The sequence below is a fragment of the Lactuca serriola genome, chromosome 3, assembly GCF_051521515.1.
Source record: "Lactuca serriola cultivar US96UC23 chromosome 3, Lser_US96UC23_V15, whole genome shotgun sequence".
In the NCBI taxonomy this organism is placed as follows: Eukaryota; Viridiplantae; Streptophyta; class Magnoliopsida; order Asterales; family Asteraceae; genus Lactuca; species Lactuca serriola.
The window spans coordinates 88,047,844-88,192,022 of NC_136410.1; the positions used below are offsets into that span (position 1 = coordinate 88,047,844).

The 144,179-nt window shown below is 37.4% G+C and overlaps 12 protein-coding genes and 2 pseudogenes across 14 annotated transcripts; 2 read left to right on the top strand and 12 right to left on the bottom strand.

The window, feature by feature from the left end:
• Positions 1-22,294: 22,294 nt before the first annotated feature.
• LOC145095491 (uncharacterized) lies at positions 22,295-26,252 on the bottom strand. The gene is made up of 2 exons (XM_079033359.1): positions 22,742-26,252; positions 22,295-22,593 (listed from the first exon to the last, which is right to left on the bottom strand). Exons 1-2 carry the CDS (start codon positions 26,250-26,252, stop codon positions 22,295-22,297), a joined length of 3,810 nt encoding a protein of 1,269 aa, XP_078889485.1.
• A 1,077-nt stretch (positions 26,253-27,329) lies between these two features.
• Positions 27,330-28,583, bottom strand: LOC145095492 (THO complex subunit 4D-like; annotated as a pseudogene). The gene is made up of 5 exons (XR_013703705.1): positions 28,420-28,583; positions 28,267-28,334; positions 27,992-28,176; positions 27,848-27,898; positions 27,330-27,562 (listed from the first exon to the last, which is right to left on the bottom strand). The product of XR_013703705.1 is annotated as a THO complex subunit 4D-like (transcript).
• A 2,025-nt stretch (positions 28,584-30,608) lies between these two features.
• LOC145095493 (uncharacterized) lies at positions 30,609-31,118 on the top strand. Its single transcript, XM_079033360.1, has one exon. The coding sequence runs from the start codon at positions 30,609-30,611 to the stop codon at positions 31,116-31,118; it is 510 nt and encodes a 169-aa protein (XP_078889486.1).
• Positions 31,119-42,223: 11,105 nt separating this feature from the next.
• Positions 42,224-43,622, bottom strand: LOC145092830 (MDIS1-interacting receptor like kinase 2-like). The gene is made up of 2 exons (XM_079030814.1): positions 42,789-43,622; positions 42,224-42,640 (listed from the first exon to the last, which is right to left on the bottom strand). Exons 1-2 carry the CDS (start codon positions 43,528-43,530, stop codon positions 42,342-42,344), a joined length of 1,041 nt encoding a protein of 346 aa, XP_078886940.1. The 5' UTR covers positions 43,531-43,622; the 3' UTR covers positions 42,224-42,341.
• LOC145095495 (uncharacterized) lies at positions 43,551-46,955 on the bottom strand. The gene is made up of 3 exons (XM_079033362.1): positions 45,740-46,955; positions 43,683-45,233; positions 43,551-43,555 (listed from the first exon to the last, which is right to left on the bottom strand). The coding sequence occupies exons 1-3, from the start codon at positions 46,953-46,955 to the stop codon at positions 43,551-43,553; spliced, it is 2,772 nt and encodes a 923-aa protein (XP_078889488.1).
• Positions 46,956-48,511: 1,556 nt separating this feature from the next.
• Positions 48,512-52,009, bottom strand: LOC145095497 (uncharacterized; the record flags this gene model as incomplete). Its single annotated transcript, XM_079033363.1, has 2 exons — positions 48,512-49,090; positions 49,237-52,009. Coding segments are annotated over 2 exons (3,072 nt in total), but the record flags the coding sequence as incomplete, so codon positions are not given.
• A 5,888-nt stretch (positions 52,010-57,897) lies between these two features.
• LOC145095498 (THO complex subunit 4D-like) lies at positions 57,898-62,900 on the bottom strand (annotated as a pseudogene). The gene is made up of 8 exons (XR_013703706.1): positions 62,837-62,900; positions 60,358-60,422; positions 59,929-59,967; positions 59,020-59,163; positions 58,863-58,931; positions 58,583-58,767; positions 58,439-58,489; positions 57,898-58,292 (listed from the first exon to the last, which is right to left on the bottom strand). The product of XR_013703706.1 is annotated as a THO complex subunit 4D-like (transcript).
• Positions 62,901-63,033: 133 nt separating this feature from the next.
• On the top strand, positions 63,034-63,546 carry LOC145095499 (uncharacterized). Its single transcript, XM_079033364.1, has one exon. It carries the CDS (start codon positions 63,034-63,036, stop codon positions 63,544-63,546), a length of 513 nt encoding a protein of 170 aa, XP_078889490.1.
• A 4,648-nt stretch (positions 63,547-68,194) lies between these two features.
• Positions 68,195-69,609, bottom strand: LOC145094567 (MDIS1-interacting receptor like kinase 2-like). Its single transcript, XM_079032712.1, has 2 exons — positions 68,766-69,609; positions 68,195-68,576 (listed from the first exon to the last, which is right to left on the bottom strand). Exons 1-2 carry the CDS (start codon positions 69,505-69,507, stop codon positions 68,278-68,280), a joined length of 1,041 nt encoding a protein of 346 aa, XP_078888838.1. The 5' UTR covers positions 69,508-69,609; the 3' UTR covers positions 68,195-68,277.
• Positions 69,610-73,005: 3,396 nt separating this feature from the next.
• On the bottom strand, positions 73,006-73,764 carry LOC145095500 (uncharacterized). The gene has a single exon (XM_079033365.1). It carries the CDS (start codon positions 73,762-73,764, stop codon positions 73,006-73,008), a length of 759 nt encoding a protein of 252 aa, XP_078889491.1.
• A 2,069-nt stretch (positions 73,765-75,833) lies between these two features.
• Positions 75,834-80,095, bottom strand: LOC145092832 (uncharacterized). Its single transcript, XM_079030815.1, has 2 exons — positions 76,559-80,095; positions 75,834-76,412 (listed from the first exon to the last, which is right to left on the bottom strand). Exons 1-2 carry the CDS (start codon positions 79,908-79,910, stop codon positions 76,114-76,116), a joined length of 3,651 nt encoding a protein of 1,216 aa, XP_078886941.1. The 5' UTR covers positions 79,911-80,095; the 3' UTR covers positions 75,834-76,113.
• A 1,292-nt stretch (positions 80,096-81,387) lies between these two features.
• On the bottom strand, positions 81,388-85,395 carry LOC145092833 (uncharacterized). Its single transcript, XM_079030816.1, has 2 exons — positions 82,803-85,395; positions 81,388-82,649 (listed from the first exon to the last, which is right to left on the bottom strand). The coding sequence occupies exons 1-2, from the start codon at positions 85,303-85,305 to the stop codon at positions 82,351-82,353; spliced, it is 2,802 nt and encodes a 933-aa protein (XP_078886942.1). The 5' UTR covers positions 85,306-85,395; the 3' UTR covers positions 81,388-82,350.
• A 2,302-nt stretch (positions 85,396-87,697) lies between these two features.
• LOC145092834 (uncharacterized) lies at positions 87,698-92,155 on the bottom strand. Its single transcript, XM_079030817.1, has 2 exons — positions 88,530-92,155; positions 87,698-88,383 (listed from the first exon to the last, which is right to left on the bottom strand). The coding sequence occupies exons 1-2, from the start codon at positions 92,041-92,043 to the stop codon at positions 88,085-88,087; spliced, it is 3,813 nt and encodes a 1,270-aa protein (XP_078886943.1). The 5' UTR covers positions 92,044-92,155; the 3' UTR covers positions 87,698-88,084.
• Positions 92,156-110,301: 18,146 nt separating this feature from the next.
• Positions 110,302-112,786, bottom strand: LOC145092836 (MDIS1-interacting receptor like kinase 2-like). Its single transcript, XM_079030820.1, has 2 exons — positions 110,835-112,786; positions 110,302-110,687 (listed from the first exon to the last, which is right to left on the bottom strand). Exons 1-2 carry the CDS (start codon positions 112,273-112,275, stop codon positions 110,389-110,391), a joined length of 1,740 nt encoding a protein of 579 aa, XP_078886946.1. The 5' UTR covers positions 112,276-112,786; the 3' UTR covers positions 110,302-110,388.
• Between the last annotated feature and the right edge of the window lie 31,393 nt (positions 112,787-144,179).

The window sequence follows — 144,179 nt, forward strand, 5'->3', positions numbered from 1 at the left end:
GGAGGCGACTGAAGAGGTGCAGAAAAAAGATAGACCTGCTAAAGCTAAGGTGAAAACCATTCCTCATCCTTTCCCTCAAGACTGAAAAACACGAAAAAATAAAAGGAAGACAAATATATTATGGATTTCTTCAGAAAGGTTGAGGTAAATATTCCCCTTCTTGATGCAATTAAAAAACTACCCCGATATGCTAAAATTTTAAAAGAGTTATGTACCTCAAAAAGAAAATTAATAGGAAACGAAAAAGTTAAAGTAAGCGAGAATGTTTCGGTTGTTTTACAGAAAAGGCTACCCAAAGTGTAAGGGTCCAGGAGTGTTTACTGTTCCTTGCAAATTGGGGAACCTTTAAGTGCCACGAGTTATGTTGGATTTAGGAGCTTCTATAAATGTTTTTCCATATTCACTTTTTAAAACTATGAGGGTAGGGCCTTTAAAAAGAACAGGAGCCATCATTCAATTAGCTGATCGTTCTCTGGTACACCCAAAAGGTGTGTTGGAAGATGTTTTGGTTCAAGTGAATGAACTTATATTCCCAGCTAATTTCTATGTTTTAGATATGGGAGATGACGACTCACCAAATTCAGCTTCCATTCTTTTGGGGAGACCATTTTTAAAAACTACCAGAACCAAAATAGATGTTTATGATGATACCTTTCCATGGAATTTGATGGTGAACTTATCGACTTCAATATTTATGATGCCATGCATTATCCTGATGATGTTTCAACCCTTAATTTCATTGATGTAACTGAACCACTATCTAGAGAATATTTTGAGATTGCTAACCGTGAGTCACTAGCATTAGTGCTCCACAGAAATTTGTCTATTAATACAACTCATGTTTTATTAGAAAATTATGTGGTTGTTAGAGAAGTTCAAGAGATGACAACTCATATGGACTAGCAGAGAAAGTTGAGGTATGGTACCCACACTCTTAAATTACCAGTTTCTAACTCCAAACTTTTTCCTTCTATATTGCAAGCTCCCATCTTGGAGCTGAAGACACTTCCAGAACACCTGAAATATGCATATCTTGGAGAAAAAGAAACATTACCAGTTATCATATCCAACAAGTTGTCAAAAAAAGAAGAGTTAGAGCTTATCAGAATTTTGAAGGAGTATAAAAGTGCAATTGGGTAGACTATTGCAGACATCAAAGGGCTCAGACCATCTCTTTGCATGCATAAAATTTTTATGGAAGAAGATTACAAGCCATCACGGGAAGCCCAACGCAGATTAAGCCCACCAATGATGGAGGTGGTTAAAAAAGAAGTTATGAAGTTATTGGATGCTGGGATGATATACCCAATATCTGACAGCAAATGGGTCGGCCCAGCTCAAGTTGTACCCAATAAGGTTGGGGTGAAAGTGGTAGAGAACAAAGAAGGAGAGTTGGTTCCAACTCGGGTTCAGAATGGATGGTGCGTTTGTATCGATTACAGAAAATTTAACGCAGCCACCCGGAAAGATCATTTTCCTCTCCCATTTATAGATAAGATGTTAGAGAGGCTTGCTGGAACACAAAAGGCAAAACCGTTGCTGCTAATGCCAATGAAGTCGATCCTAACTTCTCCATGAACAACACTGCTGGAAGTAATGACTCTTCTCAAATAAATTTGATCAATAATCAGTATCAACAACTAAGTGGTCAGTTTCAACAATTAATGTCTATGATGAATGCTGTAAAGAATGGAGGTAATTCTGTTGACATGAATGGAGTTACAGATTCTAAAGACATTGGAAATTCTTCTAGCACCAATTTTGCTGGTAATACTCATTCTACATATAAAACTCCTGTTAATTGTCATTTCTTAACCACTTCAACTTCCACTTGCATCACTGATTCTAGTGCTAGTAATCATATGTGCCATGATAAGTGTTTTTTGTTTCATATCAGAAAACTTGATCGTCTTCATTCTATAACTCTTCCAAATGGACATAAAACATATGCTTTTGAAGATGGAAATACATTCATCACTGATAATGTAGTTCTAACGAATGTGTTATATGTGCCTATATTTCAATATAATCTTCTTTCTATTGGAAGGTTATGCAAAATGTTCAAATCTTCTGTTGTGTTTTCTGAACAATATTGCTTCTTATTGCAGGGCCCTTCTATGAAGAGGCCTCTGGTTCTTGGTAGATATCAATCTGGTCTTTACCTCTTCAAGTCAACATCTCAAGGAAATAATAGCACTGCTTTCTCTGTTGCTTCTGATTCAAAACATTCTAATTCCTATATGTTCTTTGTTCAATCTCTTTGTAATGTTGTATATGTTGGGTTATGAGCATTCTAACACTCCTATGGTGTACATGCAACCATATAAACCTTGGATCTATGTTTTCATTATTATACATGCAAATATTAAATATTCCAAGGTTTCATCCTAACTAGCATATTATGAAGCACATTGTCACACCCCGAAAACCGAAGGCGGAAACATTTCCGGGCTTGACTCCACGTTGAGTATCAAATCCAATGTACATAGTAAGTAAAGTGAAACAAACATTACATTACATATTGAAAGTTTTACAATTTGTTTCAAAAGACACAGTTTATACAGTTGTGATACATAATATAGGTATAAACAAAACGAACGAGCCTTGCGCGCACACGATCCTGAACAAAGTAAGTCTTCGGGTACCTGTACTATTGTTGACCTGAGAACACAAGCAGTTTGAAAATCAGCATAACGCTGGTGAGTTCATAAGTAGTTTTGTTTTGTGAAAATGTTTATGTTTCCTTTTTGTTTCTGAAAATGTAACACACGCCAAGAAAATCCCATATTTTCTTAAAAGTTGGTTGTTGTTTCACAAAAGTAAAGTATAGTTTGATTATCCAATTCATTGTTCTATTTCCTTTATGTATCAGTGTAATCCCAGGAAAGTCCCATACTTTCCTGAATGTTAGTTTTTCAATGTGAAAGATGTATTCAATTAAACCTGGTTATGTACAAATTTTTCCCCAGGAAGGTCCCATACCTTCCTGAATGTTGATTATCTTATGTAAAAGATGTAAAAGATGTAAAAGATGTGAAAGATGTAAACTGAATCCTGGTTATCTGTAAAATGTAGTAAGTGGTTCATTATTACTATAAGTAAATCTCTGTTATCCTAATTGTGAGTTCCATAACCATACTAAAGACTGAACCTGTGGCAATAAGTAGTCCACAACCTTGTGGCAATAAGTAGTCCACAATCTTATGACTTTCTTCACCCTTGAACCATTTCGGTTCGGCTGTAGCTAGCAGCCAGGTGTGGGGTATTCAGCCCCGTATAGATCTATACACTCAAGTCACGCTCTCTAAATCCCAGAGATTCTGGTTACGGGTGTAGTCCTCCACTCGTGTATCTCTGTGGAGTGTTCACCGAGGACGTGTCTCCAATCATACGGAATAACAAATTTACTAGTAATAATAGGATAATCCTCCATTCGCGTATCTCTGTGGAATGTTACCGAGGACAAGACAATGTACGAATTATATTGTTCATGTGTTATAATGTCATGCTTTTAACTGATAAAATGTGGAAACCATTTGTGAAATATATAAAACATAACCGTTTATAAAATCTATTTCACAAATAAATGTTTAAGTGATCTGTATGTTCTACTGGTTATCAGTTATGTATATCAGTATTAAAAGCAAATGGAATGTGAAACACACACACACACAAAAATAAGTTTTGAGTACAAGAAAACCCTTGTACTTTGCTTGTGTTTCCCCCCTGAAAACACTGAAAAACAGTGAAAAAGGTAGGGGTATGAACTCACCGGACTCGGAAATGTGTCGGTTTTGGATGCTAGACGTTGGTTCGGGGATTGTTTACTCGCGATGTCCCTATGTAAAATGAAATAATGTCCATATATATTTAATTAGGGGTACATTCACTAATTAAATGGAATATTACACTCCGACGAGGTTTAACACCTCAAAACGAGCGTTTGGAGTGATCCGGGTGACATCTACGGACGTATATTGGCACTAGGGACTTGGTACTTGAGTTTACTCTCCAAAAGTAAACATTTAAATGAGTTTACAACCACAAAACACACCCACACATGAGTTTACGGCCGTAAACTCATGTTGGTGTGAATTTGGGTGTTTAATGGCTTGAATGGACATGGGGATTGTTGGAATGACTTACTAAAATGCCTTGGAACACTTTGAATGAATTAGCATCATTTAAAAGGGAGTTTACGACCTTAAACTTGGAGTTTACGGCCGTAAACTCTACTAGGTCATAGAAAATTGATTTGAGGCACAAGGGGTAATCACATGTGATTCTAACTAATTTTCTAAGGCTTGGTATCAATTTTAGGCTTCATTTAACACATCAACATGAGTTTACGGCCCAGATGCACCCTCACTGGCCGTAAACTCCAATATAGTTAAGAAAATTTGACTTTTGATGCTTAAAACACTCATAAGTAATTCTAGGAATTTTTTCCCAAGCCTTGGTATGAATTTAGGTTACCATAAAACACATTTTTAGGAGTTTACGGCCTAGAAGCATGTTCTATGGCCATAAACTCTCTCAAACTCATGAAAAGTTAGTTTTTGATACTTAAAACAATCACATGTGATTTTAGAAATTTAAACAAGCCTTTGGAATGAATTAGGTACTTCATTTGACAAAGATTCATGAGTTTACGGCCAAGGGTATGTTCCTAGGCCGTAAACTCCTATATATGGCATTTTTGATGTGTTTCAAACCCCAAAACTATTTTTAGAGGGATCAAGAATTTACCACAAAGCTATTGGTTAAGTTACAAGGCATTTGGACATGATTTAAGGCACTAAATCCCCATTTTAGAGGAGTTTACGGCCCAAGAACCAACCTTGGCCGTAAACTCTCTTTTGTCCCTTATAATTCATGTTTAATGTGTTCCAAGCCTAGGTTTGAAAACCTTAAGGTCATATCTAAGTCTCAACTATGATTTGGAAGGGTAAATTTGGCTTAAAAACCCCATTTAATGGAGTTTACGGCCCAAGCTTGCTCCTTGGCCGTAAACTCATGTTCTTGGTCCCAAAACTCAAATAAATCATCAAATTGAAGGCTAAAGATGATGAATAACATGCTAGGGAGGTTACCTCAAGGATTTGAAGCCTTAAACTTGAGATTTGGACCTTAATTCTAGCTTGAGGAGAGAGGTTGTGAGAGTTTAATGAGAAATTGGCCAAAGGCTTCAAATGAAGTCTTAAAACACTTTATATAGTGTTCGGGAATTGGACACGACGGAATTCTACCCGATACCGACGTTAAGTGGGGCTTTTGGTCATACCCGACCACATTGTCGTGACTCGATATGGTTGATTCTATAATTATTCCGATTACTAAAGTGGGGTGTTAAAATGGTTTCTAAATTTATTAAGACTCCCGTTAAGTCATTTTAGGTTGATATAAGCTAATGACTTAAATAAATGGCAAAATCGGAAACGAATTTGAAAACGACGTTTGGTTGATCAAATTGGATTACAAGTTGAGTTACAAGAAGTGATATAAAATTTCGGGTTGTTACACACATATACTACAAAGTTCTTGTTAGATGACATACCTTTTGATGGAACTTGATGTCTTCATGCTTTAAGAGCTTAGCCCCAATAGTGTAGAAGCCTCAAGTGGAATCACAAATCACCAAAACACCTTGGAAGAACTTAAGAGAATATGTATACTTGGATCACACTTATGAAATCGGTTATTGCCCTCTTTACTATATCCACACTAGCCACTAGCACAATTTCATGAACCATAGGACCCTTTATATAGTGTGGAGGATTAGGGTTAAACCCTAATACCCATGACCTTTCATTTCCTAGGATCCATGGGTTAAAGCTCCATGGACTATCCATGATAGCTTAGCCCAACCTAAATGAACTTGGCCCACTACATATATATCTAAGAGTCCATATTTAATTAGTTCCTTTTGAGATCTTAATTAATTATAAATTAATTCTTGATCAATACTAATTAAATAATACGATTCCATATTAAATATATTAGAGCTTAAAATATATTAATATAAATCATAAATATACTATTCTCAAAAGACTAACCATATAAATTGTGTCGGTGAAGTGCAACCCAAATGGACCATGCCGAGTCGGGTCAAGTACATACCAAATATAGTTATTGACTTAGAAATTAATCCAACAGTCTTCCACTTGGATAAGTCGAAAACTATTATTGAGTATGACTTCAAAACCTAACTGGCAATCGTAGCTCTTAAAGCCACTGTCGAACTCTGACCTTGTCAACGAACTCTGACCTTTGTCAATGACTTGTCCATTAGATAAGGGATCATCTATTCCTCCATTCTAGATATCATATGGACTGAGACATGGATTATAAATCATTCTCTCTGTCTATTTGTTGTTTCCCGATTTCCGATTCATGACGACCGACTAATTGAACATATCAAATCAGTCCTGGCTTGGCCAAGCACTCATATGTGTCATCATTAAATCATCGAGGGGCCCACAGATATCGCTTTTATCCCGAAGGTAAAAAGAATGGATAAACTTCGACTCATATGGCTTGTTCTACTACTTGTTGAATCATACACAAAGGCATGTTTTATAACATCGAGTTACCAATGCGTTTTCATGCGATAAATGTATAACCAACTCATAGTAACAACTCATATCTCTAGGTTTGAAGAATATAAGATATTATCGTCTCATGATCACTTGTGATAAAGTCCATGAAGTGATTCCAATAGGCGCGGGTTGAATCCAATACTCAAAACTTATGAGCACTCCTGAGTGTTGTAGCACAACTTTGTCCACCAACTTGGACCTCTACAAGCCAACCCATGACAGTCTTGATTCATATCTACTTCCAACATATGACCGACTGTGGATGGTTTGAATAACTTAGTCATTCCGGAAGAATAACCTAGTTATTCTGGAAGTCAAAACATGCAAAATGAAACACAAGAATAAATGAATCTAATACGGTATGAAAACCTTTGAATATAAATAAAACACTTTCTATTTATCATGATACTGATTAGTCATTATTCATTGTTTCGGTTTTATCAACTTTATACTTGAATTAAAACACTAGGTGTCCCATGCTCCAAGCATGTACACTATGTTTTTCTAAACAATAGCTTTGCCATACACCAAGTATGAACTCTATGTTTGTCTATGATCATTTTCTTTGTGAACTTAGATCAATTGAACATAATTTCAATGATTCTCATTTCACACTCCCAATTCCTTACTGCAAATGCAAGAATTCCAAACTCATGCCATTTACTGAAATCTGTTAGATTCTAAACTTATATGCATTGTTCCTCTTGTAATGATTGTGCACAAAGTCACAAAGACATGACAAAAAACATTACAGAGCATTCCAAAGGAGATCAACTCTTTGGAAACATCCTTCCTGCATTAAGTTTCCTAATCTTACACAGATTTATTGAACAACTTCCACCTTCCCATATTCCCATTTTGACTATCACTTCTGAACAAGAGTTGTCTCTTTTCAGAATATGTCAATATGGTCCTTCCAAAAATTAACATTATACTTCCAACAGTCCCTGAGCAACCAATCTTTGGTAAACCTTAGATTGTCATCGACAATTGCTTAATCATTTTAGTCATATCCAATTCTAGACCTTTTCCCTTCTTAATGCCCCAGTCATTTGGAAAATTTTAGAAAGGATGACTATTGTAGCACATGCAATCGATCCTATATCCAAAGCATATGGGACACGATTCATGATGTCTCACATACAGACATGATACTAGACTAGTCCTTTTGCTACAATATTTCTATTTGCTAAGTTTTCATAATTCAAATGATGAAAAAGGATGTCGTAATCATAATCGAATTTTAGAATGCAAATAATAGACCCATATATAGAATTTGCTTATGTTGAGCCATTCCAACACAAAATTCATATATATCCTTGACTAAAGATGATTAAAACCTCAATCTAAGCATATAGATTTGAGATGAAGTATAATTTCCTCTTCCTTAATTATAGAAAAACAACTTTTCAACCCCTGCAACTCCACGAATTGAAATTTTTGTTTTCTATAATTAAAATTGCTAACTTGCAACCTTTATCATAATTATCATGGTCCAACGAACATGATGATTATTAGCAATAACACTTATGCTCCCACTAGCTTTGACATGTACTCAGAAATCAGTTGGACTTCTAGAAATCAATACTTTATTGACTTTCTTACCAAAGTTCAGATTTCTGAGTCAAGATTGCCTTGATAAGACTTTATCAAAATCATACACCTTATCTTAGATAGCTCATAGGTGTGTCTAAACAATTTCAGAACTATGAAAAGGGATGCCATAATCATAGTCTCAATTGTTTAGACCTTTTGCCATCTACTTCAAATCTACTTGGTGGAAGTGTTTCCTCACCATCATTTTCATGAATCTAAGAGAAACCTTATGACCCTTAGATTTTATGGTGTATGTGTTCTTATCCATGTGAATTGTCAAAACCATAGTCACAAGAAAAGGATAATGACATATCCAAACTCATATGGACGGAACTCAATCTTATTTTCTTGCCACTTGGCAGCTCAAGGGCCTGCCATTGTATCCAAGTTGTTATGCAACCAATTGAGAACTCTAAGAACTCATATGCAAAGCCAACTTTAACTGGAATGGGCATAGAAATAGAAATATGTCAACACGATAGGTTATAAACCTCACGTCGTGTGCTAATGTTAAACTATAGGTTTTTATTCTTGATTAGATCTTGAAATTCTTCCAGGATCTTTAAGACTCCCACTATCCTCTTGACACATAAGACTCACTTGCCAAATATTCAACAGATAGTTTGGATTCTTTATCAAGACAAACACTTCACACAATTGGTCTTAGTTGGTCTTTGTTTTATCCAAAACATCACAACTTACCAATTTCAAATGTACAAGAGTAGGATACTTTTCCTCTTACATTTGACAAGTGTTATAAACCTATCTTTAAGATATGTCACTCAAGTTACAATCTTGGAGTATGACTCTAAGAATTGTTTTGGAACGAAGTATGACTCTGTAACGACCCAAATTTCAAGTCCAAAAATTTCATTTTAATTAACTGACTCATAAAAACATTCATAAGAAAATACTGTGAAATCACATCATATCATAAAATAATGTATCATGTCTGGAAACCCAAGTCATAAAAATAGTAACATGTCAAAGTACAATCCCATAATATCCATGGTACAGAAAACAATGAGTGTGTGTATGATGTTCCGCTAACGCGCCAACTCATTCCCCTTCGCTAAAGAGGTACCTGAAACCAAAACTGTAAATTGTAAGCACGAAGCTTAGTGAGTTCCCCCATCGTACCACATACCATACAATCACATAGCATACATATTGTCGGGCTTTTCTGGGGTGCCCGACCTACCCGATACGACCATTATGGGGTGCCGACCTACCCGTACGGCCATTCTGGGGGTGCCGACCCACCCTTGCGGCCATTCTGGGGTGCCGTCCTACCCGTGTCAAGCCATTCTGGGGTGCTGACCTACCCCTGTCAAGCCATTATGGGGTGCTGACCTACCCGTCGGTCCTAACAACCGACCCTCAGAGACTATTCCACCCCCTGCTGCTACTATCACATATATCATAACACAAACATACTATCAGACATATCTGGGGTGTCTGAACTACCCTTCGGTCCTAACAACCGAACTTGGGGACTATTCCCCTCCTACTACCACTATCACATATAACATATTATGTTAGCATATAAACATATCATCACATACTGTCAGACATATATGGGGTGTCTGACCTACCCTTTGGTCCTAACAACCGAACTCTACTACTATCACATATAACATATCATGCCAACATATAACATATCAGGTAGTAGTAAACCTAGATGATATCACAAAGACAATCATCTAACATACAACTCCTACTGGTGGGCCGACATTGTGGCCGTAGACCCACCGCTACTGGAAGGTAACTCACCTCGTACGAGTAGCTGCTGATAATCTGCGCGGGAAACCTTTGTCGGTTGCTGCTCCGGAAATCCTCCGGCTATAATCCCCACAAAACACTCAGTCAGAATCTGATATCTACTCTTAGGTTAAAATGACTATTTTACCCCCAACCAAGTCCAAGTCAAAGTCAACTTCCAGTTGACCCGACTCGCCGAGTTGGACCGTCAACTCGTCGAGTCCCTAGCCCTTTACCCGTTGTTGTCTATGACTCGACTCGTCGAGTTTGGCAACGACTCGACGAGTTCCTCCTCTATATGAACATTGAATGAACCTTCATCTGACTCGCCGAGTTGTATGAACAACTCGTCAAGTTCACCTTCATCTGATGAACACGTTCTGACCTTGACTCGCCGAGTCTGTTCTAGCACTCGTCGAGTCCCATGAATTCTAGGTCTATGGCTAAGTACAATACATTGGGTCACTCCTTCGGACCTTATACAACCCTTCTGACACCCAATTGAGTTCTTTTGACCCTCAACATACATGAGACTTTATGCCTTGGACTCGTCGAGTCCCAAGAACGGACTCGCTGAGTCGATAACGTCCACACCCTAAATCCTCGATTTCTGATGTACAACCTTTGACCAAAAGATAGATCCAAGCCCCTAAGCTCGATCTAGCACGTAAAGTTTCGAACTTTACATGCATGCATGGGACTTTTGAGCCTAAAAGGCTCTAAAATGGCTCTTATGTTGCATGGGACCTTCCTTGGGTGCAAAAGCAACCCAAATCTGCCTTGTGACTCCTCCCAAGACTTACATCTGAAGTCTTGACCCCCAACCATGTTTGCAATCATGGTTGGCTACCTTATATGGCTTAAAAAGCCCTAAATCTTCCCCAAAAAGGGATCTAACAAACAAGCAAGCTAGGTATAGACTTTATACCTTTCAAAGACTGCAAATGATGAACCAAATTTGAATCCTTCAGTTTCCTCTTGATCCTTCTATGCTCTTCCTTTTTCCTTAAGGTCAAAACCCACAAAAATCACTCAAAAGCCTTAGATCTTGCACCAAAACACTTAAGGTTTGCTATGGAGGGTTTTTGGGAGCAATAAGGACGAGTGGTGTCTGAAAGAGATGATTAAATAGGGTGCAAACCCTCATATTAGAGTTTTGTCCAGTCAGAGCCTACTCGTCGAGTCTGGGACCCGACTCGACGAGTCCATCACTTAAATCCCACGTCCCATCCAACTTCTACTCGGCGAGTTGGTCCTTCAACTTGCCGAGTCCCAGACCAAAAATGCAAAACTCTTAAATGAAAATACATACCAAGAACCAGGTGTTACAAACTCATCTTCTTGATTTAACCATTTCAACAATTCATGATTCCTTTTCTTAGTCATAAAAATGCACTAAGATTTCCTTAGAGGACTAATTGTGATATGATTTCTAAATCATTAAGATGATCACAAAATTTGATACTAAAGTACTCTCCCATCTTTTCAAATTTGAGAAACTTTTATCCTTCTGCCTAATTTGATTCTTCTCATTCGTTCTACCATACATCGAAATTATTCCAATGTATCAGAATTACACTTAAACTTGTAAGTGTAACCATATTTACTAAACTTTAGTAAATCATGACGAATAGTCTTATAGATCTTTTGTGGTGGACTTGATCCGTGCACAAGAATGTATACTCGATCCCTTAGTCCTTCACTTGACTCACATATAAATGTGAACAAGGAACTAGCCTTAATTTTCCAAAGCTGAAAGTTCTCATTCATCATACTGTACAACTTGTATGATTCCAAGTTTCTATCCAACTGAAACTTGGGTGATGAGAATCTTTCTTTGTTTGGTAAATTTAGACACTACCACAAATGAAAGAATCAAATCCACTTTCCAATATTGCTACCAATGGAATCATATAAACAACAGTTTTTCACAAATGCCATTGTAAGGATACTTAGAATAAATAAAACCAAAAATTTTATTTTAAAACTTTGCGGAAAACTTATCCTTACAATGCAAAAGCATATGAAAAACTTGTTGTTATCTATTCCTAAGCAATATTACATAACTCCTAAGTAACAACTCAAAATTCTGATCACCGAACCATGCGATCGAAATCCATCTTCGCGATCAGAATCAGCATATACTTCCTTCTTCACTTTTTCTTTGATTCTTAAAACATCAATATGTGACCCAGTCACATCATGTAATAAGAATCACTGAATAGAAACTTAACAGAGTTTGATAGTGGACTTTACCTGAAGATCTTTCAGGTAAATTTGGCAGCTTCGTAACCAATGCCCTTTACCATGTACCATTGTCAATGTCCATGGAAGTTTGGGAAGTTGATCTTCTAATCAAATTTGCTTTACTAGTCCTCCTAATCATTGCTGATTTAGAAGCACCAAGCAAATAGATAAAATCATTAAGGGTCATGTCATAGTCTGTTCCATAGTAGTCCCAAAGGAGCTCACTATGTGACATAGAAACTTAACAGAGTTTGATAGTGGACTTTACCTGAAGATCTTTCAGGTAAATTTGGCAGCTTCGTAACCAATGCCCCTTACCATGTACCATTGTCAATGTCCATGGAAGTTTGGGAAGTTGATCTTCTAATCAAATTTGCTTTACTAGTCCTCCTAATCATTTCTGATTTAGAAGCACCAAGCAAATAGATAAAATCATTAAGGGTCATGTCATAGTCTGTTCCATAGTAGTCCCAAAGGAGCTCACTATGTGACATAGAAAGTGATTGAACATCCAACTTTCTCAAGACTTTGACACCCAACTCTCCCGGCTTGTCAATATGTGACTTTATCTCCAAAATGTGAGCATACATACACTTTGCTTGCCAATAGGGATTGAGTGACCTTGAACTTGTGGGTTAGGGAGAATAATTGGAGGAGATGGAGGAAGTGAAGTTCCAAGAGATTTGGGAAGATCATAGATGGCTAGATGTCTGATTTAGACGTCTTTGGGGAGATATTCAAGATAGTTGATTTAAAGTCCTTAATATAACACCCAATATGAAATATTAAGGCTAGGACCCAACAAAATATTTTATAACTTGGAAGAGGGATGCCGTAATCCAATACCCTTATTCATTATTATATGGCATAGATCCCACTTATTCAAATTTGAAAGTTTTTGGTTGTTTATGTTTTGTCAATACCCTCAAGGAAAACAAGGAAAAATTTCAACCAAGAGCAATGCCAAGTGTGTTCATAGGATACCCTTTTGGGAAGAAAGTATAATCAGCCCATTTCAAACAAAAAACTTCCATGAAAATATTTTTCCATACCACTCAAGAATCATGAATAATCAGCCCATTTCCATTTTTACCCCTCAAAATCATTTTGATCTTAATGATTCCGATTTTACCCCTCAAGGTCATTTTCACTCACCTTCAACAAATTCATCATTATAAAATCAATCATCTCCTTTAATTTTATCACATTCACCATCATCTTCTTCAAACTCTTCAACTCCCTCTCCTCCTATTCTTAGAAGATCTGAAAGAGTTCCACATGCTCCTACAAAATTTCAAGATTACATATGTGGAAGTGCAATTGAAAATTATCCACATACTATCACAAATGTATTGTCTATAAGTTCAGTTTGTTTTTCTACTCTCAATTCTGAAAGTAAAGATCTTATCAAACATATGGATGTTTTGTTTGAATTGTCCGGTTATGAAGAAGCAGTTCAACATGAAGAATGGAGAGAAGCCATGAATAAGGAGTTTGAAGCTTTGGAAGCTAACAAAACTTGGATTATTATAGATCTTCCCAGCGGGAAGAAACCAATTAATTGCAGATGGGTATATAAAATAAAATACAAAGCTAATGGAGAGGTTGAAAGATTTAAAGGACGACTAGTTGTCAAAGGTTATACGCAAAAGGTTGGTGTTGATTATACTGAAACCTTTTCACCTATTGTCAAAATGACAACTATTCGTGCTTTAATTGCTACTGTTGTTAAATATGGATGGAAAATGCATAAGTTGGATGTGAATAATGCATATTTGCATGGAGAATTATATGAAGAAATCTATATGCAATTGCCACCTGGTCTAGAAGTTTCAAATCCAAATCAAGTATGTAAATTGCAGAAATGATTATATGGATTGAAGCAGGCATCCAGACAATGGTATGCCAAATTGTCATCTGCCTTGAAAGACAAAGGATATCAACATTCCAAGAATGATTATTCTTTGTTCTACAAATCTATGGGGACGTTTATTACATATGTGGCTGTATATGTTGTTGACATCATGGTTACTGGGAATAATAATGAAGAAGTCTCTCAATTGAAATCTTTTCTTGATGAAAGATTTAAAATTAAGGATTTAGGACTCCTTAATTTCCTTTTGGCAATTGAAGTTCTTTATGTACCTTCTGGAGTAGTGTTAACACAAAGAAAGTTTGCTCAAGATCTGTTGAAAGAATTTAATTGTTCTGGAAAATCAATATGTCCCCTTCCTTTAACTGGAAAGCTTACAATTAATGAAGGTGCTTCTCTTTCATATCAAGAGAGTTACAGAAGGCTTGTTGGAAAGTTGAATTTTCTAACAAATACAAGACCAAACCTTGCATTTACAGTTCAAATTTTGAGCCAATTTATGGCTGATCCTAGAGTTCCACATATGCAGGCTGCTTTGCATACTCTACGTTATATCAATAATGATCCAGCTCAAGGATTGTTTTTTTAATAAAAACGATGATTTTACCCTGCAAGCATATTGTGATTCTGATTGGGTTGCATTCCCACATTCAAAAAGAAGTGTCATTGGTTTTTTTGTGATGCTTGGAGGAAGTCCTATCTCGTGGAAGTCAAAGAAACAAGTATTTGCTTCTTTAAGTTTAGCTGAAGCAGAATATAGAAGTATGAGACGAGTTGCAGCTGAATTAGCTTGGTTATCCAGACTCCTTCATGAACTTTCTGTTCCAAATGTTCTTCCAATACCAGTCAAATGTGATAATCAAGCTGCAATTTATATTGCTCGAAATCCAGTGTTCCAGGAGAGGACAAAATATGTAGAATTGGATTGTCATTTTGTAAGGAAAAGTTGCAAGAAGGATTAATATCTTTACATCATGTTCCTACTGAACAACTTGTCGATATGTTTACAAAGAGTTTACCAAGTAAAAGTCATTACAATATTATTAGCAAGTTGGGAGTTAATCACTCTCCAACTTGAGGGAGATATTGGAATAATTACTATTTGAGGATTGTTTTTTTTTTTTTTTTTTATTATTCCTAGATAGCATGAGGGTGTAAATTGTAAATAATGGAGTTAGTTAGCTGATAGTAAGTGGTAATTAGCAGCTATTATATTGTAATGTTCTAGCTTCATATTTCAATTAATGGAACATCTTTACAATTTTCTCTGATTCAAGAAAACTGGACTAAAATTGGAAGCAGTTTCAGGATTGATCGAAGAACTGTCTTTGTGATCGATTTTGGATTTTGTTAGATCCTTTGGGTATGATTTGTCATGATAATTAGGTAGATGATTATTAGGATTCACATGAGTAGTGGAAGCAGTGATAGTTGTACCACGAACATAGTACAATCCATTTGATTTTCGCAAATCGACTTTAATAACAACTAAAGAACCTTTTGAGATCTTTAGCATACTATCTCCACCTGTAAATTTGAAACCTTTGTTGTTGAAGACAATAAGTGATATAAGGTTCTTTTCATATTCGGGATGTAACGAACATCCGTCAATATACGAGTAGTACCATCAAACATCTTGATACGAACGGAGCCGATTCCTTCAATTTTGCATTGTGAATTGTCAAAACCAAGAACGGACTCAGCATTGAGAATTGGTTCAAAAGTGGAAAACCAATCTCTATGTGGGCACATATGGTATGTGCAATCTGAGTCAAGGATCCATTCTTTATGAATATTGGCAACCCCGGTGATAACTGCAAGTACTTGACCGTCATAATTGTTATTGTCACGAGCATAATTAGCCGATTTGTCTTGATCTTTCTCTTTTATTTATTTTTCAACTTGTAACACTCTGAAATATCATGACCATATTTGTGACAATACCTGCAATTTTCGTCTTTGCCTTTGCCTCGAGATTTGGAATGCCCTTTCTTTCCACGAATGCCCCTGTCTTTGGAATGACCCTGAACCGATAACCCTTCAGTTTGTGAACTACTTGCCCCGTTTGAAGATACCATCTCTTTCATCTTTTCTTTTGAATACAAAGCTTCATAAACTTCATGTAAAGTAAGGGTGTCGTGACTATAAAGAATTGTATCTCTTATGTTTGAGTAAGAGCTCGGAAGAGAGCATAAGAGAATCAAACCAAGGTCTTCTTCATCATACTTAATTTCCAAAGTCGCTAAATCGGATACGATCTCTTTAAAATCAGAGATGTGGCTAAGTAAATTACCTCCCTCTTGAAGCCTATGTATAAAAAGTTTTTGCTTTAAATGCATCTTACTCGTGAGATCTTTTGACATGCATATTGACTCCAAACAACAGCCGCAGTTTTTTCATTGAGTACTTCTTGAAGAATGTTGTTGTGAAGATGTAACCGGATTTGTGTTAGGGCTTTACGATCCTTCTTTATCTCGTAGGAGTCCAAGTAACTTGAGGTTTATTTCCAAAGAAATCTAATGCATCGTAGTAATCTACTTGGACCAAAAAATCTCGCATCTTCACTTGCCAAAGTGAAAAACGAGTGCCACGATCTAAAAGTGGAAGATTGTGTTTTACGGTAGCCATAAAATATAAATCTAAAAGAAAAAACGTATATGTGGCCGGTAATATGCCTTTGGGGATGAGCAAAAGGACCGAACCGTCCCGAACTGGACCCGACCCAAAAACTGGCTTCGGCCAAAATCAAGAACCGAACCGGCCCAGCGGTTCTACCGGTTCCCGGTTCTAGTCGTGTCTTCAAATGTTGGAACCGATCCTCAAAAAATAGCATCATACGGTTCCGGTTTTTGCCGATTCTACCAGTTCCGGTTCCCGGTTTCAAAAATCCACAAAAATAACGTCCCGGTCCCGGCCCGACCGGTTCCATCGGGTTCCGGTTCCGGCCGGTTCCTAGGTCCATATGCTAATCCCTATATGCCTTAATAAAAGATATGTGGGCTAATTAGTAATTATATTATTTGTGGGCCAAAGAAGAAAAAACAAATAAGATACTGATATTGGGCTCAAAAAAACATGAATGGTTCTTGAGTATTGACGATGGCTTGCCGGCTAATTCCAAGGGTTTAAGAAGAACATATTAATACGGCTTTAAAAAAATGTATACGCGGGCATGGAAAGGAACGATCTGGGCAGGAGTTGCTGAACCAAGAACGATCGAATAAGATTGTTGGTGAATCGATTATAACAGACAAAGAAGACGACGCAGGAAGAGCCACCGAGAAAAAATCGGAGCCAAGAATGAATCGTCAAAGTGGAAAAAACAACGATGAAGAAACACCATCACAAAACCCAGCAAAATTACGATCCGGAAATCTAGATGCAGAGAACATGGTTGCAACAGCAAGGATGAACAACGATCTGCAGAAGAACTAGGTGAAGAACACGGTCCTTAACACAAGTATGTATTGATCTTCAAATGCTCTGATACCACTTGTTATAATAACGGAATTGAACACCGGATTTATAGTGGAAAACCCAAAAAACGGGAAAAACCACTTTGGAAGAACACTATATTATTCTCAAATGTTTGAAGGGAATACAATGGCTTGTGCTTTGTGTAAAACGGAAATGAAAAGGATGATTAGAACAATACAACCTAATATCCTATATATAAGAAATAATAAGAGTCCTAATAGAACTCTACTTGGAGAGAAGGAAAACGGCAACCTTATTGAACAAGGAAGCTATGACAGCTTGGCAAACTCTCTAATGACAGTTTCCGGAATGTGACACCAAACAGAACATATCTCATGCATGCTTTGATTCGGATCATATTCAACGTTAACTGTTTGATGAAATGCCTTAACGATTTTTTTTATTTTAATTTAATGCCACGTCAGCTGTATGGTATTGGTTTGTTCATAGTGGAGTGTAGTGATATTATAAAGTACTTGAAAACAAAGAAAATTTACAGAAAATAAATGGTCTCCAAAGTTTTGTTAGTTACACACCCAATTCAGAATGAGAGAAGAATGGGCGTTCACAGGCAATGGTATTGATATATTAGCTAACATTACACTTTAAAATGTGAATCGGATTTACTTATTTTTGTACCTAGTTAATGTTCTTATGGTGGTGTCTTTGGCAGAACTTGCTTAACATTAAGTATCATGTCTTTGAAAATTTTTGATTCCCATCATTCCATCAATATATATGTGGAGGGAGAGCCCTTGTTTTAGTTTGAGGTGGCATTTTCTCATTATCTAGTGATTTAATTTACCAAAAGAGGGCTACAACCTGGGGAAAAAAATCAGTTCATGCTGAGCTCGTATGAAGAAATTATGGCGTTCAAAGTTCAAAAACCGAAGAAACTCGAGAATCGAAAACCGGACCGATTGACCAATTTTTTCGGTTTGATATCTTCAAATACAAGATGGATGTCACATTTTAACATTTTTGAGGTATTTAGGTGGTCAAAGTTTGACATATTTTGTGATACATAAAATCATTTCACATTACATCCATCTCATGCCATATCATGTTGAAATCAAATGAAGGGGAGATGAGCCATAAACCAGTAAGAAGTTAAATCCACATGAAGTCCTTTTCTAGTCATATTTCAAAGAGAAGTGAAATGCATACCAATAACTAAAATCGTGTATGTTTTAGTTGAACTATTTACTTGGTTATCTTGTGTAAATGTTTTAGGCTATCAAATTTGGAATTCAATAGCTAAAAAGCATGCTAAGAATGGAGTGTGAGTCAAAAATGCTCCAGAATGTTTAAAATGCATTGATATATGATCTTTTTTCTTAATATTCAAAATTTCCCATCTTTGTAAAGACACATCTCATCTATAATACCATGTGTTTGATCAAATTCTCCAATGACATATCTCACCATTAGTTTTGATTGCTCATCATAAAATCTAGAATAGAAATATATTTTGTATATTTGAATGACTTAGGTGGGGTAAGGGTTGTATAACATGATGTACGACCCAAATTATGGCCCATGTATCATATTAACCACATGTTTACCCACATGTTGTGCGAGGATAGAAATCTTATATACTGACAGTTTGACATATATTTTTTTTTTAAAGTATGACATCTTTATAATAATATTTAATTTTAAAACATGCAACTTACTAAACTAATAAAAATTGAAACCAATATAAAAAGCATACCAACAAAATTTTACATAATTTCTTGTTTGGTGGATGTGTGTTTGGCATTGTCCTTGGTTTTCAGTGTTGTGTTTTTAGATGTATAGCAATCTTCATCGACTTATTTCTTTTCTACCACAAACATATGTGAAGTTTCTTAACAAAAATCCATTCAAATGAATACATATTGGCATAGGGAACATAAGAAAAGTAAAGAACACTGAAAGTACACTATATTGATCAGGGAAGAGTGTGATGATTAATAGAGCCAGAGAGAAAAATAACAAGTCTGAAGAAGACATTATTTGCTTTGACATGTTTCTTTCAATAAAAAAGGAATGGTTTGCATGTCTTAATTTATACTTGAGCTACCTTGTTCTATTGTTTTCTTTTTCACGTGCTCGAAAAGGAAATTTGGACAATGTCATATTTTTCCACCAAAATTTTCCACAAAGGTGTGTACTACACTTTGAATTGTATCTATCTCACATGACATTGATCGCTTTTTTAGAACAATAAAATTCCTTGTAACCCGAAATTTAGCAAGGCGCTAGGATTACGAAAAGACAACATGCGGTATTATATGTTATTGTTGGATTTAACAATGTGATAATATAACTTAACTTGATTATTTAGACATATTTATTTTTGTTTTCTGATAAATGCTAATAGAAATTTCACTTCGACTGTGTTTTACTTCATAATTAGTTCTGTAACTAAGACTATTATATAGATGATCCATGTGAAAACTGTGTGAATGGGTCAATGGAGATAGGACATAACATAATGGTCCTTTAAAACGCTCTAAAAAAAGAAATGCACATGGTGTGTTCCTTGAAGGTGTGAATGATGGAAAACCGTAAATTAGAGAGTACAAATAGGAAGATAATTAAATAAAAACTGATGGTTTTTATTGTTCCCTGCAATCTATTTCATTTGTTAATTCCTTTTAACTCCTGAAGCGTCTAAAGCGTCATACTTACATAGACTTAAAAGATAATTAAATAAAAAATGAAATACAACTGTATTATTATTTGTTTCTCATATTTCCGCAACTGATTAGTTTACACAAATCAATAGAATTCATCTACACATCCCATTTTATGATCAATTCTTTCTCTTAGGGTCCTTATCTTCACATATTAGTGACAGAAGTCTCGACAGATTTTTTTGTTGGGATAAAAAGTGCAATGTAACTCAGAATACATTTATGTTTGTTTTCCAAGTAATTCTAATAAAACTTTCTTTCCAAAAGCAAACATACCTATCAAATTGATCAATGCTCCCAATTCAGCAGCCAGAAGAAAGGAGGAATTAGTAAGTCATGAAAAGAAAGCAACACCAAGAAAACTATAAAATTTGATATCTCTACATGGTATTGTGCACATGAAGCCTTGAGATGAAAGCAAAGGCAGCACCAAAAAAACGGTTGAATTTTGCCAATGCAACACCAGGGGCAAAATGGTCAAAAATTGAATCGAAAAATCTTACAGCATGTATGTAGCAGCACCAACCAAAAACGTTTGAATTTTTACCAAAGCAATGCAAGGGACAAAATAGTCAAAAGTTGAATCGAAAGGGAGGAAGCCATCTCACAGCATGTATGTACAACCCCCCCTAATGCAGGCAGGAAGAAACAGGATCAATGCAACAGTTCTCCATTGCAAGTTTGAATCTACTTCCTCTGTTATTTACCCAGTTGAAGGATAGCAATTGAATCTCATCAAACACTTTATCTTTAATGATTATATCAATGATTAAAAACTCTGGAATTGCGTGTTTTCTAAACAGATCAAACACTGTATAACACAAGGCACCCAACATTTCTATACCTTCAGACCCCTGTTTGGAGAAGTTCACAACATCCTCGCCTTCTCAGACATTGAAGATGAGGGTTTCAAGACTAGCTTACACCATTGACAAAACCAATTCGAGATTCCAAGGAGACCATAGCACAAGGCACCCTACAATTCTATTTTCCGACCCCTGCTTACACCATGGACGAAGTCAATTTATCCATCCAAATCATTTGAATCCAAGTGCAGAAACCACAAACAAATCATTTGAATCCATCCAAATCGCAGAAAATTTATCAACTTAAAGTTAGATTGGTGATTACACGAAAGTGTGAATCCATTTCCGTAGTATTAGCAGAGTGGTTTGAAGTGGTGGTCAGGATCGTTGAAGTGGATATCAATTAAAAGGTCGGTATTGGTGTCTTTCCTCATTTTTTATGTTCTATCTTCTTCCAACACTCCATTTAGGATTGCTTGTACATGCTCCTTGCAAAAATGTTAGTCTAATGAATATTAACTGTTTGATGAAATGCCTCAATGAGTTTTTTTTTTTATTTTTTTTTTCTGAATTTAATGCCACATCAGCTGTATGGTATTGGTTTGTTCATAGTGTAGTGTATTGATATTATAGAGTACTTGAAAACAAAGAATATTTACAGAAAATAAATGATCTCCAAGACACCCAATACACCGATACAGAATGAGAGAAGTACGGTTTCCAGGCAAATTTTACACTTAAAATGTGAACCAGACTTACCTATTTTTGTAGCTGTTTAATGTTCTTATGGTGTCTTTGGAAAAACTTGGTTAACATTAAATAGCATGTCTTTGGAAAAAGCTGATGCCCATCAATATATGTGGAGGGAGAGACCTTGTTTTATTTCTTTCCTGATTTGCAGTAACAATATTCTCAAATGACAATCACTTTGCAATTTCTTCCATGATCCATTGAGTATCCATGAAACTACTGGTGTCATTTTGGTGCTAGCTACCAATAGACATGGAAGGGAGATTCAGATGAAGAAGCTTTTTATACTTGCATTAATTAATAAAATTACATCCAACACTCAGGTAGTCAAAGCTTGAATTTTTTGTGATTTTCATTTACTTATTTGTTCACAAACATATGTGAAGTTTCTTAACAAAAAGCCATTCATATGAATACATATTGACATGATGCATATAGGGAACATAAGAAAGGTAAAAAGAACACTGAAAGTACATTATTTCAATCAGCCCAAGAGATGTCAATTCAAAGCTGATCCTTCATTAACAGATTTGAAACTTGTTGCATTGTTGGTCTTTCATGTGGATTGGAGTTCAAACATGCTCTTGAGAGACTCAAAACCAACCTAACTTGTTTCTCAACTTGTGATGAGGGAGGAGGTATCCGACTATCTCCCACGTTTGCGGGCACCAGATAATCATCAGACAATGTTGGTAAAGAAGCTATCAATTCTCCAGGATGCTTTCCCATTATCACTTCTACTGCAACAACTCCAAAGCTATACACATCGCATTTCTCATTTGCCACCATCGTATAAGCAAGCTCTACATCCAAAGAAACATGAGATAAAAACAAAAAAAGTTATATCAACCCCACAACATTCTAACATTGAGTCATATATGTGCATATACTTATTTATATTTATCATGAAACTTAAGAATATGTAGAGGTACAATCACGAGATAGTGTTACCTGGTGCGATATAACCATAGGTGCCTGCAATTGCGGTGTAGTTGGATGAATCGAGCTTTAAAAGCTTGGATGTGCCAAAATCAGAAATATGTGCCTCACAATCAGAATCAAGAAGGATGTTGGCAATGGAAATGTCTCTATGAATTATAGGAGGTGAGCAATCGTGATGCATATAAGCCAAACCATTAGCTACACCCTTTACAATATTTACCCTTTTTAACCAATCCAATTCTTTTGCTAAGACATCGCTTCTTAAGATTGATCCAAGGCTTCCCTTTTCAAGGTATTCATAAATCAAAAATGAGTGGCGGACATGGGAGCAATATCCATAGAGTTTCACTATGTTTCGATGCCTTATGTTCGTTAACGCTCGTACCTCATTTAGGAATCCATTGTGATCAACATTCTCAGATGATGAGTGAAGTTTCTTGACAGCTACCACATTGTTAGGTTGTAGCTCGGCTTTGTACACAGTCCCATATCCTCCGGTCCCAATGCAGTATGCTTCATCGAAATCATTTGTTGCCTTCAAGATATCAACATACACTACTTTTCCATCAAAACTTGTAATGGAGAAATAATCACCACTTTCTTCGTCCGATGGTTTTTGTGGAGACTCTTTCTTTTGTTGTTGATAAGCAATGAGGCCATACGCGAATAGACCAAGTAAAACAGCCCCAATAAGAGGGAGTGTAATTACAAGGATGCGCTTGTGATGAAAGGGATCATTTTTCTTCTTCATAATCTGACTTGGACAAAGTTTCAATCCGGTAATATTCCCACACAAATTTGGATTGCTTTCTATGGACGCATTCACAAAGTTAGCTGAAAGGGGGACTGGACCTGAGAGCTTATTGAAAGAAAGGTTGATATCAATACCACGAGGCAAATTTACAAAAGCATCAGGAATAGAACCAGATAGTCTGTTGTGAGAAAGATCCAATTTTTGCAAACTCTGCAAACTTTGAACTTCAGATGGTATCTCTTTCGTGAGAAAATTATGAGATAAATCAAGTTCCGTAAGATGAACTAATTTACCAATCTCGGATGGAATTGTCTCACTGAGCTTGTTATTACTAAGATTCAAGTAGTGGATGTGTGTCCATTGACCAATACTTCTTGGGACTGACCCATTAAATCTATTTTTGGATAGATCGAGTACTTCAAGGAGTTCACAAAATCCAAGCTCTAGAGGTATAACACCCGAAAGTTGGTTGTCAGTCAAGTACAAATCCAACATACTTTTCATCTTCCCAAACTCCTTTGGGATCTCACCAACCAAATGATTCCAAGACAAATCAAGTCTTTGTAGTTGAGTTAAATTTCCGAACTCTGGAGGAATAGAATCACTAATTTTATTGTTGTTCACCTTAAAATCAGTGAGGGACTTCAACTTCCCAAGTTCACTAGGAATAGGACCAACAAGCTCATTTTGATACATATAAAGGGAAACTAAAGATGTCAAATAACCAAATGATGAAGGAATAAAACCACTAAGCTGGTTTCCTCTCACTGAAAGATGAGTGAGAGGCTTCAATTTCCCAAGTTCACTAGGAATTGGACCAGATAATTTATTACCACCAAGGTTCAGCCACTGTATGTTGCTGAGGTTTGCTAGTGATGAAGGAACTGAACCAGTTAGTTGATTGTCGCTCACCTGAAGATTAGTGAGAGACTTCAAATTCCCAAGGTCAACAGGAATGGGACCAGAGAGCTGATTTTCATTCAAATGAAGGACATTCAAAGATGTCAAATTACCCAATGATGAAGGAATAGAACCACTAAGCTTATTGCTGCTCACCTCAACATCAGTGAGAGTCTTCAAATTCCCAAGTTCAACAGGAATGGGACCAGAGAGCTGATTTTCATACAAATAAAGGACATTCAAAGATGTCAAATTACCCAATGATGAAGGAATAGAGCCATTAAGTTGATTCTCATTCACAGCAAGATCAGTGAGAGACTTCAAATTCCCAAGGTCAACAGGAATGGGACCAGAGAGCTGATTTTCATACAAATAAAGGACATTCAAAGATGTCAAATTACCAAATGATGAAGGAATAGAGCCATTAAGTTGATTCTCATTCACAGCAAGATCAGTGAGAGACTTCAAATTCCCAAGGTCAACAGGAATGGGACCAGAGAGCTGATTTTCATACAAATGAAGGACATTCAAAGATGTCAAATTACCAAATGATGAAGGAATAGAACCATTAAGTTGATTATCACCCACAGCTAGATGGGTGAGAGACTTCAAATTCCCAAGTTCAACAGGAATGGGACCAGAGAGCTGATTTTCATACAAATAAAGGACATTCAAAGATGTCAAATTACCCAATGATGAAGGAATAGAGCCATTAAGTTGATTCTCATTCACAGCAAGATCAGTGAGAGACTTCAAATTCCCAAGGTCAACAGGAATGGGACCAGAGAGCTGATTTTCATTCAAATAAAGGACATTCAAAGATGTCAAATTACCCAATGATGAAGGAATAGAACCACTAAGCTTATTGCTGCTCACCTCAACATCAGTGAGAGTCTTCAAATTCCCAAGTTCAACAGGAATGGGACCAGAGAGCTGATTGTTGTGCAAATAAAGGACATTCAAAGATGTCAAATTACCCAATGATGAAGGAATAGAGCCAATAAGCTTATTGCTGCTCACCTCAACATCAGCGAGAGTCTTCAAATTCCCAAGTTCAACAGGAATGGGACCAGAGAGCTGATTGTTGTGCAAATAAAGGACATTCAAAGATGTCAAATTACCCAATGATGAAGGAATAGAACCACTAAGCTTATTGTTGCTCACCTCAAGATGAGTGAGAGACTTCAAATTCCCAAGTTCAATAGGAATGGAACCATATAATTTATTCACACTTAGGTACAGAATCTGTAGGTTACTCAGCTTTGCTAGAGATAAAGGAATAGAACCACTAAGTTGATTGTGGCTCATGAAAAGTTCACTGAGATACTTCAAATTGCCCAAGGATGAAGGAATTGAACCAGATATATTGTTTGAATATAGGTACAAGATGGTTAGCTGGTGCAGGTTTCCTATTTCAGGTGGGATTACTCCGGAAAACTTATTGGATGAAAAATCAAGATGGATAAGTTTGGACAAAAGTTGGATTTCTGATGGGATGGGGCCATAGAAGTTGTTCAGACTGAGATTAAAATGTGTAAGATTGTGTAGCAAAGAGAATGAAAATTGATGAAGCGTACCCTTTAATCCAGATGATGTGAGGTGCAACTTCTGAATGCTCCCATCAGCATTGCAAACTACTCCAAACCAAGAACTGCATGGAACCGATGCACTGGAATTCAAAGGGAGGGGAATCCATGAAGAAAGCAAGGAGTTTTTTGGGATTTCAAGGCTTTCTTTCCATTTAAGAAGAGTATTGGCTTCCTCCAAAGAAGCAGATGCGAAATTTGGTATGGTGGAAAGTGTGATGACTAGTAGACCCAAAAAGAAAAATAACAAGTTTGAAGAAGACATTATTTGCTTTGCCATGTTGTTTTTAATAAAAATAGAATTGTTTGCATGTCCTAATTTATACTTGAGCTACCTTTTTCGCTTGTTTTCTTTTTCACATACTTGAGAAGACAATGTCATATTTTTCCACACGGAGTGTGTTTTACGTTTGAAGTCGGTGACAAATTTTTCCACAAAGCCGTGTATTACAAAAAGACAACATGTGGTATTATATGTTATTGTTGGATTTAACAATGTAATAATAAAACTTAACTTGATTATTTAGACATATTTGTTTTTGTTTTCTGGTTAATGCTTAGAAGTTTCACTCAAACTGTATTTTACTGCATAATTCGTTCTGTGTGAATGGGGCAAATGGATATACGGACATAACATAATGGTCCTTTAAAAGAATCTAAAAAACAAATGCACATGGTGTGTTCATTGAAGGTGTGAATGAGGGAAAACCGTAAATTAAAGAATATAAATAGGAAGATAATTAAATAAAAACAGATGGTTCTTATTGCTCCCTGCAATCTCTTTCATATGTCAATTCCTTTTAACTCCTCAAGCGTCTAAAACGTCTCATACTTACATAGACTTAAAAAAGAAGGTAATTAAATAAAAAGTAAAATACAACTGGATTATTGTTTGTTTCTTATATTTCCACAACTGATTTAGTTTACACAAATGACAATCAGTTTGCAAGTTCTTCCATGACCTATTGGGTATCCATGAAAGAAACTACTGGTGTCATTTCATTTCGGTGCTCCCAATAGACTTGTAAGGGATATTCAGATGAAGCTTTTTATATCTGTTCATTTCATCTAGGAGCACATAGAACGCCTGTAGTAAAATAAGATTACGTCTTGATGGTTTTCAAGTAATTGTGTTACATATGAAATAGGCATTGATTAGCAACCTTCATGGACATAGACTTGCATACAAATATTGGTAAGTTGTATATTGCATTATCCATAAATAGATCCAAACCTTGTAGATTGCATTAATGGTCATGATAATATTGTTTTATATTAGAAACTATAGTGTTGATGGCTAGACTTTGGTGAAGTTTCTTCTAAAAATCAAATAAAGGTAAAACAACATAAATTAAATCTACTTCTATTTTCGAGTACTTGTGTTTCCAAAAGCCTTATTATTAGGTCTGCATGGCATGATACTTCTCCAGTTCCTTATCAAGTTCATCAACTGACTTGTCACCCCCCGCCGCCTTCCTCCCTCGCCCCCGCCCACGACCACCACCGCCCCCACCATGACCACTGCCACCGCCACGCTTGTTTACAACACCACCACCACGGCTACTCTTTATGCCACCACGGGTTCTCCGACTACAACAAGAAAAAACAAAGATGAACTACTACACAAACAATTGTATGATTAAAACCTACTTCCATTTATTTGTAGTATTTATTGTTTTCCAATTTCGGAATCACACTATAAAATATCTACCCAATTATTGCATTGTACTTTCAAATTGTTTCTTATTAGGACATTATATAACCGTAAAAATAGATCTGCATTTGGATGACATTGCTATAATTGTGTAGATTTTTCAAAATACAATGCTCTAATAGAAATACATTATTATCATATAAAAAAACAATAAACCCTACCCGGATGTACGATTAAATGCACCCCCACCTCTTCCATGAGCCACTCCAGGCCTGCAATGCAAGTGTACCCAATTTTACAAAACAGGAATTCAAAAAACAAAGCAAAGGACAAAAAAGTAATTTCACATAAGAAAGGCAACTTACATCATGACAACTGTCCTCTGTCCATTTACTCCTCCAACCAGATTGACACGTGGCGAAAGAGGAGCATCCGACTTTGACCCTACAATCTCAATCTTCATTGGCTTCCCATCCAACTGTACATTGTTGTAACGTTTAAATGCTTGAAATGCATCATTTCTTCTTGCAAATATCACTTCAGCTGTTCCCTAAAACAAAAATAACAAAAACATTTTTTTTTAAAAACAAAGTATATACTTTTTTAATTAAAGAATTTGATACTCTTTAGTTACACTTACATTTGGACGACCACTTTTGTCGTAATGAATTGCATATCTATTCAGCTCTCCAATCTCAGAAACAGTTCCTGTGGTGGGGCCCAAATCAATTGTTAAACTTAAAGAAAATATTAAAAAAAGAAACAAATTGGCAATAGTTGATAGTTGTGTTACCCTTATATCTTCATTGGTGACTCCAATGTCTAAATTGGAGACATATAATTTTGCAGCATTATCCAATCCGGTAGACCTGCTGCTTTGAGGCTGTCTTCCAACAAGTCACGCTGCCATGGCAAAGGCTTGGGTCTGCGAAAAGACTGATGCGGGCATGCCACGTGTCAGCATTATAATACCATAATACAAAAAAAGTTTCACCTTTCTTCATGACCTATAATCAATTATCATGATTCATGGTGTATCTACAACTAATCCGAATCATTTTTTTTAAATAAAGATTGGATCTTGAGATTTCATTATATTATAAAATGACAACCTATCTTTAACACTTGACATAAAAAGAGATCTTGAGATTTTGGGAGTTAAAGACTAAACCCACTCCACTCCTTAACACATGTGAGATAATGAACAGGCGAAAGCACCAGTCCTGTAGTTCAGTGAAGGAATCTCCTTTGCAGAAACACCATGTACAACCCAAACTTTCAATTAAAAAATAATTTTTCTTTCAGCTATAGTTACAAGTGGTACGTATGAGAGAAGCAACCATTACAGATTTTGTATTCGATATCAAACGGGTCGTTTGTTATGTGATATGTCTCTTTTCTTTTTATCATTTTAAAGGCATTTCTTTAGTCTTTAGTAAGCATCGACTACCTATGGGGTGGTCTTAAAACTTCTTTTTTAGTTTATTAAAACTAAATAATTATTAATTATATTTACTCAAATATACCATGGGTCCCACAAACCATCCTCCCACCCTCCAGAGACCCTTTTTTTTATAACTCACGGTGACCCTCTTTTTTACCTCTAGCTATTCACCTTCTGAAAACGGACGTTTTGAAGAAAAGCAGCCTCCATATTTCATAAAATCTTGAAATGAGTTGAGGAATAGGAAAAATTGAGACAATGGTGTTCTTAAACACCAACAGTAGATGACCTATTTTCATCCTCTATAACCATGGATTCTGGCAGATGGGTTAGCTTTCAAACCATGGATTTATGTTTGAATTCATCCGTATTGAGTCCCAGAAGTAGAGAAATCGTCATAGGAGCATTCAGAATCTGAGTTAAACTTTAAAACAAACATCTCATGTGCATCAAAAACATTAGCTTCTCTCTTGCTGTAACAACCCATTTCCAAATCGAAAATTTCCACCTTGAAGTCTACTCCGTCAAAAGCAAATGAAAAACACGGAATTAGAAAACATTAAAAACCTAGATAGATGGAGATTATGAATGTGAATTCGAGGAAATCGAGAATCCTCCACTCCAGTTGGCTCCTCTTGTGTCCTCCAGAAAATCAGAAAACACAGTCCACACTTTTGTGCTGTTCTGATTAGGCGCCGGAGGAGTAGGTCTGAGGTGTGAGGAGTCGGCCCCGCAAGAAAAGATCTCGGAGGTGGGAGGAGCTATCGTCTTGTAGGGCAAGAAGAAGAAGAAGAAGCGTGTATTTGAAAGAAGGGAAAATGTTTTTTTTAGTCAGCGTAATTTTGGGGAGAATCGAATGAGAGGTTTAGGTGGTCAAAGCTTGACTTTCTTTGTGATGCTCATCATTTAACATTGAGAATATAACATGTTCTCTTAATGATCATCACTAGCCCAATAAGAACAAATATTATCTAGAAGACTTTAGCTTATTTTAGAATGCTCTGGAAGATTCTAGAACATTATGGAAGACTATGGAAGGCTCCGGAATATACTGGAAGAGTCTAGAATACTCTAGAACGACATGGAAGACCCTGGAAGGTTATGGATCATTCTAGAAGACACTGGAGCAACCTAGACCTCTCCAGAACATGGTAGAATATTCTAGAAACATATGGAAGCATATAAAGTATGTTAGATAGTTTTAGAGTTATCTAGTATGTAGTAAGTGTATACTAGTACCTAGAACCTTCCTAAGAGGCCTATAAATAGGTATGGAGTTCATTTGCTCCAAACCATCCAAGAAAGCCTCAAAGAGAGAAAAGTGTGTAGTAGTCTCACAAAGTGTAAGGTCTTCTTAAGTGTCTTAATAAAAGTCTTGTTGTTTCCCATACAAAGAGTCGTGTTCTACAATCTGGTATCAGAGCAAGGTTTCTTGATAGTGAGAACGAGTGATTCTCGTTGTATTGTGAATAGTTTGTAACTCTGCAAGTTTAGTGTCGAAACTAGCTTTTTGGTATTACCGAGGTACTGCCAACACGATGGGTGATCTCCAAGTCGTCGGAGGAATCAAGAAACTCAACAACAACAACTACAAAACGTGGGAAACATGTATGAAGTCCTACTTACAAGGACAAGATCTATGGGAGGTCGTTGGTGGAAGCGAAACTACACCACCAGAGGAAGACGTTAATGGTGCTTTGTGCAAATGGAAAATCAAAGCAGGCAAAGCAATGTTTGCCTTGAAGACCACAATCGAAGAAGAGATGTTGGAGCATATTCGGGATGAGAACACCCCGAAAGAAGCTTGGGACACGTTTGTGACGCTTTTCTCAAAAAAGAATGATACGAGACTACAACTTTTGGAGAACGAGCTATTATCAATCTCACAATGTGACATGACGATTGCTCAATATTTCCACAAGGTCAAGTCGATATGTCGGGAGATTACTGAACTAGATCTGCAATCCGTCATTGCAGAAGCTCGAATGAAGAGGATCATTATCCATGGACTGAGGCTGGAATATAGAAGCTTTGTTATTGCTGTATAAGGATGGCCCGTTCAACCATCACTTGTAGAGTTTGAAAATTTGTTGGCCAGCCAAGAAGCTATGGCTAAGCAAATAGGAGGCATCACGCTGAAGAGTGAAGAAGAAGCACTCTACACAAGTAAAAATCGGAGGAATTTCAAGCCACCTTCTAAAGAAGGATACAAAAATGCTAACAAAGGGAAGAGTCAGCCAGGAACCTCACAACCATGGAGATCTCAAAAGACCGACAATAAGAGTTCTCGGGGGAGGAGGTTCGAAGGCAACTGCAACAACTGTGGAAAGTGGGGCCACATGTCCAAGGATTGTTGGTCAAAGAAAAAGTCTGTGGAAAGTAATGTCGTAACTTCCAAAAAGGAAATTGAGGATGAATGGGATGTTAAGGCTTTATGTACCATAGAAGAAAACTAGTTGGCACTCATGACAATGATGGGAGAGCGTATCAACTATGAGAATGAATGGATCATTGATTCAGGATGCTCCAATCACATGACTGGCGATCAGAACAAACTACAAGACGTGAAGGAGTACAAAGGGAGTCGCATGGTACTTACAGCCAACAATGCACGACTTCCAATTTCTCAGATTGGAAAAACGACGATCATGCCTCGTAACAAATTTGACATGGTGTCACTACATAATGTGTATCACGTGCCAGGTATGAAGAAGAACTTATTGTCGGTATCGCAACTAACATCGTCAGGCAACTACGTCTTGTTTGGCCCACAAGATGTGAAGGTCTATCGAGATCTTAAAATATCAGAAAAGCCAACGATGGAAGGACGGAGAGTGGAGTCCGTCTATGTGCTCTCCACAGATTCTGCCTATGTAGACAAGACTCGTAAGAACGAGACAGCAGATCTATGGCATGCACGGCTGGGACATGTTGGTTATCACAAGTTGAAGGTAATAATGGAGAAATCCATGCTCAATGGCTTACCTCAACTTGAAGTTAAAACAGATGTTGTTTGTGCTGGATGTCAGTATGGTAAAGCTCATCAATTACCATACAAGGAGTCAAATTTTAGAGCAAAGAAGCCACTAGATTTAATTCACTCAGATGTGTTCGGTCCAGTCAAGCAGACATCAGTTAGCGGGATGCAGTACATGGTGACGTTCATTGATGATTATTCGAGATATGTGTGGGTTTTCTTCATGAAAGAAAAATCCGAAACATTCTCAAAGTTTCTAGAATTCAAGACAACGGTCGAAGGAGAAGTGAGAAAGAAGATTCGGTGTCTACGCTCAGACAATGGAGGAGAATACACCTCGGAAGAATTCAATCGCTATCTGCAAGAATGTGGTATACGTCATCAATTCACATGTGCCAACACACCTCAACAAAATGGTGTAGCTGAGAGAAAGAATCGGCACCTTGCAGATATTTGTCGAAGCATGCTACACGCGAAGAATGTCCAAGGAAGATTTTGGGCTGAAGCAATGCAAACTGCTGCCCATGTGATCAATAAACTTCCCCAACCAAGGTTAGGTTTCATCTCACCATTTGAGACACTATGGAACATGAAACCTACTGTTAGCTACTTCCGAGTATTTGGCTGCGTTTGCTACGTATTTGTGCCTAGTCATTTACGTAGCAAATTTGACAAGAAAGCAGTCAGGTGTATATTTGTTGGATACGACAATCAAAGAAAAGGGTGGAGATGTTGTGATCCAACAAGTGGAAGATGCTACACTTCAAGAGATGTAGTGTTCGATGAAGCATCTTCATGGTGGTCCTCAGAGAAGAAAGTACTACCAGACTCGGAAAATATTGAAGAAGTTTTAAAACAAAATATGGGGGAGCAAACTGCACATATTTGGTCAAGTGTTGATACACCTGAAGATCCGAGCGACACTGATGTCATTGAGCAAGAAGTAACTCAAACAAGTGATGCCGGTGAAAGGGAGCCGCCGCCTCCACAACTTCGAAGGACGGAAAGAATCCGAAAGCCTAATCCCAAGTATGCTAATGCGGCCATTTTAGAAGACGGTGTTAAAGAGCCGGAGACATATGAAGAAGCAGTTAAGAATAAAGCTTTGTAGAAGGCAATGGAAGAAGAAGTTACAGCCTTAAAGCAGAATAAGCATGGGAACTGGTACCAAGACCAAGAGATATAAAACCCATTTCCTGCAAGTGGGTTTATAAATTAAAACGACGCACAGATGGATCAATTGAAAGATACAAGGCTCGTTTGGTGGCTCGAGGGTTCTCACAACAATATGGACTGGACTATGATGAAACATTTAGTCCAGTGGCGAAGATAACTACTGTACGGGTGCTGCTAACTCTTGCGGCTAGTAAAGACTGGAAATTATGGCAGATGGATGTGAAGAATGCTTTCTTGCATGGAGAATTAGATCGGGAGATCTACATGAACCAACCAAAGGGATTTGAGGATGCAGTTAATCCCACTTATGTGTGCAAGCTGAGAAATGCTCTTTACGGATTGAAGCAGGCACCAAGAGCCTGGTATGGTAAGATTGCTGAATTTCTTACCCGAAGTGGTTATTCAGTTGCACATGCAGACTCAAGCCTGTTCGTCAAAGAAAAAGAAGGGAAGTTGGCAATTGTGTTGGTTTATGTGGATGACTTGATCATAACCGGGGATGATGAAAGAGAAATCCATCAAACAAGAGAAAATCTATCGGTGTGATTCCAAATGAAAGAGCTGGGGGAGCTTAAACACTTCTTGGGGTTAGAAGTTGATCGTACAAAGGAAGGGTTGTTCCTCTGCCAACAAAAGTATACAAGAGATATACTTCAAAAGTTTGGCATGTTGGAGTGTAAGCCAGTATCAACACCAATAGAGCCAAATGCCAAGATATGTGCTCATGAAGGAAAAGAGTTGGACGATGAAACGATATATCGACAACTAGTAGGTAGTCTTATCTACCTAACTTTATCTCGGCCTGACATTGCTTATGCAGTTGGAGTTATGAGTCGATACATGCAAAGTCTGAAGAAACCTCATTTGGATGTTGCCCGACAGATCTTGAGATATGTCAAAGGTACAACTGACTATGGTCTCTTGTATAAAAGAGGAGAAGTCTGCAAGTTGGTTGGATATTGTGATGCTGACTATGCAGGAGACCATGATACCTGAAGATCAACCATTGGGTATGTGTTCAAGCTTGGGTCGGGGCCAATATCATGGTGTAGTAAAAGACAACCAACCGTATCATTGTCAACCACAGAAGCAGATTACAAAGCAGCAGCCGTAGCAGCTCAAGAAAGTACATGGTTGGTACTCCTAATGGAGGACTTACATCAAAAAATTGACTATGTTGTACCACTTCACTGCGATAACCAATCTGCAATTCGGCTGACAGAAAATACAATATTTCACGCTAGAAAAAAGCATGTGGAAGTGCATTATCACTTTATCAGAGAGAAAGTCTTGATGGAAGAAATTGAGATGCAACAGATCAAGACCGATGACCAAATAGCTGACTTGTTCACCAAAGGGCTGAGTACTGGAAAATGTGAAGGTTTTCGCTATCAGCTTAACATGGTACGAAGAATGGAGGCTAGTGCTGAGGGGGAGTGTTAATGATCATCACTAGCCCAATAAGAACAAATATTATCTAGAAGAATTTAGCTTATTCTAGAATGCTCTAGAAGATTCTAGAACATTATGGAAGACTATGGAAGGCTCCGGAATATACTAGAAGAGTCTATAAAGATAAATGTGATTGTTTTTCTCTCCTTCTGTCATTAAAAAATGAACCATATAAATACAAAAGGATCCCTAAAGAAAGGAAAGGATATACACCATCAATTACATAAATACATATAAAAGATATATCTCGTTAAGAGTCCCCCTCAGTCTCAGCGGGAGGAAGACGGACGCTGAGACTGTCTCTAAAATCGAGAAATAGCTGTCGCGGAAGACCTTTAGTAAATATGTCAGCATATTGATAAGTAAATGGAATATGAAGAACTCGAATCTGACCAATAGCGACCTTTTCACGAACAAAGTGTATATCCATTTCAATGTGCTTGGTACGTTGGTGTTGCACAGGATTACCGGATAAATAGACAGCAGAGACATTGTCACAATAGACGATCGTGGCACGTTTCAGAGGGGCATGTAGCTCGAGAAGAAGGTTGCGAAGCCAACAGGCTTTAGCAACTACATTAGCAACACCACGGTATTCGGCTTCAACACTGGACCTTGAAAGAGTGGCTTGATGTTTGGCAGACCATGAGATGAGATTGTCACCGAGAAAAACGCAATATCCGGATGTGGAGCGACTGGTGTCCGGGCAACCGCCCCAATCAACATCAGTATAGGACACTAGCTGAGTGGAAGGAGAGGAAAATAACGTGAGACCATGATCTGGGGTGCCTTTGATGTACCGTATAATCCATTTTAAGGCATTAAAGTGGCCGATTTTCGGAGCGTGCATAAAGAGGCAGATCTGTTGCACGGCGTATGCAATGTCTGGACGTGTGAATGTAAGATATTGGAGAGCTCCTGCAAGACTCCGATATAGAGATGGATCAGCCATAGGATCACCAGCATGAAGACTTAGTTTGGAATTAGCGTCAACGGGAGTGGTGACTGGTTTGCATGTTTCCATGTTGGCACGTTTGAGGATTTCTTTAACGTATTTGCGTTGAGATAAGAACATGGTGTTCTTGGTGCGCATGACAGCAATCCCAAGGAAGTAAGATAGCGGGCCAAGATCAGTCATGTTGAATTCCCGTTTTAGAGCACCGAGGAGCCAAGTCTTGAGTGTTGTAGATGAGGTAGCCAACACTATGTCATCGACATACAACACTAGATAAGCTGTCTCATGTTGTTTTTGGTAGATAAATAAGGAATTGTCACTCTTGCTGCACACAAATCCAATAGTTAGTAAATAAGATGTGAATCGTTGATACCATGCACGCGGTGCCTGTTTCAACCCATACAAGGATTTCTTTAATTTGCAAACATGGTCCGGATAACTAGTGTTAAAAAAACCAGGTGGCTGGTGCATATATATGGTTTCCTTCAAATGACCATGTAAGAAAGCGTTTTTCAAATCCAATTGATGTACATCCCAATCTCGTGCCATGGCGAGACTAAGAACAGTGCGAATAGTGGCAGGTTTTACAACCGGGCTGAAGGTTTCATCGCAATCAATACCAACCTCTTGTGTTTTTCCATTCACTACAAGTCGTGCCTTGTAGCGCTCCAAAGTGCCATCTGCCTTAAACTTATGCCGAAATAACCAGTGACATCGAATAACATTGTGATCGGATGGTCTAGGCACAAGATCCCATGTTCCCTGTTTCAATAAAGCATTATATTCAGTAGTCATAGCATCGAGCCAGTTTTGATCTTGCAAAGCGACCCGTGGGTTGGATGGGATTGGGGATATTTGTTGAGTGTGGAGTGTGTATTTGGGGTTTGGTTTGACAATTCCACTTTTAGATCGTGTATGCATGTGAGAGGATGGTGGAGGGTTAGGGATAATCGACGGTGATGGTGGGGAGGTGGGGAAGGTGGAGGTGAGAGTTGTGGTGAATTTTGAGGTAAGGGTGGGGGTGAAGGTGGTGGGGAGGGTTGTGTTGTATTCATTGGGATAAGTTGAGGGTGAATTAAGTATGGTGATGGTTCGTTTGCATCTAGAAACTCATAGGATTCAGCTCGATATTTTGCAATATTAGAATAAGGGAAAATGTGTTCATGAAAAGTGACATGGCGAGAGATTAGTGGTTTGGAGTTATCGAGTGGTAGGCATAGATAACCACGATGATTGTCGGGATACCCAAGGAATATACAAGGGAGGGATCGTGGGGCTAGTTTGTGGGGGATGGTGGATGTGGTGTTAGGGTAACATAGACACCCAAATGTTCGTAAATGTTTATATGTGGGGGTACGAAGGTAAAGAATTTGAGTTGGTGTTTTGTTACCAATGACACGTGATGGGAGGATGTTGGTAAGATATGTGGCTGTATGGATCGCATAGTTCCAAAAAGAGGGTGGTAGGGATGCATGAATTAAAGATGTTCATACCATGTTATTCAGGGTGCGAATTATACATTCTGCCTTGCCATTCTGGGAGGAGGTGTATGGGCATGTGAATTGAAGTTGAACACCATTGGTGTTGCAAAACCGTGTGAAGACTGCATTGTGAAATTCACGTCCATTGTCGCACCGAAAGGATTTAATGTTGGTGGAAAACTGAGTTTGGACATATTTATAGAATTGCGCGAGGAGCAGAAAAGTTTCAGATTTGGCTTTAATGGGAAACATCCAAATATAGTGTGAAAAATCATCAAGTAACACAAGGTAGTAGTTATGGTTGAGTTTACTTTTAACAGGTGATGTCCATATATCATCATGAATGATATCAAAGGGTAAATATGTAACAGAAACAGAATCATCAAAGGGTAATCGACAATGTTTTCCCAACGAGCAAGCATTACATGAAAACAAAGTATTTTTAGAGCTAGAAAATGAAAGACACGAATTTAAATATTGTAAAGTAGAGACAGCAGGATGACCAAGACGGTTGTGCCACATATTTGGAGACTCCGTATAAAAGGCGACAGGTGGGTGCTCGTTGGTAAGTGAGGGTGTGAGAGGATAGAGATCGCCAGGGCTGTCACACCGGGTGATATGTTTCTTCGTGATTAGATCCTTCACAGTAAAACCGAATGGGTCAAATTCAACAGATGTATTATTATCACGAGTAAATTGTTTCACAGCAACAAGGTTTTTGATGATGTTAGGGACAAGGCAAACATTGTTTAGGCGATAAGGGTGATTGAGGTATGAGGTGATTTCATTCCCATAGCCAAAAACTGGAACTCGATGGTCATTACCAACCAAAATATAATTATCTTTATTAAAACGAGAGAGATTAGAGAGCTTACCAGCATCGCTAGTGAGGTGGGATGTTGATCCTGTATCCATATACCATGAGTTATCAAGTGGTTGCATGTGCATGGTTTGGAATGCTTGTGCAAGTTCGGCTGGTGTCATCTGGCTGGAGTGGGCCGATTGTGATTCTGAGGCAAAGTTGGCTTGTGGATCCGTGTGAACTTGTTGTTGCTGCTGTGCGGGTGAGAATCGAATGTTTGGACGAGGCCCCATAATTCCAACCTAAGGAGTTGTGGGGTACGGGCAAGGTGGGGCGGACCAGGGGTATGGGGGAAACCAACCGGGCCATTGCCATGGGGTCTGCTGTGATGAGAATCTGCCGTTGCCATGTCCGTGTCCTCTGCCGCCTCGTTGTCCGCCGCGAGACCAACGTCCTCCGCCACGCTGATTACCCGGTGTTGACCACGGCCATTGTAGCCTGAGGTATGGTTATTAGTGCCGTTGTTAGAGTGTTCAGAAGTACCGGAATCAGCCTGTTGAGTGACAAGAGCTTGGGGAATGGTGGGGTCAGGCTTGTTACGGCGGGCTTCTTCAAGGAGAAGGGAGGATTGCGCTTTTGTAAAGCTGGGAAGGGGGTTGGTTTGTTGTATAATGGTAGCGACAGTATCGTAGTCCCCCTTTGTGAGACCGGAGATGAGTTGGAGGACCATCTTCGTTTCTGACACCGGGTTTCCAACGTTTTCTAGTTGATCGGCTAGGTTCTTGAGGCGTGCACAATATTCAGTGATGTTAGAGAAGGCAGAGAGATGGGTGTTGTTAAATTGTTCCTCGAGGTAAACTGCACGAGTGGTTTTTATTATCAAGAAATATCTCCTGAAGACGCTTTGAAAGGTCAAGGGCCGATGCACCAGGTTTCATGATGGTGTGAGCGAGATCAGGTGTTATGGTGGTGTAGATCCATGATTTTACAAGGGCATCAAGACGATCCCATGTGTCCTTATCAACATCGGTGGGTTTGGGGGCTTTGTCATCGATATGATCCTTCATGTTGTAAGCACAAAGGTGAATGTTGAAGAATTCCACCCATGAAGGATAGTGATCGTCAGACCGGTTGAGAATGAGAGGTATGGCATTCTTGATGTTGCTCACTGTGAATGCCGGGTGGAATGTGGATTTGGTGGTTGCTGCGTCGCCTGGCATGTCGAGGAGATAAGAAGGAGATATGGAGGGGGAGGGAAAAAGAACAGAGGTCGACTGCTGTGAAGGGTGCGACGGCTTAGGGTTAGGCCAAAAGAGGCTTTGATACCATAAAGATAAATGTGATTGTTTTTCTCTCCTTCTGTCATTAAACAATGAACCGTATAAATACAAAAGGATCCCTAAAGAAAGAAAAGGATATACACCATCAATTACATAAATACATATACAAGATATATCTCACTAAGAGTCTAGAATACTCTAGAACGATATGGAAGACCCTGGAAGGTTATGGATCATTCTAGAAGACACTGGAGCAACCTAGACCTCTCCAGAACACGGTAGAATATTCTAGAAACATATGGAAGCATATAGAGTATGTTAGATAGTTCTAGAGTTATCTAGTATGTAGTAAGTGTATACTACTATCTAGAACCTTCCTAAGAGGCCTATAAATAGGTATGGAGCTCATTTGCTCCAAACCATCCAAGAAAGCCTCAAAGAGAGAAAAGTGTAGTAGTCTCACAAAGTGTAAGGTCTTCTTAAGTGTCTTAATAAAAGTCTTGTTGTTTCCCATACAAAGAGTCGTGTTCTACATGTTCTGCATAAAATCATTGAGAATATAACATCTTCTTCCTGCCTCTTAAATAGTCACGAATACATTAAAATATTATTAATTTAATTAAAATATAACAAATATCAGCATATAATTAATGTTACATGGGTATCATATCGTCATGTGATATCATGTTGAAATGAAATGAAATGAAGGGGATATAATACGTAAACCAGTAAGAAATTGGAATTAATGTTACATCCATGTTATACCAAACCCATCCACATAAACCCTTAATTCTAGTCATATTTCAAATCAAAGTGAAAAAAGGAATGGTTTCCATGTCATAATTCTTAGTTGAGCTATGTTGTTCACTTGTTTTTTTTTTACTTGCTTGAAAAGGAAATTTGGGCTAAGTCATATTTTTCAAGGCGTGTCATTTAACGTGTCAAAATTTTCCACAATGGTGTGTATTACCCTTTGAATTGTATCTATATGACATGACATTGATCCTTTTTTTTGAACAATAAAATTCGTTGTAACCCGAAATTTAGCAAGGCTCAAGGATTACAAAAGGACATGTGGTATTATATATTATTGTTGGATTTAACAGTGTGTTAATATAAGTTAAGTCGATTATTTAGACGTATTTATTTATGTTTTCTGATAAATGCTAATTTATAAAAATTTAACTCAAACTGTATTTTACTTCATGATTAGTTCTGTAACTAAGACTATTATATAGATGATCCATGTGAAAAGTGTGTGGATGGGTCAATGGAGATAGGGACATTACATAACAGTCCTTTAAAAGAATCTAAGAACAAGTGGACATGGTGTGTTCACTGAAGGTGTGAATGAGGGAAAACCGTAAATTAAAGAATATGAATATGAAGATAGTTTAATAAAAACTGATGGTTCTTATTGTTTCCTGCATCTATTTCATCTTTTATTTCCATAAGTGTGTAAAACGCCTCATACGTACTTGCATAGACTTAATTATGAAGATAATTAAATAAAAAGTGAAATACAAGTATGTTATGGTTTCTTTGACATTTTGTGATCGATTCTTTCTCTTAGGGTCCTTATTTTCACATATTAGTGACAGAATTCGTGACAGATTTTTTGTTGGAATAAAAAGTGCAATATAACATGGATTACATAAGTAATTCTAATAAAACTTTCTTTCTAAACTCAAACCTACTTATCAAATTGATAAATGCTCCCGAAAGAGGAATTAAACGAAGCTAACACCAAGAAAACTATAAACTTTGATGTCTCTGCATCGTAAGAAAGAATTATGCACATAAAGCTTTGAGATGAAAGCAAAGGCAGCACCCAAAAAAAGAACTGTTGAATTTCGCCAAAACAATACCAGGGGCCAAATGGTCAAAAGTTGTATCGAAAGGAGAAAACCATCTCACACCATGTACGTAGCAGCACCAGAAATGTTGAATTCCACCAAAGCAACACACCGAGGGCAAAATAGTCAAAAGTTGAATTGAAAGAGAGGACGCCATCTCACAGCATGTATGTACAACAGCAGCAATTTCACAAGTGTAGAAGGGAAGCCAGCAAATTTTTATGAGCACCAAGAATTATTAATCTCAACATGAAATTCTCGTGGATAGCAACTACAGCAGCAGCTATGAGATATTGGTGGGAATAAACAGCAACACTTTACTCATCAACATCACCAATTCAACACCACACCATGGAAAACAGTTATGGATTCAATCTGCAAAGGCTGTGAAAACTCAAACACCAAGACACCAAGATGATTTTTCATTGCATGTTTGAATCTACTGCCTATCCAGTTGAAGGATAGCAATTGAATCTCATCAAACACTTTATCTTTAATGATTATAACAATGATTAAAAACTCTGGAATTGCGTGTTTTCCAAACAGATCAAACACTGTATAACACAAAGCACCCAACATTTCTATACCTTCAGACCCCTGTTTGGAGAAGTTCACAACATCCTCGCCATCTCAGACATTGAAGATGAGGGTTTCAAGACTAGCTTACACCATTGACAAAACCAATTCGAGATTCCAAAGAGACCATAACACAACGCACCCTACAATTCTACTTTCCGAATTTAATGCCACATCAGCTGTATGGTATTGGTTTGTTCATAGTGTAGTGTATTGATATTATAGAGTACTTGAAAACAAAGAATATTTACAGAAAATAAATGATCTCCAAGACACCCAATACACCAATACAGAATGAGAGAAGTATGATTTCCAGGCAATGCTATTGACATATTAGCTGATTTTACACTTAAAATGTGAACCAGACTTACATATTTTTGTAGCTGTTTAATGTGTCATTTTGGTGCTAGCTATCAATAGACATGGAAGGGAGATTCAGATGAAGAAGCTTTTTATACTTGCATTGATAAAATTACATCCAACACTCAGGTAGTCAAAGCTTGACTTTTTTGTGATGGCGTTGTCCTTGATTTCCAGTAGTCAGTTTTAAAAGCATAGTAATTTTCATTTACTTATTTGTTCACAAACATATGTGAAGTTTCTTAACAAAAAGCCATTCATATGAATACATATTGACATGATGCATATAGGGAACATAAGAAAAGTAAAAAGAACACTGAAAGTACACTATTTCAATCAGCCCAAGAGATGTCAATTCAAAGCTGATCCTTTATTAACAGATTTGAAACTTGTTGCATTGTTGGTCTTTCATGTGGATTGGAGTTCAAACATGCTCTTGAGAGACTCAAAACCAACCTAACTTGTTTCTCAACTTGTGATGAGGGAGGAGGTATCCGACTATCTCCCACGTTTGCGGGCACCAGATAATCATCAGACAATGTTGGTAAAGAAGCTATCAATTCTCCAGGATGCTTTCCCATTATCACTTCTACTGCAACAACTCCAAAGCTATACACATCGCATTTCTCATTTGCCACCATCGTATAAGCAAGCTCTACATCCAAAGAAACATGAGATAAAAACAAAAAAAGTTATATCAACCCCACAACATTCTAACATTGAGTCATATATGTGCATATACTTATTTATATTTATCATGAAACTTAAGAATATGTAGAGGTACAATCACGAGATAGTGTTACCTGGTGCGATATAACCATAGGTGCCTGCAATTGCGGTCCAGTTGGATGAATCGAGCTTTAAAAGCTTGGATGTGCCAAAATCAGAAATATGTGCCTCACAATCAGAATCAAGAAGGATGTTGGCAATGGAAATGTCTCTATGAATTATAGGAGGTGAGCAGTCGTGATGCATATAAGCCAAACCATTAGCTACACCCTTTACAATATTTACCCTTTTTAACCAATCCAATTCTTTTGCTAAGACATCGCTTCTTAAGATTGATCCAAGGCTTCCCTTTTCAAGGTATTCATAAATCAAAAATGAGTGGCGGACATGGGAGCAATATCCATAGAGTTTCACTATGTTTCGATGCCTTATGTTCGTTAATGCTCGTACCTCGTTAAGGAATCCATTATGATCAACATTCTCAGATGATGAGTGAAGTTTCTTGACAGCTACCACATTGTCAGGTTGTAGCTCGGCTTTGTACACAGTCCCATATCCTCCTGTCCCAATGCAGTATGCTTCATCGAAATCATTTGTTGCCTTCAAGATTTCAGCATACACTACTTTTCCATCGAAACTTGTAATAGAGAAATAATCACCACTTTCTTCGTCCGTTGGTTTTTGTGGAGACTTTTTCTTTTGTTGTTGATAAGAAATGAGGCAATACATGAATACACCAAGTAAAACAGCCCCGATAAGAGGAAGCGTAATTACAAGGATGAGCTTGTGATGAAAGGGATCATTTTTCTTCTTCATAATCTGACTTGGACAAAGTTTCACCCTTGTAATATTCCCACACAAATCTGTATTGCTTTCTATGGACGCATTCACAAAGTTGGCGCAAGGGGGGACCGGACCTGAGAGCTTATTGAACGAAAGGTTAATAATATCAATCCTGTTGGGCAAACTTGTAAAAGCATCAGGAATGGAACCAGATAGTCTGTTGTGAGAAAGATCCAATTTTTGCAAACTCTGCAAACTTTGAACTTCAGATGGTATGTCTTTCGTGAGAAAATTATGAGATAAATCAAGTTCCGTAAGATGAACTAATTTACCAATCTCGGATGGAATTGTCTCACTGAGCTTGTTATTACTAAGATTCAAGTAGTGGATGTGTGTCCATTGACCAATACTTCTTGGGACTGACCCATTAAATCTATTTTTGGATAGATCGAGTACTTCAAGGAGTTCACAAAATCCAAGCTCTAGAGGTATAACACCCGAAAGTTGGTTGTCAGTCAAGTACAAATCCAACATACTTTTCATCTTCCCAAACTCCTTTGGGATCTCACCAACCAAATGATTCGAAGACAGATTAAGTCTTTGTAGTCGAGTTAAATTTCCGAATTCTGGAGGAATAGAACCATTAATTTGATTGTTGTTCACTTGAAAATCAGTGAGATACTTCAACTTCCCAAGTTCACTAGGAATGGCACCAGCAAGCTCATTCTGGTACATATAAAGCCCATTTAAAGATGTCAAATCACCAAATGATGAAGGAATAAAACCACTAAGCTGATTTCTGCTCACTGAAAGATGAGTGAGAGACTTCATCTTCCCAAGTTCACTAGGAATGGGACCAGATAATTTATTACAACTGAGGGTCAGCCATTTTACGTTGCTGAGGTTTACTAGTGATGAAGGAATAGAGCCACTAAGTTGATTGTGGCTCATATCAAGCTTATTGAGAGACTTCAAATTCCCAAGCTCAACAGGAATGAGACCAGAGAATTGATTTTCGTACAAAAAAAGAAAATTCAAAAATGTCAAATCACCCACTGATGAAGGAATAGAACCACTAAGCTGATTTTTGTACATCGCAAGATGAGTGAGAGACTTCAATTTCCCAATTTCAAGAGGAATGGTACCAGAGAGTTGATTTTCGTGCAAATAAAGGATTTTCAAAGATCTCAAATTACCCAATGATGAAGGAATAAAACCACTAAGTTGATTGATGTTTACCTCAAGATCAGTGAGGGACTTCAAATTCCCAAGCTCAATAGGAATGGGACCAGAGAGTTGATTTTGGTACAAATAAAGTACATTCAAAGATGTCAAATTACCTAATGATGAAGGAATAAAACCACTAAGCTGATTGTTGTACACCACAAGATGAACGAGAGACTTCAAATTCCCAAGTTCAACAGGAATAGGACCAGATAGTTGATTTTCGTTCAAATAAAGGATATTCAAAGATGTCAAATTACCCAATGACGAAGGAATAGAACCACTAAGTTGATTTTCGCTCACCTCAATATTAGTGAGAGACTTCAAATTCCCAAGTTCAACAGGAATGGGACCGCAGAGTAGATTTTGGTACAAAATAAAGTCATTCAAAGATGTTAAATCACCCAATGATGAAGGAATAGAACCACTAAGCTGATTTTTGTACACCGCAAGATGAGTGAGAGACTTCAAATTCCCTAGTTCATTAGGAATGGGACCAGATAGTTTATTGACTGAGAAGTAATAAAAGGAAGTTTTATTTGTTTACCCAACACACAAGAACGACAAACAGAAGAAAAAGGTTTTAATCTAGGAAAATTTAAAGTAGAACGTAAAGAAGATAAAACATCCGCGCCCGGGTGGCCAAGGCGATGATGCCATAGGTCTCTTGTAATTGCAACAAAAGTAGAAGGTTGTGTAACTTGGGAATTTGACTGGAGCTTGAAAGGGTAGAGAGCACCGGTACTATTGCAACGGAGGATTGGAGTCCGCGTCTGGAAGCCCTTCACATCAAAACCAAACTGGTCAAATTCTACGGAAACATTGTTGTCAATAGTAAAGCGACGAATGGATAAAAGATTTTTAATGACATTTGGAGTGTGAAGAACATTTTTTAGAATAAAAGGAGGAAGAGGGTAAGGAAGTGTTTGATTACCGGTGCCTTGAATTGGAATAGTGGAACCATTACCGACAATAACATTCTAAGAAAGACCATTATTGATATAAGACGTGAAGTTACCTGTGTTGGGAGTCATGTGTGACGTTGCTTCGGTATCAGCATACCAAGTCTGATCAGGTGGGTGTAATGCCATTGTGTGAAAAGCTTGCTCAAGATCGGTTGGTGTGTTGCTGATTTCTGATACCGGATAGGCCTGCTGAGGTCGATTGCCTAGAATCCTGGTGGAAACTGATGGAGGTCTGGAGGATCCATATTGCTGAGTCGGATATGGGCAAGGGGGGTAAGCCCATGGTGTATAGTTGGGAAAAGCCCATGGTGGCGGTGTAGTCCATGGCTGATAGGGACGGGACCCCCGATTGTATGTCTGTTGGGTTTGGTTATTGTTGGTACCGCATCCACACCCGTTGGAAGATCGTCCACGACCGCGTCCTCCTCGACCTCGTCCGCGTCCACGAGAGGTAAAGGGATCTGCCTGTTGTTGGTTAAGGCGGCTGCTATCTCTAAAATTTGGATGAGTCATTGGTGCTGAAGCAGTCAAGGCGGTAGCGGAGGTGCCTCCGGTTAGGGATACAGCAGTGGCGGCAGCCTGATGAGCTTTTCGTGCTTCTTCCATGATGAGTTTGGAGCGAACTTCATAGAAATCAGGTAAGGGTGTTGTTTGCTGGATGATCATCGCGACCCCTTCATAGCTTTCATTGAGACCAGCAATTAGTTGAAGAACAAGATGTTGGTTGGAAACCGGGTTTCCCACATTTGCCAGTTGATCAGCAAGCGTCTTCATGGCTTGGCAATAGGAGGAGATGTTAGGGTGTTGGTCAAGTCTTGTAGAGACGAATTTGCTGTCAAGATAGACAGCTCTAGTGCTCTGGTTATCTTGAAAAATGTTTTCAAGGGCAGTCCATGCCTGACACGCAGTGGTGTTTGGTTTCAAAATTGTGTGCAGCAGATCATTAGAAATTGTGCTATAGATCCATTGGAGAACAATAGCATCGAGTCGTGACCATGCTGCAAACTCTGATGCTTTAGTTTTGTCGGCTTCAGTGGAGGTTTTATCAGCTTCTGTTGAGGTTGAGGAAGAAGAAGAAGAAGAAGAAGAAGGTGGTTTTGAAGGAGGGATGATGGTAGAATCAATGTGATCTTCAACCTGAAAAGCCCTGCAATGGATGCGAAATAATTCTGCCCATGAGGTGTACTGTCCGCTCTCCATCTCCAGTATAAACGGAATGAAGTTCCGTATGTTTGTGACTGTGATGGCTGGGTGAGATTGTGGGTCCATTGAAGAAGCAGAGAAAAAAAGAAAAAAAAAATGGCGTACAGGGAAGAACAAGAGGCAAAGTAGGGTTAATGATATTTGTGCTCTGATACCATGTTAATTGGTAATTTTCCCGTATCATTCCAATGATTTACAATTGATATTTATACAATATCCTATCGCTATCTATAATGAAGAGTTTATCAACTATAACAATACTTCCTCAATATGAGGAAAGATATCTTCGGCTAATACTAATTTACCAATCTCGGATGGAATTTTCTCACTGAGCATGTTATTACAAAGATTCAAGTAGTGGATTTGTGCCCATTGACCAATACTTGTTGGAATCGACCCGTTCAATCTATTTTTGGATAGATCAAGTACTTCAAGAAGTTCACAAAATCCAAGCTCTAGAGGTATAAGACCTGAAAGTCGGTTGCCAGCCAAGGACAAATCCAACATACTTTTCATCTTCCCAAACTCCTTTGGGATCTCACCAACCAAATTATTCGAAGACAGATCAAGTCTTTGTAGTTGTCCAAACTCTGGCAGAATAGAACCACTAATTTTATTGTTGTTCACCTTAAAATCAGTGAGAGACTTCAACTTCCCAAGTTCACTAGGAATGGGGCCAACAAGCTCATTCTCATGCATATAAAGTTGATTTAAAGATGTCAAATCACCAAATGATGAAGGAATAAAGCCACTAAGATGATTTGTTCTCAACGAAAGATGAGTGAGATACTTCAACTTCCCAATTCCACTAAGAATGGGACCTGATAATTTGTTAAAACTGAGGATTAGCCACTGTAGGTTGCTGAGGTTTCCAAGTGCAGAAACCACAAACAAATCATTTGAATCCATCCAAATCGCACAAAATTTATCAACTTAAAGTCACATTGGTGATTACACAAAAGTGTGAATCCATTTCCATAGTAGACGCAGAGTGGTTTGAAGTGGTGGTCAGGATCGTTGATGTGGATATCAATTAAAAGCTCGGTATTGCTGTCTTTCCTCATTTTTATGTCTATCTTCTTCCAACATTCCATTTAGGATCGCTTGTACATGCTCCTTGCAAAAATGTTAGTCTAATGAATATCAACTGTTTGATGAAATGCCTCAATGATTTTTTTTTAATTTTTTTTCTGAATTTAATGCCACATCAGCTGTATGGTATTGGTTTGTTCATAGTGTAGTGTATTGATATTATAGAGTAGTTGAAAACAAAGAATGTTTACAGAAAATAAATGGTCTCCAAGACACCCAATACACCAATACAGAATGAGAGAAGTATGATTTCCAGGCAATGCTATTGACATATTAGCTAATTTTACACTTAAAATGTGAACCAGACTTATCTATTTTTGTAGCTGTTTAATGTTCTTATGGTGTCTTTGGAAAAACTTGGTTAACATTAAATAGCATGTCTTTGGAAAAAGCTGATGCCCATCAATTTATGTGGAGGGAGAGACCTTGTTTTATTTTTTTCCTGATTTGCAGTAACAACATTCTCAAATGACAATCACTTTGCAATTTCTTCCATCATCCATTGAGTATCCATGGAAGGGAGATTCAGATGAAGAAGCTTTTTATACTTGCATTAATTAATAAGATTACATCCAACACTCAGGTAGTCAAAGCTTGACTTTTTTGTGATGGCGTTGTCCTTGGTTTCAAGTAGTCAGTTTTAAAAGCATAGTAATTTTCACTTACTCATTTGTTCACAAACATATGTGAAGTTTCTTAACAAAAAGCCATTCATATGAATACATATTGACATGATGCATATAGGGAACATAAGAAAAGTAAAAAGAACACTGAAAGTACACTATTTCAATCAGCCCAAGAGATATCAATTCAAAGCTGATCCTTCGTTAGCAGATTTGAAACTTGTTGCATTGTTGGTCTTTCATGTAGATTGGAGTTCAAACATGCTCTTGAGAGACTCAAAACCAACCTAACTTGTTTCTCAACTTGTGATGAGGGAGGAGGTATCCGACTATCTCCCACGTTTGCTGGCACCATATAATCAGCAGACAATGTTGGAAAAGATGTTATGAGATCTCCTGGATGCTTTCCCATTATCACTTCTACTGCAACAACTCCAAAGCTATACACATCGCATTTCTCAGTAGCCACCATTGTATAAGCAAGCTCTACATTCAAATAAACATGAGACAAAAACAAAGAGCTATATCAACCCCACAAGATGCTGACATAGATACATATATGTGCATGTACTTATTTATATATATCATGAAACTTAAGAATATGTAGAGGCACAATCAAAAGAATGTGTTACCTGGTGCAATATAACCATAGGTGCATGCAATTGCAGTCCAGTTGGATGAATCGAGCTTCAAAAGCTTGGATGTGCCAAAATCAGAAATATGTGCCTCACAATCAGAATCAAGAAGGATGTTGGCAATAGAAATGTCTCTATGAATTATAGGAGGTGAGCAGTCGTGATGCATATAAGCCAAACCATTAGCTACACCCTTTACAATATTTACCCTTTTCAACCAATCCAATTCTTTTGCTAAGACATCGCTTCTTAAGATTGATCCAAGGCTTCCCTTTTCAAGGTATTCATAAATCAAAAATGAATGGCGGACATGGGAGCAATATCCATATAGTTTCACTATGTTTCGATGCCTTATGTTCGTTAATGCTCGTACCTCATTAAGGAATCCATTATGATCAACATTCTCAGATGATGAGTGAAGTTTCTTGACAGCTACCACATTGTCAGGTTGTAGCTCGGCTTTGTACACAGTCCCATATCCTCCGGTCCCAATGCAGTATGCTTCATCGAAATCATTTGTTGCCTTCAAGATATCAACATACACTACTTTTCCATCAAAACTTGTAATGGAGAAATAATCACCACTTTCTTCGTCCGATGGTTTTTGTGGAGACTTTTTCTTATGTTGTTGATAAGCAATTAGGCCATACGTGAATACACCAAGTAAAATAGCCCCGATAAAAGGGAGCATAATTACAAGGATAAGTTTATGATGAAAAGGATCATTTTTCTTTTTCATAATTTGACTTGGACAAAGTTTCACCCCTGTAATATTCCCACACAAATCTGTATTGCTTTCTATGGACGCATTCACAAAGTTGGCGCAAGGGGGGACCGGACCTGAGAGCTTATTGAACGAAAGGTTAATATCAATCCCGTTGGGCAAACTTGTAAAAGCATCATGAATGGAACCAGATAGTCTGTTGTGAGAAAGATCCAATTTTTGCAAACTCTGCAAACTTTGAACTTCAGATGGTATCTCTTTCGTGAGAAAATTATGAGATAAATCAAGTTCCGTAAGATGAACTAATTTACCAATCTCGGATGGAATTGTCTCACTGAGCTTGTTATTACTAAGATTCAAGTAGTGGATGTGTGTCCATTGACCAATACTTCTTGGGACTGACCCATTAAATCTATTTTTGGATAGATCGAGTACTTCAAGGAGTTCACAAAATCCAAGCTCTAGAGGTATAACACCCGAAAGTTGGTTGCCAGTCAAGTACAAATCCAACATACTTTTCATCTTCCCAAACTCCTTTGGGATCTCACCAACCAAATGATTCGAAGACAGATTAAGTCTTTGTAGTCGAGTTAAATTTCCGAATTCTGGAGGAATAGAACCATTAATTTGATTGTTGTTCACTTGAAAATCAGTGAGATACTTCAACTTCCCAAGTTCACTAGGAATGGCACCAGCAAGCTCATTCTGGTACATATAAAGCCCATTTAAAGATGTCAAATCACCAAATGATGAAGGAATAAAACCACTAAGCTGATTTCTGCTCACCGAAAGATGAGTGAGAGACTTCAACTTCCCAAGTTTACTAGGAATGGAACCAGATAATTTATTACTACCGAGGGTCAGCCATTGTATGTTGTTGAGGTTTGTTAGTGAGGAAGGAATAGAACCACTAAGTTGATTGCCGCTCACATCAAGATGAGTGAGAGATTTCAAATTCCCAAGTTCAATAGGAATGGGACCAGAGAGTTGATTTTGGTACAAATAAAGGACATTCAAAGATGTCAAATTACCCATTGATGAAGGAATAGAACCACAAAGCTGATTGTTGTAAACCACAAGATCAGTGAGAGACTTCAAATTCCCAAGTTCAATAGGAATGGGACCAGAGAGTTGATTCTGGTGCAAATAAAGGATATCCAAAGATGTCAAATTACCCATTGATGAAGGAATAGAACCTCCAAGCTTATTGCTGCTCACCTCAAGATCGGTGAGAGACTTCAAATTCCCAAGTTCAACAGGAATGGGACCAAAGAGCTGATTTTCATACAAATAAAGGACCTTCAAAGATGTCAAATTACCCAGTGATGATGGAATAGAACCACTAAGTTCATTATTGCTCACTTCAAGATTTGTTAGAGACTTCATATTCCTAAGTTCAATAGGAATGGAACCAGAGAGTTGATTTTGGTTCAAATAAAGGACCTTTAATGATGTCAAATTACCGAATGATGAAGGAATTGAACCACTAAGCTGATTGTTGTACACCACAAGATCAGTGAGAGACTTCAAATTCCCAAGTTCAATAGGAATGGGACCAGAGAGTTGATTCTGGTGCAAATAAAGGATATCCAAAGATGTCAAATTACCCATTGATGAAGGAATAGAACCTCCAAGCTTATTGCTGCTCACCTCAAGATCGGTGAGAGACTTCAAATTCCCAAGTTCAACAGGAATGGGGCCTGATAGTTGATTTTGGTACAAATAAAGTAGATTTAAAGATGTCAAATCCCCAAATGATGAAGGAATAGAACCAGAAAGTTGATTGCCGCTCATCGTAAGATGAGTGAGAGACTTCAAATTCCCAAGTTCCACTGGAATGGGACCAGAGAGTTGATTTTGGTACAAATAAAGTAAATTCAAAGATGTCAAATTACCCAATGATGAAGGAATAGAACCACTAAGCTGATTGATGGCCACCTCAAGATCAGTGAGAGACTTCAAATTCCCAAGTTCAATAGGAATGGGGCCAGAGAGTTGGTTTTTGTACAAATAAAGGACATTCAAAGATGTCAAATTACCCAATGATCAAGTAGGATCAAATCAGAAAAGAGCAATGTTTTAAAAACCAGCTTGAACCGGCCGGTCGAACCGGTTGGACCAGGAATCGGAGAAGGGAGCGGTTCAACTATCATCGGTTTTATGTCTATTTCTGAACTTGATCAAACCGGCCGATTTTTACAAAAATTTGGTTGAACCGGTTCAATTAAACCGGCTCAACCGGTTAAATTGAATAAAAACACATGGAATCGAAACCTTTTGCATAATAAACTTTGGTAGTTTTTTCACATTTATTAAATTTTATCTCAATAAAAGCACATGATAAATGTTATAAAGTTTTTTGATGCATTTATATTCATCTACGACTTTATTTTCCTTTTCGTGCACGTGGATTGATGTAAAACTTATGGTTATGAGTTATTTTAATTTATTTAGAATGATCTACAACTTGTTTTCGTGTGTATTTTAATATTTGAATTTGTGGACAATATATTCTTGATTTGTGTATGTAGGTATGTGTAGAAAAATACGAAAAAGATGAAAACTATAGAAACCGGTTTACTTAGCGGTCAAACCGGTTAAACCGGTTTAACCGGAAACCGGTCACCATATCGGTTCAACTAAAAAACCGGTTTTTAAAACATTGGAAAAGAGAGTTACAGAGAGTTGATTGTTGTAAAGTTTTGAGATAGTTTCTTTGTTATGAATTATGATAATAATAATTTCTCGTTTCTTGGTGTTCTTATTTTTCTGTTTTTTACCAATTATTTACAACAATTGGTATCAGAACATATATAACATCAGAGTGATCTGCAAATCATGAAGGAACTAGTGGATCTGGAATGTCCGGAACAAAGGAAAGTTCGTCCTTGTCACTCCATATGCCGATGTTGTCTGCAACGAATTACACCATATGGGCAATTCGCATGAAGGTGATCTTAAACGTACATCAAGTTTGGGATGTCGTTGATCCAGGAGCGAATGACACGAAGAAGAATAATAGCACTATTGCAGTTGTCTTCCAAGCGATTCCCGACGATTCCCGAAGACGTTAAAGATATTTGGGATGCCATTAAAACTCGTCACCTTGGCAAAGAAAGGGTAAGAAAAGCACGACTATAAACTCTAATCACCGAGTTTGATAACTTGAAGATGAAGTAATCCATCATTATAGATGAGTTTGCAACCCAATTGTCAGACATCTCATCAAAATCTGCATCACTCGGTGCAACCCTAAGAGAAAGCAAATTCGTCAAGAAATTCCTTACCAGTTTGCCAAGAAGGTTCATTCATATCGTTGCTTTGATTTAACAAGTTCTCGATCTCAAAACAGTTGGATTCGAAGACGTAGTCGGTCGTTTAAAAGCTAATGAAGAACGTATTCGTGAAGTTGAATCGGCGAGTGATCAAAGCAAATTGATATTTCACAAAACCGAAACATCAAATCGAGGCTCAGACTCGAACCGAGGAGGAAGGGGTGGCCGAGGAGCAGGACGTGGTGGTCGCCACAATAATTCATACCAACAACAAAATCGTTCCACAACACCTGTCAACGGAGACTCCGACAAATCAAAAGGTAAAACTAAATACCGATCTTCAATACAATGCTATAGATGTGATGAATTTGGTCACTTTGCGTCACAATATCGCGAACGAAAAGCAAAACAAAACGAGGCTCATATGGTCGAAGGGGAAGAACAAGACCCACATTTTGTTTATGCACAAGACTCTTTATGAAACTGTACTCCTAAATGAAGATCACGTCATACCAAGTAGATACAAATCAAAGGATAGCGACAAAGACATATGGTATCTACATAATGGAGCTAATAAAGTTATGACGAGAAACCTATCGTTTTTCACGGAAATCAACAAACAAATAGGAGGAAGAGTCAAGTTCATTGATGATTCGTTTGTCGAGATTCAAGGCAAAGGGTCTATACTTTTTGAAGGAAAAAGTGGAAAACAAAAACTACTTATACGGACGTTTATTATATTCCAAAACATAAAGCGAATATACTAAGTTTGGGCCAAGCAACGGATAGTCGAAATTCACTCATATTCAAAGTGAAGAGATCACCATTTAGGATAGAATATATTAGTAAAAAGTTATGTATTGGCGACTATCCTCATTTGTCTACGCTATCTTCTTCCAATACCCCATTTAGGATCATTTGTACATGCTCGTTGCATAATTGTGAGTCTAATGAGTACTAACTGTTTGATGAAACGCCGTGAATAATTTTTTATTTTAAATTTAATGCCACATCAGCTTTATGGTATTGGTTTGTCCATAGTGTAGTGTTGTGATTTCATAGAGTACTTGAAAAAAAAGAATATTACAGAAAATAAATGGTCTCCAAACATTTGTTACTTCTGCCCCCAAAAAATTGTACACACTCAATAGAGAATGAGAGAAGAATTGTTCCTAGCTAGACAATGCTATTGATATATTAGCTAACATTACACTTTAAAATGTGAACCAAATTTACTTATATTTGTAGCTGGTTAATGTTTTTTTGGTAATTAAAAATTTAAAACTTGCTTAACATTAAATATCATGTCTTTTGAAAAACTATGCTCACAATATATGTGGTGGGAGAGCCCTTGTTTTATATCTTTCCAAGATTGCAGTATTTAACAATTAATATTCATAAATGACAATAGTTTGCAATTTCTTCCATGATCTATTGAGTATCCATGAAACACTTATACTTCACAGTTTTCAAGGATTTCTGGGAGCACATACATCGTCTGTAGCAAAATAAGATTACATCTAACACTTATACTTCACAATTTTTAAGTAATCCGATGGTTTTTGTGGAAACTTTTTCTTTTGTTGTTGATAAGCAATGAGGCCATATGTGAATACACCAAGTAAAACAGCCCCGATAAGAGGGAGTGTAATTACAAGGATGAGCTTGTGATGAAAGGGATCATTTTTCTTCTTCATAATCTGACTTGGACAAAGTTTCAATCCGGTAATATTCCCACACAAATTTGGATTGCTTTCTATGGACGCATTCACTAAGTTAGCTGAAAGGGGGACTGGACCTGAGAGCTTATTGAAAGAAAGGTTGATATCAATACCACGAGGTAAATTTACAAAAGCATCAGGAATAGAACCAGATAATCTATTGTGAGAAAAATCCAATTTTTGCAAACTCTGCAAACTTTGAACTTCAGCTGGTATCTCTTTTGTGAGAAAATTCTGAGATAAATCAAGGTCTGTAAGATGAACTAATTTACCAATCTCGGATGGAATTTTCTCACTGAGCTTGTTATTACTAAGATTCAAGAAGTGGATGTGTTCCCATTGACCAATACTTGTTGGAATCGACCCATTCAATCTGTTTTTGGATAGATCGAGTACTTCAAGGAGTTCACAAAATCCAAGCTCTAGAGGTATAACACCTGAAAGTTTGTTGCCAGCCAAGTACACTTCCAACATACTATTCATCTTCCCAATCTCCTTTGGGATCTCACCAACCAAATGATTCGAGGACAGATTAAGTCTTTGTAGTTGAGTTAAATTTCCAAACTCTGGAGGAATAGAACCACTAATTTGATTGTTGTTCGCCCGAAAATCAGTGAGATACTTCAACTTCCCAAGTTCACCAGGAATGGGACCAACAAGCTCATTTTGATGCATGTAAAGGAGATTTAAAGATGTCAAATCACCAAATGATGAAGGAATAAAACCATTAAGCAGATTTCTGCTCACCGCAAGATGAGTGAGAGACTTCAACTTCCCAAGTTCACTAGGAATGGGTCCAGATAAATCATTGACACCGAGGATCAACCACTGTATGTTGCTGAGGTTTGCTAGTGATGAAGGAATAGAACCACTAAGTTGATTGTCGCTCACATCAAGGTTATTGAGGGACTTCAAATTCCCAAGTTCAACAGGAATGGGACCAGAGAGTTGATTGGTGTGCAAATAAAGGAGATTCAAAGATGTCAAATTACCCAATGATGAAGGAATAGAGCCATTAAGTTGATTCTCATTCACAGCAAGATCAGTGAGAGACTTCAAATTCCCAAGGTCAACAGGAATGGGACCAGAGAGCTGATTGGTGTGCAAATAAAGGACATTCAAAGATGTCAAATTACCCAATGATGAAGGAATAGAACCAGTAAGTTGATTGTAGCTCAGACCAAGCTTAGTGAGAGACTTAAAATTCCCAAGTTCAATAGGAATGGAACCAGATAATTTATTCACTCCTAGGTACAGAATCTGTAGGTTACTCAGCTTTGCTAGAGATAAAGGAATAGAACCACTAAGTTGATTGTAGCTCATGAAAAGTTCACTGAGACACTTCAAATTGCCCAAGGATGAAGGAATTGAACCAGATATATTGTTTGTGTTTAGGTACAAGATGGTTAGCTGGTGCAGATTTCCTATTTCAGGTGGTATTACTCCAGAAAACTTATTCTCAGAAAAATCAAGATATACAAGTTTGGACAAAAGATGAATTTCTGGTGGGATGGGGCCAAAGAACTTGTTTATACTGAGATTAAAATGTGTAAGATTGTGTAGCAAAGAGAATGGAAATCGATGAAGCGTACCCTTTAATCCAGATGATGTGAGGTTCAACTTCTGAATGCTCCCATCAGCATTGCAAACTACTCCAAACCAAGAACTGCATGGAACCGATACATTGGAATTCAAAGGGAGGGGAATCCATGAAGAGAGCAAGGAGTTTTTTGGGATTTCAAGGCTTTCTTTCCATTTAAGAAGAGCATTGGCTTCCTCCAAAGAAGCAGATGCGAAATTTGGTATGGTGGAGAGTGTGATGACTAGTAGAGCCAAAAAGAAAAATAACAAGTTTGAAGAAGACATTATTTGCTTTGCCATGTTGTTTTTAATAAAAAAAGAATGGTTTGCATGTCCTAATTTATACTTGAGCTACCTTTTTCTCTTGTTTTCTTTTTCACATACTTGAGAAGACAATGTCATATTTTTCCACAAGGAGTGTGTTTTACGTTTGAAGTCGGTGACAAATTTTTCCACAAAGCCGTGGATTACAAAAAGACAACATGTGGTATTATATGTCATTGTTGGATTTAACAATGTAATAATAAAACCTAACTTGATTATTTAGACATATTTGTTTTTGTTTTCTGGTTAATGCTAATAGAAGTTTCACTCAAACTGTATTTTACTGCATAATTCGTTCTGTGTGAATGGAGCAAATGGATATACGGACATAACATAATGGTCCTTTAAAAGAATCTAAATAACAAATGCACATGGTGTGTTCATTGAAGGTGTGAATGAGGGAAAACCGCAAATTAAAGAATATAAATAGGAAGATAATTAAATAAAAACTGATGGTTCTTATTGCTCCCTGCAATCTCTTTCATATGTCAATTCCTTTTAACTCCTGAAGATCTAAAACGTCTCATACTTACATAGACTTAAAAAAGAAGGTAATTAAATAAAAAGTAAAATACAACTGGATTATTGTTTGTTTCTTATATTTCCACAACTGATTTAGTTTACACAAATGACAATCAGTTTGTAAGTTCTTCCATGACCTATTGGGTATCCATGAAAGAAACTACCGGTGTCATTTCATTTCGGTGCTCCCAATAGACTTGTAAGGGATATTCAGATGAAGCTTTTTATATCTGTTCATTTCATTTAGGAGCACATATAACGCCTGTAGTAAAATAAGATTACGTCTTGATAGTTTTCAAGTAATTGTGTTACATACGAAATAGGCATTGATTAGCAACCTTCATGGACATATATAGACTTGCATACAAATATTGGTAAGTTGTATATTGCATTATCCATAAACAGATCCAAACCTTGTAGATTGCATTAATGGTCAATGATAATATTGTTTTATATTAGAAACTATAGTGTTGATGGCAAGACTTTGGTGAAGTTTTTTCTAAAAATCAAATAAAGGTAAAACAACATAAATTAAAACTTCATAATAATAATACCCACATTTTAAGGTATCACATGAAGCAACAGAACACCCACGATTACAAGCATAAAACACAATCTCCACTCTTGCAAAAACCAAATACGCTTTTTGTACACAACTAATCAAATATTAAATCTACTTCTATTTTTGAGTACTTGTGTTTCCAAAAACCTTATTATTAGGTCTGCATGGCATAATACTTCTCCAGTTCCTTATCAAGTTCATCAACCGACTTGTCACCCCCCGCCGCCTTCCTCCCTCTCCCCCGCCCACGCCCGCCACCGCCCCCACCACGCCCGCCACCGCCGCCACGCTTGTTTACAACACCACCACCACGGCTACTCTTTATGCCACCACGGGTTCTCCGCCTACAACACAAAAAAAAAAAAAAAAAAAAAAAAAAAAAAAAAAAAAGAGAGATTAAATATCCTCCTAGATTTTTCAAAACACAATGCTCTAATAGAAAAAAAATAAGAATATATTATTATCCTATTAAAAAAACAATAAACCCTACCCAGATGTACGATTAAATGCACCCCCTCATCTTCCAGGAGCCACTCCGGGCCTGCAATGCAAGTGTACCCAATTTTATAAAACAGGAATTCAAAAAACAAAGCAAAGGACAAAAAAGTAATTTCACATAAGAAAGGCAACTTACATCATGACAACTGTCCTCTGTCCATTCACTCCTCCAACCAGATTGACACGTGGCGAAAGAGGAGCATCCAACTTTGACCCAACAATCTCAATCTTCATTGGCTTCCCATCCAACTTTACATTGTTGTAACGTTTAAACGCTTGAAATGCATCATTTCTTCTTGCAAATATCACTTCAGCTGTTCCCTAAAACAAAAATAACAAAAACATTTTTAAAAAAAAAAAAACAAACTATATACTTTTTTTAATTAAAGAGTTTGATACTCTTTAGTTACACTTACATCTGGACGACCACTTTTGTCATAATGAATTGCATATCTATTCAGCTCTCCAATCTCAGAAAACAGTTCCTGTGGTGGGGCCCAAATCAATTCTTAAACTTAAAGAAAATGTTAAAAAAAAAAAAAACAAATTGGCAATAGTTGATAGTTGTGTTACCCTTGTATCTTCATTGGTGACTCCAATGTCTAAATTGGAGACATATAATTTTGCAGCATTATCCAATCCTGGTAGACCTGCTGCTTTGAGGCTGTCTTCCAACAAGTCACGCTGCCATGGCAAAGGCTTGGGTCTGCAAAAAGACTGATGCGGGCATGCCACGTGTCAGCATTATAATACAAAAAAAGTTTCACCTTTCTTCATGACCTATAATCAATTATCATGATTCATGGTGTATCTAAAACTAATCCGAATCATTTTTTTTTAAATAAAGATTGGATCTTGAGGTTTCATTATATTATAAAATGACAACCTATCTTTAACACTTGACATAAAAAGAGATCTTGAGATTTTGGGGAGTTGAAGACTAAACCCACTCCACTCCTTAAAACATGTGAGAATATGAACAGGAGAAAGCACCAGTCCTGTAGTTCAGTGAAGGAATCTCCTTTGTAGAAACACCATGAACTTAGGATAGTAGGATGCATCTTTGAACGCCATGAAAATCTCACTATGAGTATGAGAGATTCCAAATATATAGCAGTAGGATGCATCATCAACTCCCTTTCCAAACATCCACAAAATTAAAGTAATCATGATTAATTAGTAATGATCAGTGAAGCCCCTTAACATCATAAGATAGGATAGAACTTCTGGGTTCATCAAGTAATTCGTGTAAGATCCAGAGAACAATACATGAACATCGTTAGGTGATAATTTCTTGGAAGGTGAATGGTTATGCCAAAATGAACTTCTCCATGAACATTATACACTGTGTCATATATAGTACCCCTTACACTTTGAAATTTGAAAAAGAGAGATGTAATGAGTAGTTCCTCAAGTTTGTGTTTGAAATCAGAGTCTGAATCAAATACATAAGGATAAGATATCCATAATTGTGGAGCTTACCTTGGCAATGATGTAAGCTGATGGCCGAGCATCCACTTCCTATTGGTGTAAGCTGATGGGTGATGACAACTTACAATCGACTCAACACTAAAAAAAATAGTTATACCTAACTGATTCGATGACTTCTTACACCAAAACATACAATAATACTCAATTTTTTTCAACAAATTAAAAAATCTAGTGTAAATTACATGAACGGCCCCTATGGTTTGGGATAGTTTGCGCATTTAATCCTTAACTTTTTTTTTTAACTCGGAGTATATATTCTTCTGGTCCTGGTGGACATAAAAATTCTATTTTACCCACTATCTCTCTATTCGTGACCATGTACAACCCAAACTTTTAATTAAAAAATAATTTTTCTTTCATCTATAGTTACAAGTGGTATGAGAGAAGCAACCATTACAGATTTTGTATTCGATATCAAACATTAGCTTCTCTCTTGCTGTAACAACCCATTTCCAAATCGAAAATTTCCACCTTGAAGTCTACTCCTTCAAAAGCAAATGAAAAACACGAAATTAGAAAACATTAAAACCTAGATTGATGGAGATTATGAATGAGAATTCGAGGAAATCGAGAATCCTCCACTCCAGTTGGCTCCTTTTTGTCCTCCAGAAAATCAGAAAACACAGTTCACACTTTTGTGCTGTTCTGATTAAGCGCCGAAGGAGTAGGTCGGAGGTGTGAGGAGTCGGCCCCGCCGGAAAAGATCTCCGAGATGGGAGGAGCTACCGTCTTGTAGGGCAAGAAGAAGAAGCGTGTATTTGAAAGAAGGGAAAATGTGTAATTTTGGGGAGAATCGAATGAGAGGTTTAGGTGGTCAAAGCTTGACTTTCTTTGTGATGCATAACATCATTTAACATTGAGAATATAACATTTTCTGCATAAAATCATTGAGAATATAACATCTTCTTCCTGCCTCTTAAATAGTCACGAATACATTAAAATATTATTAATTTAATTAAAATATAACAAATGTCAGCATTTAATTAATGTTACATGGATATCATATCGTCATGTGATATCATGTTGAAATGAAATGAAATGAAGGGGATATAATACGTAAACCAGTAAGAAATTGGAATTAATGTTACATCCATTTATACCAAACCCATCCACATAAACCCTTAATTCTAGTCATATTTCAAATCAAAGTGAAAAAAGGAATGGTTTCCATGTCATAATTTTTAGTTGAGCTATGTTTGTTCAATTGTTTTTTTTACTTGCTTGAAAAGGAAATTTGGGCTAAGTCATATTTTTCAAGGCGTGTCATTTAACGTGTCAAAATTTTCCACAATGGTGTGTATTACCCTTTGAATTGTATCTATCTGACATGACATTGATCCTTTTTTTTGAACAATAAAATTCGTTGTAACCCGAAATTTAGCAAGGCTCAAGGATTACAAAAGGACATGTGGTATTATATATTATTGTTGGATTTAACAGTGTGTTAATATAAGTTAAGTTGATTATTTAGATGTATTTATTTATGTTTTCAGATAAATGCTAATTTATAAAAATTTAACTCAAACTGTGTTTTACTTCATGATTAGTTCTGTAACTAAGACTATTATATAGATGATCCATGTGAAAAGTGTGTGGATGGGTCAATGTAGATAGGGACATTACATAACAGTCCTTTAAAAGAATCTAAAAACAAGTGGACATGGTGTGTTCATTGAAGGTGTGAATGAGGGAAAACCGTAAATTAAAGGATATGAATATGAAGATAGTTTAATAAAAACTGATGGTTCTTATTGTTCCCTGCATCTCTTTCATCTTTTATTTCCATAAGTGTGTAAAACGCCTCATACGTACTTGCATAGACTTAATTATGAAGATAATTAAATAAAAAGTGAAATACAAGTATGTTATGGTTTCTTTGACATTTTGTGATCGATTCTTTCTCTTAGGGTCCTTATTTTCACATATTAGTGACAGAATTCGTGACAGATTTTTTGTTGGAATAAAAAGTGCAATATAACATGGATTACATAAGTAATTCTAATAAAACTTTGTTTCTAAACTCAAACCTACCTATCAAATTGATAAATGCTCCCGAAAGAGGAATTAAACGAACTAACACCAAGAAAACTATAAACTTTGATGTCTCTGCATCGTAAGAAAGAATTATGCACATAAAGCTTTGAGATGAAAGCAAAGGCAGCACCCAAAAAAAAACTGTTGAATTTCGCCAAAACAATACCAGGGGCCAAATGGTCAAAAGTTGTATCGAAAGGAGAAAACCATCTCACACCATGTACGTAGCAGCACCAGAAATGTTGAATTCCACCAAAGCAACACACCGAGGGCAAAATAGTCAAAAGTTGAATCGAAAGAGAGGACGCCATCTCACAGCATGTATGTACAACAGCAGCAATTTCACAAGTGTAGAAGGGAAGCCAGCAAATTTTTATGAGCACCAAGAATTATTAACCTCAACATGAAATTCTCGTGGATAGCAACTACAGCAGCAGCTATGAGATATTGGTGGGAATAAACAGCAACACTTTACTCATCAACATCACCAATTCAACACCACACCATGGAAAACAGTTATGGATTCAATCTGCAAAGGCTGTGAAAACTCAAACACCAAGACACCAAGATGATTTTTCATTGCATGTTTGAATCTACTGCCTCTGTTATTTACCTGGTTGAAGGATAGCAATTGAATCTCATCAAACACTTTATCTTGATGATTATAACATTGATTAATGGATATTGTGTTGACTTAATCCAGATATTTTGGGTGTTTATTTTATCTATTTTACTGCAGAAAGTTTATTTGATTAGAATTGAATAAGTCTTATAGCATGTGGGCTGTAATACCGAGTCTAAAGGGTAGTGTGAGTCAGTTTCCTTGTTTTCTGCATTTCATTTATTTTAAAAGGGCAAAGTGTACGTTGATGGATGTATTCCATTGTGTTTTTCTCTGTGAAAGTGAATAAAGTTGCAACCTTTGCCATATGTGTTCTTCTGTCCCACTTTTACTTTTATAAAGCTTTCTTATATATTTCTTCAAGTGTCCCCTGTATTACCAACATTTGGTATCAGAGCACAACCTGGTGCATGCCAAAATATCAGCCATGTGAAAGAGAAATGACAGGAAGCAGCAGTAATGAAAAAGAAGGACAAGTCACACTCCATTATCCTATGTTATCTAAAAGCAACTATGTTGCATGGGCTATTAAGATGAAAGTGTTCATGCAAGCTCAAGGTGTGTGGGATGTTGTAGAGCCCAGAACAACAAACATAGTAGTAGAAGTAAAAAAGGACAAGATGGCCATGGCAGCCATCTACCAGGGTATTCCAGAGGACTTGCTGTTGGCCTTGGCGGAGAAGCAAACGGCCAAAGAAGCTTGGGTGGCCTTGAAAGTGATGTTCATGGGGGAGGAGAGAGTGAAGACAGCAAGGATTCAAACCTTAAAAGCAGAATTTGAGGCTTTAAACATGAAGGAGTCGGAGGCTGTTGATGAGTTCGCTGTGAAAGTGAGCAACATTGTGAGCACAACGCGTGCCTTGGGAGATACGGTAGAAGAATCGTATGTGGTGAAAAAGATGCTAAGGGCCGTGTCATCCAAGTTCTTACAGATTGCTTCAACTCTTGAGTAGTTTGGAGACTTGGATGTGATGACAGTCGAGGAGGTAGTAGGGAGATTGAAAGCTCGTGAAGAATGCATGAAGGGTTATGTTGAAGGGGAAGAAAGAAAACTTCTTCTCACTCATCAAGAGTGGACAGAAAGAAACAAAAAGAAAAATGAAGAAGACTCCAAGAACAAAGGAAACCGTGGAGGTTGTAGTGGGTCAAGACGAAGAGGCAGAGGTCGCGGAAGAGGCACCACCAGTACTCGCGGTGGTCGTGGCGGTCGTGGTTCTCACCAACAAAAGGATCGTGGACCATCTGGTAGTCGAGACAATAGTAAGTTGCAGTGTTACAAGTGTCAAGAATTTGGGCATTTTGCTGCTGAATGTGAAAATCCAAGACGCGAAAGAAATCACGATTTAAACTTGGCACAAGAGCACCTCGATAATGAACCAGCATTATTGTTGTCGATCCTTGAAGATACAGAAAAAATCATTGAAGTTCACCTAAATGAGGAAAATGTGAATCCACAATTGAAGACTGGTGGTGATAAGGCAACAAACTTGTGGTATCTAGACACAGGTGCTAGCAACCACATGACAGGTGACAAAGAAAAATTCCGTGACCTCAATCAAATGAGATAGGGCTCAGTCAGTTTTGGAAACGGATCAAAAGTTCGAATTGAAGGGAGAGGTTCAATCATCTTTCAGTGCAAGAATGGTGAACAGAGAAAGCTTCAAGAAGTGTACTATATACCATACTTATGCTCTAATATAATAAGTCTTGGTCAATTGGCAGAAGGAGGAGATGAGATTCGTATAAAGGACCCATTTTTATGGGTTAGTGATGCTGCTGGAAAGTTGCTTATGAAGGTACAGAGATCTCAAAACAGACTCTATAAAATCAATCTGAATGAGGTAAAGTCAAAGTGTTTACTTGGAGAAATCAGTGACTCAACATGGCTTTGGCACACTAGAATGGGCCATGTCAATTTTGATGCTCTAAAGGCTATGTCAGATAAGAAATTGGTAGATGGAATGCCAAGAGTACACAAATCCATTCATCTCTGTGAAGGTTGTCTAGTAGGGAAGCAGACGAAAAATCCTTACCCACCACAGTCAAGCTTTAGAGCAACAAGGAAACTAGAACTTGTACATGGAGATTTATGCGGGCCTGTCACACCTCCCACACCCTCTGGGAACAGATACTTCATGCTTCTTGTTGACGACTATACAAGAGTCATGTGGGTCTATTTAATGAAGACAAAAGACGAAGCCTTCCAAGCTTTCAAGAATTTCAAGGCAGCAGTGGAGAATGAAACAGAAGAGAGTATAAAGGTATTGCGTACAGATCGTGGTGGCGAGTTTCTTTCAAATAAATTCACTGTGTATTGTAGAGAAACCGGGCTCGAGAGACAGTATACAACTCCATACTCTCCACAACAGAATGGTGTTGTGGAGAGGAGAAACAGGATTGTTTTGGAGATGGTGAGAAGCAGTATGAAAACAATGAAAGTGCCACACGTGTTGTGGGGAGTAGCAGTAAGTCATGCTGTCTACATCTTGAACCGAGTTAACACAAAGTCACTCAAGGATACCACACCATACGAATTATGGACAGGAAGAAAACCTTATGTGGGACACCTTAGAGTGTTCGGTTGTGTTGCTCACATGAAGATAGCAAAAAGCCATTTAAAGAAGTTAGATGATAGAAGTAAAAGAGTCGTACACCTTGGAATTGAGAAAGGAACGAAGGCATATAGATTATTGGATCCTGATTCGGGGTTGATTTATGTGAGTCGGTATGTGAAGTTCGAAGAAAAACAAACCTGGGTGTGGGAGGAGGCAATAAAAATCAAGTCTAAATTTGGCATGAGCTTCACAGTGGAAGGTTACGACCTAATTGAAGAAGAGGAAAATCAAGGTGGGTCGATACCAGGTAATACAGAATAAATTGAGTTTGGGCTGCCACAAAGAATTGAGGTATCGACAGAAAATGGGCCAGTGTCCAATACTCCTCAAATGGACTCACACATAAGTCCACAGGGAAGTCCAAATTTAAATTCATCATAGGCCAGCCCTAATACAGCTCAAATACCACACCCATCGTCACCTGTAACTCCAACCTCCTCTGTCGGTTCATCAAGCACAGCATCGAGTTCAACAGGTGGTGGTGCTCCCAAGCAATTTCGATTGCTGATTGATTACGAGCACACGGATCAATTGCTACTAATTCACGATGAAGAAGAACCCACTTCATATGCAGAAGCAAGAAAGCGATTAGAGTGGGTTGAAGCAATGAAGACAGAGCTCAATTCAATTGAGAAAAATCGAACATGGAACCTGGTAGAACTCCCAAGAGGACGAAAAGCTATTGGATTGAAGTGGGTATTTAAGGTGAAAAGAGACCCAATTGGAAGGATTTTGAAACACAAAGCGAGATTGGTGGCACGGGGTTACGTTCAGAAACCCAGAATCGATTATGAAGACGTTTTTGCACCGGTTGCCAGACTTGAGACGGTACGTGTTCTGCTTGCCCTTGCAGGAACTCATGGATGGCTTGTACATCATTTAGATGTTAAGTCAGCTTTCTTGAATGGAAATCTGAAGGAAGAAGTGTATGTACGACAGCCTGAAGGCTTTGAGAAACCAGATAAAAAACACAAAGTTTACAAGCTCACAAAAGCTCTTTATGGGCTTAAGCAAGCGCCCAGAGCTTGGAACTTTTGTTTGGACAGATACTTGAAGGATTTGGAGTTCAAAAGGTACTCTCAAGAGTATTCGGTATATAGTCGAAACAGGAAAGGGAAAGTCTTGATTGTAGTTGTGTATGTAGATGATCTGTTGGTGACAGGTAATTGCAAGTTAGAGATATCTAACTTCAAGACACAGATGAACAAACGGTTTGAGATGAGTGACTTAGGTCTTCTATCTCACTACCTGGGCATAGAAGTGAATCAATTTGAAGGTGGGATCACTTTGAAGCAAGAGGCATACGCAAGAAACATTCTAGCAAAGACAAGAATGGAAGACTGCAACCCCACCAAGTGCCCAATTAATCAGAAAGTGCAGCTAAGAAAAGATGAAGATGGTGATTTGGTCAACCCAACTGAGTATAGAAGTATTGTGGGAAGCTTACGGTATTTAACACATACCCGTCCCGATCTATCGTTTGCAGTTGGTGTTGTAAGTCGGTTCATGGAAAAGCCAACTGAAAAACACCTCCAACTAGTAAAAGGTATCCTTAGGTATGTAAAGGGCACCTTGGATTATGGTCTGGTTTATTCAAGAGGGGAAAAAGAAATCAAGATCAATGGTTATTCAGATAGTGACTTGGCGATGGATGTAGATGATCGGAAAAGTACTGGTGGTATGGCATTCTACATCAATGAGAATCCAGTTACATGGGCATCTTAGAAACAGCTCAGTGTTGCTCTATCCTCATGTGAAGCAGAGTTTATGGCAGCTACCATGGCAACTTGTTAAGCTATTTGGATAGGTTGCCTACTGACTGAGATAACTAGTCAGCTTTAGACCTTATGAAGAACCCGGTGTTTCACGGGAGGAGTAAGCATATCGACACAAGATTCCATTTCATTAGAGAATGTGTGGAAAATGGTGAAGTGATAGTAACTCATGTTTGCAGCAAGGAACAAAGGGCAGATATCCTTACAAAAGTCATGGGAAAGGTGAAGTATAAAGAGATGCAGGAGCTGATTGGAGTTAAACAGGTGACAAATTCTGGATTAGGGGGGAGAATGTTGACTTAATCCAGATATTTTGGGTGTTTATTTTATCTATTTTACTGCAGAAAGTTTATTTGATTAGAATTGAATAAGTCTTATAGCATGTGGGCTGTAATACCGAGTCTAAAGGGTAGTGTGAGTCAGTTTCCTTGTTTTCTGCATTTCATTTATTTTAAAAGGGCAAAGTGTACGTTGATGGATGATGGATGTATTCCATTGTGTTTTTCTCTATGAAAGTGAATAAAGTTGCAACCTTTGCCATATGTGTTCTTCTGTCCCACTTTTACTTTTATAAAGCTTTCTTATATATTTCTTCAAGTGTCCCCTGTATTACCAACATATTGACTGTTTAGGATCATTTGTACATTCTTGTTGCAAAAATATGAGTTTAATGAATATTAATTGTTTGTGAAATGCCTGAATATATGGTTTTTGATTTTTTTTAAATTTAATGCCATGTCAACTGTAAGGTTCGCTCATAGTGATGTGTTGTGATTTCATAGAGTACTTGAAAGCAAAGAATATTTACGGAAAATAAATGGTCTTCAAACATTCTGTTAATCTGCCCCAAATAATTGTACACATCCAATACAGAATGAGAGAAGAATGGTTTCCAGGCAATGCTATTGATTATATATTAGCTAACATTACACTTTAAAATGTGAACCAGATTTACTTATTTTTGTATATGTTAATGACTTAGGTAGGTAGGATACGGGTTAATTATAAAATGGAAATATATTTTGTATATTTTAATGACGTATCTTTTCTTAATATATTTTGTTTCCAGATTGCAGTAACAATACTCAGATGACATGATGGGTTATATAACATGTTATGGCTCATATATCATATTATCCGGGCTTGTACCCACATGTTGTACAAACATATGTGAAGTTTCTTAAAAAAAAAAAGCCATTCAAATGAATACATATTGGCAGGGTGCATATAGGGAACTTAAGAAAAGTAAAGAGCACTGAAAGTACACTATATTGATCAGGCAAGAGATGTCAATTCAAAACAGATCCTTCTTTAACCGATTGGAAACTTGCTGCATTGTTGGCCTTTCAAGTGGATTGGAGTTCAAACATGCTCTTGCGAGACTCAGAACCAACCTAACTTGTTTCTTAACTTGGGATGAGGGAGGAGGTATCCGACTATCTTCCACATTTTCTAGCACCAGATAATCAGAAGACAATGTTGGTAAAGATGTTATGAGATCTCCAGGATGCTTTCCCATTATAACTTCTAGTGCAACAACTCCAAAGCTATAAACATCGCATTTCTCATTTGCCACCATCGTAAAAGCAAGCTCTACATCCAAAGGAACATGAGATAAAAACAAAAAAAGCTATATCAACCCACAATATTCTAACATAGATACATATATGTGCATATACTTATATATATATATATATATATATATATATATATATATATATATATATATATATATCATAAAAGTTAAGAAGATGTAGAACTACAATGACGAGATAGTGTTACCTGGTGCGATATAACCATAGGTGCCTGCAATTGCGGTCCAATTGGATGAATCGAGCTTTAAAAGCTTTGATGTGCCAAAATCAGAAATATGTGCCTCACAATCAGAATCAAGAAGGATGTTGGCAATAGAAATGTCTCTATGAATTATAGGAGGTGAGCAGTCGTGATGCATATAAGCCAAACCATTAGCTACACCCTTTACAATATTTACCCGTTTCAACCAATCCAATTCTTTTGCTAAGACATCGCTTCTTAAGATTGATCCAAGGCTTCCCTTTTCAAGGTATTCATAAATCAAAAATGAGTGGCAAACATGGGAGCAATATCCATAGAGTTTTACTATGTTTCGATGCCTTATGTTTGTTAACGCTCGTACCTCGTTAAGGAATCCATTATGGTCAACATTCTCAGACCCTGAGTGGAGTTTCTTGACAGCTACCACATTGTTAGCTTGTAGCTCGGCTTTGTACACAGTCCCATATCCTCCGGTCCCAATGGAGTATGCTTCATCAAAATTATTCGTTGCTTTCAAGATGTCATCATACACTACTGCTCCATCAAAACTTATTATGGAGAAATAATCACCACTTTCTTTGTCTGATGGTTTTTGTGGAGAATTTTTCTTTTGATGTTGATAAGAAATGAAGCCATACATGAATACACCAAGTAAAACAGCCCCAATAAGAGAGATCATAATTACAAGGATAAGCTTATGATGATATGGATCATTTTTCTTCTTCATAATCTGACTTGGACAAAGTTTCACTCCCGTAATATTCCCACACAAATCTGGATTGCTTCCTATGGACGCATTCACAAAATTAGTGGAAAGGGGGACTATACCAGAAAGCTCATTGTAAGAAAGGTTGATATCAATCCCGCGACGCAAATTTGTAAAAACATCAGAAATGGAACCAGATAGTCTATTGTGAGAAAGATTCAATTTTCGCAAACTTTGCAAACTTTGAACTTCAGATGGCATCTCTTTCATGAGAAAATTATGAGATAAATCAAGTTCCATAAGATGAACTAATTGTTAATTGGTAATTTTCCTGTATCATTCCAATGATTTACAATTGATATTTATACAATATCCTATCGCTATCTATAATGAAGAGTTTATCATCTATAACAATACTTCCTCAATATGAGGAAAGATATCTTCGGCTAATAGACCCCCGCAGTCGAATCCGGAGGATGACGAACGTTGAGACTGTGCTTGAAATCGTCAAAGAGAATGAAAGGTAGACCCTTTGTGAAGATATCCGCAATATGATAGCGAGAGGGAATGTGGAATACACGGACTTGACCCTGAGCGACCTTTTCCCGAACGAAATGAATGTCCAGCTCGATGTGTTTGGTACGTTGGTGTTGAACCGGGTTGCATGATAAGTAAACGGCACTGACATTGTCACAATAGACTAGTGTGGCTGTAGTTGGAGGGACATGAAGCTCCAACAACAAATTTCGGATCCAACATGTTTCGGAAACGACATTTGCAACTCCCCGGTATTCTACTTCTGCACTAGATCGGGAGAGTGTTAGTTGACGCTTTGAGGACCAGGATATTAGGTTATCGCCCAAGTAGACACAGTAACCAGAAGTTGAGCATCTCGTCTCCGGGCAACCTGCCCAATCGGCATCGGTATAGGCAATAAGTTTCCTAGAAGGTGATTTGTGAAGATGCAACCCGTGAGCAAGAGTACCTTTAATATACCTCAAAATTCGTTTAAGAGCATTAAAATGAGATGTTCGGGGTGCATGCATGTGCATGCAAACTTGTTGAACTGCGTAGCTTATGTCTGGCCGTGTGAAGGTCAAATATTGGAGAGCCCCTGCCAGCTGGCGATATTGTATTCCCCCGTCAGGCAAAAGAGTTCCATCGGTGCTGCTTAATTTGGCCTTACTGTCAACTGGTGTGGAAGTTGGGTGACATGAGGTCATGCCTGCTCGTTCCAAAATTTCGGTGGCGTGCTTTTGTGGTGACAAAAAAATTGAATCTTTATAACGAGACACCAAAATTCCAAGAAAGTAGCTTAGGGGTCCAAGATCTTTCATGGCAAACTCTTTTGCTAATAAAACCATAAACTTATGATGTAATCTGGGTGAGGAGGTGATGAGTAAGATGCCGTCTACATATAGAAGGAGGAAGGCCGTATGGGTTCCCTTTTTGTATACGAATAGTGAATGGTCACATTTGCTATGTTTGAACCCCATAGTGAATACGTAGTCAGAAAATCTTTGGTACCAAGCTCGTGGTGCTTGTTTAAGTCCGTAGAGAGACTTTTTAAGCAGGCATACATGATTTGGATACAAATGATTACGAAAGCCGGGGGGTTGATGCATGTAAACCGTTTCATGTAGATGTCCATGTAGAAACGTGTTTTTCACGTCGAGTTGGTGAATTTGCCACTCATTAGAAAGAGCTAGGGACAAAACAGTCCGAGTCGCCGGCTTTACCACGGGGCTGAAAGTATCACCACAGTCGATACCTGCTTTTTGAGACCTGCCATCACAAACCAAACGAGCTTTGTATCGCTCTAAAGAACCATCAGACTTAGTTTTTAGACGATAAATCCACATACTACGCACTATATTCATATTGTTATGTTTCAGGACTAACTCCCACGTTTTATTATCAATAAGGGCCTGAAACTCGTCTGTCATCGCTTTATTCCAATCCGGGTTTTTAAGTGCTTCTATTGGGTTTCGCGGGATAGGGGAGATAGAGGTAGAAGTATGGAGGTTGTAGTGTTGTTTGGGTTTCGAAAATATGTCTGGTGTGGATGGTACGAGTAGGAGGAACAGAAGGTGTTTGTGAGGTGATTGGTAGGGGGTTCGAACCAGAAGGGGTTGTTGTTGTGGAAGGCGGTTGTTGAAGGGTAGGCCTTGTACGGCGTGAATAAGTGATTAGGGGAGGTGATGGGGTGGTTGCCGGAGCATTGTTGACAACCAATGGGGGAGACGTAGCTGCGTTGGGGGTTGGTTGAATGGAGTCGGACCACATTAATGGGTGTGGGTCTGATGGTAGTTGGGTTGTAGGGTTCGGTGATGATAGGTTAAGATAGGGAAAAATAGTTTCATCGAATATTACATGGTGGGATATAATAATGGTTTTATTTTGCATGTCAAAACATTTGTACCCTCGGTGATTGATGGGGTGGCCTAAGAAAATGCAGGGTCGGGAACGTTTTTGGAGTTTGTGGATGGTGGGAGATGGAGTAAGTGGGTAACATAGACAACCGAAGGTACGAAGGTGTGAATATGAGGGTTGAAGATTATATAGAAGATGTGTAGGGGTTAGATTGGCAATAAGTTTGCTGGGAAGAATGTTTAACAGGTACGTAGCATGTTGGAGTGCATGGTGCCAAAAATGCATGGGTACGTTTGAGTGGGTGAGAAGAGTGTGAAGGATATTATTAATGGATCGTATTTTACGTTCAGCTTTTCCATTTTGAGGAGATGTGTGCGGACAAGAAAAGCGGAATTGAAGGCCATTTTGAGAGCAAAAATTGTGAAATTGATGGTTATCAAACTCACGACCATTATCACATTGTATGGTTTTAATAGTGTAATGGAATTGTGTTTTGACCATAGCAAAGAATTGGATGAAGATGGAAAAAACTTGGGACTTATTGGCTAGAGGATAAGTCCATAAATAATTGGTTTTGTCATCCAAAAATAAAATATAGTAGCGGTGACCACTAGAGCTTAACACAAGGGAGGTCCATAGATCCGTATGAATAATGTCAAAAGGTAAATGAGTTATTGACTGAGAAGTAATAAAAGGAAGTTTTATTTGTTTACCCAACACACAAGAACGACAAACAGAAGAAAAAGGTTTTAATCTAGGAAAATTTAAAGTAGAACGTAAAGAAGATAAAACATCCGCGCCCGGGTGGCCAAGGCGATGATGCCATAGGTCTCTTGTAATTGCAACAAAAGTAGAAGGTTGTGTAACTTGGGAATTTGACTGGAGCTTGAAAGGGTAGAGAGCACCGGTACTATTGCAACGGAGGATTGGAGTCCGCGTCTGGAAGCCCTTCACATCAAAACCAAACTGGTCAAATTCTACGGAAACATTGTTGTCAATAGTAAAGCGACGAATGGATAAAAGATTTTTAATGACATTTGGAGTGTGAAGAACATTTTTTAGAATAAAAGGAGGAAGAGGGTAAGGAAGTGTTTGATTACCGGTGCCTTGAATTGGAATAGTGGAACCATTACCGACAATAACATTCTAAGAAAGACCATTATTGATATAAGACGTGAAGTTACCTGTGTTGGGAGTCATGTGTGATGTTGCTTCGGTATCAGCATACCAAGTCTGATCAGGTGGGTGTAATGCCATTGTGTGAAAAGCTTGCTCAAGATCGGTTGGTGTGTTGCTGATTTCTGATACCGGATAGGCCTGCTGAGGTCGATTGCCTAGAATCCTGGTGGAAACTGATGGAGGTCTGGAGGATCCATATTGCTGAGTCGGATATGGGCAAGGGGGGTAAGCCCATGGTGTATAGTTGGGAAAAGCCCATGGTGGCGGTGTAGTCCATGGCTGATAGGGACGGGACCCCCGATTGTATGTCTGTTGGGTTTGGTTATTGTTGGTACCGCATCCACACCCGTTGGAAGATCGTCCACGACCGCGTCCTCCTCGACCTCGTCCACGTCCACGAGAGGTAAAGGGATCTGCCTGTTGTTGGTTAAGGCGGCTGCTATCTCTAAAATTTGGATGAGTCATTGGTGCTGAAGCAGTCAAGGCGGTAGCGGAGGTGCCTCCGGTTAGGGATACAGCAGTGGCGGCAACCTGATGAGCTTTTCGTGCTTCTTCCATGATGAGTTTGGAGCGAACTTCATAGAAATCAGGTAAGGGTGTTGTTTGCTGGATGATCATCGCGACCCCTTCATAGCTTTCATTGAGACCAGCAATTAGTTGAAGAACAAGATGTTGGTTGGAAACCGGGTTTCCCACATTTGCCAGTTGATCAGCAAGCGTCTTCATGGCTTGGCAATAGGAGGAGATGTTAGGGTGTTGGTCAAGTCTTGTAGAGACGAATTTGCTGTCAAGATAGACAGCTCTAGTGCTCTGGTTATCTTGAAAAATGTTTTCAAGGGCAGTCCATGCCTGACACGCAGTGGTGTTTGGTTTCAAAATTGTGTGCAGCAGATCATTAGAAATTGTGCTATAGATCCATTGGAGAACAATAGCATCGAGTCGTGACCATGCTGCAAACTCTGATGCTTTAGTTTTGTCGGCTTCAGTGGAGGTTTTATCAGCTTCTGTTGAGGTTGAGGAAGAAGAAGAAGAAGAAGAAGAAGAAGAAGAAGAAGAAGAAGGTGGTTTTGAAGGAGGGATGATGGTAGAATCAATGTGATCTTCAACCTGAAAAGCCCTGCAATGGATGCGAAATAATTCTGCCCATGAGGTGTACTGTCCGCTCTCCATCTCCAGTATAAACGGAATGAAGTTCCGTATGTTTGTGACTGTGATGGTTGGGTGAGATTGTGGGTCCATTGAAGAAGCAGAGAAAAAAAGAAAAAAAAAATGGCGTACAGGGAAGAACAAGAGGCAAAGTAGGGTTAATGATATTTGTGCTCTGATACCATGTTAATTGGTAATTTTCCCGTATCATTCCAATGATTTACAATTGATATTTATACAATATCCTATCGCTATCTATAATGAAGAGTTTATCAACTATAACAATACTTCCACAATATGAGGAAAGATATCTTCGGCTAATACTAATTTACCAATCTCGGATGGAATTTTCTCACTGAGCATGTTATTACTAAGATTCAAGTAGTGGATTTGTGCCCATTGACCAATACTTGTTGGAATCGACCCGTTCAATCTATTTTTGGATAGATCAAGTACTTCAAGAAGTTCACAAAATCCAAGCTCTAGAGGTATAACACCTGAAAGTCGGTTGCCAGCCAAGGACAAATCCAACATACTTTTCATCTTCCCAAACTCCTTTGGGATCTCACCAACCAAATTATTCGAAGACAGATCAAGTCTTTGTAGTTGTCCAAACTCTGGCAGAATAGAACCACTAATTTTATTGTTGTTCACCTTAAAATCAGTGAGAGACTTCAACTTCCCAAGTTCACTAGGAATGGGGCCAACAAGCTCATTCTCATGCATATAAAGTTGATTTAAAGATGTCAAATCACCAAATGATGAAGGAATAAAGCCACTAAGATGATTTGTTCTCAACGAAAGATGAGTGAGATACTTCAACTTCCCAATTCCACTAAGAATGGGACCTGATAATTTGTTAAAACTGAGGATTAGCCACTGTAGGTTGCTGAGGTTTCCAAGTGCAGAAACCACAAACAAATCATTTGAATCCATCCAAATCGCACAAAATTTATCAACTTAAAGTCACATTGGTGATTACACAAAAGTGTGAATCCATTTCCATAGTAGACGCAGAGTGGTTTGAAGTGGTGGTCAGGATCGTTGATGTGGATATCAATTAAAAGCTCGGTATTGCTGTCTTTCCTCATTTTTATGTCTATCTTCTTCCAACATTCCATTTAGGATCGCTTGTACATGCTCCTTGCAAAAATGTTAGTCTAATGAATATCAACTGTTTGATGAAATGCCTCAATGATTTTTTTTTAATTTTTTTTCTGAATTTAATGCCACATCAGCTGTATGGTATTGGTTTGTTCATAGTGTAGTGTATTGATATTATAGAGTAGTTGAAAACAAAGAATGTTTACAGAAAATAAATGGTCTCCAAGACACCCAATACACCAATACAGAATGAGAGAAGTATGATTTCCAGGCAATGCTATTGACATATTAGCTAATTTTACACTTAAAATGTGAACCAGACTTATCTATTTTTGTAGCTGTTTAATGTTCTTATGGTGTCTTTGGAAAAACTTGGTTAACATTAAATAGCATGTCTTTGGAAAAAGCTGATGCCCATCAATTTATGTGGAGGGAGAGACCTTGTTTTATTTTTTTCCTGATTTGCAGTAACAACATTCTCAAATGACAATCACTTTGCAATTTCTTCCATCATCCATTGAGTATCCATGGAAGGGAGATTCAGATGAAGAAGCTTTTTATACTTGCATTAATTAATAAGATTACATCCAACACTCAGGTAGTCAAAGCTTGACTTTTTTGTGATGGCGTTGTCCTTGGTTTCAAGTAGTCAGTTTTAAAAGCATAGTAATTTTCACTTACTCATTTGTTCACAAACATATGTGAAGTTTCTTAACAAAAAGCCATTCATATGAATACATATTGACATGATGCATATAGGGAACATAAGAAAAGTAAAAAGAACACTGAAAGTACACTATTTCAATCAGCCCAAGAGATATCAATTCAAAGCTGATCCTTCGTTAGCAGATTTGAAACTTGTTGCATTGTTGGTCTTTCATGTAGATTGGAGTTCAAACATGCTCTTGAGAGACTCAAAACCAACCTAACTTGTTTCTCAACTTGTGATGAGGGAGGAGGTATCCGACTATCTCCCACGTTTGCTGGCACCATATAATCAGCAGACAATGTTGGAAAAGATGTTATGAGATCTCCTGGATGCTTTCCCATTATCACTTCTACTGCAACAACTCCAAAGCTATACACATCGCATTTCTCAGTAGCCACCATTGTATAAGCAAGCTCTACATTCAAATAAACATGAGACAAAAACAAAGAGCTATATCAACCCCACAAGATTCTGACATAGATACATATATGTGCATGTACTTATTTATATATATCATGAAACTTAAGAATATGTAGAGGCACAATCAAAAGAATGTGTTACCTGGTGCAATATAACCATAGGTGCCTGCAATTGCAGTCCAGTTGGATGAATCGAGCTTCAAAAGCTTGGATGTGCCAAAATCAGAAATATGTGCCTCACAATCAGAATCAAGAAGGATGTTGGCAATAGAAATGTCTCTATGAATTATAGGAGGTGAGCAGTCGTGATGCATATAAGCCAAACCATTAGCTACACCCTTTACAATATTTACCCTTTTCAACCAATCCAATTCTTTTGCTAAGACATCGCTTCTTAAGATTGATCCAAGGCTTCCCTTTTCAAGGTATTCATAAATCAAAAATGAATGGCGGACATGGGAGCAATATCCATATAGTTTCACTATGTTTCGATGCCTTATGTTCGTTAATGCTCGTACCTCATTAAGGAATCCATTATGATCAACATTCTCAGATGATGAGTGAAGTTTCTTGACAGCTACCACATTGTCAGGTTGTAGCTCGGCTTTGTACACAGTCCCATATCCTCCGGTCCCAATGCAGTATGCTTCATCGAAATCATTTGTTGCCTTCAAGATATCAACATACACTACTTTTCCATCAAAACTTGTAATGGAGAAATAATCACCACTTTCTTCGTCCGATGGTTTTTGTGGAGACTTTTTCTTATGTTGTTGATAAGCAATTAGGCCATACGTGAATACACCAAGTAAAATAGCCCCGATAAAAGGGAGCATAATTACAAGGATAAGTTTATGATGAAAAGGATCATTTTTCTTTTTCATAATTTGACTTGGACAAAGTTTCACCCCTGTAATATTCCCACACAAATCTGTATTGCTTTCTATGGACGCATTCACAAAGTTGGCGCAAGGGGGGACCGGACCTGAGAGCTTATTGAACGAAAGGTTAATATCAATCCCGTTGGGCAAACTTGTAAAAGCATCAGGAATGGAACCAGATAGTCTGTTGTGAGAAAGATCCAATTTTTGCAAACTCTGCAAACTTTGAACTTCAGATGGTATCTCTTTCGTGAGAAAATTATGAGATAAATCAAGTTCCGTAAGATGAACTAATTTACCAATCTCGGATGGAATTGTCTCACTGAGCTTGTTATTACTAAGATTCAAGTAGTGGATGTGTGTCCATTGACCAATACTTCTTGGGACTGACCCATTAAATCTATTTTTGGATAGATCGAGTACTTCAAGGAGTTCACAAAATCCAAGCTCTAGAGGTATAACACCCGAAAGTTGGTTGCCAGTCAAGTACAAATCCAACATACTTTTCATCTTCCCAAACTCCTTTGGGATCTCACCAACCAAATGATTCGAAGACAGATTAAGTCTTTGTAGTCGAGTTAAATTTCCGAATTCTGGAGGAATAGAACCATTAATTTGATTGTTGTTCACTTGAAAATCAGTGAGATACTTCAACTTCCCAAGTTCACTAGGAATGGCACCAGCAAGCTCATTCTGGTACATATAAAGCCCATTTAAAGATGTCAAATCACCAAATGATGAAGGAATAAAACCACTAAGCTGATTTCTGCTCACCGAAAGATGAGTGAGAGACTTCAACTTCCCAAGTTTACTAGGAATGGAACCAGATAATTTATTACTACCGAGGGTCAGCCATTGTATGTTGTTGAGGTTTGTTAGTGAGGAAGGAATAGAACCACTAAGTTGATTGCCGCTCACATCAAGATGAGTGAGAGATTTCAAATTCCCAAGTTCAATAGGAATGGGACCAGAGAGTTGATTTTGGTACAAATAAAGGACATTCAAAGATGTCAAATTACCCATTGATGAAGGAATAGAACCACAAAGCTGATTGTTGTAAACCACAAGATCAGTGAGAGACTTCAAATTCCCAAGTTCAATAGGAATGGGACCAGAGAGTTGATTCTGGTGCAAATAAAGGATATCCAAAGATGTCAAATTACCCATTGATGAAGGAATAGAACCTCCAAGCTTATTGCTGCTCACCTCAAGATCGGTGAGAGACTTCAAATTCCCAAGTTCAACAGGAATGGGACCAAAGAGCTGATTTTCATACAAATAAAGGACCTTCAAAGATGTCAAATTACCCAGTGATGATGGAATAGAACCACTAAGTTCATTATTGCTCACTTCAAGATTTGTTAGAGACTTCATATTCCTAAGTTCAATAGGAATGGAACCAGAGAGTTGATTTTGGTTCAAATAAAGGACCTTTAATGATGTCAAATTACCGAATGATGAAGGAATTGAACCACTAAGCTGATTGTTGTACACCACAAGATCAGTGAGAGACTTCAAATTCCCAAGTTCAATAGGAATGGGACCAGAGAGTTGATTCTGGTGCAAATAAAGGATATCCAAAGATGTCAAATTACCCATTGATGAAGGAATAGAACCTCCAAGCTTATTGCTGCTCACCTCAAGATCGGTGAGAGACTTCAAATTCCCAAGTTCAACAGGAATGGGGCCTGATAGTTGATTTTGGTACAAATAAAGTAGATTTAAAGATGTCAAATCCCCAAATGATGAAGGAATAGAACCAGAAAGTTGATTGCCGCTCATCGTAAGATGAGTGAGAGACTTCAAATTCCCAAGTTCCACTGGAATGGGACCAGAGAGTTGATTTTGGTACAAATAAAGTAAATTCAAAGATGTCAAATTACCCAATGATGAAGGAATAGAACCACTAAGCTGATTGATGGCCACCTCAAGATCAGTGAGAGACTTCAAATTCCCAAGTTCAATAGGAATGGGGCCAGAGAGTTGGTTTTTGTACAAATAAAGGACATTCAAAGATGTCAAATTACCCAATGATGAAGGAATAGAACCACTAAGTTGATTGGTGCTCACATCAAGATTAGTGAGAGACTTCAAATTCCCAAGTTCAATTGGAATGGGACCAGAGATATTGTTTGAGTATAAGTATAAGATGGTTAGCTGGTATAGGTTTCCTATTTCAGGTGGGATTACTCCAGAAAACTTATTCAATGAAAAATCAAGATATACAAGTTTGGACAAAAGTTGGATTTCTAGAGGGATGGGGCCAAAGAGGTTGTTTAGACTGAGATCAAAATGCGTAAAATTGTCTAGCAAAGAGAATGGAAATCGATGAAGCGTACCCTTTAATCCCGATGATGTGAGGCTCAACTTCTGAATGCTCCCATCAGCATTGCAAACCACTCCAAACCAAGAAGTGCATGGAACTGATGCACTGGAATTCAAAGAGAGGGGAATCCATGAAGAGAGCAATGAGTTTTTTGGGATTTCAAGGCTTGCTTTCCATTTAAGAAGAGCATTGGTTTCCTCCAAAGAAGCAGAAGTAAATTTTGGTATGGGGAAGAGGGTGATGATTAGTAGAGCCAGAGAGAAAAATAAGAAGTTTGAAGAAGACATTATTTCTTTGCCAAGTTGCTTTCAATAAGAAAAGGAATGGTTTGCATGTCCTAATTTATACTTGAGCTTCCTTCCTATCGTGTTTTCTTTTTCACATGCTCGAAAAGGAAATTTGGACAATGTCATATTTTTCCACAAGGCTTGTCTTTTAACGTGTCAAAATTTTCCACAAAGGTGTGTATTACACTTTGAATTGTATCTATCTTTCATGACATTAATCCTTTTTTTTAGAACAATAAAGTTCGTTGTAACCCGAAATTTAGAAAGGTGCTTGGATTACAAAAAGAATCCATGCGTTATTATATGTTATTAATTGTTGGGTTTAACAATGTAATAATATAACTTAACTTGATTTAGACATTTATTTTTGTTTGCTGATAAATGCTAATTGAAATTTCACTCCAACTGTGTTTTACTGCATAATTAGTTCTGTACAGATGATCCATGTGAAAACTGTATGAATGGGGTCAATGGGGATAGGGACATAACATAATGGTCCTTAAAAAGAATCTAAAAAACAAATGGACATGGTGTGTTGATTGAAGATGTGAATAAGGGAAAACCGTAAATTAAAGAATATAAATATGAAGATAGTTTAATAAAAACCTAATGGTTCTTAGTTATTGCTCCCTGCATCTGTTATTTCCTTTTATTTCCATAAGTGTGTAAAACGTCTCATACATACTTGGATAGACTTAAATATGAAGATAATTAAATAAAAAGTGAAATTCAAGTATGTTATGGTTTGTTTGACATTTCATGATCAATTCTTTCTCTTAGGGTCCTTATCTTCACATATTAGTGACAGAATTCGCGACAGATTTTTTGTTGGAATAAAAGGTGCATTACAACTTAGATTACATTTATGTTTGTTTTCCAAGTAATTCTAATAAAACTTTCTTTCTAAAAGAAAACATACCTATGAAAGTGATCAATGCTCCCATAAGAGGAATTAAGTCTTGAAACGAAGCAACACCAAGAAAACTATAAACTTTGATGTCTCTGAACGTAAGAAAGGAATCAAGGATTGTGCACATGAAGCTTAGAGATGAAAGCAAAGGAAGCACCAAAAAAACTGTTGAATTTTGCCAAAGCACCGCCAGGGGCAAAATGGTCAAAAGTTGAACCAAAAAGGAGAAAGTCATCTCACAGCATGTATGTAGTATGTAAAACACCATAAAGCTTCATGAAGGACATCCAAACAGCAGCAATTACACAAGTATAGAAGGGAAGCCAGCAAATTTTTATGAGCACCAAGAACTAATCTCAACATGAAATTCTCGTAGATAGCAACTAAGGCAGCAGAAATGAAATATTGGTGGGAATAAACAGCAAGACTTTACTCATCAGCATCACCAATTCAACACCACATCATGGAAAACAGCTACCGATTCAATCTGCAAAGGCTGTGAAAACGCAAACACCAAGATGATTTTTCATTGCATGTTTGAATCTACTGCCTCTGTTATTTACCCAGTTGAAGGATAGCAATTGAATCTCATCAAACACTTTATCTTGATGATTATAACACTGATTAATGAATATTGACTGTTTAGGATCATTTGTACATTCTTGTTGCAAAAATATGAGTTTAATGAATATTAACTGTTTGTGAAATGCCTGAATGGTTTTTTTTTCTTAAATTTAATGCCATGTCAACTGTAAGGTTCGCTCATAGTGCTGTGTTGTGATTTCATAGAGTACTTGAAAGCAAAGAATATTTACAGAAAATAAATGGTCTTCAAACATTCTGTTAATCGCCCCAAATAATTGTACACATCCAATACAGAATGAGAGAAGAATGGTTTCCAGGCAATGCTATTGATTATATATTAGCTAACATTACACTTTAAAATGTGAACCAGATTTACTTATTTTTGTATATTTTAATGACTTAGGTAGGATACGGGTTATAAAATGGAAATATATTTTGTATATTTTAATGACGTACCTTTTCTTAATAGATTTTGTTTCCAGATTGCAGTAACAATACTCAGATGACATGATGGATTATATAACATGTTATGGCTCATATATCTTATTATCCGGGCTTGTACCCACATGTTGTACGAGAATAAAATTGTTTGGTAATATTGATAGATATATTTTTTTTGAAAGTATGCAGTCATTATAATTAATTATTCATTTTAAAATACGTAACTTACTAAATAAACAAAATTTGAAAGAAATATAAAAAGCATGCCAACAAAATTTCTTCTTTGGGGGATGCGTGTATGGCGTTGTCCTTGGTTTCCAGTAGTGTGTTCTTAGAAGTATAGCAATGTTCATTGACTTATTTATTTACTACTACAAACATATGTGAAGTTTCTTAAAAAAAAGCCATTCAAATGAATACATATTGGCAGGGTGCATATAGGCAACTTAAGAAAAGTAAAGAGCACTGAAAGTACACTATATTGATCTGGCAAGAGATGTCAATTCAAAACAGATCCTTCATTAACCGATTGGAAACTTGCTGCATTGTTGGTCTTTCAAGTGGATTGGAGTTCAAACATGCTCTTGCGAGACTCAGAACCAGACAAACTTGTTTCTCAACTTGGGATGAGGGAGGAGGTATCCGACTATCTTCCACATTTTCTGGCACCAGATAATCAGAAGCCAATGTTGGTAAAGATGTTATGAGATCTCCAGGATGCTTTCCCATTATAACTTCTAGTGCAAAAACTCCAAAGCTATAAACATCGCATTTCTCATTTGCCACCATCGTAAAAGCAAGCTCTACATCCAAAGGAACATGAGATAAAAACCAAAAAAGCTATATCAACCCACAAGATTCTAACATAGATACATATATGTGCATATACTTATTTATATATATGTATATCATAAAAGTTAAGAAGATGTAGAACTACAATCACGAGATAGTGTTACCTGGTGCGATATAACCATAGGTGCCTGCAATTGCGGTCCAGTTGGATGAATCGAGCTTTAAAAGCTTGGATGTGCCAAAATCAGAAATATGTGCCTCACACTTAGAATCAAGAAGGATGTTGGCTATGGATATGTCTCTATGAATTATTGGAGGTGAGCAGTCGTGATGCATATAAGCCAAACCATTAGCTACACCCTTTACAATGTTTAACCGTTTAAACCAATCCAATTCTTTTGATAAGACATCATTTCTTAAGATTGATCCAAGGCTTCCATTTTCAAGGTATTCATAAATCAAAAATGAGTGGCGAACATGGGAGCAATATCCATAGAGTTTCACTATGTTTCGATGCCTTATGTTTGTTAACGCTCGTACCTCGTTAAGGAATCCATTATGGTCAACATTCTCAGACCCTGAGTGGAGTTTCTTGACAGCTACCACATTGTTAGGTTGTAGCTCGGCTTTGTACACAGTCCCATATCCTCCGGTCCCAATGGAGTATGCTTCCTCAAAATTATTCATTGCTTTCAAGATGTCATCATACACTACTGCTCCATCAAAACTTATTATGGAGAAATAATCACCACTTTCTTCGTCTGATGGTTTTTGTGAAGAATTTTTCTTTTGATGTTGATAAGCAATGAAGCCATACATGAATACACCAAGTAAAACAGCCCCAATAAGAGAGAGCATAATTACAAGGATAAGCTTATGATGATATGGATCATTTTTCTTCTTCATAATCTGACTTGGACAAAGTTTCACTCCCGTGATATTCCCACACAAATCTGGATTGCTTCCTATGGATGCATTCACAAAATTAGTGGAAAGGGGGACTATACCAGAAAGCTCATTGTAAGAAAGGTTGATATCAATCCCGCGAGGCAAATTTGTAAAAACATCAGGAATGGAACCAGATAGTCTATTGTGAGAAAGATTCAATTTTTGCAAACTTTGCAAACTTTGAACTTCAGATGGTATCTCTTTCATGAGAAAATTATGAGATAAATCAAGTTCCGTAAGATGAACTAATTTACCAATCTCGGATGGAATTTTCTCACTGAGCATGTTATTACTAAGATTCAAGTAGTGGATTTGTGCCCATTGACCAATACTTGTTGGAATCGACCCGTTCAATCTATTTTTGGATAGATCAAGTACTTCAAGAAGTTCACAAAATCCAAGCTCTAGAGGTATAACACCTGAAAGTCGGTTGCCAGCCAAGGACAAATCCAACATACTTTTCATCTTCCCAAACTCCTTTGGGATCTCACCAACCAAATTATTCGAAGACAGATCAAGTCTTTGTAGTTGAGTTAAATTTCCAAACTCTGGCGGAATAGAACCACTAATTTTATTGTTGTTCACCTTAAAATCAGTGAGAGACTTCAACTTCCCAAGTTCACTAGGAATGGGGCCAACAAGCTCATTCTCATGCATATAAAGTTGATTTAAAGATGTCAAATCACCAAATGATGAAGGAATAAAGCCACTAAGATGATTTGTTCTCAACGAAAGATGAGTGAGATACTTCAACTTCCCAATTCCACTAAGAATGGGACCTGATAATTTATTAAAACTGAGGATTAGCCACTGTAGGTTGCTGAGGTTTACTAGTGATGAAGGAATAGAACCATTAAATTGATTTTTGCACACCACAAGATGAGTGAGAGACATCAAATTCCCAAGTTCGGTAGGAATGGGACCAGAGAATTGATTTTGGAACAAATTAAGGATATTCAAAGATGTCAAATCACCCAATGATGATGGAACAGAACCACTAAGTTGATTGTCACTCACATCAAGATTAGTGAGAGACTTCAAATTCCCAAGTTCAATGGGAATGAGACCAGAGAGATGATTTCCATACAAAGAAAGGACATTCAAAGATGTCAAATTACCCAATGATGAAGGAATAGAACCACTAATTTGATTGTTGTTCACCTTAAAATCAGTGAGAGACTTAAAATTCCCAAGTTCAATGGGAATGGGACCAGAGATATTGTTTGAGTGAAAGTACAAGATGGTTAGTTGGTGCATGTTTCCTATTTCAGGTGGGATTACTCCAGAGAATGTATTTTCTGAAAAATCAAGATATACAAGTTTGGACAAAAGATGGATTTCTGGTGGGATGGGGCCAAAGAAGTTGTTTACGCTGAGATCAAAATGCATAAGATTTTGTAGCAAAGAGAATGGAAATCGATGAAGTGTACCATTTAGTCCGGATGATGTGAGGTTCAACTTCTGAATGCTCCCATCAGAATTGCAAACTACTCCAAACCAAGAAGTGCATGGAACCGATGCACTGGAATTCAAAGCGAGGGAAATCCATGAAGAGAGCAAGGAGTTTTTTGGGATTTCAAGGCTTGCTTTCCATTTAAGAAGAGCATTGGCTTCCTCCAAAGAAGCAGATGCGAAATTTGGTATGGTGGAGAGTGTGATGATTAGTAGAGCCAGAGAGAAAAATAACAAGTATGAAGAAGACATTATTTGCTTTGCCATGTTGCTTTTAATAAAAAAGAATGGTTTGCATGTCCTAATTTATACTTGAGCTACCTTTTTCTCTTGTTTTCTTTTTCAAATAGTCGAAAAGGAAATTTGGGTAATGTCATATTTTTCCACAAGTAGTGTTTTTTAATGTGTCAATGTTTTCCACAACTGTGTGTATTACACTTTGAATTGTATCTGTCTGTCATGATATCAATCCTTTTTTTATAACAATATAATTCGTTGTAACCCGAAATTTAGCAAAACACTAGGAATACAAAAAGACAACAAGCAGTATTATATGTTATTGTTGGATTTAACAACGTAATAATATAACTTAACTTGATTATTTAGACTTTTTTTTTTTTTTTGTGATAAATACTAATTTATAGAAATTTCACTCAAACTGTGTTTTACTGCATAATTAGTTCTGTAACTGAGACTATTATAGAGATGATCCATGTGAAAAGTGTGTGAATGGGGTCAATGGAGATAGGGACATAACATAATGGTCCTTTAAAAGAATCTAAAATACAAATGCACATGGTGTGTTCATTGAAGGTGTGAATGATGGAAAACCGTAAATTAAAGAATATAAATAGGAAGATACTTAAATAAAAACTGATGGTTCTTATTTTTCCCTGCCATCAATTTCATCTGTTAATTCGCTTTTCTGTGAAGCGTCTAAAACGTCTCACACTTACGCACTTAAGATGAAGATAATTAAATAAAAAATGAAATACAACTGTATTATTATTTGTTTCTCATATTTCCGCAACTGATTAGTTGACACAAATCATTAGAATTCATCTACACATCCCATTTTGTGATCAATTCTTTCTCTTAGGGTCCTTATCTTCACATATTAGTGACAGAATTCTCGACAGATTTTTTTTGTTGGGATAAAAAGTGCAATGTAACTCAGAATACATTTATGTTTGTTTTCCAAGTAATTCTAGTAAAACTTTCTTTCCAAAAGAAAACACACCTATCTAAATGATCAATGCTCCCAATTCAGCAGCCAGAAGAAAGGAGGAATTAATAAGTCTTGAAAAGATAGCAACACCAAGAAAACTATAAACTTTGATATCTCTACATCGTATTGTGCATATGAAGCCTTGAGATGAAAGCAAGGGCAGCACCAAAAAAAACGGTTGAATTTTACCAAAGCAACACCAGGGGCAAAATAGTAAAAAATTGAATCGAAAGGAAGGAAGTCATCTCACAGCATGTATGTACAACACCATAAAGTTATTTACCCAATTCATCAACACCATAAAGCACCACACCCCCCTCCCCTGAGAATGCAGTCAGGAAGAAAGAGGATGAATGCACCAGTTCTCCATTGCAAGTTTGAATCTACTTCCTCTGTTATTTACCCAGTTGAAGGATGATAGCAATTGAATCTCATCAAACACTTTATCTTTAATGATTATAACAATGATTAAAAACTCTGGAATTGCATGTTTTCCAAACAGATCAAACACTGTATAACACAAGGCACCCAACATTTCTATACCTTCAGACCCCTGTTTGGAGAAGTTCACAACAACCTTGCCTTCTCAGACATTGAAGATGAGGGTTTCAAGACTAGCTTACACCATTGACAAAACCAATCCGAGATTCCAAAGAGACCATATATAGCACAAGGCACCCTACAATTCTACTTTCCGATCCCTGCTTACACCATGGACGAAGTCAATTTATCCATCCAAATCATTTGAATCCAAGTGCAGAAACCACAAGCAAATCATTTGAATCCATCCAAATCGCACAAAATTTACCAACTTAGAGTCAGATTGGTGATTACACAAAAGTGTGAATCCATTTCCATAGTAGACGCAGAGTGGTTTGAAGTGGTGGTCAGGATCGTTGAAGTGGATATCAGTTAATTAAAAGGTATGTATTGGTGTCTTTCCTCATTTTTCTGTTCTATCTTCTTCCAACACTCCATTTAGGATCGCTTGTACATGCTCCTTGCAAAAATGAATATTAACTGTTTGATGAAATGCCTCAATGATTTTTTTTTTTTAATTTTTTTTTTCTGAATTTAATGCCACATCAGCTGTATGGTATTGGTTTGTTCATAGTGTAGTGTATTGATATTATAGAGTAGTTGAAACAAAGAATATTTACAGAAAATAAATGATCTCCAAGACACCCAATACACCAATACAGAATGAGAGAAGTATGATTTCCACGCAATGCTATTGACATATTAGCTGATTTTACACTTAAAATGTGAACCAGACATACCTATTTTTGTAGCTGTTTAATGTTCTTATGGTGTCTTTGCAAAAACTTGGTTAACATTAAATAGCATGTCTTTGGAAAATTTTGATGCCCATCAATATATGTGGAGGGAGAGACCTTGTTATATTTCTTTCCTGATTTGCAGTAACAATATTCTCAAATGACAATCACTTTGCAATTTCTTCCATGATCCATTGAGTATCCATGAAACTACTGGTGTCATTTTGGTGCTAGCTACCAATAGACATGGAAGGGAGATTCAGATGAAGAAGTTTTTTTATACGTGCATTAATAAGATTACATCCAACACTCTGGTAGTCAAAGCTTGACTTTTTTGTGATGGCGTTGTCCTTGGTTTCCAGTAGTCAGTTTTAAATGCATAGTAATTTTCATTTACTTATTTGTTCACAAACATATGTGAAGTTTCTTAACAAAAAGCCATTCATATGAATACATATTGACATGATGCATATAGGGAACAAAAGAAAAGTAAAAAGAACACTGAAAGTACACTATTTCAATCAGCCCAGGAGATGTCAATTCAAAGCTGATCCTTCATTAACAGATTTGAAACTTGTTGCATTGTTGGTCTTTCATGTGGATTGGAGTTCAAACATGCTCTTGAGAGACTCAAAACCAACCTAACTTGTTTCTCAAGTTGTGATGAGGGAGGAGGTATCCGACTATCTCCCACGTTTGCTGGCACCATATAATCAGCAGACAGTGTTGGAAAAGATGTTATGAGATCTCCTGGATGCTTTCCCATTATCACTTCTACTGCAACAACTCCAAAGCTATACACATCGCATTTCTCAGTAGCCACCATTGTATAAGCAAGCTCTACATTCAAATAAACATGAGACAAAAACAAAGAGCTATATCAACCCCACAAGATTCTGACATGGATACATATATGTGCATGTACTTATTTATATATATCATGAAACTAAAGAATATGTAGAGGCACAATCAAAAGAATGTGTTACCGGGTGCAATATAACCATAGGTTCCTGCAATTGCAGTCCAGTTGGATGAATCGAGCTTCAAAAGCTTGGATGTGCCAAAATCAGAAATATGTGCCTCACAATCAGAATCAAGAAGGATGTTGGCAATAGAAATGTCTCTATGAATTATAGGAGGTGAGCAGTCGTGATGCATATAAGCCAAACCATTAGCTACACCCTTTACAATATTTACCCTTTTCAACCAATCCAATTCTTTTGCTAAGACATCGCTTCTTAAGATTGATCCAAGGCTTCCCTTTTCAAGGTATTCATAAATCAAAAATGAATGGCGGACATGGGAGCAATATCCATATAGTTTCACTATGTTTCGATGCCTTATGTTCGTTAATGCTCGTACCTCATTAAGGAATCCATTATGATCAACATTCTCAGATGATGAGTGAAGTTTCTTGACAGCTACCACATTGTCAGGTTGTAGCTCGGCTTTGTACACAGTCCCATATCCTCCGGTCCCAATGCAGTATGCTTCATCGAAATCATTTGTTGCCTTCAAGATATCAACATACACTACTTTTCCATCAAAACTTGTAATGGAGAAATAATCACCACTTTCTTCGTCCGATGGTTTTTGTGGAGACTTTTTCTTATGTTGTTGATAAGCAATTAGGCCATACGTGAATACACCAAGTAAAATAGCCCCGATAAAAGGGAGCATAATTACAAGGATAAGTTTATGATGAAAAGGATCATTTTTCTTTTTCATAATTTGACTTGGACAAAGTTTCACCCCTGTAATATTCCCACACAAATCTGTATTGCTTTCTATGGACGCATTCACAAAGTTGGCGCAAGGGGGGACCGGACCTGAGAGCTTATTGAACGAAAGGTTAATATCAATCCCGTTGGGCAAACTTGTAAAAGCATCAGGAATGGAACCAGATAGTCTGTTGTGAGAAAGATCCAATTTTTGCAAACTCTGCAAACTTTGAACTTCAGATGGTATCTCTTTCGTGAGAAAATTATGAGATAAATCAAGTTCCGTAAGATGAACTAATTTACCAATCTCGGATGGAATTGTCTCACTGAGCTTGTTATTACTAAGATTCAAGTAGTGGATGTGTGTCCATTGACCAATACTTCTTGGGACTGACCCATTAAATCTATTTTTGGATAGATCGAGTACTTCAAGGAGTTCACAAAATCCAAGCTCTAGAGGTATAACACCCGAAAGTTGGTTGCCAGTCAAGTACAAATCCAACATACTTTTCATCTTCCCAAACTCCTTTGGGATCTCACCAACCAAATGATTCGAAGACAGATTAAGTCTTTGTAGTCGAGTTAAATTTCCGAATTCTGGAGGAATAGAACCATTAATTTGATTGTTGTTCACTTGAAAATCAGTGAGATACTTCAACTTCCCAAGTTCACTAGGAATGGCACCAGCAAGCTCATTCTGGTACATATAAAGCCCATTTAAAGATGTCAAATCACCAAATGATGAAGGAATAAAACCACTAAGCTGATTTCTGCTCACTGAAAGATGAGTGAGAGACTTCATCTTCCCAAGTTCACTAGGAATGGGACCAGATAATTTATTACAACTGAGGGTCAGCCATTTTACGTTGCTGAGGTTTACTAGTGATGAAGGAATAGAGCCACTAAGTTGATTGTGGCTCATATCAAGCTTATTGAGAGACTTCAAATTCCCAAGCTCAACAGGAATGAGACCAGAGAATTGATTTTCGTACAAAAAAAGGAAATTCAAAAATGTCAAATCACCCACTGACGAAGGAATAGAACCACTAAGCTGATTTTTGTACATCGCAAGATGAGTGAGAGACTTCAATTTCCCAATTTCAAGAGGAATGGTACCAGAGAGTTGATTTTCGTGCAAATAAAGGATTTTCAAAGATCTCAAATTACCCAATGATGAAGGAATAAAACCACTAAGTTGATTGATGTTTACCTCAAGATCAGTGAGGGACTTCAAATTCCCAAGCTCAATAGGAATGGGACCAGAGAATTGATTTTGGTACAAATAAAGTACATTCAAAGATGTTAAATTACCCAATGATGAAGGAATAAAACCACTAAGCTGATTGTTGTACACCGCAAGATGAACGAGAGACTTCAATTTCCCAAGTTCAACAGGAATAGGACCAGATAGTTGATTTTCGTTCAAATAAAGGATATTCAAAGATGTCAAATTACCCAATGACGAAGGAATAGAACCACTAAGCTGATTTTCGCTCACCTCAATATTAGTGAGAGACTTCAAATTCCCAAGTTCAACAGGAATGGGACCGTAGAGTAGATTTTGGTACAAAATAAGGTCATTCAAAGATGTTAAATCACCCAATGATGAAGGAATAGAACCACTAAGCTGATTTTTGTACACCGCAAGATGAGTGAGAGACTTCAAATTCCCTAGTTCATTAGGAATGGGACCAGATAGTTTATTTTGGAACAAATAAAGGAAATTCAAAGATGTTAAATTACCTAATGATGAAGGAATAGCACCACTAAGTTGATTGATGTTCACCTCAAGATCAGTGAGAGACTTCAAATTGCCAAGTTCAACAGGAATGGGGCCACAGAGTTGATTTTGGAACAAATAAAGGAAATTCAAAGATGTTAAATTACCAAATGATGAAGGAATAGAACCACTAAGTTGATTGTTGTACACCGCAAGATGAGTGAGAGACTTCAAATTCCCTAGTTCATTAGGAAGAGGACCAGATAGTTGATTTTGGAACAAATAAAGGACATTCAAAGATGTCAAATTGCCCAATGATGAAGGAATCAAACCACTAAGCTGATTGGTGCTCAGCTCAAGATCAGTGAGAGACTTCAAATTCCCAAGTTCAACAGGAATGGAACCAGATAGTTGATTTTGGTACAAATTAAGTACATTCAAAGATGTCAAATTACCCAATGATGAAGGAATCGAACCACTAAGCTGATTTATGTTCACCTCAAGATCAGTGAGAGACTTCAAATTCCCAAGTTCAATAGGAATAGGACCAGAGATATTGTTTGAGTATAAGTACAAGATAGTTAGCTGGTGCAGGATTCCTATTTCAGGTGGGATTACTCCAGAAAACTTATTCAATGAAAAATCAAGATATACAAGTTTGGACAAAAGTTGGATTTCTGGTGGGATAGGGCCAAAGAAGTTGTTTAGTCTGAGATCAAAATGTGTAAGATTGTGTAGCAAAGAGAATGAAAATGGATGAAGCGTACCCTTTAATGCAGATGATGTGAGGTTCAACTTCTGAATGCTCCCATCAGCATTGCAAACTACTCCAAACCAAGAAGTGCATGGAACCGATGCACTGGAATTCAAAGGGGGGGGGGGAATCCATGAAGAGAGCAAGGAGTTTTTTGGGATTTGAAGGCTTGCTTTCCATTTAAGTAGAGCATTGGTTTCCTCCAAAGAAGCAGAAGTGAAATTTGGTATGGGGAAGAGTGTGATGATTAGTAAAGCCAGAGAGAAAAACAAGAAGTTTGAAGAAGAAATTATTTGCTTTGCCATGTTGCTTTCAATAAAAAATGAATGGTTCTGATATCCTAATTTATACTTGAGCAACGTTGTTCACTTGTTTTCTTTTTCACTTGCTTGAAAAGGACATTTGTTCAATGTCATATCTTTCCAGGAGGCGTGTGTTTTAACGTGTCAACATTTTCCACAAAGGTGTGTATTACATTTTGAATTGTATCTTTCTCACATGACATTGATCCTTTTGTAGAACAATAAAATTCATTGTAACCCGAAATTTAGCAAGGCGCTAGGATTACAAAAGACAACATGCGGTATTATATGTTATTGTTTGATTTAACTATGTGATAATATAACTTAGCTTGATTATTTAGACATATTTACTTTTGTTTTCTGATAAATGCCAATAGAAATTTCACTTCAACTGTGTTTTACTTCATAATTAGTTCTGTAGCCAAGACTATTACATAGATGATCCATGTGAAAACTGTGTGAACAGGACAATGGAAATAGGGACATAACATAGCGGTCCTTTGAAAGACACTAAAAAAACAAATGCGTCATTGATAATTAAATAAAAACTGATGGTTCTTATTGTACCCAGCATTCATTTCATCTGTTAATTTCTTTTATATCCTGCAGAAACAACAAAAAGTTTTCATACTTGCATAGACATAAAAATGAAGATAGTTAAATAAAAAGTGAAAATACAAGTAAGTTATTGTTTGTCGCACCCCCAATCGCCACGACCAATCCTGATGACAGTGATTCTATTTTTCATTTACACCAGAAATCATCACTCACATTCCTGTAAACAATCTTTCTAACATGTCTTCCATAGATTTGTATATCAATTTTGTGTGCGCGTCGTCTTCACTATTATCATCATGCCCTCCATGAACTAATGAATCATTTTTCCATATTTTTCTATATTTTTATGTAGTTCTGAACTTTCTTCATTCAGCAAATCAGAAGCAATTCTTAAAAACATAGCCAGCAGAAATTACCTGTCAAGAATCGCCAATTGAAAACCATTCACTTGCAGGCCTTTTAGAAGAGAAATTACCTGATTTTTATAGCTGTGTTCAAGCCTAAGAATCGGAGAGGTGGCTAATGGAACGTATATCAAGGAAGCAATTATATTGATTATTTTTGTAAAGTCAATATTGTAATTTTGTCCATTATCATGTCCATGATTATAGAACTACTGCGTACATATTTTTAGCTTTCCCTCTGTATATATATATTTTGATATCGATATTCCTGTAATGTTGAGTTCTTGATTTTCGAATCCTATCATGGTATCAGCCTAATATATCGATCCTTCCTCCCTAAAAACATCCAGTTCTTCTTCGTCCTCCATGGCTTGTCCTTCTTCCTTAAACAAAATCCTATCAGTGAACCACTTGGGTTGTGGTGACTTGGTAAGGCATGTGGAAGATATGGTGGATAACCTATTGACCCATGTTCAAATCCTGGCACTACTAAGCCCTTGTGGCCATGGAGGTTCGCCTGCAGTGACTCCAGGGCATGAGGCAAAGCTTCATGTTTGCAGCGGGGGATTAGTCGGTGCGCGAAAGCTGGCCCGGAAACCCTCGTTAGGGAAGTTCCCTTTCCAAAAAAAAAAATCCTATCAGTGGCGCACTGATGTTGCCACGGTGGTCGATTAGGCGTTAGGAATGGGCTGCCGGGCGTAGCAAACTAGCAGTGGTAGGTGGAAGTAGTGGGCTGGAGAAGAGATTGGGATTTGAAGAGACGCATTCTCAGATGTAATGTACAGCGTCTGATCTTTTTTATTTTTCTCTCTTTTTTTATTTTTTAATTAGCTCTTTAAGGGTAGTTTAGGGAAATCAAATACAATAACAAGGAATAACAAGGGATCGTAGAATAATGACAAGTGGCATAAGTTCATGGGTATAAATATTTATAGGAAGAAAAAGAAGGAACCAATTTAATTTCTCAAAAACTAAAATAAAATGGACGTCTGTGTTCATTGAAGGGGATATTTCCTTTATCTGCAGAAGCGTCTAAAACATCTCTAACTTGCATAGACTTAAAAATGAAGATAATTACATAAAAAGTGAAATACAACTGAATTATTGTTTGTTTCTCATATTTCCACAACTGATTAGTTTACACAAATCTTTGGAATTTATCTGCACATCCCATTTCATGATCAATTCTTTCTCTTAGCGTCCTTTTCTTCACATATATTAGTGACAGAACTCTCGATCGATTTTTTGTTGGAATAAAAGTGTAATATAACTATGAGTAAATTTTTAGGCACATTTATTTTTATTTTCCCAGTAATTTTAATAAAACTTTTCATTTCAAAAACAAAGATATCTATCAAATTGATCAATGCTCCCAATTTGACAGCCATAAGAAAGGAGGAATTATGTCTTAAAAAAAACGAAGCAACAAAAAGAAAAGTATAAACTTTGATGTCTCCGCATCATAAGAAAGAATTGTTCACATGAAGCTTTGAGATGAAAGCAAGGGCAACACAAAAAATGGTTGAATTTTATTATCTAATTTCCTATTATAACTCTCCTTACACGATGAGGTGTAAGAGGTGGGTTCTTGCACAACAAAGAAACTTAAGGAGTTGCTTAGGATTCAAGTAAATAGTGGTCGCTTAGGCATTAAGCAATAAGGTTTTATATGGCAATTTGTAATCAAGTGGGATTTTAATTGTTCGCCATATATAGAATCAAAGAGAGTTACAAAGAGTTGATTGTAGTAAAGTTTTGAGATAGTTTCTTTGTTATGAATTATGATAATAATAATTTCTCGTTTCTTGGTGTTCTTATTTTTCTGTGTTTTACCAATTATTTACAACAATTGGTATCAGAACATTTACAACATATATAACATCAGAGTGATCTGCAAATCATGACGGAACCAGTGGATCCGGAATGTCCGGAACAAAGGAAAGTTCGTCCTTGTCACTCCATATGCTGATGTTGTCTGCAACGAATTACACCATATGGGCAATTCGCATGAAGGTGATCTTAAACGTACATCGAGTTTGGGATGTCGTCAATCCAGGAGCGAATGACACGAAGAAGAATAATAGCGCTATTGCAGTTCTCTTCCAAGCGATTCCCGAAGACATTATTTTGCAAGTTGGAGCGATGAGTATAGATAATGATATTTGGGATGCCATTAAAACTCGTCACCTTGGCAAAGAAAGGGTAAGAAAAGCACGACTACAAACTCTAATCACCGAGTTTGATAACTTGAAGATGAAGTAATCCATCATTATAGATGAGTTTGCAACCCAATTGTTAGAAATTTGGGTGTAGAAAGGCTTGGAAATTCTGAGAATTGTGATTATCACTTTCAAATCGAAGTATTTGGTGGTACTCCCAAATCTTTAATTGGATAAGACTCAGAGAGACAAGAACCGAGAATGTTTGATGATATTTTCGTATGTGCCAGAAAATGAGACCAAAACCAATTTTAATATCTTTGTCTGAAAACTGTCATATGACAGTTTTAAACTATCATAAAACCATAAAAATTGTCATAAAAACGGATATATGGATAAGGGTCAAACCAATGGTCATAAAATCGATCCCAGCCAGCGGCTCTGCCCCTTGGACCCCGCCAGGGGCTGCCGCCCCTTGGACCCCGCTCCCAGGGGCGCTGCCCCCGGACCCCCGTTTGTTTAGGGGCTTCGCCCCTAAATGACAGTGTACTTTGAAACTTGATCAAACTTAAACAAGTGTGTACTCCACACCTTCCTCACTTGTTTAATATTTATCAAGATCATTTTTTGTCAACACAAAGTAATCTCATTACACTTAAATAACATTGATGATCAAAATCACCAACAAACCTCCCCCATTTAAGTGTAATCTTGATTAACTTAAAATGAAACATAACAGCAACAAATTGATGCATAAATGAAATGTCGTGACGATTGAATTTCACATTAGTATATTATTCATTCCAAATATCCGAATATTAGGGTGTCACTACGGATTGAACCCTTTCTATTCATAGTGAATACATGAAGATAATACACACAACAATTTACATTCTCATAAGTTCTAACTTGACACTATATTTTACTAGCTTGTGTCCCATCCTTCAATAAGTATATCAAAGTCAAGTCTCAACTTCTTGAAGCAGCTAAACTTCATACTTATATAGGTAGTTCTTTTGTTCTTGCACCTGCAAATGCAATTTTTCAAAGAACTATTAAGAAATAAATTTTCAACCTTCTTAACTTGCAGTACTTAACACATACCTTGGGATGATGATAAAATGTGTTCCAATCTTCAAATATCAAGCTTTCCACATTTGAATTCAGCATCTAATATTACATTAGATGGGAATTGGGTATCTCAATATAAAAGATTTTAAGTGGACTTCAAACCCATCCCTACAGCCGCCTTGTGCACAAGATTTCTTGCTAACCCTTTGGTTAGATGATCGGCTAAATTCAACTGAGTTCATACCACTACAAGAAAAAGACCCTTTTACGACGCGCAAAACACGACGCTCTTTGATTTATGTTACGCATTAGAGAGCGACATTAAAAAGGTGTCATCTCTTCAAAAAATTTAAGGATTTAGGTCGCGCATTACTGAGTGCCCTTAAATTAGTGTCTCATGTAAAAATATTAAAAACACGGAGGGCGCCTATAATAAAAAGGGCGTCCTCTACAAATGTCGCTTTATAATTTTAATAAACGCGCGTTTCTGGGACTCAGGGGGGGAAACTAAATCCCCCAAAATTTTGAACACCCGCTTCCTCTTCCTCTCTACTCTCTACACCCGCCAAATCGACTTCATTCTCTCCCTTCTTTCTCTCTGCAAACCCCTTCCTCTCCGATCGACTTTCACTTCCTTCTATGTGCAAACCCTAATCAAACATAACACATTTGAAATAGTAATATCTTCTTTCATTTTCTCCCCTGCTACTCTCTGTAAAACCTAGCAGCCGCCACCACTAGAAACATGGAAAATCCCCCAAAATTTTGAAGTACCCCGCTCACTCCTCTTCACCTCTACCCTACTCCATCTACAATGACTCCCCACGTTTACAAACCCTAGTCTAGTTGCGCTTCTAGCCTTGGTCCTATTTCTTCATCCATTCAGCAAATTAGGGGAACACGACTTCTCATTCATCCCTCAACTTCATCTTCTCAATCAAGAAAAAAGGATTCTGGTTTTTTTCGTGCATCTGCATCATCTTGGTGGCGATAAACTCTCTAAGGTTCGTTAATTGTAACCCATTCCCGATTTTTTCTCCCAAATATGGTAAAGTTGTTCGTTTAATTGAAGTTTCCTTTCTTCAACAAAAATTGTGTTTAACTACGGCCGACAACTACGATCTCCTATTTCTCCCAGGAATGGGAGGTGTTACTATGCTATGAAAAGGATGCTTCTACCATCTCCTATTTCTTCAACAAAAAAGTTTATGATGGCGGAGTCGACAACTACGGCCGCCACGACTACTACTGTGAGTATGTTTTTTTCTGATTTTTCATTATATTGATTAAATTTCAGTTTAAAATTTGTGTTTAACTACTTGATGTTTGTCTTTAAAATGTTGAGAGTGATGAATCTGTTTGGTTTTATTTTTGAACAGAAGAACTTTATTTCTTCATCCCCTGTAGATCATCTCGAAAATCTCTACCCCTCTCTTAATGTTATTTTGTTGAACCTCAATTTGATGTTTTATTTTATATTTTACAATGAATCGATGCTTAAAGTATGTGATTTTGGCATTTGTTTTCGATGGTTATAAATGTACAATTAAAGTAAATGGGTCAGAAAAAAGAGAGCATATATGCACTCCAAGTGATCGACAAAATGCTTGAAAGAGAAATCTTCTACATATCCTAACACAAACCTAAAAATATTTCCTCCTGAAGCAAACCTACAACACGTAACCATATATGGGTTAATCTCAGAGAGGTAAGGACTGAGTTTCATCTTCATTGAGAAATTGAATCGGTTGCCTCTTGCTATCATTAACTTTGATTATAATTTTTAGCTAACAAGTTGTCTTTTATAGGAAAAATTGAAAGAGAAAAAGCCCACTATGACTGAGGCGCTTTCTATTAATCTACAAGCAATGCACAAGGTTGGGTGATAACGCTGAAGTGAAGCCAGTTCTAGCAAATTTGGAGGTCAAAGAAGTTGAGAAGATTAGAACAAGTAATAGTTTGTGATGGTTCAGTAAGGGAAGCTGTTGCAGACAGATTGGTGATGGAGTTGTAGGCGGTTCAAAAGGCTTATAATATGCTCAAGAAAAAGGATGAGTTGTACATAGGTGCGTGCATTTAATTTTGATTCTATTATTTGATGTGATAATTCGAAGGTATGAACATGATCACTGACTTAATTTTGAGTTTCATGTTTCTACTTTTGTTGACAAATAAGTTGATTATTGTTTTGATGTTTAGCTCACTGCTTTTACTTGTAATTGCTACATAATGTCGGTTAAGAGTTACATATCCGATTGATTGAATGTGACTGAGTTAAATGGAAATACTTAGTACTAAATCGGTAATAGTCAAACGTTTTATTGTTTATATATGTATGCGGTCATAGATTATCCCATATATTTATTGTGGAATGCAAGCAGAAATATTAATTGTTGTGGTTTGGATAGATTATCTAAAATATTCAATTAAATAAGTTAAATTGAATCTTTCAAATTTGAATAGCTCAAAGGAGATAAGATATGTTCATTGATCAGCAGATCAACACAGTTAAGAGCACTTGAACAATGATAGGCTGCCAAATTTGTAAATTTCCAAGACGCTTTCTTTAATACAAATTCATTTATTTTTTGGCACGTTTTGTGAAGCACCTGAACATCTTTCTTTTGAAGGGATTCATCAATATTGCCACATTCCAAGTGAAGCTCCCCCAATCATTGAACGAAACCGTCCCCCTCCCTTATGGCATGTCGATGGAAAAAACAGAAATCATAGATTTGAAGGTATTTTTATAGTTATTGGTGTGCTAAATAAATAGAAAATTTGATTTTTTTTACCTTTATATGTTTTAAAGTTAATTTTGTATTTTTTAGGTTCTTTACACATATAAAGGAGGGAATTGAGATTGTAACCAAAGATGGTGATGTTTTGTTATAGTTTAGTGGTGGAGAGACTCGTAAAGATGAAGGACCATGAAGTGAGGCACAAAGTTATTGGATAGGTGCTAACTCAAAAGGATGGTTTGGTGAGCTTTTATAGTTTTTTTTTGTACAACAACAATCTCTCAAACATCAAATGATGTCTCTGGCAGTGGTAGGAAGTTCACTTCCCCTGTAATAAGTCATCATTTGATTTCACAGTTAGCTTTATGATTTCACATGAACATGTTCTTTATCATTTGGACAGAGGAAGCAGATGACCTGGAATTCACCACTGCATATTATTATCACATCTAGGCTACTAAAAAGAAGGTGGGTGTAATTATATGCATATATATGTTCTATTACTTATTGTGGCTATAATATTTGCTCTTTTCATCACAAATTATGTGCAATTGTATCCTGCTTTAACTTTTCTATCAACATCGTATGGTTTGATTAGTATAAGTGTTTTCTATAATTTGGCAGATTTGCAGTTGCAGGGTTGAAAGTATGCTGCTTGTTGTTCAGCTCAAGAATGTAATCAGTTCTTCGGTTCCTGCATTTAAGATATGCTTGAAAATGTTGAAGTTGAAGAGGATCATGAGCTTGTGTGTGTGTTGATGATCTCTTGTTATTCATAAACAGAGGAGATGAAGGTAAAAAGATTATACTCTTTTCCTTTTTTGCCCTTGGTTTTATAAATAATAACATATATACTAAACAATCTTATAGGGACTAACTGCAATGATGCCAACATTTGGTGCTGTCAGTACTTGAACTATGTAAGCATCTTTCACGATTTCAGTTTTCCATATCTCAAAGGATTAAATCATTAAATACACATAACTACATAAGGTTTGGTTAAATATATTAACAGTTTAGCTGGCTCTTAGATAATAGATACATACCTGCCTGATACATGAGTAAAACTAGTTTCTAAACATGATGAGATTGTTGATTGTAAATTTGTCATGCCAGATAATTGTCTGGAAAGTAGTAGATACTCCAAATCCTATGGGATCAAAATCAAAGAGAGCTGAGTACAAAGTTGTCCCAGTATGTGGATTGGATTGGATGGGCATGAAGGTTCTATATACCATATTACATGGTCTTTGGATGGATCAAAACCGGTGTCTATCTCGGATGATCACAGGTCAATACTCATCCCAATTTGAATGGAACATTGCCAAATATGTGATGTGATGTGATAGATTGTTTAAGTTGGATGTTTCCTTGTTAATAGTCTTCTTTATGAAAAATTTCCCTATCAAGTCAACAAATAAGTTCAAAATCAATGCATCTTTGTTTCATTTGCTATAGACAAGGAAAACAAGTCTAGATCACATTACCTCTTTTCTGATTCATTAGATGTGCCATTTCAGCTACATTTGTTATGTGTGTTGTGTGGCCAACAAACATTTGTTTTCATTACTTTGGTGTTTGCAATTATTGATCCACAGTAAGTCCATGGACTGACTGTTATGCTTATAATGTGTTTTTGGATTGTCCTATACAATGTTTTTTTGATTCTGTGTATTTTGTGCATCAGGTAAAGTTGGTGGAAGAAAGAAATATGAAGCCACTTGATTCAAATCTTGCAGCATTATCAGCAAGATGCAGTAAAGACTTGGCGTTGAATTTGGCTAAGTCTTTCTTGAGTGAGATGGGCCAATGTACAACTTCTTATCCATATAACACCTGTTTGGAGCATTAGACTTAAAGAATTATGAAAGGCAAGATGCAACTTTATTTAGTTGGAATTTGATGTAGAGAGTAGATTAGATGCAAATTTAGATATTGAAAAAATAGAATTGTATGACATTAAATTTTATGCAATGGATTGTATTTTTGTATATGATATTTTATTTCTACTATGAATTGTATGACATCAAATTTAGATATTGTAAATATTTTTTTTAGAACATTTAAAATTATGATACGCAAAAATGTGTGTCATCTTCATTTATGACATGGCCTTTCTTGACAGGGGCTTCCTTGATACGCATCGGGTGTCATAAACACGCGCGTCGTAAGGTTACGACACGCAAATGCATGCCGTCTTCCTTTATGACAGGGCCTTCCTTGATACACATTGCGTGTCATAACCGCGCGTCGTAAATGCGCGTCATAAATGCGCGTCGTCTCTCTTTATGACAGGGCCTTCCTTGACACGCATTTGTGCGTCGTCTGAGCGTTTTACGACGCGCAATGAGCGTCGTAAAAGGCCTTTTTTCTAGTAGTGTACAAACTCCACAGATATCACACCAGTCATGATGAGCTCACGAATCATGCTATGTCTAACACCTAAATGTCTAGACTTTCCATTGTATACTTGACTATAAGCCTTAGCCAAAGTTGCAGCACTATCACATCTGATAGAAATCATAGATATCGGTTTGGGCCATAATGGAATTTCATAAATCAAATTCCTTAGCCACTCAGCTTCTTTACCAGCAGCAGACAATGCAACAAACTCAGATTCCATGATTGAGTTAGTAATACAAGTTTGTTTCTTGGATGCCCAAGAAATGGCACCTCCTCCAAGAAGAAACACCCAACCACTAGTAGAAGAGTGATCCTCTAAGTTGTTAATCCAGTTGGCATCTGAATAACCTTCCAAAACAGAAGGATATCCACTATAAGTTAAACCATAATTTATGGTCCCTTTCAAATACTTGAATACTCTACTCACAGCTTGCCAATGATGTGAACTAGGATTACTAGTATATCTACTAAGTCTTCCCACAGCATAAGCTATATCAGGTCTAGTACTAATCATGGCATACATTAGACAACCAATAGCCCTTGAGTATTCGAGTTGAGACACTGGAGATCCTTTATTAGGTAGAAGCTTAAGACTAGGATCTATAGGAGTGCTAACAGCTGAACAATTCTCAAAGTTAAACTTTTTCAATATCTTCTCAATATAATGAGATTAAGAAATTGAAATCCCATTTTTTCTTTTTCTAATTCTTATACCAAGAATTACCTCAGCCTCCCCTATGTCTTTCATATCAAAACTAGATGATAAGAATTTCTTAGTTTTATCAACTTCTTCCAAATCAGTACCAAAAATCAACATATCATCTACATATAAACAAATCATGACTCCTTTACCAGAAGTATCAAATTTGCTATATACACACTTGTCAGCTTGGTTTAATGCAAAACCATTAGACAAGACAACATCATCAAACTTTTGATGCCATTGTTTTGGTGCTTGTTTCAAACCATATAATGATTTCTTCAATTTGCACACCTTTACGAAACCCTAACCCTAAACCTTATGTACAACCGCCACCCCTTCTTCACCTCTAGCCGTCGCCACCATGGAATCCCGTGTCCGCCACCATCGGCCTTGTTCATTCTCTGGCCACCGAGCACTATCGAACCGTCATTGTCACTGGCATCATCGAGTACCGTCGAAGAGTGGAGGGTAGCCTCCAGGCGTTGCTGCTTCGTCACCCACTAATAGAAACCACCGTTGTCGGGCCTTGCCGCCTTGCTGCTGTCGCTGCTGTTATTTCCGACGAGAAGGGAAGCCGGGAATCGGGGTTGGACGATAAGAAGGTGGCGGTGGCAATCAGTCCCTCGGAGAGGGCGACTCCTTCTCTCTTCTTTTTGCTGTTGTGGTTTCGATGTATCCAACTGCCGTTGTGGCCATCATCACCCGCCGTTAATCGTAACGTCGTTGTTGCTCCCATTGCTGGATGGTTCCAGCAGATGGTGGCATTGCTTGTGGTCCGTGGTGTGAATGCTCATATGTGTGGGTTACTGTCGAGTAAGTTGTGAAGAACCACCATGACAGCCGGCCATGGTGGCTACTGTCGTTGCCAACCGCCACCAGGAGGGTGACTAGATCCGTTTGCAAGCAAGAAAGCATGTGGGTGTTCGTTTATGCTGTAGTGTGTGTCGTGTGTATGTGTGATTCTGTTGGCCGGAAATATAAGGGACCACCATGGCCGCTAGCCATGGTAGCTGCCACCATCCAACCACTGCCCGCCGCCACAAGGTTGGTCGGGTATGTGTGTATATGTTCTCGTGAGTGTGTGTGTATTTGAATATGGTGTTGTAATTTTTTAATCCATCGGAATAGTAAAGAAAATCCATCACCACCACCGTAAGGTGGTGGTTGCTGCCTCCTACAGCCACCGGCCGCCATGTCGGGTGGCGGTGTGCTTTGATTGCGTTTGGACCTCGTTTGGGGGATGTTCGGACAATGTGGGATCAATGAAACCCTAGTAAGCCCAATAGAACCCTAATGGGCCCAATAAGTCCCAATGTGACCTAAAAGCCCAATCAATGGACTAATGGGCTAGTATTGGGTTACAAAACCTTAATTAGGGTTTGGAAAACCCTAATGGCGTAAAACCCTAATTTTGAGAATTTATCAGGACACACGAGATTATTTAATAACTTGAAATATTAAATAATAATCATTTGCAAATTAACCTAAGTCAATATTAGATTTAATGAATGTTAGGTCACAATTTTGTGGTTTGAGCTAGGCATTCATCTTGTATAGGTCTTGGTAGGGTGTTGGGGTTTGCTATGTTGGTTGCAGTATGTTAGCGAGTGTGTGCGGCCATACACGCGTGTGCGGCTATACACGTGTGTGCGGCTACACACTCTGTGTCCGGCCATACACGTGTGTACGGCTGCACACTCTGTGTGCAGCTGTACACACGTGTGTGGCTGGTGGTCCTATAAATAGAGTGTGCCTGTGTCAGTTGTAGGGAGACGTCAGTGACGTATATGTGTGTTTTCCCAAGGTGTACCTAACATTTATTCGTAATAGATGTGTGCATGCTTGGATTAATTCTTCTTCTACTCCTTCTACACTATGTTTGATTGTTTGCCTTAATTGTTCACTGATTTGGATCTATAGTTTTTGGGACTTACAATTGGTATCAGAGCCAATTCGGTATCAATTTGAAGGTGTGCAGTTGGAACTTTAAAGGTGTGCGGTTGGAGTTTGAAGGTGTGCGGTTGGAACTTTGAAGGTGTGCGGTTGGAGTTTGAAGGTGTGTGGTTGGAGTTTGAAGGTTTGCGGTTGGTGTGTGCGGTTGGAGTGTACAGATTGAGTGTGCGGTTGAGTGTGCGGTTAGGACCCAGGCTTGTAATGACTTGGGTCCCCAAATCTTAATAATCCCGCTCATTGTGCAGGAACGGCTGCGGAGGAATGTCGTCAAACCTTGGTACGTCGACAGCGGTTGTTCCAGGCACATTGACAGGAGACATCTCCCAACTGCACGTCATTCAGACTTTTAATGGGGGCTTTGTTTCCTTCACATTAGGAGATGGAGGGAAGATCACTCAAAAAGGAATAGTTGTAAATTGAGTGCTGAGTTTTGAGAACGTCATCTACGCTCCTAAGTTAAAGTCTAGTTTGTTGAGTGTCTCGCAGATCAACTTATAGACTACGGATAATGATATAAGGTTAAGCAGTGAAGACCTCGATGCAATAGTGTTTGTAGAGTGTTCCATCGAGTTGTACCTGACGTTTTTCTGATATAAAACGTGTGCAAGCTCGATTTCTTTTCATCTTCTTATTCTATTGTGATTGTTTGTTGCTTGATCATTGACAGAAGGAGTTAGTGGTGTTCTCAAAGTGAGGTTTCCAACTTTTGATCAGATGGCCGACACCTTTCAATCGATATGGAAACAACCTCTAGGATTCCTCCCCTTAATTATGCTATTCCTACATTTGTTCCATCCACAAGTGATTCGACACCGACACAAATCTCCCTGCCTTCTGTAAAAATAAGTCGACTCGATCCGAGGCATGGAGTGTTTATTCAAGATCAAGAATCACCAGTCCAACAACCCTCCATAGCTGCTACACCAACTCAATCGACCCTAAAAGGACCAAGTAATGTTAGATCTTCGTTTGAAGTCGGGAGTTCTTCTGCTCCTGGGGGTTCTTCTCCTCCACAACCTGCGCATGATGTTGCCTCTTTGAGGCTTGCCAGGTTTCTTGCTCAACAAGATTCAGATCCTTTACCTCGTGGAAAATGAATATCAATAGGTGAAGGAAGTTCAGGGGGAGCAGGCGCATCTATCTCAGAGCTCAAGGAGGAGATCACTACTCTTAAACAGAAGATCATTGAGAAAGACGTTCTGATCGGGAACCTCGATATTCGAGTTTCCGAGCTTGAAGAAGAAAACTTTCAGAAGTCTAAACATATCTCCGATCTCCAGCTTAATCTTGGTGCCCTATCAGCAGTCTACTCTGACTTGAAGAACAAACTTATTGCAGAATTTGTTGACAAGTTCAAGACCACAGTCGAAGAGCCTTGCGCCATTGCAGGGATCAAGTTTCAAGATAGCGATTGCACTATTCGTCTTGTTTGATGCTAAGGATCTTCTACAATTCAGGAAGTGATACATACACACCTTGGTGATGCTGATTAGAAAGAATGAGTCTATGCTAGCCACAAACCAAGGGGAGACTGCTAGGTCAAAATTTGTTGGTTTGGGCTAGGCATCTATCTGTATAAGTCTGATGTGCTTCTGATCGAAGAAGACCTGAGTCCATGCTAGCTCAAACCAAGGGGGAGATTGTTAGGTCATAATTTTGTGGTTTGAGCTAGGCATTCATCTTGTATAGGTCTTGGTAGGGTCTTGGGGTTTGCTATGTTGGTTGTAGTATGTTAGCGAGTGTGTGCGGCCATACACGTGTGTGCGGCTGCACACTCTGTGTGCGGCCATACACGTGTGTGCGGCTACACACTCTATGTGCGGCCATACACGTGTGTGCGGCTGCACACTCTGTGTGCGGCTGTACACACGTGTGCAGCTGGTGGTCCTATAAATAGAGTGTGCCTGTGTCAGTTGTAGAGAGACGTCAGTGACGTATGTGTGTGTTTTCCCAAGGTGTACCTGACATTTATTCGTAATAGATGTGTGCATGCTTGGATTAATTCTTCTTCTACTCCTTCTACACTCTATTTGATTGTTTGCCTTAATTGTTCACTGATTTGGATCTATAGTTTTTGGGACTTACAATGGATTAAGTCCTTAATGGGTTAAGTGAGAAACAGTTAACCCTAATTGTCATTTTATGTGAAACCCTAATTTGACTTGGGCTTTGTGTTGGGCCTTTTATTGGACTTTGGTAATTGGATTATTAATTGACCATCCAAGAATGATCATATAGACTAGAATATGTTGGTGGGCTTAGGGTAAGGCCTATAAGAGGGTGTGGATCCAATTTGGAAAATTGGGCCATAGTTTGGGCCTTGATGATTATATGATATTGGGTCATATGTTGGGCTTTGGCCCAATACTTGACTATTGAGCCTTTAGTGTGTGAGTTGGACTTTGGGCTTGGAACCTTATTATTAATTGGGTGTTGTTTGATCTTGACAGTTCGGGAATCTGTCAACCAACAACTGGAGTTTTATCGGCGGGACTTCAGCAGTGTCAGGTGAGCTCTCCTCACTATATCAATAGGGTCTAAGGCACCAAGGCCGGCCCTTTATGAATTGTAATCGGATTATTGCATGTTATGCTTACTGATTTACATCCTGGTAGTTAGGATGGTGATATGCTATGCTTTAGTGACCTGGTTGGGTCGGTATCCTGGTATATAGGATGATGATATGTTAGTGACCTGTTAGGTTAATATCCTGGTTATAGGATTGTTGCTATGCTTTGTGATCTCTTAGATCGGTTTGACTGTTATATGTATACATGCTAGTGTTATATGATATCTATGTGCACATGATTGTCCTGGTTATATGATGATGCTATGTTAGTGACCGGTTTGATCTGTATCTCGATTATTGGGATGTTGCTATGATTGGTGATCTGTTAGATCGGTTTAACTGTTATATGAAATGAGCTAGCGTATGATATTTATGTTCACATGTTTGTTTGGTTGGGGTTGGGTTGAGGCGGTCCTGCTTGTGCTGTAGGCCAACATACCCAAGGCAGTCCGGATAAACTGAAGGCCCTGCAAAGGGATTCAGTCAGACCGAAGGCCCGGCGAGCGGTCCAGATAGACTGAAGGCCTGCGAGGCGGTCCAGTCAGGTTGAAGGCTTAGTATGCATGTTGTTCTGTATTTGTTATATGATATGGTTATATTTGTATGGCGTTGGTATTTTGGGGAAACTCACTAAGCTTCGGCCTTACAGTTGTTGATTTTGTTTCAAGCACTTCTGATGATTGCGGGAAGGCGAAGGCGTGATCGTGCACCTCGTCATATTTTCATGATTGATTCTGGGGATACTCTGACGTCTGAACTATTTGAAAACAAACTGTAATAACTTAACGGTTTTAAAATGTATTAAAAAGTTCAAATTTGGCTTGAATTTTATGGGTGTTACATGTTTATTATTAAGACAAAAGGTGAAGCGTTCACGACCTTCAAGAAATTCAAGACTCAAGTTGAAAGTGAAACAAACTTCAAAGTGAAGACCTTACATACACATCAGGGAGGTGAATTCACCTTCAACAAATTTAATGATTACTGTAGTAAGGAAGGTATCAAAAGACAGTTGACGGCCCCTACTCCCGTAGAAAACGGGGTTGTAGAACGTTGTAATCGGACAATTATTGAAGTAGCACGATCGCTATTGAAGACCATGAATGTGCCAAAGGTGTTGTGGGGTGAGGCGGTTCATCATGCAGTGTACATTTTGAATTGGGTTCAAACAAAAGGCGTGAAAAACATGACTCCATATGAAGGCTTAAAAGGAACAAAACCTACACTTGAACATATCAAGGTGTTTGGGTGTGTTGCACATGCTAAAAGACAAGCAAGCCATCTTACAAAGCTTAGTGATCGAAGTGTGCCATTGGTATATCTTGGATCAGAACCTGGAAGTAAAGCTTTTCGTTTGTTTAACCCAAAACAAAAGAAGATAGTTGTGGCCCACTTGTTTTTTTTTTACTTGCTTGAAAAGGAAATTTGGGCTAAGTCATATTTTTCAAGGCGTGTCATATAACGTGTCAAAATTTTCCACAACGGTGTGTATTACCCTTTGAATTGTATCTATCTGACATGACATTGATCCTTTTTTTTTAACAATAAAATTCGTTGTAACCCGAAATTTAGCAAGGCTCAAGGATTACAAAAAGACAACATGTGGTAAAATATATTATTGTTGGGTTTAACAGTGTGTTAATATAAGTTAAGTTGATTATTTAGACGTATTTATTTATGTTTTCTGATAAATGCTAATTTATAAAAATTTAACTCAAACTGTGTTTTACTTCATGATTAGTTCTGTAACTTAGACTATTATATAGATGATCCATGTGAAAAGTGTGTGGATGGGTCAACGGAGATAGGGACATTACATAACAGTCCTTTAAAAGAATCTAAAAACAAGTGGACATGGTGTGTTCATTGAAGGTGTGAATGAGGGAAAACCGTAAATTAAAGAATATGAATATGAAGATAGTTTAATAAAAACTGATGGTTCTTATTGTTCCCTGCATCTATTTCATCTTTTATTTCCATAAGTGTGTAAAACGCCTCATACATACTTGCATAGACTTAATTATAAAGATAATTAAATAAAAAGTGAAATACAAGTATGTTATGGTTTGTTTGACATTTTGTGATCGATTCTTTCTCTTAGGGTCCTTATTTTCACATATTAGTGACAGAATTCTTGACAGATTTTTTGTTAGAATAAAAAGTGCAATATAACTTAGATTACATTTATGTTTGTTTTCCATGTAATTCTAATAAAACTTTCTTTCTAAACGCAAACATACCTATCAAGTTGATCAATGCTCCCAAAGGAGGAATTATGTCTTGAAAAGAAGCAACACAAAGAAAACTATAAACTTTGATGTCTCTGCATCGTAAGAAAGGATTGTGCACATGAATCTTTGAGATGAAAGCAAAGGCGGCCCAAAAAAAACGGTTGAATTTCGCCAAAGCACCACCTGGGGCAAAATGGTCAAAGGTTGAACCAAAAAGGAGAAAGTCATCTCACAGCATATATGTAGCAGAACGAGGGAGGAATGTTGAATTTCACCAAAGCAACACCAGGGGCAAAATAGTCAAAAGTTGAATCGAAAGGGAGCAGGCCATCTCACAGCATGTATGTAGTATGTACAACACCATAAGGCTTCATGAAGGACATCCAAACAGCAGCAATCTCGACATGAAATTCTCGTGGATAGCAACTAAGGCAGCAGAAATGAAATATTGGTGGGAATAAACAGCAAGACTTTACTCATCAGCATCACCAATTCAACACCACATCATGGAAAACAGCTACCGATTCAATCTGCAAAGGCTGTGAAAACGCAAACACCAAGATGATTTTTCATTGCATGTTTGAATCTACTGCCTCTGTTATTTACCCAGTTGAATTGAAGGATAGCAACTGAATCTCATCAAACACTTCATCTTTAATGATTATAACAATGATTAATGAATATTGACTGTTTAGGATCATTTGTACATTCTTGTTGCAAAAATATGACTTTAATGAATATTAACTGTTTGTGAAATGCCTGAATGGTTTTTTTTTTTTTTAAATTTAATATTGCCATGTCAACTGTAAGGTTCGCTCATAGTGCTGTGTTGTGATTTCATAGAGTACTTGAAAGCAAAGAATATTTACAGAAAATAAATGGTCTTCAAACATTCTGTTAATCTGCCCCAAATAATTGTACACATCCAATACAGAATGAGAGAAGAATGGTTTCCAGGCAATGCTATTGATTATATATTAGCTAACAGTACACTTTAAAATGTGAACCAGATTTACTTATTTTTGTATATGTTAATGACTTAGGTAGGTAGGATACGGGTTAATTATAAAATGGAAATATATTTTGTATATTTTAATGACGTATCTTTTCTTAATATATTTTGTTTCCAGATTGCAGTAACAATACTCAGATGACATGATGGGTTATATAACATGTTATGGCTCATATATCATATTATCCGGGCTTGTACCCACATGTTGTACGAGAATAAAATTGTATGGTAATATTGATAGATATATTTTTTTTGAAAGTATGCAGTCATTATAATTAATTATTCATTTTAAAATTTAAAAAGTATGCCAACAAAATTTCTTCTTTGGGGGATGCGTGTATGGCGTTGTCCTTGGTTTCCAGTAGTGTGTTCTTAGAAGTATAGCAATGTTCATTGACTTTTTTCTTTACTACTACAAACATATGTGAAGTTTATTAAAAAAAGCCATTCAAATGAATACATATTCGCAGGGTGCATATAGGGAACTTAAGAAAAGTAAAGAGCACTGAAAGTACACTATATTGATCAGGCAAGAGATGTCTATTCAAAACAGATCCTTCATTAACCGATTGGAAACTTGCTGCATTGTTGGTCTTTCAAGTGGATTGGAGTTCAAACATGCTCTTGCGAGACTCAGAACCAACCAAACTTGTTTCTCAACTGGGGATGAGGGAGGAGGTATCCGACTATCTTCCACATTTTCTAGCACCAGATAATCAGAAGACAATGTTGGTAAAGATGTTATGAGATCTCCAGGATGCTTTCCCATTATAACTTCTAGTGCAACAACTCCAAAGCTATAAACATCGCATTTCTCATTTGCCACCATCGTAAAAGCAAGCTCTACATCCAAAGGAAGATGAGATAAAAACAAAAAAAGCTATATCAACCCACAAGATTCTAACATAGATACATATATGCGCATATACTTATTTATATATATCATAAAAGTTAAGAAGATATAGAACTACAATGACGAGATAGTGTTACCTGGTGCGATATAACCATAGGTGCCTGGAATTGCGGTCCAGTTGGATGAATCGAGCTTTAAAAGCTTGGATGTGCCAAAATCAGAAATATGTGCCTCACAATCAGAATCAAGAAGGATGTTGGCTATGGATATGTCTCTATGAATTATTGGAGGTGAGCAATCGTGATGCATATAAGCCAAACCATTAGCTACACCCTTTACAATATTTACCCTTTTCAACCAATCCAATTCTTTTGCTAAGACATCGCTTCTTAAGATTGATCCAAGGCTTCCATTTTCAAGGTATTCATAAATCAAAAATGAGTGGCGAACATGGGAGCAATATCCATAGAGTTTCACTATGTTTCGATGCCTTATGTTCGTTAATGCCCGTACCTCGTTAAGGAATCCATTATGATCAACATTCTCGGATGATGAGTGAAGTTTCTTGACAGCTACCACATTGTTAGGTTGTAGCTCGGCTTTGTACACAAGCCCATATCCCCCGGTTCCAATAGAGTATGCTTCATCAAAATTATTCGTTGCTTTCAAGATGTCATCATACACTACTGCTCCATCAAAACTTATTATGGAGAAATAATCACCACTTTCTTCGTCTGATGGTTTTTGTGGAGAATTTTTCTTTTGATGTTGATAAGCAATGAAGCCATACATGAATACACCAAGTAAAACAGCCCCAATAAGAGGGAGTGTAATTACAAGGATGAGCTTGTGATGAAAGGGATCATTTTTCTTCTTCATAATTTGACTTGGACAAAGTTTCAATCCAGTAATATTCCCACACAAATCTGGATTGTTTTGTATGGACGCATTCACAAAGTTGGCATAAGGGGGGACTGGACCGGAGAGCTTATTGAAAGAAAGGTTGATATCAATACCACGAGGCAAATTTACAAAAGCATCAGGAATAGAACCAGATAGTCTATTGTGAGAAAGATCCAATTTTTGCAAACTCTGCAAACTTTGAACTCCAGATGGTATCTCTTTTGTGAGAAAATTATGAGATAAATCAAGTTCGGCAAGATGAACTAATTTATCAAGCTCAGATGGAATTTTCTCAATGAGCTTGTTATTACTAAGATTTAAGTAGTGGATTTGTGCCCATTGACCGATACTTGTTGGAATTGACCCATTCAATCTGTTTTTGGATAGATCGAGTACTTCAAGGTGTTCACAAAATACAAGATCTAGAGGTATTACACCTGAAAGTTGGTTGCCAGCCAAGTACAGTTCCAACATACTTTTCATTTTCCTAAACTCCTTTGGGATCTCTCCAGCCAATTGATTTGAAGACAGATTAAGTCTTCTTAGTTGAGTTAAATTTCCAAACTCTGGAGGAATAGAACCACTAATTTGATTGCTGTTCACCTGGAAATCAGTGAGGGACTTCAACTTCCCAAGTTCACTAGGAATGGGGCCAGCAAGCTCATTGTGACCCATATAAAGGAAATTTAAATATGTCAAATTACCAAATGATGAAGGAATAAAACCACTAAGCTGATTTCTGCCTACCGAAAAACGGGTGAGAGACTTTATCTTTCCCAGTTCAATAGGAATGGGACCAGATAATTTATTGTCAAATAGGGCCACCCACCGTATGTTGCTCAGATTTGCTAGTGATGAAGGAATAGAACCACCAAGTTGATTGTGGCCCACATTAAGCTTATTGAGAGACTTCAACTTTCCAATCTCAATAGGAATGGGACCAGAGAGTTGATTTTGGTACAAATTAAGGAAATTCAAGGATGTCAAATTACCCAATGATGAAGGAATAGAACCACTAAGTTGATTGTTGTACACCTCAAGATCAGCGAGAGACTTTAAATTCCCAACTTCAATAGGAATTCGACCAGAGAGTTGATTTTCATGCAAATAAAGGGCATTCAAAGATGTCAAATTACCCAACGATGAAGGAATATAACCATTAAGCTGATTCGTGCTCACCTCAAGATCAGTGAGAGATTTCAATTTCCCAAGTTCAATAGGGATCGGACCAGTGAGTTGATTTTGGAACAATAAAGGACATTCAAAGATGTCAAATTACCCAATGATGAAGGAATAGAACCACTAAGTTGATTGTTGTACACAGAAAGACCATTGAGAGACTTCAAATTCCCAAGTTCAATAGGAATGGGACCAGAGAGTTGATTTTTGTACAAATAAAGGACATTCAAAGATGTCAAATTACCCAATGATGAAGGAATAAAACCACTAAGTTGATTTTTGTACACCGCAAGATCAGTGAGAGACTTCAAATTCCCAAATTCAATGGGAATGGGACCAGAGATATTGTTTGAGTGTAAGTACAAGATGGTTAGCTGGTGTAGGTTTCCTATTTCAGGTGGGATTACTCCAGAAAACTTGTTCCAAGAAAAGTCAAGATATGCAAGTTTGGACAAAAGTTGGATTTCTGGTGGGATGGGGCCAAAGAACTTGTTCATATAGAGATCAAAATGTGTAAGATTGTGTAGCAAAGAGAATGGAAATCGATGAAGCGTACCCTTTAGTCCAGATAATGTGAGGTTCAAATTCTGAATGCTCCCATCAGCATTGCAAACTACTCCAAACCAAGAAGTGCATGGAACTGATGCACTAGAATTCAAAGGGAGAGGAATCCATGAAGAGAGCAAGGAGTTTTTTGGGATTTGAAGGCTTGCTTTCCATTTAAGAAGAGCATTAGCTTCCTCTAAAGAAGCAGAAGTAAAATTTGGTATGGGGGAGAGTGTGATGATTAGTAGAGTTAGAGAGAATAGTAGGAAGTTTGATGAAGACATTATTTGCTTTGCCATGTTGCTTTCAATAAAAAATGAATGGTTTGCTCGTCCTAATTTATAGCTGAGCTACCTTTTTCTCTTGTTTTCTTTTTCACATGCTCCAAATGGAAATTTGGACAATGTCATATTTTTCCACAGGCATGTCTTTTAACGTGTCAAAATTTTCCACAAAGGTGTGTATTACACTTTGAATTGTATCTATCTGTCATGACATTGATCCTTTTTTTAGAACAATAAAATTCGTTGTAACCCGAAATTTAGAAAGGCGTGAGGTTTACAAAAAGATTCCATGTGGTATTATATGTTATTGTTGGATTTAACAATGTAATAATATAACTTAACTTGATCATTTAGACATATTTATTTTTGTTTTCTGATAAATGCTAATAGAAATTTCACTCCAACTGTGTTTTACTTCATAATTAATTATGTATGTGAGACTACTATTATTATGCAGATGATCCTCGTGAAAACTGTGTGAAATGGGCCAATGGGGACAGGAACATAGCCACATAGGGCCCTTTAAAAGAATCCAAAAAACAAATGGACATGGAGTGTTCCTTGAAAGTGTGAATGAGGGAAAACCGGAAAATAATATAAATATGAAGATAATTAAATAAATACTAATGTTCTTATTGTTCCCTGCAATCTATTTCATTTCATCTGTTAATTCCTTTTATCTCCTGAGGTGTCTAAAACGTCGCATACTTACATAGACTTAAAAATGAAGATAATTAAATAAATTTAAAGTGCAGTATGGCTGTATTATTGTTTGTTTCTCATAGATCGAGTCCTTATCTGCACATATTAGCAACAGAATTTGCCACAAAACAAAAACAGTTGAATTTCACCAAAGCAACACCTGGAGCAAAATGGTCAAAATTTGAATCGAGAGGGAGGAATCATTTGTGCATGTGAGTCTAATGAATGTTAAGAAATGCCTGAACGATTTCTTTTTAGTAGTGTTGTGATATCATAGAGTACTTGAAAACAAATAATATTTATAGAAAATAAATGTCTCCAAACATTTTTGTACACACCCAATACAGAATCAGAGAAGAATGGTTCCCAGGCAATGGTATTAGGTAACATTAAACTTTAAAATGTGAACCAAATTTACATATATTTGTAGCTGTTTAATGTTCTTATGATGTCTTTGGCAATTAAAACTTGCTTAACACTAAATATCATGTTTTTGGAAAATCTGATGGCCATCAATATATATGTTGAGGGAGAGCCCTTGTTTTATTTCTTTCCAGATTGCAATAATTAACAATATTCACAAATATATGATAATCATTTTGCAATTTCTTCCATGATCTATAACTCACAATCAGTATCTCAACCTCATTTTATATACAAACTAGGCGCGCGTTGCGCAAAATGCAACAATATTTTTGAAATATTTAAAAATATATATTTTTTAAATATATCAATGACGTTGTTGTTAACTCTTATATAATAAATCTTATAATAAGTTGGTATAAGCATTGTTTATTTTGAATTACATAATAATGTAGACATCTTTTAAAATTTTATAGTCTCGATGGCTTCTACCTGCGGGTTACTCATTAATAAAATTAAATATAATATATAGTTTAATGATATTTATAGGTGTTGTTATGATTAATTAATTTTAAAAAAATTATTTGCTTAATATTTTAATTTCTATCATTATAATTATTTTAAACATCAAACATTTTTTTTGTTTTTAAAGGTAACAATATAATTTTTGTATATAATGTTAATTTTAATTATTGTTGTTGTAAGGGGCTGTTTGGCAGGATCTTAATTTTTAAGATCTGAATTTTTAAGAGGTCTGAATTTCTAAGAGGGTCTGAATATTTAAGATCTAAATTTTTAACATGTTGTTTGGTTTAAACATCTGAATTGTTATCTGAATGATAAAAATGACTATTTTACCCTTTTATGGTTTTGTTTTGTACTAAATGATAATTGATAAAAGTTACAAATAATCATACAATAACCAATTTAAACATAAACTCTTCCAAATTCACTTCTTTCAATCCATGGAAACTTAAACATCATACAATATTACCAAATTAAACATAAATTCTTCCAAATCCACTTCTTTCAATCTATGGGAGAAAAAAAACACCACCACCAATCTTATATGTATTTTACCCAATCTCTAAACCAAAGACCTACTTCCTGCACACCAAAACTATCGGGCATTTATGATTTGATTATAAAGTCATTGTGAAAAAGTATATCCATTGAAGCTCATAGAACTTTTCACAAACAGTTGGTGTGCATAAAAGCTTCAATGAGTGAACTCATGTACCTTTATCTTTTCACGTTATACCTATAAAGATAAACCTGCAGTAACGAGTAGAAAACATATAAATCGACTCTCATAAGAAGTTGACTGCGTAGTATACAATTGATTAAATGGAAGGCGGCACAGGCAAACCGACGGTGGCAGACGGGATAAAAACTGACCACCATTACCATTGGGTCCAGAATTGACCATGGATATTAAAAAAAATTTAAGTTCAAAAAATGTAAAGAACCTCATGTGCAGTGCAATGACCATTTGTATATTTACTTCATTTTGGAAAAATCAACACAGCAGCTTTAATCAACGATTGAAAGTCCGTCTTCTTCAGGAACCAACACAAGCGCTAGTGCATCAGGATCCAGAGGAACATCGACACTTCGGGGGAAAGAAGGAAGAAACAGAAGAAGAGCAACGTACACATTTTGATTTTGATTTTCGATTTTCAAAAGAAGAGAAACGACCCTGCTTTAGGGCATAAACTGAAAAAACGAGTTGGAGACGGAGCGGGTGCAGTGGCGTCGGCGGTGCAGCGACGTCGACGTTGGGGTGGGCGGCGTCGTTTCAGGCGGCTTCGTCGGAGATTTGGTGGTGAAGGGAAGCAGACGCACGGAAGAGGAGACGCACGGAAGAGGAGAAGAGGAGGGCAGGAGGCGTGTTTTGTTCGCTCGTGGTTTAGGGCAAAATAGGAACGCGTTCTTTTTTTAAAATTCAGACTATGTTCAATATCTGAAAAATTAAGAGGCATTTACAATTTTAAGAGGTAAAAAATAAGATGTAAACAAACGATCTGAATCTGAATTTTTAAAACATTGCCTCTTAATTTTGCAATTAAGAGGTAAACAAACGGAGCCTAAGTTGTTTAAAATAATATATTAGGAAACTGTTAATTATTTTAATTTGGTTTCAGAAATTTAATTTTTATAAATTTTTTTTGATGAATATTATTAGTTTCTTTGATTGTAATTATTTAATACAACAAATATTGTTTTTGGTTTTAAATATAACATTATAATTTTTTTTATATAATATCACTTTTAACTATTCTTATTGTAAGTTATTTTTAAGCTACTTATTTGACAAATCTTAATGATTATAAAAAATATTTTCATTGTCTTTTTTTTTGTTAACTTATGATTACAATTTAGGTTTAACAGTATGATTTATAACTTTTAACTATTTGTAAAATAGTCTCTTATTTTTTTCCAAGTTTAACTAAAATTTTGATTTAAGTAAACCAAAGTTATATCGAAGTTAATTATTTAACTGTTTTATTCTACTTATATCTTAAGGCTACCAACAACCTCTTCATTTAAACTATTTAATTTGAATATCCTTCTTTTGTACTTTTCAGAAAAATTGTATTATGTTTTGGTTTTCGTTTCAAAATGTGAGACTTTGGTGAACTTTTTCCAAAAAATCAAACAAAGGTACCAAAAAACTAAGACCTAATAATATAAACACCCAGATCTTGCAAGTAAAAAACACATATATGACTCCACTCTTTAAAAACCAAATACACCTTTTATTCTACTTACATCTTAAGACTAACTACAACCTCTTCATATTAAAGTATTTAGACAAAACCTCATAAATGGTCCTTATGGTTTCCTGAAATCTAGGATATAGTTCCTAACTTTAAAAAACTCATAGATGGTTTCTGTAGTTTTAAAACTTTTAAAAAAACAATCTATATGGTCTCAAAACTTTTAACAAATAGTCTTTCACCCACATAAAAAGACTTATTTACCCTTTTTAATATATTTTTGATTTCTTTCTTTAAATATATTTTAAAACAAGGAAAAACAAAATAAATAACTTGGGCTCTCTCTCTCTCTCTCTCTCTCTCTCTCTCTCTATATATATATATATATATATATATATATATATATATATATATATATATATATATAAAACCAATAATCCAAATAAAAGTGGCATAAGAATTCATAATAAATGAACAAGCAGATCAAGAAAACCAAACTCTACCGATATAAAAAAAATATCATTAAAGGTGATGCATAAAGAGTATCAATAACCTTAATATGATGTGTTGTTCAGTAACATGAAAAATATAGAAAATTGAAACGCATGCAAACCCACAATATGAGTTTCTCCTTTAATTTTTTTATTAAGAACTTTAAACATATATATGTATATATTAACAACTTATAATTATTAGAATTAATAAGAAATTAGTTTGTTTAGTGTTGGAATTGATGTTTACTTTTTCTAAAACTAAAGCATGGCATCAGGTCCTATTGCAAGGAATTATTTGTTAACTAATCATGGGTGCCAAAAGTTCCACCTAAAATATGTTTGTATTGCTGGTAGAAACTCAACATAATGTTGATTCCAACGTTGAAAACTTACAAAAGAAATAAATGTTATAACAATAAACATATCCTAGCTTATAATACATCAATCTAAGTACAAAAAAGATCCTAAGTAAGTTGTCAAAACATAAAGAGAGCAATAATCCAAATTTTATAATGAGGAAAATCAAGACAACCTCTTAACAGCCTCCTTCCTCACTCATCCACCCTTTCAACAAGTGCTATCTGTTGGAATTTTTAGTAACATACTCTCTACTCATCACAAAATAAACTTATGTTTCATATAAATCACCACAAAAACTGATTTAACAATAGTTATAAACCTCATTTACTTACTGTAGCATAAAGAAAATGGTTGGTTTGTTCTTCCCCTTTTTCTTCTCAAGATCATTATTGGTATCAACAACAACCCTAACAGATAACATGGCAACCAAATTCAAAGTTGATGTACCTTGAAAGATGAAATCTCGAGATCAGAGAGGATCAACTTCATTAAGCGGAGCCCTATTTTCAACCAAAATATGAAAGAACAAACAAAAACTTTTCGCAATGCTAAGAAAAGGGGGATGAACAGATGCAACCAGGAAAAAAATATGAAATAAAACCTTGTTGAAAGAGAAGATAAGATCCACGATGAACAAAGAATACATTGATGAAGGTGCATTTAATATTTCAGTTTGAGGTATGCTGATGGGTTCAGTAATGGTGCGGTGGTGTAGATTGACCGACTTAAACTATCTTAGATTGTGTTGAGAAGTTAATGAAGGCTAACCTCATTGAAGAATCTCGGAAAAACGAAGGAGTAAATCCTTGCCGTCGTCGATATCCCGAGTTCATTATTTGGAGGAAAATTAGGGTTTTTCGGAAGATATAGCATGCTTCTTATTTGTGAGGAACCAGCACATGTTGGCGGAGGAAATGTAGACCGGAGATTTGATGGATATTTTCAAGTGCAGAAGATGAAGCTTTGAAGGGGAAGCGAGTCAAGCAACACGGAGAAGTTGGAATCGATGTACCGGTAAGTTGCGTCGTTTGGAGGTGGGTTACGTGTTGATAGTAGAACCGTGTGAATTTGTCCAAGATGGCACCAGAAAAATAAGGCTTTCATATATATATATATATATATATATATATATATATATATATATATATATATATATATATATATATATATATATATATATATATATACTAGGTATGCTTAAGGCCCGTGCTAAGCACGGCCCATGGGGGTTTATTTGGAAATGTTATTGTCTGAATCTTCGAGGAAATGCAAAAATGTTTCCATTATGGGTAAGCAATTGAAAGTACGCTGCTAAAAGTGGTAAACAAACAAATATGTTGTTATCACCGGTAAGGAAATCAAAGAAATGAAGTGAAATAAAGTAAAATATATTGTGTATGGTGGTAAAAGAATAAAGACTAATTGCCTACATTCATTTCCACCATATATTTACAAAATACATGTAATCCCAATTCCAATACCATTACATTCCACCAAAATCCACAAACCTGACTTTGTCTTAATTAATTGCACTAAAAAGGACTCTAAATCACAATTCAAAATAAATTTGACCATTATCTCTTCCAGAATTGTGAATAAATCTCCACCTGCACTCACAATCACAATACAAAATGAATTTGAAGTTTAGATGAATCATATATTACTGGTAATTTTGGTCCTTATCATATTGACATAGGTCGTTAATGGGCTATGATTAGTTAATTGTGGCGTCTTCAACGTTGATTTTGGATCCCGTACAAACAACATGGTGATTGGTGATTGTAGGGCCAAATTTAAATATACCCCAAAATAAATTTGATATAAGTGTCAACCGCTTGCATTAATCATGTTTCTACGTATAAGCAGTTTTGCTTCATATATAGTTAAATATACTGACTTTAATATTTGGCTTATATGGGTCTTTAAATTAAATGAATATGAACTCAACACTCTCTACTAACTTAATTTTTAGTTATTTGAACTAAAACAAATCAAGAAGAAACCGGGCAAAAGGGATCATGAAGGACTGAAGGGTTGGATTGGTTGCTCCCAATGGAAAGCTTAAGTTCCTCAATCTTGAGCAGAATAATTAAAGATTTGAACAATGCTATCTATTGCCTCCCCTCTCCGTAAAACCGTAATACTAAAAATTCCAACAGAAAAACCCATGTGTAAAACGATAAAAATAGACAAAATATATTTGTCCTAATTCCAACCGGAAAACCTATGTTCATTTTTAATCAATGCAGAAAGAATGGCTTAATAGAGAAAGTTAGAAAACCAATTTAAGAGCATAACGCACATTGTCTGATGTTTAACAGATTGATGACTTCCGGGGTTTTTTTTTTTTTTTACATCCTTATCTGTGTCATGTTTTTCTCATACAATGTTTTTGGACATCTTTTATACACAAAACTTAATCAGCAAAAGAAAAGATAAATGGCCTATGTTAGGATACACAATCACACAGACAACAATAGTTGGTAGAGATAGAAAACTTATGATGGGAAAAAAATTAACTTATGATCATATATAATTTTAAAATCTTTATTTCCTACTAAAATTGAAAGTGGAGTTAATGTAGATCAAAATTGTTACCTGGGTATTGGTGGAAGAGATAGATACCTCATATTCCTTCCTTTTGTTGGCCTTGACTATTGCAAAAATAATGTTCTCAGTTAACTTTTCGCTTTGCTACCAAAGCCATCACTTGTGTTCCATCATTTGAAAAATCCTTAGTTTCACCCAAATCCTTAGTCTCACGATTCGACTTTGATCGTTATGGACTAGTACCAAGGTCGAGTCCTAGACAAGCGGACCTTATTGGAAATTATGATCAAGGATTCCTTTATCAACCGACATCTACCTCAGAGATTCCTCTTGAAACATTTTTCAAATACAAAAGTTCAGTATCTTCCCCTGAATTAGTAAATTAGACATGCGCTAATTCATAGATATTTGGGCTTTGATTACTAAGGAATAGAGACTTTACAAATCAAACTTAGGGATTGGCATTCCATTGCTGTCATTTTATATGTATATGGTTACAATTATCTCCGCTCCCAATGTGCCTATGAGTTAGCACCAGGCAGACTATTAGCTAGTATGTGTGTGTGTGTATATGTATGTATGTATGTATATATATATATATATATATATATATATATATATATATATATATGAGTTTTTAGGTTTTGCAAACACATCCATGGCAGGTTTTGAAAAATCCCTTACTAATTGTTTTAGATGATTGTTGAAACAAATGAATACATGAATGAATTCGTTTCTGTTCTTTGTTTTTTGGTTTTCGATCTTCGTTCATAACTTTCAGAAGGGTTTGTTCGTTCATAACTTTCAAATGATGTCACAACTAGCAATTTAGGGTTGAAGATGTGAAGCTTGTTCACAACAAATCCCTCCATGTAACCTTGTTGCATCTTATTAATAAAATGCAAACAACAATGTTATTTAAATTCATACGTGCATACACTGTGAATCAAGCCTCACACAAGCCCAAGAACTCGATCCAATAGCTAAGTCTAATCAAATTTGGGCCTTAGCCCAAGGATTCTCGGCCCAACACCCTATTAGGCCAAAACTTTTCCTTTGGGCCCAATTGGGCCAAAAACTTCTATTGGGCTTTCCATTGGGCCGATAAACCTTCATTGGGCCTTATTGGGTTGAAGAATTTTTCCGTGAACTTTATTGGGCTGAGAGCACTCCTTTGGGCTTTAATGGACCGAAAACTCCTGTTGGGCCAAGCCAAAAATCGAAACCCATTTCTTTTGGGCTCTCTTTTGGACCGATAACCCTATATGGGGCCGGTTATGGTTAAGTAAACAAAAAAAAGGAGAACATAAGAGATAAAGGAATGGATTAAAAGTATGCCACCTCCTTATTACCCAACATACACCAATGCTATGGACTACCATGTACCCATGCAAGCTTCACATCACCTAAGCCACAAAGTCAACTCTTTTCCCCCTCTCCATCTTATTCCGGCCATAAACTCACACACAAACACAAAATTCATTTGCAACTCATCCCACTCCAAACTCTCTTAAATCTTCTCATTTTTCTCTCAAAATTTCGAAAACTACCTCCAAAGAAAAGTTGCATCTTCAAGTGGTCCTAAGAAATCAAGGTAAGTTCTTGTATAACTCAAGTGATTTCATACATCAAAAGGTTAAGATCATCACATTTACACACCATTTTTGTATGTAGCTTCTTAGAACATTATCATTTTCGAGAATCTCTCCAAGTTCAAGGCTAGGCTCGAAAATCTCTTCACTCTCCTTTCTTCCTACCGCACGAAATCAACCAAGGTGAGCTTCATACCCTACTATTTTTGTGTTTTTCATACTTTTTTTTTGGGGGGGAGGGGGGAATACAAGTCAAATCTCATTTAACCATTGGATAATTGCATGGACCTAAGTGTTATGTGTTTAACCTTTGGGTAATAGCACACATCTTAGTTGTGTTTTGAAAATAGAACTAGAACTTGTGCAAAAAGGTTTTTATCTTATGTTTATTCATAAAAATCGTGGGTAATGTGTTTGTTTATATATATATATATATATATATATATATATATATATATATATATATATATATATATTACATGAAAACTTATGGTTATGGGTTGTACACTCAAAAATAGCTAAAATATGAGTGTTAGGCTCAAGCATGTTAACTCTTGGAACATATACATTTTTAAACACTTATACTTACCCAAATATTGGAATATAATAAATTTCAAGTTTTCTATATGCATTTTTGTGAAAATCGTGACATGCTAGAGTCACAACAAAATAGTATATTTTGTGTTACAAAACTCTTAAACTAAATTTTGGGGTGTTGAACAAACTACAAAACTTGATTATTTTACTAAAAATAATTTTTACTAGAAAAATAGTTGTAATATGTCGTCACCATTTTAATGGTTTAAAAACTTAGAGGATTATGCTATTTACACAACATACATTATAAGTAGACAAGTCGTAATATGTCGTCACCATTTTAATGGTTTAAAAACTTAGAGGATTATGTCTATTAATGCAGCTCAGGTTTTATTAAAAAATTATGTGGTTGACAGAGAAGTTCAAGAGATGACAGCTCATATGGACTAGCAGAGAAAGTTGAGGTATGGTACCCAAACTCTTAAATTACTAGCTCCAAACTTTTTCCTTCTGTATTGCAAGCTCCCATCTTAGAGCTGAAAACACTTCCAGAACACCTGGAATATGTATATCTTGGAAAAAAAAAAAAGAAACATTACCAGTTATCATATCCAACAAGTTGTCAGAAAAAGAAGAGTTAGAGCTGATCAGAATTTTAAAGGAGTATAAAAGTGAAATTGGATGGACTATTGCAGACATCAAAGGACTCAGCCCATCTCTTTGCATGCATAAAATTTTGATGGAAGAAGATTATAAGCCATCGCGGGAAGCCCAACGCAGATTAAACCCATCAATGATGAAGGTGGTTAAAAAAGAAATTATGAAGTTATTGGATAATGGGATGATATACCCAATATCTGACAGCAAATGGGTCAGCCCAGTTCAAGCTGTACCCAAGAAGGTTGGGGTGAAAGTGGTAGAGAACAAAGAAGGAGAGTTGGTTCCAACTCGGGTTCAGAATGGATGGCGCGTTTGTATCGATTACAGAAAATTTAACGCAGCCACCCGGAAAGATCATTTTCCTCTCCCATTTATAGATCAGATGCTAGAGAGGCTTACTGGGAAATCTCACTACTGCTGCTTGGATGGATTTTCAGGTTTCCATCAGATTCCAATTGCTCCAGAAGACCAGGAGAAAACAACATTCACCTGCCCATTCGGGACATTCGCGTGTGGGCATATGCCCTTTGGACTCTGCAACGCACCTACTACCTTTCAAAGGTTTATAGTTAGTATATTTTCTGAATATGTCAAGAATACCATAGAAGTCTTCGTGGATGATTTTACCGTCTATGGAGACTAATTTGATATTTGTTTGAAAAACCTCACAAAATTTTTGCAAAGATGTATTGAAACAGACTTGGTCTTGAATTTTGAAAAATGTCACTTTATGGTTGACCAAGGTTTGATCTTTGGTCATATTGTTTTAAAAAGAGGTTTGGAAGTCGACAAAGAAAAATTTGATGTTATAAAAAGCTTACCCTACCTGAAGAATGTTCGGGAAGTGTGTTCCTTTCTTGGTCATGCAGGTTTTTACAGGAGGTTTATAAAAGATTTTTCGAAGATATTAGTTCCCATGTGCCAGTTACTACAAAAAGATGTTGAATTTGAATTCAATGAAGACTACAAGAAGGCTTTTGATGTGCTGAAAAATCTTCTTACTTCTGCCCCCATTATTTAGCTCCCAGATTGGAGCCTACCATTCGAGATAATGTGTGACACCAGTAACACTGCTGTTGGAGTTGTTTTAGGACTCAGGAAAAGACTAGGTTCCCCACCTTATATACTACGCATCAAAAACTTTGGACATCGCCCAAGCAAATTACTCCACCACAGAAAAAAGTTGTTGTCAATCGTTTTCACATTGGAAAAATTCAGGCAATATTTTTTGGGCAAGAAAGTTATAATATTTTCTGATCACGTAGCTATTCGGTACCTTCTTGTCAAAAAAGACTCAAAGCCAAGGTTGATCAGATGGATTTTGCTGCTACAGGAATTTGATATAGAGATCAGGGATAAAAGCGGGAGAGAAAACTTGGTAGCTGGTCATTTGATTCGACTCACTCCACCTGAAGACCCGACACCGATTCGCGAAACATTTCCTGACGAGCATCAATCCCCTGTTCAAAACCCTCCTTGGTTTGTTGATATAGTGAACTACTTGGTCTCCATAGAACTCCCTTCAGATCTTACCCGAGCCCAGAAAGATAAAAGAAAGAAGGAGGCGAAAAGATATGTTTGGGACGAGCCGTGTCTATGGAAACACTATGCTGATCAGGTGATTAGAAGATGTGTGCTTCAAGAGGAAGTCTAGTCAATTCTGAATTTCTGTCATTCAGAAGTTTGTGGAGGCCATTATGGTCCACAACGAACCGCACGCAAGGTCTTGGACATCGGTCTTTATTGGCCTCATATTTTTCGTGACGCTTTTCTATTTTGCAAACCATGTGAAAGGTGCCAAATGACTGGGTCTTTGACATCTCGTAATCATATTCCACTTACTCCAATATTAGTATTTGAAATCTTTGACGTTTGGGGTATAGATTTCATTGGTCCGTTTCCGCCATCTTTCGGGTTTGTGTATATCTTACTTGCTGTGGTTTACGTGTCTAGATGGGTCGAGGCAAAAGCTACATGAACAGACGATGCCAAGGTTGTAGTTGATTTTGTCAAGACAAATATATTTGCTAGGTTTGAGAAAGAGAGAGAGAGAGAGAGAGAGAGAGAGGTGGGTCTCTTATTTTTAATTAATAAAACATTTAAATTTAATAGATGAAATATAAAAAAAATGTATCAGAATGACATTTTAGTCTTTTTAGTTTTTTGATAGACCAAAAATCACAATCAAATATAGTCAAAAGAACCACTAATCCAAATAAGTAGAGGTTTAGACCAAATCTTAGAAAAAATACATACCATTAGGACCATTTTTGCAGTTTTGTCTTATATAAAAAAATTGATGGTTCTTATTGTTCCGTGCATCTATTCAATCTGTTAAATTCTTTTATATCTTGAAACGATAAAAAGGTTTCATACTTGTGTAGACTTAGAAATGAAGATAGTTAAATAAAAAGTGAAATGCATGTATGTTGTTGTTTGTTTATCATATTTCCACAAGTGATTGGTTTACATAAATCTATAGAATACATCTACACATCACATTTCATGATCAATTCTTTTTCTTAGGCTCCTTATCTTCACATATTAGTAATAGAATTCACAGCATATTGTTGGAATAAAAAGTGCAATATAACTTGGATTAAACTGTCAGACATTTTTGTTTTCCAAGTAATTCTAGTAAAACTTTCATTCCAAAAGCAAACATACCTATCATATTGATCAATGCTCCCAATTCGGTAGCCAGAAGAAAGTTGAATTCGAAATTATGTCTTGAAACAAAGCAACACCAAGAAAACTATAAACTTTGATATCTCCTCATTGTAAGAAAGAATTGCACATATGAAGCTTTGAGGTGAAAACTAGGGCAACACAAATAATAATAATAATAATAATAATAATAATAATAATAATAATAATAATAATAATAATAATAATAATAACAATTGAATTTCCCCCAAAGCAACAAGAGGGGGAAAATAGTCAAAAGTTGGATCAAAAGGGTGGAAGCCAACAAATTTTTATCAGCACCAAGAATTAATCTCAACATGAAACTCTCGTGGATAGTAACTATGGCAACTATAAAACTCTGGTGGGAACAAACATCAAGACTTTACTCATCAACATCACCAATTCAACACCACATCATGGAAAACAATTACTGATTCAATCTGCAAAGGTTGTGAAAGCGCCAACACCAAGATACTAAGATGATTTTTCATTGCAAGTTTGAATCTACTGCCTTTGTTGTTTACCTAGTGGGGATGAGTGTGTGTTTGTGGGGTGGGTGGGAATGTGTGTTTATGAGTGTGGATGTGTGTATGTAGGGGTAGGGGGTTTGGGAGTGGGTAGGTAGGGGTGTGGTGGGTTGGGGGTAGGTAGAGGTAGTGGGGTGGGAGTAGGTGTGTGTTTATATTTTAGAAAAAATTTGGAATTAGAAAATTATGGAAAACAATGATAATGGCTTCTCCAAAATTTTCCAACTTCTTTGTTATTTTAGAAAACGGAAAATTTTCATTTTCTGTGAAAAAATCAGAAAAATAGATGAACTAAACGCGTTTTCAAAATTCTCATTTTTCTTGGAAAATTTTCCGGAAAACGACCCGTTTTTCTGCAACTAAACGCAACCTAACTTTTTAGGATAATTTCTATATGATCCTTGCAAAAATGTAAGTTTAATGAATATTAACTGTTTAGGATAATTTCTACATCATCCTTGCAAAAATGTAAGTTTAATGAATATTAACTGTTTAGGATAATTTCTACATCCTCCTTGCAAAAATGTAAGTTTAATGAGTATTAACTGTTTGATAAAATGCTTGAAAACCACGAATTATTAGAACCAAAAACCGAACCGAATGACCAATTTGGTTCCGGTTCCAGTTTCGGTTCAATTTTTTTTCTCATCCCTAGTTTTAAGTACCTAAGATTTACACTCTTAACTTTTTTCTCCCTTCATATTCTGTATCATAGTGGGTGGTGACATGACATGATATCTTTGGATAGAAGATGGATGTTGTAACACCCCGATCCGAGGTATGATTATCTTTCCTTAACATTCCTATCTTTGTCATTTTAGTCCCTTAAAGGAGAAAGCTGGCAGCTTGTACGTGGGGCGTACGCATGAGTACACGTAGTATACTCATGCATCATGCAAAACGCGGGATCCACCTAGTATGTTGGGGATACCAAAGGGTAGATGGGCGTACTAGGCTCAGATTGCAAAACCCTAAACCCCCTTGTGTCCCTATTTAAGGAATATGATGGCCTCATTCCTGGCCACCTTTAGCAACCTACGGCCTCTCTTAAACCCTAAATCCCGAAGTGTGTGCTTGTGAGTGTGTTTTGCTAGCCTAAAGTTGTTCTTGGCCTTGTAGTAGAAGAGAGTGAGGATTTTTTTGGTATTTCAAGGCTTGCTTTCCATTTAAGAAGAGCATTGGCTTCCTCCAAAGAAGCAAAAATGAAATTTGGTATAGAGACGAGTGTGATGATTAGTAGAGCCAGAGAGAAAAATAACAAGTTTGAAGAAGACATTATTTTCTTTGACATGTTGATTTTAATAAAAAATGAATGGTTTGCATGTCCTAATTTATACTTGAGCTACCTTTTTCTCTTGTTTTCTTTTTCACGTAATTGAGAAGGCAATGTCATATTTTTCCACAAGGAGTGTCTTTTATGTTTGAATTCGGTGTCAAATTTTTCCACAAAGCCGTGTATTTCACTTTTAATTGAATCTATTTGTCATGACATTAATTCGTTGTAACCCAAAATTTAGCAAGGTGCTAGGATTACAAAAAAACAACATATGGTATTATATGTTATTGTTGGATTTAACAATGTAATAATATAACTTAACTTGATTATTTAGACATATTTGTTTTTGTTTTCTGGATAATGCTTATAGAAGTTTCACTCAAACTATGTTTTACTGCATAATTAGTTCTGTAACTGAGACTATTATATAGATGATCCATGTGAAAAATGTATGAATAGGGTCAATGGAGATAGGGACATAACATAACAGTCCTTTAAAAGAATCTAAAAAACAAAATGCAGATGGTGTGTCCATTGAAGGTGTGAATGATGGAAAACCGTAAATTGAAGAATATAAATAGGAAGATAATTAAATAAAAACTGATGGTTCTTATTGTTCCCTGCAATCTATTTCACATGTTGATTCCTTTTAACTCCTGAAGCGTCTAAAACGTCTCATACTTACATAGACTTACAAATGAAGATAATTAAATAAAAAGTGAAATACAACTGTAGTATTGTTTGTTTCTCATATTTCCACAACTGATTAGTTTACACAAATGACAATCAGTTTGCAATTTCTTCCATGATCTATTGAGTATCCATGGAAGAAACTACTGGTTTCATTTCATTTCGGTGCTTCCAATAGACTTGGAAGGGAGATTCAAATAAAGCCTTTTATACCTGTTCATTTCATTTAGGAGCACATATAACGCCTGTAGTAAAATAAGATTACGTCTTGATAGTTTTCAAGTAACTGTGTTACATAAGAAATAGACATTGATTAGCAACCTTCCTGGACATAGACTTGCATACTAATATTGGTAGTTGTATATTGCATTATCCATAAATAGATCCAAACCTTGCATATTGCATTAATGGCCATGATAATATGTTTTATATTGGAAAGTATATTGTTGATGTCGCGCGAGACTTCGGTGAAGTTTTTTCAAAAAATCAAATAAAGGTAAAACAACATAAATTAAGACTTAATAATAATAATAATAATAATAATAATAATAATTATTATTATTATTATTATTATTATACCCACGTTTTAAGGTGTCACATGAAGCAACAAAACACCCACAACTTACAAGCATAAAACACACTCCACTCTTGCGAAACCAAATATGCTTTTTGTACACAACTAATCAAATATTAAATCTACTTCTATTTTGAGTACTTGTTGTTTCCAAATCCTTATTAGGTCTGCATGGCATGATACTTCTCCAGTTCCTTATCAAGTTCATCGATTGACTTGTCCCCTGTGACGCTTAAGACCACCACCACCACCACCACGGCTATTCTTTATTCCACCATGGGGGGTTCTCTGACTACAAAACATAATTTTAAAAAAAATCAGAGACTAATTATTACACCAAAATAATTTTATGATTAAAAATATGGCTAAACTCAAGAAATAGCAACCTAATTCCATTTATTTGATTTTTTATTATATCACCCTGTAACATCCATAAATTTTACGCCAAATTTAAACTTTTAATCATAAATAAAAACCAACAAACAATTGTTTACAAAAATGTTTTCAAAATCATTATCCTTCAGAGTGTCCCAAAATCATAATATAAGGATGAGGAGTGGTACAGTCACGCCTTTGCCTTGTCATGATCTCCTGAAGTACCTGAAACAATAAACTGAAAACTGTAAGCTCGAGGGCTTAGTGAGCTACCCCCAAAATACCAATACCATACTGACAATACCATATCAGTAACAATCAATCAATCAACATGCATACTGGGCCATCGGCCTGACTGGACCGCCCTACTGGGCCTACAGTCTGTCTGGATCTATATCGAGCCTTCGGCATGACTGGTCCGCCACGTGGGCCTACAGTCTCCCCGGACCGCTCATAGGGTATGTTGGCCTTCAGCACAAAGCAGGACCGCCTCAACCCAACCAACAAGAAAATAACCATATGCGTATAACTATCATATACCGGCATATACAAACATCAAGCATATCTATCTCACTGATCATCAATCATAGAATCCTCTCGTAACTAGAGCACCGACCTAGCAAGTCACTAGCATACCAATCCCTACGGATCATAAAAGCATAACATATTGTCTACTCTGATTCCGATCAAACAGATCATAATCACATGTAGCATACCATCACAATAACAACTAAAGGGTCGGCCTTGGTGCCGTAGACCCTATCGATATAGTGAGAATAACTCACCTCGCAGCTATCGACTCGGAAGGTAAACTCCAACTCTTGGGTCACTTGACACAGGCTCCACCACCTATGATCATAGTACAATATACTCATAAGTCCTTAACCTTATAAGGTACTCTATAACCCACTAGTCAACCCCTGATCAAAATCAAAGTCCTCAGTCAAGGTCAACAGTCCATGTTGACCTCTTTTGGAATAGTGTCTAAGGCTGCAACTATATTAGGCAAGTATTTGACCCGGTTGTGCATGGTCCTTTTGGGTTGCCTTCACCATAGCAACTTGACAGGATGATTTATAATGAGAGAAGGAATATTATTGATATATTATAAGGAATAATAATATTGTTATAAGTCATAAATTAATTAGGAATTAATTTGGTGACTTAAAGAGATTAATTAAACAAAGGGGTATAAACTGTCAATTGTTTGATAGTTGCACTTTGGGCTTTATATCCTTTAAGGATAAGGGGTGGACGATTTCTAGGGCTTGGGATAGTCATAAAATCGTCCAAGGCTTATCATGGAAAGGATTTGGATTGCTTAGGGCTTAAGTTATCCAATTAGGGTTTAAGGGTGAAACCCTAGGAGCCTTACAAGTATAAATAGACCCTATGGGTTATAGAAATCGGCACTTGTGTGTTTAGAAAGAAACCTTGGCCGATTTTATACCCTTTCTTCTCTCCTAAATCATCTTCTTGCTAGTTGGTGTTTGTAAGCCATTAGAGGAGTGACAATTGTGACTCTAAAGCCTCAAGGACAACAAAATCAAGCAAGTGATTCAAGGTAAACTTCTAATCTCTGATTTCATATTGTTATTATAGTCTATTAGTCATTAGAAGTCTTGGATTCAATGTATACTCAATTAGAGAAACCTACATCCAAGCATTAGGGTTGCATGTGCACATAGGAATGTTCATATGGCTAAAACCCATCAGTGGTATCAGAGCCAAGATTGGTTTCTATTGAATTGATACTTTGATTGCTTGTATGTTGCTGAAAAATTCGTTTTCTTGTCCTTTGGCTGATGAACTCGGCGAGTCCCATGGTGGTACTTGGCGAGTAGGCTCAACTCGGCGAGTCCATCTGGGTACTCAGCGAGTTCGAGCGTCAGAATGAGATAACTTCAGGATTTCTTGCTGTTTATCTTTGAGATACTTGCCTTAATCATATTAGATCAATGTAAATCCGATTTTATGATATATATGAGTATATTCTTGACCTAATTGAAGATATTTATCAATTAATAAAATATTTGTTTCTTTATGAGATAATTGATTAATTATTTTATTTTAATTGGTAAATTGTTTTGCAAGAAATCATTAAATAAATCAAATATGGATAATTATGGAGTTAATTGTTAATTAAGATTATTTGTTATTTGATCCTCCATGTTTTAAAAGTTTAAAACTTGCCCTCAAGTTTTGAAATTTATGTTTTGTGATTAAAAGTTTAACTTAGGAAAATTTAAATTTCAAACCTAGAATTTTACAAGTTTAAAATTCAACCCTATACTAATATAATATTACAAGATTAATATATATATATATATATATATATATATATATATATATATATGTAAAATTAAAAAAATGCTAGTCTTACCGTTAGTAGGCCTCATTCACGAAGCCAGTCTATAATGTGGGTATAAGGTTACGGCCTATAAAATGGCGCTTAATGGGTGTACACTCACACCCACCGCTTGCTTGATCGGTGGAGGGTCGTTAGCCGAACGGGTAGGATAGTGCAACCTCATCTCTTCATTAAAAGTATAATATGAAATACAAAGTAACTACATGTTTTTCAAAATTTTCCCAATCTTAGTTACTTTAGGAAAAGTGAATTGATGCAATCCCATGAAATTACACTTTGCACCCTTGCTAAGAAGTTATTGGAGCGCGTGTGGTTTACCGGCACACTAATTGGTTCTAAGCAAAGGTGGCAAAGGGTGATTCACTGTTTATCATAGTTCGATGGAGCGTGTGTGGTTTACCGGCACATCGAATAGGTGATTGTTACAATGAAGGCACCATGTGAATTTGCATGGTAATTCACACCCAGTTTGTGATCCTCGGTATCCCAGTCACAAAAGAGAGGGGCATATCGAGATTTAAACATGTCATTGAAAAGTTTCAATGAAACTCATCCAAACCTAGGAATTCTCAATACATTTAGAACTTCAAGTTATGTCTTATGGTGGAGAATTAGTTGTAACGCCCGGGTTTCAGGGCTAAGCATTTTTGTCAATGTAATAGACTATGTCAACTCTTGTAACTCTTTTTGAAGTAATAAAGATGAAATATTTGAGTATTATGTGAATTATGTGTATTTATGTGCTTATAATTTAATTATAAATGTATAATTAATAAATAATAAAAATAAGCGTCAAAATTAAAGTATAAGATAATCTCGATATCTCTACATAAAGTTGTAGAATATGTCTCAAGGTTTCCGTACATATAAAGAATGCCGAAATCCGAGTTATAACGAAGAAGTTATGACCCGTCGAAGTTTTACGGTAAAACCGGCACGGCACCGGGAAGCGTAAATAGTGAATTTACGATAGAGCAAGATTTAGCCTTAGCGATCTAAACGAAAGTCGTAGAATATGTTAAAATAAGAGCATCGATAAAAAGAACGCCCAAATCTGACTTCGTATGAAGAAGTTATGATTTTTCGAAGTTTCGGAATAGAAGTGTACAGCCCGAAATTCGATTATTAGATTGAGCGATTTTTAGCCGACACGACCTGAACGAGAATCGAAGATCTCGTTAAGGGTAGCGTAACGAGAAAAAGATGGGTGAAAACGGATGTCGGATGAAGAAGTTATGAGGATTTAACGGACCAATCATGTCCCGGCCCGTTAATAATATAAAATTTAAAATCGAGCCAAAATTAGCCGACGAAGTCTAAACGAAAGTTGTAGAGTACGTTCCCACCTTCGCGTGGATATAAAGAACGTCGAAAACGGAGGTCGTACGCGAAAGTTACGAATTTTTAAAGTTTGTACTCGTTTTTGCGAGGTCTGATACGAATTCGCTGACGTGGCGCTTTCCCAGCCGTCCGATGATGATCGCTGAAGTCGCCTCGGATGAGTGACGCGTCGCCCCTCGCTACGCCCAGCGTTCGGTCTCGTACGCGCCGCGTTCGCTTAGCCATTCTCGGTCCAGAAGAAGCCACGTCGCACCACCGAGCCTTCGCCACCTGGAGGTCTGATCCGAAGCTACGCCCCGCGTCCGAGGACCTGTACGCCCAGCGTACGTCCGAGGACCAGGCTATAAAAGGGGACCGAGGCTGCCCACATTTTCACACCAAAAATAACTTCTCTCTCTAGTTTCTTTCTCTCTCTAGAGTTCCAAACCCCCCCCCCCCTAAGCCCTAGGTAAAACCCTTAGCACCCTAGGAAAGCCCCGAGGCTCCCGGAATCCCGAGAAAAAGGAGTTTTTCGGTTTCGAAACGTTGCTCCAATCAAGTCCCGGTTCTCGATAAAATTCGCTGTAAGTGTGCTACGCTTACGCAATTTTTAATATAGCTTTCAAATAATTATAGGAATGTTATTAGGTCCTTAAAATAATTATTTGGGCTATTATTATGAGTTATATCGAGTATTATTAACGCTTAATAATACTCGGACTAATTAATTTGTCGCGGTTATCGTTAAACTAAACCCTAGTGGTATCGATACTAGGTTTTATCGAAGGAATATCGTTTTGAGAGTATCGAAGCGCTGTCCGAGTGCTGAGTCACCACCTAATCAGGTGAGTGCATAGTTACTTTCAACTTACACATAGATATGAAGTATTATATAAATTACGTGCTATGTGTGCATATTATCTGAATACTTGCTATCTATGCTGGATGAACATTGTTATACATGTTTTCAATGATTTAAACTGTATATGTATTTTATATCTACGAAAATGTTGGGGTAAAACATGGGTAGATATAATAGCTGATGTGTGATAAAATGATGAGAGGCCTCGATGTTGATGTTGTTGTTTCTGTCATCTAGCGGAGTATGGATGACGACCACGGACTCTTCTAGACAGTCCAGTGGAACGCTAGCAGGCTCGCAACCTGTAGGTGTTTGTGAACGACGTGTTCACCGGTGTACTCCATCCCCCACATGGTTGCCTTTAGGACATTTATTGCTGAGGAATCCCCTTAGCAGTAGTGTCCGTCCCGATGATGATCCTTAGGCTAGGTCCCTTATGATAGGTGTTTAGGGACGTAAAGTGAGGATAACGGGAACGGGTAATCGGGTTATTGTTGATTGATGAAAATTAATAAACTTATTTATTGTGGGTTGAAAACCCTATGTGCTCACCAGGCTCCCAAGCCTGACCCACTCAGTTTTATGTATTACAGGTAGTGGCGCATGAGCATATGTGTGATGTTTTGGACGAGGGATTACGGATATAGGCCTGTAGATATGAAATAATGTAGTAAGGCTTATATTGTACTGTTTATGCTTTTGATCTGTACGAACATGACATCCCAAGTCTTTTAATGAAATACATTTCTATGGAAATGCTTTTGATAAATCTTTATCATATTTTGTTTTGGGACAAATTCCGCAACACTTTCATTTAAAATGTAACTCTGATTTTTAAACAAAGCATAAACAAACCGGTCTTTTCTGGCCGTGATTTTGGGGATGTCACAGTTGGTATCAGAGCATTAGTTTAAGCGAACTAGGAATTTGTAGGATTTCTAGACTTAAACTTAGAATGCTAAGCGATGATTGTGAGGTGTGAGCACTAGCTTATTTTAGGAATTGTGCCTAAAATACTTTTATGTGCTAAATGCTTTATGCATGATATGCTGTTATTTTTTCGGATCTATGGTCTGTTGCCGACCGGATCTGGAAACCTTATGTGTTTAGGATTTTAAACGTACGACTACGCTATTAGAACTAGCATGTAAACGTTTCGGAGTGATAAGGACGATTTAAAACGTCTCTCCTAAATAAAGATCTGAATTCGCCTTATTCGGTGTATAGATCAAGATGGTAAGGACCCGTAGCGGAAATGTAAACGCAAATGGGAACGGACACCAACCCCCAGTGGTTCAGCAAATACCTATCGTTGAAGAAGTTGCACCTGAGCCAGTTACCATGGCTGGAGTTCAAGCCATGATTCAGGCTATGCTAGCTGAACAAAGGGAAGAAATGAGACGGATGCTCCGTGAGAATAGGGACGACCCTACCATACATGTTGAACCGACGGAGCCAGTTCCCGAGCCATCTGAGGAAGGGAACTATAGCCGTCAAGTGAGTCAAATAGGGACTCAAGGTGAACAAAGGGATGGCCCAGAAGGGAGAAACAACAAGGATGGGCGGATGTACAAAAATTTCTTAGGTGCAAAACCACCAAGTCTCTCAGGAAGCCCAAAGCCTGTTGAGATTATGGACTGGATCTCCGAGATGGAGATGGTGTTTGAGAGCTGCGACTGCAACGAGAAGCAGAAGACTGTTTTCGCTGTGAGACAATTGAAAACTGGAGTCTTGAGCTGGTGGAAGCTATTGGCAGATACGATGCCACGAGGAGAAGCCCTGAAAATGTCATGGGATGAGTTCTTGGAACAACTGAAGGCACAGTACTGTTCAGAGATAGACCTGATTGATCTGAACAATGAGTTCCAAAATTTGAAGAAGGGGAGAATGAGCATCGATGACTATGCTGCTGCATTTATGGAAAAGATGAAGTTGTTTCCATACCTAGTGCCAACCGAACTTTCCAAAATTGAGAAATTCGCAAACGGACTGCCGGCTGACTTTGGCCCAACAGTCAAGATGGCAACCACTCTGAAATCAGCTGTTCGAGCAGCTAAGAATGTGGAGACCCAACAAAACGAAAGGGGTCTGGAAAGGGCTGAGGTCGGTGAGAAACGGAAGTTCGATGGATCCTCGAAGTCCAACAAGAATAGTAGATTCTCGAAACCTGGTTCGAGAGGAGGGGGATCAGAAACCAAGTGGTGTGACAAGTGCAAGAAGAAACACTTTGGGAAGTGTGATGGAGGGGTCACTTGTTACAAATGCGGAAAGCCTGGGCACTATGCCAATGAATGCACCCTCAACCAGAAGGCCTGTTATGGGTGTAATGAAGAAGGGCACATTTTGAAGGACTGCCCGAAGAAGAAGGAGGCAGGAAGACCCAACATACCACCGAAGCCGAAGGCGAGAGCCTTCCAGATGACGCTCGAGGCTGCAAAGGAGGCAGCAGACGTCGCTTCAGGTACCTTTCTTGTAAATGGTTTGCCTGCAAATATACTATTTGATTCCGGAGCCAACTACTCCTTTGTGTCGCATAAATTTGGTGGGAAATTAGCATTGCCTGTAGAAAAACTAGATAATGCCCTGATTGTAGAAGTTGCCAGTGGCAAATTCGTACCTATTAGTAATCGTATTAGGAACATCGTCATTGACCTAAACGGAAACGAATTCGATGAAGAGCTATTACCCATAGAGTTAAACGGTTTCGACATCGTTTTGGGTATGGATTGGCTTAGCGCCAACGATGCTGAGATTCAATGCCGAAAGAAGATAGTAAAGGTAAACCCACCCGGAAAGGAATCATTTATGGTGTACGGGGACAAACGCAGAGTGAATTCTGGAATCATCTCCCTGATGAAAGCCAGGAAATGTTTGTCCAAAGGATGTGCATCGTACTTGGCATTCGTAATCGATGCTAAGAAAGAAAAGAAAGAGGTGCAGAATATATCGGTTGTGTGTGATTATTCGGAAGTCTTTCCCGAAGATCTTCCCGGATTACCACCTGATAGACAAGTGGAGTTCCGTATAGACTTGTTACCAGGAACAACACCAATAGCAAAAGCACCTTACCAATTAGCACCGACGGAGATGAAGGAGCTCATGACGCAACTTCAGGAGCTGTTGGACAACGGTTTTATTCGACCTAGTTCATCACCCTGGGGAGCTCCGGTGTTATTCGTAAAGAAGAAGGACGGAAGCATGAGGATGTGCATAGACTACCGAGAGCTGAATAAGGCAACGGTAAAGAACAAGTATCCATTGCCGAGGATTGATGACCTATTCGATCAGCTGCAAGGTTCGAGCTACTTCTCAAAGATCGATCTTAGGTCAGGATATCATCAGCTGAAGGTGAGGGAGCAGGATATTGAAAAGACTGCATTCAGAACAAGATATGGACACTACGAGTTCTTGGTTATGTCATTCGGACTAACCAATGCTCCCGAATCATTCATGGATTTGATGAATAGGGTTTGTAAACCATTCCTCGATAAATCTGTGATAGTGTTCATCGACGACATTCTCATCTACTCGAAAAGCCAAGAGGAGCATGGCAAGCATCTACGGGAAGTATTAGAAGTGTTGAAGAAGGAGAAGCTTTTTGCAAAGTTCTCCAAATGCGACTTTTGGATACGGGAAGTCCAATTCTTGGGTCATGTTGTTAACCAGGAGGGAATAATGGTTGACCCCGCAAAGATCGAGGCTGTAATGAAGTGGGAACGCCCAAAAAGTCCCACGGAAATTCGAAGCTTTCTAGGATTAGCCGGATATTATCGACGATTTATCCAAGGCTTTTCTTCGATAGCTTCTCCATTAACAGCTTTGACTCATAAAGGAGCCACATATACATGGAGTGAGAAACATGAGGAGGCGTTCGAGAAGCTAAAGAAGAAGTTATGCGAAGCACCGATACTTTCTCTACCCGATGGAGTTGAAGACTTCGCAGTTTACAGTGATGCATCTGGAGTCGGGTTGGGTTGTGTTTTGACCCAAAGAGAAAAGGTGATAGCATACGCATCTCGACAATTGAAAGAGCACGAAAAGAACTACCCCACTCATGATCTGGAGTTGGCAGCGGTAGTTTTTGCCTTAAAGATATGGAGGCATTACCTCTACGGCACGAAGTGCAAGCTCTTCACTGATCATAAGAGTCTCCAGTATCTCTTTAATCAGAAGGAGTTGAACATGAGGCAACGACGCTGGCTAGAACTTCTCAAGGACTACGACTGTGAGATACTTTACCACCCAGGTAAAGCAAATATTGTTGCTGATGCTCTCAGTCGGAAAGTCAATCTGGAAAGGAAAAGGCCAAGAGCGTTAAGAATTGAAGTCGTTTCGACGATTGTCGAAAGTATTAGGAAAGCTCAAGAAGAAGCTTTAGAGAAAAATGACCGAAAGGAAGAACGTTTGGGAAGAACGTTAGTGTTCGGTACAAACAGTCGAGGACTGAAGGTATTCCAAGATCGAATTTGGGTACCTAAGACGGGAGGAATAAGAGATCTTCTGATGGAAGAAGCACACAAGACCATGTACTCGATTCATCCCGGTAGCACTAAAATGTATAGGGACCTAAAACCCTACTACTGGTGGCCGACGATGAAGCTCGATGTTGCGAAGTATGTGGCCGAATGCGTAACATGTGCGAGGGTTAAGGCACAACATCAGAAACCGTATGGGAGTTTAGAACCTTTACCTGTACCCATGGGTAAATGGGAAGACATCACCATGGATTTTGTGACTAAACTGCCCAGGACGAAGAACGGTCACGACATGATTTGGGTAGTCGTGGATCGTTTCACCAAGAGTGCACACTTCATAGCAGCCAACGAGAAGTGGTCTATGGATAAGCTCGCAAATGCTTACGTGAGGGAAATTGTAAGACTTCACGGTGTTCCTCTTACGATTGTATCAGATCGTGATAGTCATTTCACGTCAAGGTTTTGGAGGAGTCTACAAGAGGAGTTGGGTACAAAGTTATGTTTGAGTACTGCTTACCATCCGCAAACTGATGGCCAGAGCGAAAGAACGATTCAGACACTGGAAGATATGCTGAGAGCATGTACCCTCGAATTCCAAGGGAATTGGGACGAGCACTTACCTCTGGTAGAATTTTCCTACAACAATAGTTTTCACTCGAGCATCAAGATGGCACCTTACCAAGCCTTGTATGGACAAAAGTGTCGTACGCCGTCTTGTTGGCTTGAAGCCGGAGAGAAGCAGTTTATGGGCCCCGAGATAGTCCATGAGACTGCCGAAAAGTTGAAGGTGATTAGGGAAAGAATGTTAGCAGCTCAGGATCGTCAGAAGAGCTATGCTGACAAGAAAAGACGACCGATAACCTTCGAGGTTGGGGATTCCGTTCTGCTTAAAGTCTCACCATGGAAGGGACTTATACGATTTGGGAAACGAGGAAAGTTGAGTCCAAGGTTTATTGGACCGTTCAAAGTTCTTCAGAAGATTGGGAACCAAGCTTACAAGCTGGAATTGCCCGAAGAACTCAATGGTATTCATAACACTTTCCATGTGTGTTATTTGAGGAAATTCACGGGAGATGTTCCCGACATAATTCCAATCTCAGAGTTAAGGATGGATGAGAATAAAAGGCTGATCGAAGAGCCTGAGGCAATTGTTGACCGTAAGACTAAGAAGTTACGACGCAAGATGGTCGACTTGGTGCTAGTCCGATGGAAACATTCGAATGGGCCTAATCTCACTTGGGAAACAGAGGATGACATGATGAGTCGCTATCCACATCTGTTTGTTGATGCATGATTCCGGGACGGAATCATCCTAAGGGGGAGAGAATTGTAACGCCCGGGTTTCAGGGCTAAGCATTTTTGTCAATGTAATAGTCTAGGTCAACTCTTGTAACTCTTTTTGAAGTAATAAAGATGAAATATTTGAGTATTATGTGAATTATGTGTATTTATGTGCTTATAATTTAATTATAAATGTATAATTAATAAATAATAAAAATAAGCGTCAAAATTAAAGTATAAGATAATCCCGATATCTCTACATAAAGTTGTAGAATATGTCTCAAGGTTTCCATACATATAAAGAATGCCGAAATCCGAGTTATAACGAAGAAGTTATGACCCGTCGAAGTTTTACGGTAAAACCGGCACGGCACCGGGAAGCGTAAATAGTGAATTTACGATAGAGCAAGATTTAGCCTTAGTGATCTAAACGAAAGTCGTAGAATATGTTAAAATAAGAGCATCAATAAAAAGAACGCCCAAATCTGACTTCGTATGAAGAAGTTATGATTTTTCGAAGTTTCGGAATAGCAGTGTACAGCCCGAAATTCGATTATTAGATTGAGCGATTTTTAGCCGACACGACCTGAACGAGAATCGAAGATCTCGTTAAGGGTAGCGTAACGAGAAAAAGATGGGTGAAAACAGATGTCGGATGAAGAAGTTATGAGGATTTAACGGACCAATCATGTCCCGGCCCGTTAATAATATAAAATTTAAAATCGAGCCAAAATTAGCCGACGAAGTCTAAACGAAAGTTGTAGAGTACGTTCCCACCTTCGCGTGGATATAAAGAACGTCGAAAACGGAGGTCGTACGCGAAAGTTACGAATTTTTAAAGTTTGTACTCGTTTTTGCGAGGTCTGATACGAATTCGCTGACGTGGCGCTTTCCCAGCCGTCCGATGATGATCGCTGAAGTCGCCTCGGATGAGTGACGCGTCGCCCCTCGCTACGCCCAGCGTTCGGTCTCGTACGCGCCGCGTTCGCTTAGCCATTCTCGGTCCAGAAGAAGCCACGTCGCACCACCGAGCCTTCGCCACCTGGAGGTCTGATCCGAAGCTACGCCCCGCGTCCGAGGACCTGTACGCCCAGCGTACGTCCGAGGACCAGGCTATAAAAGGGGACCGAGGCTGCCCACATTTTCACACCAAAAATAACTTCTCTCTCTAGTTTCTTTCTCTCTCTAGAGTTCCAAACCCCCCCCCCCCCCTAAGCCCTAGGTAAAACCCTTAGCACCCTAGGAAAGCCCCGAGGCTCCCGGAATCCCGAGAAAAAGGAGTTTTTCGGTTTCGAAACGTTGCTCCAATCAAGTCCCGGTTCTCGATAAAATTCGCTGTAAGTGTGCTACGCTTACGCAATTTTTAATATAGCTTTCAAATAATTATAGGAATGTTATTAGGTCCTTAAAATAATTATTTGGGCTATTATTATGAGTTATATCGAGTATTATTAACGCTTAATAATACTCGGACTAATTAATTTGTCGCGGTTATCGTTAAACTAAACCCTAGTGGTATCGATACTAGGTTTTATCGAAGGAATATCGTTTTGAGAGTATCGAAGCGCTGTCCGAGTGCTGAGTCACCACCTAATCAGGTGAGTGCATAGTTACTTTCAACTTACACATAGATATGAAGTATTATATAAATTACGTGCTATGTGTGCATATTATCTGAATACTTGCTATCTATGCTGGATGAACATTGTTATACATGTTTTCAATGATTTAAACTGTATATGTATTTTATATCTACGAAAATGTTGGGGTAAAACATGGGTAGATATAATAGCTGATGTGTGATAAAATGATGAGAGGCCTCGATGTTGATGTTGTTGTTTCTGTCATCTAGCGGAGTATGGATGACGACCACGGACTCTTCTAGACAGTCCAGTGGAACGCTAGCAGGCTCGCAACCTGTAGGTGTTTGTGAACGACGTGTTCACCGGTGTACTCCATCCCCCACATGGTTGCCTTTAGGACATTTATTGCTGAGGAATCCCCTTAGCAGTAGTGTCCGTCCCGATGATGATCCTTAGGCTAGGTCCCTTATGATAGGTGTTTAGGGACGTAAAGTGAGGATAACGGGAACGGGTAATCGGGTTATTGTTGATTGATGAAAATTAATAAACTTATTTATTGTGGGTTGAAAACCCTATGTGCTCACCAGGCTCCCAAGCCTGACCCACTCAGTTTTATGTATTACAGGTAGTGGCGCATGAGCATAGGTGTGATGTTTTGGACGAGGGATTACGGATATAGGCCTGTAGATATGAAATAATGTAGTAAGGCTTATATTGTACTGTTTATGCTTTTGATCTGTACGAACATGACATCCCAAGTCTTTTAATGAAATACATTTCTATGGAAATGCTTTTGATAAATCTTTATCATATTTTGTTTTGGGACAAATTCCGCAACACTTTCATTTAAAATGTAACTCTGATTTTTAAACAAAGCATAAACAAACCGGTCTTTTCTGGCCGTGATTTTGGGGATGTCACATTAGTGAATCGTCATTCACTTACCTTCAAATTGTTTGCATGTTAGATTACGGCATCCTTTTTCTAATATGTAAATATTGTTGTTGGATCCTAGCCATAATTTTTCTTATTGGGTGATAATTAGGGATTCATATTCTAATCTATCTTTGTCCTTTCTATTTGTAGATGTCGAACGCAAACAACGCTGCTGCTAGTTTATTCACATTGATGAGCCTTTGTCAAAAGGTCACTTTCGATGGGACGAACTTTAGAGAATGGATAAGATACATTCGCACGATTGCTCACTATGAGGACAAGGAATATGTCTTCGATGAGAAGCTCGAGAAGATCACCCCAGAAATCGCTACTCTGGCTGAAATGACCGCTTTTGAAACTCACGAGCGTGATGCAACGAAGGTACATTGCATCATGATAGCCACCATGAATGCCGAATTCCAAAAGTCCTATGAGGACATGTATCCGTACGAGATGCACCAAGACTTGTTGGAGAGATACCACCAAAACACGAGGCAAGTGCGTTACGAGATTTTCACTAACATGATTTCCGTCAAAATGGGTCATGGAGAATCTCTTACTTTGCACTTGCAAAAGATGCAAAGGTATGTCGATCGTCTTCGCAAGTTGAATGTTGACTTTGGGGAAGACTTGGCGATCGACATGGTGCTTCACTCTTTGCCTCCGTGTTACAATCAATTTAGGATGACCTACCACATGAACAAGGAAGAGGTTACCCTAAGCAAGCTCCAAGGTCTCCTTAGGGTTGCTGAAAGCAACCTAAAGGACAAGTCTGTTGCACCCACTCCCAATCCACCCGCTGCTCCTGTATTGGCCATTGGGCAAGGAAGAGGAAAGAAGAGGAAGGCTCCGTCTAAGAGCCACCGCAAGGGAAAGTCCCGAGATGGTTCCTCTTCTAGTGGGACCAAAGTTGATCCTGCTAAACCCTGTCCTAACCCTAAGGAGGCAGAGTGCCATCATTGCCATAAAATAGGGCATTGGAAGAGAAGCTGCCCAGACTACCTGCAAGCCATAAGGGAAGGAAAGATCAAGCCATCTTTCGTAGGTATTTATACAACTAAATCTAACGATTCATCTCATGTTATTTCTTGGGTCCTTGATATCGGTTGTGGTTACCATATTTGTTCTGAATTGCAGGGACTAAGAAGAAATAGGGATGTGGAGCATGGAAGGATAAATCTAATCATGGGGAACAGAAGATCGTCGCCTGTGACCAAGATTGGAGTGTATTCTTTAGTGCTTAGGAATGGTTTATGTTTAGATTTGAACAATTGTTGCTATTCGCCAGAAATGGCTAGAAACATCATTTCGTTTCATGGTTTGTTTAGACAAGGTTTTAGATTTTCTTTTAATAATGAGAATGGTTCTATTCTTGCTTATCTAAATGGTGTCTTATATTTTGAAGCTATACCATGTAATGGAATTTATGAAACCGTTATGATTGTAGATAACTTAGGAAATGATGTTTTATGCATGGATTCTTCCAATGGTATGGATAGAGCATCCTTGTGGCATTGTCGTCTTGGACATATCAACAAGAAGCGCATAGCCCAACTCCAAAAGGATGGAGTGTTGGAGTCATTCGACCTTAGGGAAGATGACACATGCGAGTCTTGTTTACATGGAAAGATGAC

Bases quoted from the DNA above. Each gene is read 5' to 3' on its own strand.
- LOC145095491 (XM_079033359.1), bottom strand. From the start codon at position 26,252: ATGGCAAAGCAAATAATGTCTTCTTCAAACTTGTTATTTTTCTTTTTG. The intron at 22,594-22,741 runs GTAACACTATCT...CTTTGGATGTAG, and splicing joins CTATGGTTATATCGCACCAG to AGCTTGCTTATACGATGGTG.
- LOC145095493 (XM_079033360.1), top strand. From the start codon at position 30,609: ATGGGTGATCTCCAAGTCGTCGGAGGAATCAAGAAACTCAACAACAAC.
- LOC145092830 (XM_079030814.1), bottom strand. From the start codon at position 43,530: ATGAAGAAGAAAAATGATCCCTTTCATCACAAGCTCATCCTTGTAATT. The intron at 42,641-42,788 runs GTAACACTATCT...CTTTGGATGTAG, and splicing joins CTATGGTTATATCGCACCAG to AGCTTGCTTATACGATGGTG.
- LOC145095495 (XM_079033362.1), bottom strand. From the start codon at position 46,955: ATGGACCCACAATCTCACCCAGCCATCACAGTCACAAACATACGGAAC. The intron at 45,234-45,739 runs GTAACTTCACGT...ATTACTTCTCAG, and splicing joins ACACATGACTCCCAACACAG to TCAATAAACTATCTGGTCCC.
- LOC145095499 (XM_079033364.1), top strand. From the start codon at position 63,034: ATGACAGGAAGCAGCAGTAATGAAAAAGAAGGACAAGTCACACTCCAT.
- LOC145094567 (XM_079032712.1), bottom strand. From the start codon at position 69,507: ATGAAGAAGAAAAATGATCCATATCATCATAAGCTTATCCTTGTAATT. The intron at 68,577-68,765 runs GTAACACTATCT...CTTTGGATGTAG, and splicing joins CTATGGTTATATCGCACCAG to AGCTTGCTTTTACGATGGTG.
- LOC145095500 (XM_079033365.1), bottom strand. From the start codon at position 73,764: ATGAAGACGCTTGCTGATCAACTGGCAAATGTGGGAAACCCGGTTTCC.
- LOC145092832 (XM_079030815.1), bottom strand. From the start codon at position 79,910: ATGTCTTCTTCAAACTTCTTATTTTTCTCTCTGGCTCTACTAATCATC. The intron at 76,413-76,558 runs GTAACACATTCT...ATTTGAATGTAG, and splicing joins CTATGGTTATATTGCACCAG to AGCTTGCTTATACAATGGTG.
- LOC145092833 (XM_079030816.1), bottom strand. From the start codon at position 85,305: ATGGCAAAGCAAATAATGTCTTCTTCATACTTGTTATTTTTCTCTCTG. The intron at 82,650-82,802 runs GTAACACTATCT...CTTTGGATGTAG, and splicing joins CTATGGTTATATCGCACCAG to AGCTTGCTTTTACGATGGTG.
- LOC145092834 (XM_079030817.1), bottom strand. From the start codon at position 92,043: ATGGCAAAGCAAATAATTTCTTCTTCAAACTTCTTGTTTTTCTCTCTG. The intron at 88,384-88,529 runs GTAACACATTCT...ATTTGAATGTAG, and splicing joins CTATGGTTATATTGCACCCG to AGCTTGCTTATACAATGGTG.
- LOC145092836 (XM_079030820.1), bottom strand. From the start codon at position 112,275: ATGGGTCACAATGAGCTTGCTGGCCCCATTCCTAGTGAACTTGGGAAG. The intron at 110,688-110,834 runs GTAACACTATCT...CTTTGGATGTAG, and splicing joins CTATGGTTATATCGCACCAG to AGCTTGCTTTTACGATGGTG.